This window comes from Erythranthe guttata, chromosome 12 (assembly GCF_056151865.1).
Source record: "Erythranthe guttata isolate IM_541 chromosome 12, IM_541, whole genome shotgun sequence".
NCBI classification, from domain to species: domain Eukaryota; kingdom Viridiplantae; phylum Streptophyta; class Magnoliopsida; order Lamiales; family Phrymaceae; genus Erythranthe; species Erythranthe guttata.
Window position 1 is genome coordinate 12819534 of NC_142544.1, and position 144179 is coordinate 12963712.

The 144179-nt window shown below is 33.0% G+C and overlaps 16 protein-coding genes, 5 non-coding genes and 3 pseudogenes across 22 annotated transcripts; 14 read left to right on the forward strand and 10 right to left on the reverse strand.

The window, feature by feature from the left end:
- Positions 1 to 13085: 13085 nt before the first annotated feature.
- Positions 13086 to 13678, reverse strand: LOC148766488 (auxin-induced protein 15A-like). The gene has a single exon (XM_088827110.1). The coding sequence runs from the start codon at positions 13513 to 13515 to the stop codon at positions 13252 to 13254; it is 264 nt and encodes an 87-aa protein (XP_088683236.1). The 5' UTR covers positions 13516 to 13678; the 3' UTR covers positions 13086 to 13251.
- Positions 13679 to 14337: 659 nt separating this feature from the next.
- Positions 14338 to 14985, forward strand: LOC105954264 (auxin-induced protein 15A). Its single transcript, XM_088827109.1, has one exon. The coding sequence runs from the start codon at positions 14519 to 14521 to the stop codon at positions 14783 to 14785; it is 267 nt and encodes an 88-aa protein (XP_088683235.1). The 5' UTR covers positions 14338 to 14518; the 3' UTR covers positions 14786 to 14985.
- A 311-nt stretch (positions 14986 to 15296) lies between these two features.
- On the reverse strand, positions 15297 to 15416 carry LOC148766489 (U5 spliceosomal RNA). Its single transcript, XR_016035151.1, has one exon. It is a non-coding gene; the product is annotated as a U5 spliceosomal RNA (small nuclear RNA).
- Positions 15417 to 32894: 17478 nt separating this feature from the next.
- Positions 32895 to 33487, reverse strand: LOC148766490 (auxin-responsive protein SAUR29-like). The gene has a single exon (XM_088827112.1). The coding sequence runs from the start codon at positions 33330 to 33332 to the stop codon at positions 33066 to 33068; it is 267 nt and encodes an 88-aa protein (XP_088683238.1). The 5' UTR covers positions 33333 to 33487; the 3' UTR covers positions 32895 to 33065.
- A 727-nt stretch (positions 33488 to 34214) lies between these two features.
- LOC148766491 (auxin-responsive protein SAUR21-like) lies at positions 34215 to 34746 on the forward strand. Its single transcript, XM_088827111.1, has one exon. It carries the CDS (start codon positions 34258 to 34260, stop codon positions 34522 to 34524), a length of 267 nt encoding a protein of 88 aa, XP_088683237.1. The 5' UTR covers positions 34215 to 34257; the 3' UTR covers positions 34525 to 34746.
- A 384-nt stretch (positions 34747 to 35130) lies between these two features.
- Positions 35131 to 35247, reverse strand: LOC148766492 (U5 spliceosomal RNA). Its single transcript, XR_016035150.1, has one exon. It is a non-coding gene; the product is annotated as a U5 spliceosomal RNA (small nuclear RNA).
- A 1424-nt stretch (positions 35248 to 36671) lies between these two features.
- On the forward strand, positions 36672 to 41879 carry LOC105966724 (mitogen-activated protein kinase kinase kinase 17). Its single transcript, XM_088827319.1, is given in 6 exon segments — positions 36672 to 36696; positions 40643 to 40893; positions 40972 to 41049; positions 41098 to 41365; positions 41368 to 41633; positions 41636 to 41879. Coding segments are annotated over 6 exon segments (960 nt in total). The 3' UTR covers positions 41708 to 41879.
- Positions 41880 to 45266: 3387 nt separating this feature from the next.
- LOC148766493 (auxin-responsive protein SAUR21-like) lies at positions 45267 to 45754 on the reverse strand. Its single transcript, XM_088827114.1, has one exon. The coding sequence runs from the start codon at positions 45702 to 45704 to the stop codon at positions 45441 to 45443; it is 264 nt and encodes an 87-aa protein (XP_088683240.1). The 5' UTR covers positions 45705 to 45754; the 3' UTR covers positions 45267 to 45440.
- Positions 45755 to 46690: 936 nt separating this feature from the next.
- LOC148766494 (auxin-induced protein 15A-like) lies at positions 46691 to 47096 on the forward strand. Its single transcript, XM_088827113.1, has one exon. The coding sequence runs from the start codon at positions 46691 to 46693 to the stop codon at positions 46955 to 46957; it is 267 nt and encodes an 88-aa protein (XP_088683239.1). The 3' UTR covers positions 46958 to 47096.
- Positions 47097 to 47265: 169 nt separating this feature from the next.
- On the reverse strand, positions 47266 to 47393 carry LOC148766495 (U5 spliceosomal RNA; annotated as a pseudogene).
- Positions 47394 to 60069: 12676 nt separating this feature from the next.
- Positions 60070 to 81116, forward strand: LOC105954263 (auxin-responsive protein SAUR21). Of its 2 annotated transcripts, XR_016035057.1 has the most exons (2): positions 60070 to 60533; positions 81076 to 81116. XR_016035057.1 is itself a non-coding variant. In XM_088827115.1 (1 exon), the coding sequence occupies exon 1, from the start codon at positions 60211 to 60213 to the stop codon at positions 60475 to 60477; it is 267 nt and encodes an 88-aa protein (XP_088683241.1). In that variant the 5' UTR covers positions 60071 to 60210; the 3' UTR covers positions 60478 to 60629. The 2 variants fall into 2 exon arrangements, 1 of the variants encoding a protein (XP_088683241.1); XM_088827115.1 differs by lacking the exon at positions 81076 to 81116 and having other exon boundaries at positions 60071 to 60629.
- Positions 61421 to 61938, reverse strand: LOC105954261 (auxin-responsive protein SAUR21). The gene has a single exon (XM_012977934.2). The coding sequence runs from the start codon at positions 61888 to 61890 to the stop codon at positions 61624 to 61626; it is 267 nt and encodes an 88-aa protein (XP_012833388.2). The 5' UTR covers positions 61891 to 61938; the 3' UTR covers positions 61421 to 61623.
- On the forward strand, positions 62354 to 62882 carry LOC148766496 (auxin-responsive protein SAUR21 pseudogene; annotated as a pseudogene).
- On the forward strand, positions 77278 to 77436 carry LOC148766497 (U1 spliceosomal RNA). Its single transcript, XR_016035154.1, has one exon. It is a non-coding gene; the product is annotated as a U1 spliceosomal RNA (small nuclear RNA).
- On the reverse strand, positions 79445 to 80085 carry LOC105954238 (auxin-induced protein 15A-like). Its single transcript, XM_088827116.1, has one exon. The coding sequence runs from the start codon at positions 79874 to 79876 to the stop codon at positions 79610 to 79612; it is 267 nt and encodes an 88-aa protein (XP_088683242.1). The 5' UTR covers positions 79877 to 80085; the 3' UTR covers positions 79445 to 79609.
- LOC105954260 (auxin-responsive protein SAUR21) lies at positions 80381 to 81004 on the forward strand. Its single transcript, XM_012977933.2, has one exon. The coding sequence runs from the start codon at positions 80612 to 80614 to the stop codon at positions 80876 to 80878; it is 267 nt and encodes an 88-aa protein (XP_012833387.2). The 5' UTR covers positions 80381 to 80611; the 3' UTR covers positions 80879 to 81004.
- Positions 81117 to 82807: 1691 nt separating the features above from the next.
- Positions 82808 to 82967, forward strand: LOC148766498 (U1 spliceosomal RNA). The gene has a single exon (XR_016035145.1). It is a non-coding gene; the product is annotated as a U1 spliceosomal RNA (small nuclear RNA).
- Positions 82968 to 86323: 3356 nt separating this feature from the next.
- On the reverse strand, positions 86324 to 86907 carry LOC105954265 (auxin-responsive protein SAUR29-like). The gene has a single exon (XM_088826504.1). It carries the CDS (start codon positions 86725 to 86727, stop codon positions 86461 to 86463), a length of 267 nt encoding a protein of 88 aa, XP_088682630.1. The 5' UTR covers positions 86728 to 86907; the 3' UTR covers positions 86324 to 86460.
- A 74-nt stretch (positions 86908 to 86981) lies between these two features.
- Positions 86982 to 87631, forward strand: LOC148766499 (auxin-induced protein 15A-like). The gene is made up of 2 exons (XM_088827320.1): positions 86982 to 87076; positions 87209 to 87631. The coding sequence occupies exons 1-2, from the start codon at positions 86982 to 86984 to the stop codon at positions 87471 to 87473; spliced, it is 360 nt and encodes a 119-aa protein (XP_088683446.1). The 3' UTR covers positions 87474 to 87631.
- Positions 87632 to 88489: 858 nt separating this feature from the next.
- Positions 88490 to 89062, reverse strand: LOC148766500 (auxin-responsive protein SAUR21-like). The gene has a single exon (XM_088827117.1). It carries the CDS (start codon positions 88848 to 88850, stop codon positions 88584 to 88586), a length of 267 nt encoding a protein of 88 aa, XP_088683243.1. The 5' UTR covers positions 88851 to 89062; the 3' UTR covers positions 88490 to 88583.
- A 7988-nt stretch (positions 89063 to 97050) lies between these two features.
- LOC148766501 (U5 spliceosomal RNA) lies at positions 97051 to 97172 on the forward strand. Its single transcript, XR_016035149.1, has one exon. It is a non-coding gene; the product is annotated as a U5 spliceosomal RNA (small nuclear RNA).
- An 826-nt stretch (positions 97173 to 97998) lies between these two features.
- Positions 97999 to 98146, forward strand: LOC148766502 (U1 spliceosomal RNA; annotated as a pseudogene).
- Positions 98147 to 130726: 32580 nt separating this feature from the next.
- Positions 130727 to 131751, forward strand: LOC105954256 (plasmodesmata-located protein 7). Its single transcript, XM_012977929.2, has one exon. The coding sequence runs from the start codon at positions 130843 to 130845 to the stop codon at positions 131653 to 131655; it is 813 nt and encodes a 270-aa protein (XP_012833383.2). The 5' UTR covers positions 130727 to 130842; the 3' UTR covers positions 131656 to 131751.
- Positions 131752 to 138657: 6906 nt separating this feature from the next.
- On the forward strand, positions 138658 to 139231 carry LOC105954255 (uncharacterized). The gene has a single exon (XM_012977928.2). It carries the CDS (start codon positions 138735 to 138737, stop codon positions 139131 to 139133), a length of 399 nt encoding a protein of 132 aa, XP_012833382.2. The 5' UTR covers positions 138658 to 138734; the 3' UTR covers positions 139134 to 139231.
- Positions 139232 to 144179: the final 4948 nt, after the last annotated feature.

The following is a 144179-nucleotide window of genomic DNA, read 5'->3' on the forward strand; positions in this document are numbered from 1 at the left end:
GCAGATAATGGGCTGAGGAGTGGAAGCTTGAAATGTCTATAAATACCGATTTCAATACTCAATGAAATTGATCGATTCCGAAAAAAAACACCAAGAGCTGAAAAGAATACATGAGTGTTTTAGTGTGTTTTTAGAATCGGTTGGTTGTACTCCTCATGAGTACAATCTTTACGTACTCTTCATGAGTACATTCTTTACGTACTCCTCATGAGTACATTCTTTACGTACTTCTCATAAGTACATTATTTGTAGTCTAGATTGTTTAGTATATGTTTTGGTTTCTAGACTTGATTGTAAGAATGATCAAGATAGTGATTTATTCATAAGTTCTGTACGTACTCCTTAAGAGTACATTCTTTGAAATCTAGAATTTTTAATATTTCTCTTTTTGCATCTAGATTTGATTGTAAGAATGATCATGAGAATGATTCATTCATAAGAAAGAAGTTTACGCACCTCTTCTGTTTGTATTCTTGGAATACTGTTTTTAATATATATTTTTCTGTCCTGTAAAGGGCAAGTTCACAAGTCTTTACTTGTGAACATTTTTAAATCTGAGTATTGCCTATTTATCTCTATATTTCCGCTGCATGTTTTATCAAGTGTCATAACACTTCAGATAACATCTCTGTTTTAAACGAATTCGGGACCATAAATTCTTTCAATTGGCATCAAGAGCCAACACTTGACGTATACTAATTGTTTGTTCCTATTTCTTTTTGAGAAACGAATTCGTGATGGATACTCAGATGACTGCTTCTATGTGACCTCCTGTACTTGATGGCACAAACTACACCTACTGGAAAGTCCAGATGAGGGCGTACATCAAAGCCATTGATGACAGAGCCTGGAGATCTATTCTTACTGGATGGAAGCCACCAACTTTAACAGATGCGGATGGGGATAAATTTCCAACACCAGAATTACGGTGGACAGCAGACGATCTATCAAATGCACTCTAGGCAGAACTAGAAAAGGAAGAAGTTGCTACGGAATACGATGATGATGCAGAGGAATGTCTCGACAATGTGGCATTTCAGATTCAGAAATTCAATAGGGCATACAGACGAAGTGGAATCAAGCCCAGACAGTTATTTCCAGATGGCACTCCACAAAATCGACAAACTCAGCCCCGGAACAGATCTATTCAACAGAGAACATTTCCTCAAACATCTTCTCAAAACACTTTAAAAAATTCTTCATTTATTCGTTCAAATTCTGAACCACCTAACTTAGATCATATTAAATGCAGGGCCTGTTCAGGATTTGGACATTATGCTAATGAATGTGCAAATACCTTGAGAAGAAGAGGAATGAGTTTGATTTGTGCTGTCAGTGATGAGGAGGAAGAGCAACCTGAACAGACAGAGGAACAACAATCCACTAAACAAGCTCTTTCTGCCAGATATCTCACTGGAAGTGCTTCTGAAACAGAATCACAATGAGTTCCTCTAGATGCTGCAACACTTTCTGAAACACTTTCAGTAACTGAAATTTCTGAGTTAGATAATCGTCATTATACATGTTTAAACTCTATTTCTTTGAATGCTGCAGAATACAGTAAAGAAGCAGTGGGAGATGAAGAAGAAATGCATAAGAAATTGCTCAGCGACTTGGAGAAGAAGACTCATGCTCTAGATGCAGCCAACAAGGAAAATTCTTCTCTTAAAGAAACAATCACACATTTGGAGGTTGGTATCACCAAGAAGGATCTTGAACTGGCGAAGGTGAAAGATGAACTCAAAGAAGCAACTCTAGCAATCAAGAGGATGAATACTGGCACAACTAAACTCGAAGAGATTGTGTCACTGGAAAAGTACAACAAAAATGAAGGTCTAGGGTTCAAGAAACAAGTGAAGAAACACAAGCCAGTAAAGAAGAAAGAAATTGTTTTTGTCAAAGAGAAGGGTTCAAATGGAAAAGAATCCAGGAATTCCACAGTCACCACTCCAGAGTCCAGAATAAGGGGATACATTTGTCATTACTGCTTCTCACCAGGACATATTCGTCGATTTTGTGAAAAACTCAGTAGTGACAAAATGCTGTACAGAATGAGTCACATCACTCCAGGGAACACCTCAAAGAAAAAGGTAGAATTTACCAAAAATGAGTGTAGAATATGGACTCCCAAAGGTAAACTTTTGTGCAAGGCAGTATACACCTCTTTAAATGCTAACATTTCATGTTCATGGTACTTTGATAGTGGATGCTCTAGGCACATGACTGGAACAAAAGAATTTCTATCAAACTACCATACACTTAATGGAGGACGTGTAACCTATGGAGGAGGAGCTAAAGGCAAAGTGGTTGGACGTGGAAGACTCAGTATTGATGGACTTCCAAAACTTTCAAATGTCTTACATGTTGAAGGATTGGGGTCAAATCTCATCAGTATTAGTCAATTATGTGATGATTATCTACGTGTTCAATTTGATAAATACTGTTGTTCTGTGTTTGATAACCAAAATCATTGTGTACTGACAGGTTCCAGATCAATGGGTAATTGTTATCAAACAGGTTACACCATCTCATGCAAGAGTTCAAGAGTAAGTGAAGTAGAGCTGTGGCACCAGAAACTAGGGCACACAAACTTCAAAAATCTGAAGCTGCTCAACAAGTACAATGCCATAAGAGGAGTTCTAGATCTCAAGATCAAGGATATTCCTATATGCGGAATGTGCCAGAAGGGAAAGCAAACTAGAGTGCCACACAAAGTGTTACAACACGTTGGTACCACCATTTGTTTTGAACTTGTACATATGGACCTTATGGGTCCTATAGAGGTAGAAAGTCTAGGTGGTAAAAAATATGTATTTGTGTGTGTTAAAATTCTTTATGGTAAGAAACCTAATCTAGAATACATGCATGAGTTTGGATGTGTTTACTATGTCCTAAATGATAGAGATCATCTAGCTAAATTTGATTCAAAAAGTGATTTGAGTTTGTTTATGGGATACTCTAATAACAGTCATGCTTATAGAGTATATAACTTAAGAAGTCGAACCATTATTGAATCTGTAAATGTGGTATTTGATGACTTTGCTGATCTCCGCAGTAAAACAGCTGAAGATGAAGTTGATGACCTGATTGCTGAAAGAGAAACAACCAGAGAAGACACTACTGCCACAGATGGCCCAGATATAAACAGTCCAGTTTCAAGAGAAGAAGGTGTTGAGCCAAGTGTTACCACATCTGACTCAATACATCCTACAGAGAACACAGAAGCTGAATTGCAGCCAACCTATGATGTCTGCAGAAAGGAACCATCAAGTAGAATCCAGAAAAATCACCCCTCTACTCAAGTGGTGGGAAATATCTTTGATGTGATAAGAACCAGAAGAAAAGAGAGAGTGAATTACAGAGATATGGTAAAATTTGCAAATTTATCTTCTGAATGTGCAATAACTGGAACTACTTGTTTTGTGTCTTCAGTTGAACCAAGGAATATAGCAGAAGCTCTGAAGGATGAATTCTGGATCAATGCAATGCATGAAGAACTGAATCAGTTCATCAGAAATGATGTTTGGTACTTAGTTCCCAGACCAAGCCATGTAAATGTGATAGGAACTAAGTGGATTTTCAAAAACAAAACTGATGAAAAAGGTACAGTGGTTAGAAATAAGGCTAGGTTAGTAGCACAAGGTTATACCCAAATTGAGGGTATAGACTTTGATGAAACCTTTGCTCCAGTAGCTAGAATTGAATCTATTAGGTTACTTCTTGCTATGGCCTGTTTTCTTTTAATCAAATTGTATCAGATGGACATCAAAAGTGCATTTCTGAATGGTGTTCTAAATGAAGAAGCATATGTGGAGCAGCCCAAGGGCTTTGAAGATTCTGCCAAGCCTAATCATGTTTTCAAGCTTAAGAAGGCTCTGTATGGTCTTAAACAAGCTCCTAGAGCTTGGTATCAAAGACTCACTGACTTCTTACTTGAAATACAGTTCAACAGAGGAGAGGCAGACAGAACTCTATTTGTTAGAAGAACAAATAACCATATCATTATTGTACAGATATATGTTGATGATATTGTTTTTGGTTCTACCTGTGCTAACCTTTTACAGTCTTTTGTAGATTATATGTCTCACACTTTTGAAATGAGCATGGTAGGAGAGTTGAATTACTTCATAGGACTCCAAATCAAACAGACAGGTGAAGGAATTTTTGTAAATCAAAAGAAGTATGCTCTCAATCTGGTCAAAAGGTTTGAGTTGGAGTCAGCCAAGCACATGAAAACTCCAATGGGTTCAAGTCAAAAACTGTCCAAGGATGATGTTGCTGAAGATGTTGACAGCACCCTATACAGAAGCATGATTGGAAGCCTTCTGTATCTAACAACAAGCAGGCCTGACATTATGTTTAGTGTTTGTGTGTGTGCCAGGTATCAAGCTAATCCCAAAGTCACTCATCTTAAAGCTGTGAAGAGGATTATTAGGTATGTTGTAGGTACAGTAGACTTAGGGATTCAGTTTTTCAAAGACACTAATACAAATTTGATAGGTTTTAGTGATTATGATTGGGCTGGGGATATTAGTGACAGAAAAAGCACCTCAGGTGCATGTTTCTTTTTGGGGAATAATCTGGTTTCATGGTTTAGTAGAAAGCAAAATTGTGTATCTCTTTCAACAGCTGAATCAGAATATGTAGCTGCTGGAGGATGTTGTGGTCAACTAATTTGGATGAAACAAATGTTGGGGGATTATGGGTTAACCAGTGACACCCTGACCATATATTGTGATAATTCAAGTGCTATTCATATTTCAAAAAATCCTGTTCAACACTCACGAACTAAACACATAGATATTAAACATCATTTTATTCGTGATATAGTTGAGAAAAATATAGTGTGCTTAAAGTACATTCCTATTGAAGATCAGATGGCTGACATCTTTACAAAGGCATTAGATTATGAGAGGTTTTCTCAACTTAGGAAATCTCTCGACATGTGTACTCAATAAACATGTCCTGAAATATGTTGCAGCACCTCATCCGATATCTTAAGCTGCAACATAATTTATTGAAGCTTAGCTTCTTTAAATAATGACTTCACTGTGATAGATTATTCTCTAAATAAGTAACTGGAAGTCTTTCACCTTGAAACGTGATCATGCTTCATGTAAACATTCAGAGAACAATTATAATCACATAAGTCAAACTCCTCTATTTTGATAGTCATATCTTAGTAACTGAGGAACCTTCAAACTGAACACTTGATCATGTTCCATGTGAATTGTTTGACTTGAAAATAAGAGTTTAAAAAAAATAAAAAATAAAAAAAAAAATAATAATAATAATAATAATAATAATAATAATAATAGTTTATTATTATTATATATATATAATAAAATCTATGCCTGTTAGCCAATTTTTTCTCACACTATTAATCATTAATAAATGTGTTTTTATTTTTGTGAAAATTTCGTTAGTGTTACTGCTACTATTTATATTATTATTTATTATTGAATTATCACTATTTATATGGGTCATGGGGTTCATGGGTTAGTCTTTTATCATCCACTAAGTCCACTCCTTATTGTGCCATGTGTCACGTTTTGCTTTAAACTGCCAAATAAACTTTTATTCTCCTTAATCACACTTTCTCCAAGAAAAACGCACACCACTTCTTCATCTTCTCCACTTCAATTTTTTTTTCCAGCAAAAATTAGGGCTTATAAATTTCTTGCTTCTTTTTCGAAAATTCACACTCAAAAATCAAAAGCACAAGAAGCAATTTTTTTTCTACTGTATCATGGCATCTCCTCCTAGAAATCCTCTTCCGGCCGTTGATGATGTGCACAACGATGCTGCAACACTTGAACCAGCAGACCCTAATCTAGCCATCATCGTTCATCCTGTCAACCTTGAAGCCATGCCGATCAGCTTCATTGGGCCCGGCGACAAGCTGAATCCGATTGACCTAGACGTTTTTCAGAACCCGGGTCCCTCTTCCACCCCAGGAAGGTTTCCTACTCGCCGGTCTAAGCGCATGAATTCCTTCCCAGATCTGAATGCTACTGGGTCACAACGCCGAAGGGGAGAAAATTCTCACAGCAGAGGCGACAAAGGTGGAAGAAGATGCGGCAGAGACATGAGGAAATTCGGCACAGCAGAGACCAAATCCCCCAACTTCATTTGGTTGATGAAGAAACCGATGATGAAGAAGGAGATCCAACCTTTGCAGAACCAGAAGCCCAAGCTCTCTCCTCAAGCTTTACTGAGTCATCCTCCAACGACTCAACTCCACCAGCATCAACTCAGGGGGAGACACTTCAGCCTAACATGGCAGCAGCCTCTTCTCAACATCCTGTTTCCGAAGATGTTGCTGCACATGTTCCTGAAAATGCTGCCGCACCTACTGTCTCAGACAATGCCCTTCAGAATGTTGCTGAGGATGCTGCTCCCTACCAAGATGAGGAAATGCCTGATTTTTTTTGGGATGTCTTCTGCTGAGCATGTTGACATTCCCACTGTTGATGCTCAGGATTTCACCACTACTGAAGAAACACCATCATCACCTCATGCAGACCCTCTGGAAACTCTGGCAGAAGCAGCAGTTCAAGCGGATGCATCTCCTCCTCAGGCTGAAGAACCAGAGAAAAGTGATGACAGCTGGGAGGTTCCTCTTGCCTCTTTTCGCAAGAATTTGCCATCCTTAGAGTCAGACAGTGACTCTTCTGAGGACTCATCTCAGATGGAAGAAGATGCTGCTCCACATGTTGCATCACCTGAGCCAGCATACATCCCAGATGAACTTGAAGACTCAGAAGAAGAGGAACCCTCAGAGGATGAAGAGCTAGACTTGGATGGGAAGGATTTGTCAACTCCCTTTGAGGTAAACAATGCTTTCAGTCCTAATTTTTATTTTGAATCTGATTCAATTTTGAGTCATCAAATCATGAATTGCCAATTCATTGAGGAAAAGAAAATTTCCAAGGATGAGTTTGATAGACATAGGATCACTGCTTTTCTTGATCAACGAAAAATCCTTAGTCTAGTTGATGTTGCCTGTCCTTATGATCCCTCTGTTGTGAAGGAATTTTATGCCAATTTACAAACCTCTTTTTTTTAAAGAAAAATTCTCCAAACTTTGGCAAAGTTTTTGTGCGAAATTCCATTTTCTCCTTTTCTCCCAAAATTATCAACTCTTATTTACAAACTCCTATTGTGATTGATGAGGATAATTATGGTGATTTTACTGAGGTTTGTAAAACTCTTTCTGGCAATTGTCTAAAATTTTGGCCTACTCACCCCAAAAAATTCAAAGTTTCTCAACTTACTGCATTTTACTATGTCTTATTCAGACTCACAGTGATGAATTGGATTCCATCCAAAAATGTCTCTGTGATTACTAAACCTCATGCAGTACTCATGTACAAATTGAAGATGGGGTTACCTGTTGATTTTGGCAAACTTTTCTTAAAAAATAAGGTCATCTTGCCCATAAAATTTTTTCCTCCATTCATCTTCCCTATCCTTCTCTCATCTACTCCATTCTACTTTCTCAAAATTTGGGCCAAGATGCATCAGAATATCTTCACACTCCACTTGGCATGATCACTGTTTCTCAAAATTTTCTAAAAGCTTCTCATGTCCAAGATCTTCCCTGGAATGGAGATAATTTCCTGTCAACTGAATCAGGTCAAAATAATCTTGGTACTGAAGGTGTTGCTCCTCATGTTGACAACATTCCTGACATTCTTGTTTATGTTCCTAGAGATCTTTTGTTACAACAGCTTACTCACTCTCTAGCTCAGATTACTTATCACCAGTCCATGGTGGAAATGCTCCAAAAAGCTCTTTCTGATCAAAAAGGGGGAGAAAAAGCTAGTCATAAAGTTGAAGCAGGGACTTCTCATCCCTTGGATGCAATGAGGGTGAAGCTCAAGGAGCAGAGGAAAGCAGTGGATCCAGTGCTGGTGATGGAGGAGCAGCAGCTGATACTGAGGAGACCTTGGATATTCTACTTTAATTTGTTTTATGAACAATATTTGGTTTTGTCCAGTTTTTATTTTTCCTCTGAACCTTTATGTTCATGTTGGTTGTCAAATTCAAGGGGAGTTCAAGCAATGACTCAGGGGGAGTTAAGCTAAAATTTAGTTTTGATCAGAAAGTTAAAAAGGGGGAGTTTGAAACACGTGGATTATTTCCACGTTTTATTTTTAACTCTCTTATTTTCTAACTAAATTTTAGTTATGGAATAAGTAGTGCTTAGTGGGTTAAGTATAGTGCTTAGTGGGCTAAGTATTATGACTTAGTGGGTTAAGTAGTGCTTAGTGGGTTTAATTATGGATATTATTCTAACTTCTTAACTAACCCACTAACCCATTTTCTTGAGTGCTCTTGTGGTTGGTTTTCTTGCAGATAATGGGCTGAGGAGTGGAAGCTTGAAATGTCTATAAATACCGATTTCAATACTCAATGAAATTGATCGATTCCGAAAAAAACACCAAGAGCTGAAAAGAATACATGAGTGTTTTAGTGTGTTTTTAGAATCGGTTGGTTGTACTCCTCATGAGTACAATCTTTACGTACTCTTCATGAGTACATTCTTTACGTACTCCTCATGAGTACATTCTTTACGTACTTCTCATAAGTACATTATTTGTAGTCTAGATTGTTTAGTATATGTTTTTGTTTCTAGACTTGATTGTAAGAATGATCAAGATAGTGATTTATTCATAAGTTCTGTACGTACTCCTTAAGAGTACATTCTTTGAAATCTAGAATTTTTAATATTTCTCTTTTTGTATCTAGATTTGATTGTAAGAATGATCATGAGAATGATTCATTCATAAGGAAGAAGTTTCCGCACCTCTTCTGTTTGTATTCTTGGAATACTGTTTTTAATATATATTTTTCTGTCCTGTAAAGGGCAAGTTCACAAGTCTTTACTTGTGAACATTTTTAAATCTGAGTATTGCCTATTTATCTCTATATTTCCGCTGCATGTTTTATCAAGTGTCATAACACTTCAGATAACATCTCTGTTTTAAACGAATTCGGGACCATAAATTCTTTCATGCTTTCGTGTTATTATTTGTATCCGTAGGAATTATAAGTAGCTAGAGTTTGTTCTAGGATTTTATCGAATGTGGTGTGGATGTTTTTAACCTATATTTTTTAAGGTATGCTAATTGAATTATTTGTTTACTTCGTGTGTTTGATCTGCAATTGTATGTATGAATTTGGTCAATCTATATACCATGTGAATTCTTCGTAATTAACTGACAACTAGTCATCTTTAATTGAACTGAACACATGATTTCTAGGTTTATGATCTAATGAATAGTAGGATTTATGTTTATTACATGGTCGAAAACGTGAATAGCCTATCGTATGATTGGAACATGTAATTAATGTTTTATACTTGATCTGCTGTAATTAACATGTAGTAGATTTGCATATTTGGTTGCACAACATTACAAACATTAAATGAAATAATTATTTGTTATGGGTTATAAACAAGAATCAATGAATGCATAACTAAGATAACTTAGTGATGAACGTAACTGAAACATTGATGAAGATCATTTCCTATATCGTTTTCATATAGTTGTTACTTCTGAAGTTGTTTGTTTACGTCTTAGTTGATTATAAACAATCAATATTACTTTATTTGGATAAATTCAAATTGTGATTGAGTGTGTAATTAGAGTGGGAAATCAATGTTACATGTAGGATCGGTAACCGAGGCTTAGAAATTCACTTTATCACTTGGATGCGATATGTGTACTTGCATGTTCATTATTTTGCCCTAGCTAGACGTTTCGACAATGTCATACTTTCATCCCGAGATGCAAACGAAGTGTAAACATTGTCCATTAAATTTCATTAATATTTTTTATTATTTATTTATATTTGTATTTCATTTTGTTTAAAATATTTACATGTTGCAACCGAGAGGTGCTTATGGATATTTAAAAGGGATAATTAGTGAAAATCCCCAACTCATTTACTTATATTAAAGTGGATATAACCTCCTTTTCATTATTAGTGACTAGTGAGACTCCTCACCTTATATTAAATATATATATTTTTAATTAATATTATATTTGACATAATTAATATACCTAATTTACCCTTCTATATTATATCTAAAATAACCAAACTTATTTGACGTTCTCTCCATTTCTCTTATTCCCCTCTGTCTTTTCTCTCTAAAAACCGCCGCCTCCAACCTTCTATCATCTCTGCGCCGCCGTCGTTGCGCTCTATACCACCGCCCTTGTACCACCCATTCTCTTAATCTCTATTTCGTCCCTCCACTGCCGCGAAAAGAAGGCGGTCTTCACTCCTGGAATTCTCTCGTCAACGACAACATTAGGGTTTTCGCTAGGGAGAATGACGAGACTATGCAGCGGCCGGCGCTAGGGTTGATATTGCATATGAGATTTCAATAGAGACCACCGCCAACATTGTTTCATTGTTGTTGTTGTTCTTCTTCTCTGATTTTTTTTTTGGAACCCAATGTTCAAATCTCAATTTTCTTACTTGGAGTTTTTGGTTGAATTCTTATATTGAAGGCTAATTTTGTGTTCAATCAATAGTATAATGGATGTTTGTTTTTGTTGAAATTTGTTGGTATTATTTACAGATACATAGATATTTTCGTACAACAATACAGTTGTTTTCATACAACAATATAGTTGTTTTTATTACTTTGTAGTTGATTTTAATAAATAGTTGATTTAACGAATAGTTTATTTTGATAAATGAGAGTTGTTGGAGATATATAGTTGTTTTAATCACAATTGCTTTAATAATAGTTGTTTTATAGAGTTGTTTTAACTGAAGACAAAAAATATAGTAAAAAAATATTTTTTAAAAGTTAAATTTTTTTTTTAAATAAGAAATAAATAAAAAACAAAAATTAAAATTAAAATATAAAAAGTAAAAAGTACATCAAAGTAGTGTATAATAGGTAGTGAATAGAGAAAGGGTAAATTTGAGAATAAAAAAAGAATGGGTCTCTCACTAATAAAGGAAAATGAGCTGGACCCATCCTCATTAAAATAATGCTAGAGGGGCTTCTCACTAATAGCCCCTATTTAAAAATAGGGAAGATTACAGTTTATGTCCATATACTTTACCACTAAAACGATTTATGTCCTCAAACTTTTTCATCCACGAAACATGTCCTCAAACTTGCCACTTTTCAATAACTTATGTTCTGCTGTTAACTCCGTTATAGTCAACTTGGATGAAAATAACACGTGTGGCGCACGTGATGTCGATCTGGCCGTTAAATGCCGTTATGGCTGATACACTGAGATGATGTGGCAAAAAAATGATGTGTGGTTCTTTTCCTCTATTTCAATTTTAAAATTAATTTCTCATTCCCTCTATTTCATTGAATCGAATGCATAAACCCTACCTCCTAAATTCCTCGTACGAAGCATCGAATTGAGGTGAAATTCCGCAACAACAAGATTGCCCAACCATAATTTCGCAAATTTCACTGGAGCTTAAACATCACAATAGAGCCACAATTTTGTATTCTGGTAAGTTTCTTCAAAGTTGATATCTTTGAACTTCTTTTTTGGAATTTGGGAGATGGTAGTTTCGATTTCAGTTAAATTGTATGTTGTAGTGTAGAATATTAGTAAAATTTGGGGGTTAGGGTTTGTGCATCCAGTTCAATGAAATAGGGGAATGAGAAATGGGGGATTTTACTCCCAAATTGAGAATTTTAAAATTGAAATAGAGGGAGAGAACCACATGTCACTCCCACGTCAATTTTTTCGGCCACATCATCTCGATGTGTCAGCCAGATCGGCATTTAACAGTCAAATCGACATCACGTGCACCACACGTGATATTTCCGTCCAGGTTGACTGATGGAGTTGATGGCATATATAACATAAATTGTTAACAAGTGGCAAGTTTGAGGACATATTTGGTGGATGAAAAAGTTTGAGGACATAAATCGTTTTAGTGGTAAAGTTTAAGGACATAAACTGTAATTTTCCTTTTAAAAATACATGTCGAGAGTAAGCATTTGGATGACCGAGTACAAGGAGAAAGAGAACTGGATTAGAATTTCGAATTATTAGATACCGATGCCAAAATCGACATAATGTAAGTTTATAAGAACTACGTGGCTTTGATTATTTTTATTACAAAAGGATACTTAGGCAACTTAATTTGCATGTTTGACATTGAACTATAATATTTAAGGGTAAATTACAACCACCCTTGAGATACGGTGAAATTACGAAAACCCCCTCTTGTTTGTTTAAAAAAGCAGTTTCTGATACACCACAATCTGATATAAAGCCAAAAAACACATTTTATGATCATCTTGCTTCAAAATGTGGAGCTCGAATGGGATAAAACGGGTACACAAGTCGTAATATTCCATATAATCAAGAAGATTCCACTAAATTTGAAACCACAAGGGTGGAAGTGTAAGAAGATTTATAATTGATGGGTGGTTGTAAGTACCCAAACAGAAGGAGGGTTTTGTAATTTGACGATACTTCAGGGGTGGTTGTAATTTACCCAATATTTAAAATTTAGTGCAAGCTCTTTCAGTATGATTCGTTTTCCTGTTTTTTTTTCTTTTAAATTTTTAAACCTTAATTTTGTTAAAATTTTAACTAAGTACACATTTTTGTAAGAGTTTAAAATAATTTCATAACAAAAAACAAATCAACCCGGTTATTGGTTAACCCGCTATCCGAACAATAACCGGGACCCACGGTTTTGAACCGCCACTTAACTTCCTATACACGGTCCGATTAAGGTTCTTTATTTTGGAACCGGAAACGAACCGAGCCGTGGTCATGTTTACCAAATAGCCCGTGAAATTCAAAACCCAATAAAGTAAATAAAAAATAAGATTAATCTTTAAGGTTTCTTCAAAAAACCCTTCAGTTCAGACTTGCAATAATCAGAAATTAAGACCTGATCAATCATTGTACCATTTCCAAAAAACAATCAACCCTCTAATACCATATCCAGAAGAAAATCAAAAAAACTGAGTGCAGAAAAGTAACAAAGTAGATGATAACCATATGCATTGTGATCATCATAAAGAAGAGCTTATGATCGATAAGAACTTGTAAATAGACGAGACATTCACATATCAAAATGGCTCGGAGTATACTAAAAATCTTTTATTGATAATAATGCCATTAATTTGTGCAGGAATACATTCTGTATCCGACAAAATAAAATCGTCTATGAACTAGGTAACAAAAATTCTATTGCTCTAAGACCTAGTATATGTGTGTACATATATATCAAGCACTATCTGCTCAAGTAAGAGGTGATTTCAATGAATAACTCCTCACTGCAAGGGATTGTGAGGCCACCCATCGGATGATGGAATCCGAATTCTTCTTCGGCTTGGCATAGCAATTCTTGAAATGAAGGATGGTTCAAATACGATAGTGGAATAACAAATCGCTTTTTTTCACTTGCCCCAACATAAACCGCGAAATGCCCTTTTGGAACTTCAGCTGATCTTCTTTCGTTGGATAAGGATCGTCTTAGAATTTGACGGATGGCCATTGTTCTATAAACTGAATCCTGTTTAATTATTTCAAATCAATAATCTTGTTTGAAGTATTGTGTTTGAATAAGTTTCTTTCAAGTATTGTGAAAGATGAGAAAACTATAATATTTTTCAGAAGTTGTAGCTATTTGTAAATCAAGAAATGGTGTTGTATATATAGGCTAGCAAGAACTGATATATCCTTGAGAAATTTAAATGAGAGTAGTTAACATAGAAAGTGGATATGTGGTACTCGATGAAACTTGGAAAACATAGGCAAATGTAGTCACATGGTTTTGTCTTTGAATCATTATAAAGATTTATAGGTAACAATAATTTGTGATCGAAAATATTGTATCGTACTAACTCTGGCAGCATGTCCCTTAGATGACCAAACCATATGCATTTATACGCATATATAATATAGATGAATGGCCTTCACTTATTGAATTTCTGGTTAATAGACAATTCAAATAGGGGTCCTATGATGGGCCAAACATACTCGAAAATGGAAGATCACATGTAATTGTCTGCCAATCAATTAGCTAGCTGTTATAATCACACATCAAACTTAGTTGCGTAACAAATATATAAGATAACATGACCTTAAACGATCGAGTCCATGTCATAATAAACAGACTATGAGAGACTTTGTTATATATATTGTTAGCTGTTACATACAACTTGAGCTGTTTGGTATCATATTTGTAGGGTCGTTTAAGGGCCATGTTGTTGGTGGAATACGACATTTTCGACCACACAAATTATTATTTTGAAAGACAAATCCATGTGATTTCATATGAGTATGTTTCTTCGAGTTTCATACATCACCACATTTATGCTTAGCACACTTATCTACATTATTTCTTTATAGCTTATATATACAACGCCATTTCTTGATTACGAACATCAACAAGTCCTGAAAATACTCTCTAGTTTTCTCAGCTATCACTTGTATCAAATACTTCTTAAAAGAGCTTTAAAAAGAAATCAGCTAAGCAAGATTCATTTCAAAAAAAGATGGCAATCCGCCAAATTTTGAGAAGATCGTTATCCAACGAAAGAAAGTCAGCTGAAGTTCCAAAGGGTCATTTGGCAGTGTATGTTGGGGAGAGCGAAAAGAAGCGTTTCGTAATTCCATTATCTTATTTGAACCACCCTTCGTTTCAAGATTTGCTGTGCCGAGCTGAAGAAGAATTCGGATTCCAACATCCAATGGGTGGACTAACCATTCCTTGCAGTGAAGATCTATTTGTTGATTTAACCTCTCATTTGAGCAGAACATGATATACGTGTTTAGAAGGATCACGATTTTGTAAAATTAGTTTTTCTTTCGAGAAGGATTCTTACTCTTGTTTTCAAGAAGAAAAATGTATAGAAGCACAAAATTACACTATATACAACAACCTTTAAGTCATTTTAAGATGCCAAAGCATTGTTTGGTTAAATTTGATAATACTAATTTTATATGAACTCAACGATTCAAATCAATCTTCTGTCGATAATACTATATTGTATTACAATTCACAATAATAAGTAACCTCAATCAGAAGCACAATCAAAAAAAGCTGTAGTATAAATGAATTTAGTTGTGTTATTTAATTGTGTCAAATATCTCACAAATCAAAATTTCCAGATATCTGCCATGTTTAACCAAGTTCCATATATTCTGTCAGTGCTAAAAATATGCAATAAAATAACATTCTTTTAATTTAAATGCACTTTGAACTCATATTTCTCAGTGTTTCCACTTATCAATAAACAAAATAGTAAAACTTGAACTTGAATTGTAAGTGCAATTTCCTAAGAGAAAAACAACCCTCCAAAAAGAGGCGTATGCTGCTTGTATTGTAGCGAGAACAAGGTATTTTTTACTAAAAGGCGAAAGAATAGTTAGCTATGTGCTCACCAAACAACTGCGTAATTTTTAATCAAGTCTCAGACCTTGTATTAATTTGTTCAGGAATACAATTTGTACCCGATAAAGTATCTTCTCCGTGTCCAAGAAAAAAGAAAGAAACAAATATCCATGATTCTAGAGCAACATAATGAATGATTTGTCAACTGTAGAACATGTTATCTGTTGTTATTTGGGTGTGTGTATTTTGAAATGGGAACGAACAAAATTTGGACAGAAGTTTGACAAGAAAAATGTAGTCGAGGCAAGAACTCGGTTCTTTCTCCTTAAGACAAACTTGCCCCGTGCAGTGCTCTCGGTTTACGGCAATCGTCTCCCAAGATACAACGACTATTTCAGTTCCAACAAAGTAGCACACCAATTATTGGAACACGGCGAACGAAACGACGTTTAGGACTTTATAAGACACGAAGAAAAGGACTTGGTAATGCAACAATATGCAATGAGATGCTATGATGAGAAGTGAATTCAATTAAAGTATTGAATTCCATGTGTATAATCAATGAATCAAATGGTGGGTTTTGAAATCTATTTATAGATTTTCAAAGGTTATGACCACAAGTCACAACTCTTAGGAAAATAATTTCATGAAAAGGTATCACACCTTTTCTCATTAACTACACACCTATTTAATTTAATAGGTGCTTAAACACCTCCATCTTTTTCAATGTGGTATTTCACTTTCTTTATTTTCCATTTATTATATTAAGTGATTTTATTAATTTCTCATTCATTTAATTTTGAGAAACTAAATTTAATCCACTTAAATAATCAACCAAAATTGAGTCTAACGCTCAAAATTTCCAACAATCCCCCACATGAATGAAATTAATGCATGCAGATACATTCAAAGTCCAAGCGATTTGTTATTGCATCGGGAGAGGTAGCTTATGGCTTTGAACCTTCCTTAGTAAAATGCTGTCGGATTTACTTGTTGCTTAGTGAACGCGATGTCTTGAACTAATCAATTTTTATGTAAACCAAGACAACAACACTTACACAATAACATCTCTAACGTCTTTTGTTCTCACGTTGTGTCCATTTCGGCCTTGGACCAATTCTTGGATTCATAAGTGTTTCATTGAAGCGGCCCTATACTTCACACTTACATAGGTGATCTCCCATAAAGAATACCCTGTCATATTCCACCTTAAACGGTCATAGGAATCATTAAAAATCACTTGACTTACCCTTACCACACTTGACAGGTAGCACTTGGATTAGGGAATGGTAGGAATAATTTTCCAAGTGCACAATTTGAATTTCCATAACTTAGTCTGCCCATTGAACCAAGATTTTGGGATCTCCAATCTACAAGGTTGGGTTACCATCATGGATTTTCGTTTGAGTTGTGGGTTTATAGACCCATTCCCATCACTAACTAGCACATTTGATCTCTATTGATTCCTTCGTCAAGGATCAATCAAATTATCTCTTGACTTCGTAAAGTCAACATTTATAATTCCACTAGAGATCAATTGCTGAATGGTGTTGCGTCTACGATCGAGACTTTACCATTTTACATATTATTTTGTGCTCTTTTGTATAGCCAACTGACTACTACAATTATTTTCAAGCACCAACTAAGTCCATCACATAATGTCCTCTAGAAAATTATGGAGTTATCCAACATTTTTCTTTAACTTCCAATTATGTCTCGAATTCCATAGTGAATCGAGTTATACATTTATTTTGAGGACTTCCACAATACAAAATCATTTATGGACTTAGTATCTTAGTAGCACATATCCAATTCATATGAATTTACTTTTCAAGTACAATTGGATATCTTCTATAATGTAATTACGTTTGTACTTCCAATAAAACTTATTAGTTCATCAACTTATTAAATATAGGATTACCTATTTACTTGACTTGCTTAATGAGTCAGTCAACATGTAGTTCATTAGACTACAATCTCTTCAAGAATATTTTAGTTGAACCATTGTTCACCACTATTCTTCATAGTCTTATATTGATGAATTCAATATGACTAGCATTGTCTCAACATAATGAGACTCCAATAATTCATCAAATCCTTAGTGATTTTAATCTCTATAAGATTTGCATCAATAGGACCATATTTTCCACATCGAAATATTTTATTATATTTCATTCGTTTTCATGATAATACCATGTTTACATCGCATGACTAACATGTCATTTACTCAAAAACATGTACTCTTATGTGCATATATCACACAAGCACTTTTCAAAATCGCGATGTTTATAATTATTTGATAACAAATTCTTATCAAATATGCAATTGCTTTAGAACTTATTTAAGTTCATATTATACGAGTTTTACTGATTTTCCTTTGTCTCAAAGACAACTAATTTCCAATTGGTCAACACTTCATTAGTTGCTCGAGGTTCATTTCTAACTCATAAATTAGAAAATCAAAATCAAACTGTTGATTTGCTCAGCTCTCTTTGATTGAGCGTTTGGTTATTTATCACTTTATAAATTACCACTTGATCTCAGAGAACGTTTGGTTATTTATCACTTTATAAATTACTACTTGATCTCATAGAGAGATATATCTTTAGCTAACCATTTACACTTAATAAAATGCTATAAATGTAGCTCCTTGTCAATGTGGGGTGGTGGCTTTTCACCTCCCTATACATTAATTTCTCATTCACCCCAAATCGAGTTTGAGAAATTAAACACACTAGATTTATCTAGTCAAAGTGTAGATTTTTATTACATAACTTATCAAATGGAATCCACTTAAATTGTTTGTCAAACTTGGGTCAAAATCCAAATTTTCAAACACATTTAATTTCAAAGACCGTACATTTATTTGCATCAAGAATTACTGTCTTGAGCACTTTCGTGCTTAGCATATTCAATAAATATGCATTTCAACATTTTTAAGGCTCTTTGAACTTTGTTCAACTTTGGTACATTTACCTTAGTCAAAACACCCCCACATTTCTATGGTCCAAAACCTTTATGTGGTAAAGTAATGAGAAAGTGGTGAGCCATAATCTCCCCCACTAATTCTAGCTTACTCTAGAATTATCAACATGGCTTTCTTACTCATTAAGAATTCGAGTATTTCATTTCTCAATACTTTCAACTGTGGTTGATAACGACTAGCGATTTGATAAGTACAAAACTTGTCAAAAAATAATCCATATCATCAACGTCAATCACTTTGAATAACAATTTTTATTCATATACCATAATCATTCTCATTTAAATGCTTCTAAGGCCTCGTCTTTGTTACTTAACAAAGATACATAATAAACTTTTGGTATAAATACCACAAAAGTAACAAATACTTTTCTCATAAATTGTACAATCTTTTAAATCACCAATGTGATTTAATACTATACACATTGTGTTTATTTTGTCGTAATAGAACACACTATAAGAAACTTCTCAAGATACTCAAATCAAGAAAGTTCTTATCAAATTGTGACAGCTTGTACACAATTCAAATCTAGAGTTTAGAAACTCCTACCGTTCACAATATAAAAATATTGATCCAACAGGCAACTGGCCACAATAATCTCGCGTATAGAGATTGTTTGACATTTTCCGTAAGAAAAAACATCCATTGCTTTACGAATGGATCAGATGTTCAACATCATAAAATTCGATTTCATTCATTCATAAGTTCTACTTATGTCTTATGAATACAATATCTAAAAATCACGACAATCCAATAGATCGATCATCTTCGATGTTCTTTTAGATAACAACTGCTCAAATATTCCTTTAGAAATTGAGCTTCTTGAGTTTCGATTATATATCAATTTCAAATATTACATGCCTCTACTTGCACACACATATGAAATTATCATTTTAAAGATAATTAAGTGCATCAACTTGATCTTCAATATACTAAATATTGAATTTAAGCATAATAATATCACAAATAGCATGAATTCTCTATGATATAACATAATATTTGGAAATAATCGTGGGCTTATAAACATACATATATGCACGTAATCATAATTACATAATTCCAAATATTCACATGCATCATATAATTTATGCATACAAAATACTTACATAAGCATTTCAAGATTAATATGGAATAAATAATCCATTTGCACATTTAATAACCATTATCCGATTAAACATCATTATTCTCATGCTGAAAATCATTTATATCATAGCATAAATATCCATATAATTTAATCACGTACTACAACATAATTTCCAATTCATAAAATTATGCTTCAACATACATATATTATATGCTTCTAATTCTATGTACTCATTGACATAGTTATCATATAAATAATATAACATAACAAAAAAAAATCTATTATTATACGTTATTTCAAGTGTGCGACAATACTAGCATATCATAATATTATGCACTAAATTAATTATAAATAATGCATACGAATTTCAGCAAAATCTCATGCATATATCAAGATTAATCCAAGCATATCAACATATCGAAATAGCAATCAAAGTATATATACATGCGTCTAGCATAACAACATTCAAGATTTATCATGCTCTCATAAATAATGTTATCATGCCAATTATAACATATAGTGCAAATATTATTAGGCCATAACTATATCATGCAACATAATCATGTTTCTATCTCATATAATACCATATTATTTATCATATGATATTATCACTTAATTGCATGAGATACAGTTTTATAAATGAAAAGGCGTACCCGAAATAATTATAAACGTGTCATTTCAAACTTCTGGGATGAATTTGAAATCCTCACATAAGGAATGCATCGGTAGTTTTGGCAGCACGGAAATAATTATATCTTTAGCATCCGATGTCCGATTTTGTTGATTCAATATGATCCGAATAGCCAACGAAATTTCCTACAACTTTTGTCTTTCACGATTTCTAGATTCAGATTGGATCATGATCAAATTAAGCCTTCAAGTCGAAGTATGTGTGCTGTGTAAAATTGCACCTACAATGGAACCATGAAAATATTAAATAATATTCATGAATCAATAATAATATAATACCTCATCATATTTAGGGTATGATTCCATCATTATTCTTTGATTCGGTCTTCTTTCACCAAAATTTCGTGCACCATAAAGTGTTAGAGACGTGTTGGTACGCTGGGGTTGCATTGCTTCACGAACGGTTGCATTATTCATGAAAAGGTGTGTTGGCAGTTTTGGCACCCTTTGGTATATTCATCATAAGTCCTCCGTATGATCTCCGATTTGGATGATTTAACATGTTCTGGAAAGAACACTTGATTTTCTGAAACTTTCGTGAAATGATACTTTTACAGATTCTGACCGTATCACCTCCGAAAATGGGCTGGAACATAGACGTTGTGTTCTGTCCGAAAATGGCATTCTCCTCCTATTTGATTTCGTAACTTCTTGGATTTTGAGTAGAATATCTTCTTCTCCATCTCGAAAATACAACTAAAAGTTTGTCTTAAGATTGTTATATGTTGTTATTTGGGTGTGTGTATTTTGAAATGGGAACGAACAAAATTTGGACAGAAGTTTGACAAGAAAAATGTAGTCGCGGCAAGAACTCGGTTCTTTCTCCTTAAGACAAACTTGCCCCGTGCAGTGCTCTCGGTTTACGGCAATCGTCTCCCAAGATACAACGACTATTTCAGTTCCAACAAAGTAGCACACCAATTATTGGAACCCGGCGAACGAAACGACGTTTAGGACTTTATAAGACACGAAGAAAAGGACTTGGTAATGCAACAATATGCAATGAGATGCTATGATGAGAAGTGAATTCAATTAAAGTATTGAATTCCATGTGTATAATCAATGAATCAAATGGTGGGTTTTGAAATCTATTTATAGATTTTCAAAGGTTATGACCACAAGTCACAAATCTTAGGAAAATAATTTCATGAAAAGGTATCACACATTTTCTCATTAACTACACACCTACTCAATTTAATAGGTGCTTAAACACCTCCATCTTTTTCAATGTGGCATTTCACTTTCTTTATTTTCCATTTATTATATTAAGTGATTTTATTAATTTCTCATTCATTTAATTTTGAGAAACTAAATTTAATCCACTTAAATAATCAACCAAAATTGAGTCTAACACTCAAAATTTCCAACAGAACATTTGTTGAAGGGTGCGACGTAAGACCCTACAACTTAGGATAACAAACAACATAAATTTTCCCCTTATTAGTCCCACATTATTGGTTTATGGGATGAAGAGTGAAGTGATAAGTGCGAATTGGGAATTTGAGTGAGTTAGAAATTTGGGAATTGAGATCAACTAATTGGTGTGCCAGGTCGGCATTTGACTGCCATATGTCAGTTCACATCATATTTTCGGTCAGGTCGAATTAGGGTGTAAGCCACGTTGACTTTTAACTGCCAGATGAACATCACGTGTGCCACACTTGATATTTCCGTTCAAGTTGACTGAGAAGTTGACAGCCGAACATAAATTGTAAAAATGTGGCAAGTTCGAAGACATATTTCGGGGATTAAAAAGTTTGAATATGGAAATCGTTTTAGTGGTAAAGTTTAGGGACAAAAAATGTAATTTATCACCACCAAATTTTTTGCCGAAGGAATTTATCTCCCACCCTTCTACTATTTTCCTATTTTTCTCCACCAAATCTTATTTTTATGTCCAAATATAGTGATGAAAATAGGATTTGGCATAATTAACACCATTTTATTAATTAGCATATAAAATAATAATTTTAACTAATTGCACTTTATTGTCCCCTTATTAACATATTTATTGTAAGACATTAGTTTTAATTAATAGATTATTTTTTAAAACATAAATATATTTTTTATTATTAATAAAAACATGAATTCTAATAGATATAAATATGCTTATGTTTAATTATTGTATATTTTTTGGTATCCATGTTGATTAGTATATTTTAATTCAACTAATCGCTAATTGCGCGCTATTATTAAAATATAATAAGTAATAATAAAATAATGGGTTAAATACAAAAACACCCCAGTACTATGAACTTTGTATCATATACCCCTGTACTACACATAAATACAAAAATTCCTACTGTTATATTTTTTTCCAAAATCTGACGAAAATACGCCTGCTAAGCCTATAAATATAAGGGTTTGTTTGAGCCATTCTTCACTATATTTTTTTAACATTTTCGGTCAATTATACTTGGGACATTTTGATATTTTATTTTTTTTCTCCAAAACATTTAATTACTTAGATTTTTTTTTCTGAATAAAACATTTTATTTTTGTCATTTTAAATTTCTTAATTTTTTTCTTAAATGTCTTCCGGTAGTTCAAATTCTCAACAATCATAGGATTGTAAAGATTTTTGTAATCTTAGGATGTTTGAACTACCGAAAGACATTTAAGAAAAATAAAATGAAGAAACTCAAAATGACAAAAATAAAAGGTTTTATTCAGAAAATTAAAAAAATCTAAGTAATTAGATGTTTTGGAGAAAAAACTATAAATACCAAAAATTCCCACGTAAAATTGACTGAAATGGTAAAGGGGGGTTCTTGTATTTTTGCGTAGTACAGGGGTATATGATACAAAGTTCATAGTACATGGGTGTTTTTGTATTTAATCCTAAAATAATTAAGGAAACAAACTTTAATTTTCTTTCATGTGTAAATAAATTTTTACCCCTATTGACGAAGGGGGGTTGGGTATTTGAGATCTCAAACAAGTCATGCGGTGCTTACATGGTAAACTATTCTGGAAGGTGATGCAAGGTTCCTCGTTATGGTCCAAATTTGCTCGTGCGAAGTATTGTGATAAACGAGTTCATATTACAAGGAGATCCGCCTCTCCATTATGGATGTCGATTTGTAGGCACGCGGAGAGCTTAGCGGACTGTACTCAATGGTTGGTGGGCCGTGGTGCTAATAAATTTTGGACCGATAATTGGCTAGGAGAGGTGTTAGTCGGACCTTTATCAAGCAATAATAACTTGACAATTGCGGAAGCCTGGCCCCAATTTGCGGACCTGCTGCAAATTATACCACAAGAATGGCATGAAAAGATGAAGAAGATTACTTTAGAGGTGAATAAACCGGATCACTTGATTTTTACCGTCACTCAATCTTGTGAATTTTCGAGTAAGGAATATTGGCATCATATTAATATGCCACGTTTGGGCGTCTCGTGGACAACTCGTATATGGCAGTCTTACTTACCTCATTGAACTAGTGGATTTTTATGGAAGTTAATTCATCATGCATTGCCGGTTGATCAACGAATAATTTCTCGGGGTATTCCACTGGCTTCAAAATGTGTTTGTTGCCAATCGCCTTGTCCGGAAGATATTGCTCACCTATTTTTGCACTCAGAGATTGCGATACGGGTTTGGAAGCACTTCGGCTCCCTTTTCCAAGTCCAAGATCGGTTTGAGTCGTCCAAACATGCTTTGTGCGTTTGGGTCCCGCGGCCATCCGATCTGTCTCTTTATGCGATGATTAGGAATTCGGTGGTATGTCACGTTTTTCGTGAAATTTGGAATGCTCGGTGTCGGGTGGTATATGCAGATGGGGATATGTCAAGTGCTGAAATTATTCGTAAGGTTTACTGCCATACGCAGAACTTGGTGGCTTTGCATCGTCCCAAGCAATGTTCTACCAAGATTCAAAGCCTTCTTATCCAAGCCGTTGGCCTTCCGGTGGTGCAGCCTCCTCATAAACGGGGGGCATGGCACAAATGGGAATTTCCTCCGGCAGGAAAGTATACGCTTAATACAGATGGTTCGGCAAAAGGTGGGATGAGTTCAGGAGGCGGTCTTATTAGAGATTCGAGGGGGAATATTGTTGCTGGATATTCTTCGTTTTTTGGGCATGGCACGAACAACTTTGCGAAATTTTTGGCTATAATTTATGGCTTAAGAATGTGTAGGCACATGGGGATCCTTCATGTTACGGTGGAGAGTGACTTGTTGTTGGCTATTAATGCAAATAAAACCAAGGTCGTTACATGGGAGTTAGAATACATTCTTCGGCTTTGTTTGCAGGAAGTGGATTCTTCTTTTCAATTCAAGCACGTAGTTCGTCAAAAGAATACGGTGGCGGATCGATTAGCTAATTAGGCGTATAATCACCAATCAAGTCAAGAATATTTTACCGAAATTAGTCTTCCAGTGGAGGTTCGGGCTACTTTGATCAGTGATAGGTTGGGGATTGCTAATTTCCGTCCCCTAACTCTACTGTTGATTTGGAGCCATGATTACATGTGGGTTTCTCAATTTAATAGGGGTCGAATTGCAATTTTTGTGTTAGTGAGCAGGAATATCGACTTACATATGGTTCTTGTGCGTATTTGCACTTTCATCCACACATGGGGTCCTTGAGCAATTTTCGAAGATTTTCCTTATTAGGCATAGCAATTTTTGTTTATTTCTTTTTTAACCCATTTTTTGGGATTTTTTGTAATCGATTGGTAGGCCCATAAGGTTTTTAACGAGGTCCCCTTGTACTTTCACAAGTATTTAATGGAATAAAAATATTTTGGCAAAAAAAAAAAAAAAAAAAAAAACTATAGTATAATTTTTAAATTATATAATTCAAAATATTATTACTTAAAATTGAATCTATCATTAATATTTAGAAAATAAAATATACTAAAATTATGATAAACATTAAATTTATAATTTTGGGACATATAAGATGAAATGCCATGGGAGACTAAACCAAATCACATATCCTATAAGTCGTGAAATATTATTATTTTATTATTTGGTTTAAAATTTGGTGAAATGCATGGGAGGAGACCAAAAACACTATTTTCCACCAAAAATAGTGTGCTACCGGTGGGAGATGAACCCATTTTTCCACCACAAAAAATAGAATTTGGTGAAAAAATGATAAAACCGGTGGGAGATGCTCTAAAAAACCTCAACAATATAGTGGAGGTTAAGTGCAAATGTCTTATTTTTTGTCTTGCAAATTACCCATATTTATTTGACTCTAATTCACCCCATATTTTATGATTAAATCCTAATTGATGCCAAATTTCATCAGTTAGCCAATTTTGACTTCTAACCACTTTTGACCATCAGTGCCATTGACTTTTTTTCTTTTTCTTTTTGATTTTTTTTTTCTGAATTAGTTTTTAGCCACCGCCAGTCTATGACGTTGACTTCTTTTCTTTTTCTTTTTCTTTTTCATTTTTTTTCTAAAAATAAATCCTGGATTTTTGTCCCGCTACTGTCGTTAACAGGCATTGTTCCCGGCTGTTTGACCGCCATAGAATAATATTACTGTTAACAATTTGTAATATATTTGTGTTAACACTAATATGAAATAATATTATTGTGTTGCATTTCAATATTACAATCTCAGTAATATTTGTCGTTAAAACAATTATATTACTGAGTTAATCTTAATATTAATGTCTTGGTCTGCAACATTACTGTCTTAGATAGTAATATTGTTGTTAACATTGACAAAATAATATAACTGTGTTAATATTATTATCTCTGGCTGGTGGCGCCATATTTCCGGCTATTGAAGATCGGGGAAATCCGTCGAGTTTTGGAATTAAAAGATTGGCAAAGATTTGTTTTCCATATTTATTTTGGAATTTATTAGAGTCCTATTCTTATAATACTTCTATTAGGACTTAGATTTATTTCCATGTATTTTATTCTAGTTAGGTATCTTTTGTACTTATCTAGAATAGAAGTAGAAATCAACTAAGATTCTATTACCTAGTTAAATAGATTTCTTGGGGTTCAAGTTAGGTCTTAGGGCTTATTTTCGTGGCTATATAAGCCTCCAAGACATACAAGAACCGTGGGCATTATTTGGGAGAAAAACCAGTTCATAGCATCGAAGTTTTGCCAAGGCGTTCTGCTGAGCAGGACTGTGCCATCGTTCCACTGTGCCAACATATACATATTTGCTGTATAGATCTCAAGGGAGATCAGCCGCGTTTTCTGAAGGGAGTTCAGGCTTGAAGAAAGTTCAAGGCACGCGAAGTGGAGCTGCTGTAGAGAGAGACATGGAGTTCGAGTTGTGTACAAGAACGGCGTAAAAATTAAAGAGGGAGTCTTTATTATTTTTAATAAGTCCTATTAATGTACACTGTAAATCTGAACTAGTGAAATCGTATTTGCAGGTCCACGTGGATTTAGGGCACATTTGTGTCTGAACCACATTAATTCCTTGTGTTCATTTATTTGCTTTAAATAGATTATAACTGTGTTAACACAAGAATTATAGTTGTAACTGAATACTGTTTCCACAACTTAACTGTTACAACTTAGGTCAATTGATTTCTATATGCATATAAATCTACACTAGCAATAGTATTACTGTTAGCCCGGTAATATTACTTTGTTGGTTGTTCAAAAAGAATATTTAATATTACTGTAAACACAGTAATATTACTTTGTAACATAGTAAGATTAATGCATTGTGTTCACAATAATCTTACGGTGTTGACCGGTCAAAGGCGGAAAAAGAAAAGAATAATTAAAAACAAAAGCCAGCACCGGTCAACAGCTGAAAAAGAAAAAACCTTTCTGAAAAAAAATGTCTTTAAAAATTATGAAAATGGTGGTTAATGTGATATTTTTATTAAAATCAAGGGTCAATGTGCAATATTTGTTAAATTGGGATATAATGGATGAAATTGATGTAAATTATATTATGAGCGGTATTTTGGGCAAAATACAAGGAAATGAGCCTATTTGTGGAACCGTTTTGGATCTGGACATATGTGCATTTAAGTCTGGGCTTATGGACTTATTTGCGATTTGTCCTATTTTGCATTACTGAATTCGACCAAGGAAATTCGCCTTGATGTGGACGTATGTGCATTGAAGTCTGAGCCTATGGGACTATGGGCTTATTTAAGTCTCTTTAGTTTTGTTTATATATCATCCATAGAAAAGATAGATTTGAAAGGCGAAGGGTGTGGCTAAGGATTTACGGTCCCGAACTACGAATTTCTTGGAGAAATACGGTGATGAGTTTGAACCTTTATGCAGGTCGTCGATTGTGCTTATTAGGGGTGAGCAAGTCAGACCCATTAACCCGTTGAACCTGTCAAACCCGGTAAAAACTGCCCTCTAGGACCGGACAGATAGATCCATCTATGGAGTCCATATGCGATTAACATTCCTCATAGATAATTTTTTTTAAAAAAATTAAAGAATTTCCTTAATCGACTACGCTTCATAGTTGACTAATACAACTGATACATAAAAGAAAAAGTTAAGAAAATGAAAAAAAAAAAAAAATAACGGCTGATGACGATGATGATGTGGGTGCATGACGCAATGATGATGTTGTTGGGGGAGGGGGGGGGGGGGGGGGGGGGGGGGGGGGTGGTGTGCAAAATTGAAAAAAATAATGGTTGAAAATGGGTATGGATTTTTCTCAAATGAAACAAATATTTTGGGCCTCTCACCATTTAAATAAGTAATGTGAGATTTTTTCAAAATAACCCCTTTATAAAAATGTCTTGTCCCACCACCACCATGTGGGGATAAAAAGGAGGAGGAGATATCAGTTTCAAAATAAGCACCTAAACTTCGAATTCTTGTCCTTTTTCAACGGTTTATGTATTTGAAATTCTTTTTTGGAAGATAATATAGACAAGTAATTTGACTATCTATTATAAACAACAACCCTAGTACGTATGCTAAGCAGAAATATTTTACCACCTCTATTGCCGGCATCTTTTTTTAATTAATAATGAAGATGCGCAGGTTCTTTGTTTCATATGGTGGACCTAGTTAATGGTTAGGTTCAGGTATTTGTTAGTATTCTGGTAAGTATCGCGTTAGGAGTCTAATTGTTGTTGTAATTGAACGATAGTTTTGGGAATTAATAGCAAGCACCACTGCGTTGCACGTGATTACATATGATTTTACTTAATATATAACTTATTATTAATTAATAAAAATTGCATACTATTTTAGAAAAAAATACTTTTAAATAAAATTAAATAAGTACAAAACTTCATGTTCTATTATGTATCAAAATGTATAATGAAATAAAATCATTCTAAAATTAATATCCATAAGAATACAAAATCAAAAGAAATAACTCAAAATAAATTGTTATATATCAATTCATGCATAGAAAATGGTCACATTAATTTTTTTCTTGTTTTGTTATGATAGTTGATAATTTTCATTATCTTGAATTTCTCGGCATAATTATTGTTTGCAACAATTAAAGTTTTTTTTTGTGTGTTACTTGTATGTTGTGATCACTCTGGTCAAATTTACCAACAATTTCTCTACAGAAAGTGTAAATTTACTACATCAGGCCCCTGATATTTGGTGTAATTACAGATATACTGCTTCTAATTCGAAAAATGCATATCTCCCTTGAATTTGGATAGTAGCTAAGACTTAACTCATTTCATCATTTACTTATTTTTAAATTATAATTTTACCTCTCACCAAATGTTGAGTAAACTATATTTACCTCCCTTCGGTCTAATTATACGTATACAACCTTATATTTACTTTCTTTCTTTGACCTTAAATTTTAAAATAGTTTTGATCATCCACGTCTATTACTTAACTTTTTTCTTTATTTTCATAATTTTTTTTTATAATATTGATATTAGAGTTACAATATAATATTTATAAAATTTACGTCAGTAAACAATAAGACTAATTATTAAGTACTACATATGTCCCATATTATTTGTCTTTTTGAGGTGTTTTTTTTGTCCTGTTTGTCAATTAGTTGTATTTTTTTCAATGTTGGTCCTTATCACTCTTAATTAGTTAATTGAAAATAATTAACGACAATGGTATGTTAGTATGTACTATGCTATTTTTGGTATCTATACATATTTATTGAGTTTCTTAATATACGTGCAACCACCCAAAAACAATATCTAATATAGGACATACGGAATTTATAATAAGGCTAATTATTACATCTAAAGTTAAAAATACATTAAACGTGGAGCCCTCAATTTAAAAATACAAAATCATTTTTATGTGAAAACTTATTTATATACATATGATATTATGATCATTGAAAAACTCTTGAAATGTAACTCTAAAGGAAAAATATTTTTGAAATTTAATGTATAAAAATAATTGCGATAAAAAAAATACAACTTTTAACATATTTTCTAGTATCCCAATAGGTCCTTGACATTAAAATTATATTTCTAAAAATAAGTAATATACATATCATTTGCTTATTAAATTTTTATGTTTCTTTCTTGGGCTAGGGGTCTTAAGATATAAGTCCCTGGTGACAAAGGATCTAGACGACGTGAGAGAGAGAAGTGAGAAAAAAAAAAGCGAGAAACGTGATTTATATTTATATTAGTTACTGTAAGGGTATTTTTTGGTTAAATAAAAATTAAAGGATGTGTGTCAATTTTAATTTTAAAGTAGGAATGTAGCTAAAATATTCTATTTGAGCTTGTAACTCATATCTAATTAAGTTTGGTTTAAGGGGTGTGAAACATATTACCCATTCTTTCTTTTACATCAATGACTATAGTTAAATCATGTTATCACTTACACTAATAAAATGCATAAATAACGCCAATAAATAAAATTTAAGAATATACTTAACCTAGATATTGATAATCAATCTTAGTCATTCACAACTATTTTTTCTTATTTCTAGACATATTTTTATATATGAGTATTTATTTTTAATTTTATTTTATTATTTTTAAATATTCGTTAATTAACTTGACATCTACCATGAAAAGTTTAACAATTTGAAAATCAAAAGAATATTAAATTTCTAATACCAGCTAAACCTTTTTTACACGAACGTTCGCTTACATGTTTATGTTATGTCATTGAAAAACTCTATTATATGTTTTAAATGAAATAATTTTTCTTTAAAAAAATAAGAAAATCAACTCACTTCTTAAAGAAATTATAATATATTAAAAGATTCTCATACTTTTATTATAACATAATATAATTATTATTATTACTGGTATTAATAAATAGTAATTTGTTTGAGCTTACACTATTATATTTTCATATTTGTGAAATTTACGTAATAAAATTATACAAATTAATTTAAAATTTGAAACTACTTTTGGTATCTAATGCTTAACTAAGAAAAAAAGATCTTATTTTAATTTTTTTTTTACACATATATGCTTATAATATCAAGATTTAGGGATTGTAATTTTAAAATGACAAAAACCTCTCCAAGTCGCATCTACAAAGCATGTGCGTCTAATTATGGCAATGTGGCACAACTTATTGAGTTTGGATGAGATTGGATTTTTTTTTTTCTTGTCGAGGTAGTAATCTGCAAAAACAGGCAAAATTTAGACCGTTTAATGCTATTTACCATAAAGTAAAAAAAAAATATATCATTTAAGTTTATTCTATTAGTCGTTTTTTTTTTAAATCCCTCCAGTTCAGACTTGCAACAAACATAATCATAAATTAAGACCTCGTCAATTGTTGGGACCAAGTCCAAAACAAAATCAACCCTTTAATACCACTAGTAATTGTACCCGTGCGATGCACGGGACAACAAATTGCATTCTTTTGATGTTGTAAGAATATAAACAAACGTTTGATGTATCGTATGATCAAAATTCTATTATACTGGAACATTATTAAGTATACTACACACAAAAAAAAAGGACATAACTTTACTGTTGAATAATTTTCCAAATGAATTGAATCAGCTAATACCAGTAGATTGAAAATTTGAACCAGGAAAAAAATCATCAATTATGTCTTCCATGTTTAGCTTAAAAGTAATTAGATTTAATAACTAAGTTAACATAATCAAAACTAAACTATCGACAACATACCATCGTAAAAGGCCATCTATACATCTTGCATCGGAACTAAGCCCTTCTCCACTGCCTCATTTTAAGGTTGTTTTGCCACTGGAATTAACAATTGGAAAATTAAGAAACAAAAATAAATATAAACAATAAATTAAATATCGCATACAAACAATAAGTCTTGAAGGTCGACTTCCAATAGCTTGTGGCTCCGCCCATTTTTGGTTAATTTTCTCAAATCATCCCTTTCAATAACATGTCCAATAACATATAAAATGAAATAATTGTTATACATAAAATTTGAAAACTTTGGTATAAATTAATGAAACACATAATTTAACAAAATGAAATTACCTATAAGCCATGATGGAAAAAGATGTAAACTAATTGCCACACATGCAATAGGATGAAGAAGATAAGAAACAAAATCTAAAGTCGGGTTACCAAAAGAAGAAGCCTTAGGTAGGGAAGAAATAAAATTCAAATGTTGCAGACATTCTGTAAAACGATGTCACAAAATCCGCTAGAGATGAAAATCAGATTTATTTACCCTTTTCTGTAAAAATCGAAAATCAGATTATTATAAATAATATCTAGGAGAATTTGATGAAAATCGATAATAATATTTAAAATAATATTTCGGAGATAAAAATTTAATAAAAAAATCAAAAAATAATATTTAGGAGATAAAAATCAAAAATAAAATTTAAAATAATGGTTAGGAAATAAAAATTTGATAAAAGATCGAAAATAATATTTCAAATAATGTTAATGAGATAAAAGTTGATAAAATATGAAAATAATAAATAGAATAATATTTAGGAGATAAAATATGATTAAAATCAAAATTATTATTTAAAATAATATTTAGGAGATAAAAATTTGATAAAAATCGAAAATAATATTTAGGAGACAATAATCTGATAAAAAACGAAAATAATATTTAGGAGATAAAAAACTAATAAAAACATGATACAACTCGAAAAAATATTTAAAATATTATTTAGGAGATATAAATTTGATAAAATTCGAAAATAATATTTAGGAGATAAAAATCTGCTAAAAGTTGAAAATTATATTTAAAATTATAGTTAGGACTTAGGAGATATAAATTTGATAGAATTAAAAAAATATTATTTATAATAATATTTAGGAGATAAAAATTTGATAAAAATAAAAAATAATATTTAGGAGACAAAAATCTGATAAAAATAAAAAATAATATTTAAAATAATATTTAAGGGATACAAATATGATAAAATTCAAAAATAATATTTACAATAATATTAAGGAGATAAAAATTTGATAAAAATTGAAAAAAAATTACAAATATGACATTAGGGTTTCTTAGGGTTGCCCTAGCGTTTCTTTCTTTTATATATAAGATTATTTATAATAATATTTAGGAGATAAAAATTTGATAAAAATAAAAAATAATATTTAGGAGACAAAAATCTGATAAAAATAAAAAATAATATTTAAAATAATATTTAGGGGATACAAATATGATAAAATTCAAAAATAATATTTACAATAATATTAAGGAGATAAAAATTTGATAAAAATTGAAAAAAAATTACAAATATGACATTAGGGTTTCTTAGGGTTGCCCTAGCGTTTCTTTCTTTTATATATAAGATATGCAGAAGTAAATCAACTCTTAAAAGGAAAATCAGAAAAGCTAAGTGGATAAAGGCAACAAAGTAAATGATAACCATATGCAAAAAAACATGTAAATAGACGGGGCATTCACATATCAAAATTGCTCGGAGTATATTAAAAAATATTTTGTAGATAATGATACCATTAATTTGTGCAGGAATACATTTTGTATCCGACAAAGTATCTTCACTGTGTACAAAAATGAAATTTAAATAAAATCATGTACGAACTAGCTAACTAAAATTCTATTGCTCTAAGATCTAGTATATGTGTATATATATATATCAATCTCTATCTCCTCAAGTAAGAGGTGATTTCAATGAATAACTCCTCACTGCAAGGGATTGTGAGGCCACCCATCGAATGATGGAATCCGAATTCTTCTTCGGATTGGCATAGAAGTTCTTGAAACGAAGGATGATTCAAATATGACAATGGGATTACGAAACGCTTCTTTTGATCACTCTCCCCAACATAAACGGCCAAATGCCCTTTTGGAACTTCAGTTGGTCTTCTCTCGTTGGATAAAGATCGTCTTAGCATTTGACGGATGGCCATTTCTGTATAAACTGAATCTTGTTTACCACAAATCAATAAGTTTCTTTGAAGTATTGTGAAAGATGAGAAAACTATAATATTTTTCAGAAGTTGTTGCTATTTGTAAATCAAGAAATGGTGTTGTATATATAGGCTAGCAAGAATTGATATATCCTTGAGAAATTTAAATGAGAGTAGTTAACATAGGAAGTGGATATGTGGTACTCGATGAAACTTGGAAAACATAGGCAAATGTAGTCACATGGTTTTGTCTTTGAATCATTATAAAGATTTTTATATCATACTAACTCTGGCAACATGTCCCTTAGATGACCATATGCATTTATACGCATATATAATATAGATGAATGGCCTTCACTTATTGAATTTGTGGTTAATAGACAATTCAAATAGGGGTCGTATGACGGGCCAAACATACTCGAAAATGGATGATCACATGTAATTGTCTGCCAATCAATTAGCTATGTATTACAATTACATATCAAACTTGGTTACGTAGCAAAATATATAAGATAACCGGGCCTTAAACGATAGGGTACATGTCATAATAAACAGATAATGACAGACTGTTCTATTTGCTGCATTAATTGCAAGAGGAAACTTTAGCTGTTTGTTATCATATTTGTAGGGTCGTTTAAGGGCCATGTTGGTGGAATGCAACATTTTCGATCATACAAATTCCTGTTTCCTTGAAATCATTATTATTTTGAAAGAAATATATCCATGTGATTTCATATGCGTATGTTTCTTCGAGTTTCAAAGGGCATCACCACACTTATCTACATTATTTCTTTATAGCCTATATATACAAAGCCAGTTCTTGATTACAAACAGCAAGAAGTCCTGAAAATACTCTAGCTTTCTCAGCTTTCACTTATTTCAAATACTTCCTAAAAAGAGCTTTTTTTTATTATAAAAAAAAAAGATGGCAATCCGCCAAATTTTGAGACGATCGTTATCCAGCGAAAGAAAATCAACTGAAGTTCCAAAGGGTCATTTGGCAGTGTATGTTGGGGAGAGTGAAAAGAAGCGTTTCGTAATTCCATTATCTTATTTGAACCACCCTTCGTTTCAAGATTTGTTGTGCCGAGCTGAAGAAGAATTCGGATTCCATCATCCAATGGGTGGACTAACCATTCCTTGCAGTGAAGATCTATTTGTTGATTTAACCTCTCATTTGAGCAGAACATGATATACATATCGATATATACGTGTTTAGGAGGATCACAATTTTGTAAATTAGTTTTTCATTCGAGAAGGATTCTTACTCTTGTTTTCAAGAAGAGAAATGTATAGAAGCACATAAATTACAGTACATATATACAACAGCCTTTAAGCCATTTTAAGATGCCAAAACATTGGTTGGTTTGATTTAATAATACTTATTTTATATGAACTCAACGATTGAAATCAATCTTCTGTTCTCTCTTATTACATTGATTTTCACAGTATGTGATCACCTCTATCAGAAGCATACTGTTGGACAAGATTTACTTGTGTTACTTAATCTTGTCATGTTTAACCAAGTTACACTGATTTACTTACTTCTGTTCTCTCTTATTACTGTTGGACAAGATTTACTTGTGATTACATTGATTCTTACTCTTGTCTTGATTTTCACAGTATGTGATCACCTCTTTTAATATGTTATTTTCAAAGGCTTAAAACATAAAATTGTAAATTTCTATTAAATGCGCTTTGAACTCGTATTTCTCCGTATTTATACTTATCAATAAACAAAATAGTAAAACTTGAACTTGAACTATAGTAAAACTTGAACTTGAATTGTTGGGGCGATTTCCTAAAAGAAAATTAACCCGGCAAAAAGAGGCGTATGCTGTTTGTATTTCGCCGAGCACACGTATTCTTTAGTAAAAGGCGAAATAATAGTTCATTATGTGCTCATCGCACAGCTGCATAATTTTTAATCAAGTGTCTGGGCTTGTATTTATTTATCTGGCTATAAACTCTTGTTAGGTTCTTTTCTGTATGTGGGATACTTTTCTCTTGTTTGTAATATTTAGAAACTCTTATTGTAATCCAAATATTGAGTTACATGAAATTTCACTAAATTGCCTTTGTCATACTTTTTCTAACATAGAAAGCAGAAAAGTCGTTTGACTACATACTTACCTGGCAGTAACAACACCTAAAAAATTAAATTAAAAAAACGAGAGCGAGTATTTGAGAAAAAGTTAAACAAAACACAACAAATATTACTGTCGTTAAATTAATGTAAACACAATAATATTACTGTCAACCACATCAATATTAATTCTTTTAGCTTTTTATTATGTTTGGTTGTTACACAATTATAGTGATTTTTGTTGTGTTAATATTACTGTGCTAGAGAGCAATATATCAATATTACTGTGTTAAACAATAATATAGTAATAATAACATTGTGTTAAACAGTAATATAATAGTAATAATACTGTGTTACACCGTAATATAGTAGTAATATTATTGTGTTAAACAATAATATAGTTAATATGACTGTCAACCACAACAATATTACTGTTTAAACGGGCCAAAAAATGTTGAAGGAAAGAAAATTTTCAAAAAAAAAAAAAATCAATGCTGGAGACCGGCGGTCAATGGCGGCAACGCACAAAATTGTAGTCCAAATTGGGTTAGGGCTCAAAATTGAATAATTGGTGAAATTTGGAGTCAAATTGAGATATATTAAATTGAATTAAAAGATGAAATTGGAGCATATTAAAATGTGATGGGGTAATTTAGTTTTTACACACCTCTTGAACATTATCTGAATTTTTTTGTAAAAGATTTTTTTTAACCCTTTATGAATAAGTAGACGACGATGAGCTTATTTGTAATAGACTCTAATTAAAATTTACTTAAATCTAATTTGGTTAAGAAATGATTTTCAAATTAACTTTTGGCGGGCGTAATTAATATAAATCTTGTCAAGCATAGAACAATGAATTATTTGGGCAAATAACGGCCAACCTCATGAGGTATGGTCAAATTACTAAAAAATCACTTTTGTTTGGGTAATTACAGCTACCCCTCCTTTTAAACATTTTTCAATAAAATTTATGTAATTCCGTTATTTACCGAACCAAATCGTATATTCAGTTCGGTAAACTATATGAAATGTTGGCGTACTGAAATTTCGATTCGGGTTTACCAATTTAGCATTCCTAAATTTACCTATGGAGGGGTTTTTTTGAAAGATAACACATAGTTGAGGGGGGTGGCTTCAATTACCCAAATAGGAGGGGTTTTTTGAAATGTGACCATAACTCAGGGTGGTGGCTATAATTTGCCCTGCTTATTTTTTCTCGGAAGCAAAATGCTTAACACGCAGGAACTAATATGGGTTTGGTAAATGCTACATCCGGTGAGATACAATGAGTGATTCTACACTATTGATCTACACATAATAACTCATGCACCCATATGCATGTGTGCTTAGTGAGTGATTATTTGCATAAATCTACGGTGCAAAATCACCCAATGGTTTTCAGGAAGTGTATCATCTCCTAGACCACTAATTTGAATTCCACGTAGGAGAGTAACATTGATTTATCTCTCAAACTTGTGTTATGTATTATAGTATCGTAAGAAAATTGTTTTTTTTTTTTTTTTAATTTAGAAACATAAAGAAAATTGTTTATCAGATGATAATATATATATTTTTAATTTTTTGCCCTTAAATATTACCACTAAAACAATTTATGTTTTCAAACTTTCATCTACGAAATATATCCTCGAACTTGCCACTTTTCAACAATTTATGTTCGACCGTAAACTATGTCAGTCAACTTGGATGGAAATATCACGCGTGGCGCACTTGATGTCGATCTGGCTATTAAAAGTCGATGACTTACACCCTAAGTCAATCTGGCCAAAAAACATGACATGGAGTGACATTTGGCAGTCAAATACCGACCTGGCACACAAATTAGTTGATCTAAACTCAATTCCCGAATTTCTAACTCACTCAAATCCCCAATTCCGAATTCTCATTTCTCAATTCACTTTTATCCTGTTAACCTTAGCCATCCAATTCCAAAATATCTTTCAATCGCGTAAATCCACACCCAAATTTTCAATTATGTCTCCATTCCTCTTCGGATCATAGGAAATTCGAAGTCATAAATCAATAAAAATCCAAAGTCTTACATTGCTAGAATTGTTGATCAAAGGTGCCGCGCACGGAGTCCTGTTTTGGGCACTTTGGGAGAAGAAAATGTCCAGAATTTGATCTTCTCTTCATATTCTACACTACAACATACAATTTGATATGAAATCAAAACTACCACCTACCAAATTCGCAAAACTGAAGTTCAAATATATCAACATTGAAGAAACTTATAAAAATCAAAAAGTGATGCTCGATGTGATGCTCCAGATCTACAAATTTGCAAAATTAGGGTTGGGCAATCTTGTTGTTGTTGTAGAATTTCACCTCAATTTGAGGTTTCGTACTAGGAATTTGGGGGTAGGGTTTCTGCATTCAAGTTCAATAAATTAGGGGTAGTGAAAAATTGGTGATTTTAAAATTGAAATAGAGGGAGAGAATGACGTGGTACTCCACGTCATGTTTTTCGGCTAGGTCGACTTAGGGTATAAGCCACGTCGAATTTTAACAGCCAAACCGACATCGCATGTGCCACATGTGATATTTCCATCCAAGTTGACTGACGAATTTGACGCCCGATCATAAATTGTTAAAAAGTGACAGGTTGGAAGACATATTTCGTGGATGAAAAAGTTTGAATATAAAAATCGTTTTAATGGTAAAGTTTATGGACGAAAAAATGTAATTTATCCGGCCACCAAATGCTTTGGGGAAGGAATTTTGATCTCCCACCCTTCCACCATTTTCTTTTTTCTTTTTTCCACCAAATTCTATTTTTATTTCCAAATGTAGAGGTGAAATTAAAATAGAATTTGATGTAATTAACACCTTTTAATCACTAGCATATAAAATAATAATTTTAACTAATTGCACGTGAATGTCCATTTTTTAACATATTTATTGTAAAACAATAGTTTTAATTAGTAAATTAGTTTTTAAAATATAAATATATTTTTTATTATTAATAAAAACATTAATTCTAATATATGTAGATATGCTTATGTTTAATTATTGTATATATTTTTGGTATTGATTTTTATTTTAACTAATTGCCTCATTGCTATAAATAAAGTATAATAAGAAACAATAAAGTAATTAACGAAACAAGCTTTAATTTTCTTTCATGTTTAGACAATTTTACTAAATTTTTATTATAATTCTTAATCTTATATATAAAAGAAAGAAACGCTAGGGCAACCCTAAGAAACCCTAATGTCATATTTGTAATTGTTTTTCAATTTTTATCAATTTTTTATCACCTTAATATTATTTTAAATATTATTTTCGAATTTTATCATATTTGTATCCCCTAAATATTATTTTAAATATTATTTTTTATTTTTATCAGATATTTGTCTCCTAAATATTATTTTTTATTTTTATCTCCTAAATATTATTATAAATAATATTTTTTTTTAATTTTATCAATTTTATATCTCCTAACTATAATTTTAAATATAATTTTCAACTTTTAGCATATTTTTATCTCCTAAATATTATTTTCAAATTTTATCAAAGTTATATCTCCTAAATAATATTTTAAATAATTTTTTCGAGTTTTATCATGTTTTTATTAGTTTTTTATCTCCTAAATATTAATTTTGTTTTTTATCAGATTATTATCTCCTAAATATTATTTTCGATTTGTATCAAATTTTTATCTCCTAAATATTATTTTAAATAATAATTTTGATTTTAATCATATTTTATCTCCTAAATATTATTCTCATTATTATTTTCGTTTTTTATCAACTTTTATCTCATTAACATTATTTGAAATATTATTTTCGATTTTTATCAAATTTTTATCTCCTAACTATTATTAAATTTTATTTTCGATTTTTATCAGATTTTTATCTCCTAAATATTATTTTTTGATTTTTTATCAAATTTTTATCTCCTAAATATTATTTTAAATATTATTATCGATTTTCATCAATTTTTTTATCTCCTAGATATCTTATATATAAAAGAAAGAAACGCTAGGGCAACCCTAAGAAACCCTAATGTCATATTTGTAATTTTTTTTCAATTTTTATCAATTTTTTATCACCTTAATATTATTTTAAATATTATTTTCGAATTTTATCATATTTGTATCCCCTAAATATTATTTTAAATATTATTTTTTATTTTTATCAGATATTTGTCTCCTAAATATTATTTTTTATTTTTATCTCCTAAATATTATTATAAATAATATTTTTTTTAATTTTATCAATTTTATATCTCCTAACTATAATTTTAAATATAATTTTCAACTTTTAGCATATTTTTATCTCCTAAATATTATTTTCAAATTTTATCAAAGTTATATCTCCTAAATAATATTTTAAATATTTTTTTCGAGTTTTATCATGTTTTTATTAGTTTTTTATCTCCTAAATATTAATTTTTTTTTTATCAGATTATTATCTCCTAAATATTATTTTCGATTTGTATCAAATTTTTATCTCCTAAATATTATTTTAAATAATAATTTTGATTTTAATCATATTTTATCTCCTAAATATTATTCTAATTATTATTTTCGTTTTTTATCAACTTTTATCTCATTAACATTATTTGAAATATTATTTTCGATTTTTATCAAATTTTTATCTCCTAACTATTATTAAATTTTATTTTCGATTTTTATCAGATTTTTATCTCCTAAATATTATTTTTTGATTTTTTATCAAATTTTTATCTCCTAAATATTATTTTAAATATTATTATCGATTTTCATCAATTTTTTATCTCCTAGATATCTTATATATAAAAGAAAGAAACGCTAGGGCAACCCTAAGAAACCCTAATGTCATATTTGTAATTATTTTTCAATTTTATCAAATTTTTATCTCCTTAATATTAATTTAAATATTATATTCGAATTTTATCATATTTGTATCCCCTAAATATTATTTTAAGAGTAAAAAGCAGTTTGCCCCCTAAACAAATGGTCGTTTTGCACTTTGCCCCCCAAACAACAAAAAATTGCACGTTCTTACCTAAACTTCGGTTTTTGTTGCACGGTGCCTCAAAATTGGAATTTTCCGGCCATTTTGACCGGAATCTTACGCACGTGCTTTTCACGTGAGTTTTAAAGGGGCAAAAGAGTCTTTTCACTTACATTCTTCATAAATTAAAAAAAAAAAAGACAAAAAGAAAAAAAGAAAGAAAAAGAAGAAGAAGAAGACGGAAAATCTGCAATTGGAGACAGAACATGTCAACACATTCGACGAGCTGGAGGAGGAAGTACTCTCCGCCGTCAGATCCAGATTCCACACCGTCTACACGATCGGCCCCCTCCAGCTTCTCGAGAAGGAGATTTACGGCGGCGGCGGCGACGCCATCGGATCGAATCTGTGGAAGGAAGACATGGAGTGTTTGGAGTGGCTGGATAAGAAGCAAAACGACGCCGTTCTGTACATCAATTTCGGCAGCATTACGCCGTTATCGGCGGGGCAAATGGTTGAGTTCGCTTGGGGTTTGGCGCAGAGCAACCACCAATTTCTGTGGATAATCTGACCCGATTTGGTTGACGGGAAGGGTTCGGTTCTGCCGGAGGGGTTTCTGGAGGAGACGAAGGGGCGGGGTTTGCTTGTCGGGTGGTGCCCGCAGGAGAAGGTTCTGGCACACGCGGCGGTGGGGGGGTTTCCGACACACTGCGGGTAGAATTCGACGGTGGAGACTATATCGGAGGAGTTCGCGTCAAAAGGCACAATTGCCGACCGAATTCTCCGGCACCAGCTGGACGAGCCGTCAATCGGTTACTACACGTGTGGAATCCTCAAGGGGTTAGAGTACTTGCATTCCAAGGGGATAGTGCACTGCAATATTAAAGGGAGCAACGTACTGTTGACCGAATTAAATGAAGTCAAAATTACCGACTTCGGCTGTGCTAAGTTTGCCGACGAGGCGGCAATCGGCGGCACTCCAATGTATAAGCCGCCCACGGTGAGGAGCAGGGTTTTCCCGCGGATATTTGGGCTTTGGGATGCACAGTTATCGAGATGTCCACCGGAAAATCACCGTGGCCTAACGCCGCGGCCACGCTTCGCCGGATTGCATTCTACGGCGAGGCTCCGGTGATTCCGGGTTTCATCTCCAGCGAGGCGAAGGATTTTTTGAGTAAGTGCTTGAGAGTTGATCCAAAACAGAGATGGACGGCGAAAGAGCGTTTACAGCATCCTTTTCTTGACGAAATTCGATTCGAACATTCAGAGAGAAGATCGAAGACGACACGTGTTCTCCGACGAGCATTCTTGATCACGTGGGTGTATGACAGCTTCTTTTTCGTTTATTTATTTATTCTTTTTCTTTTTCTTTTTCTTTTTTAATATTTATTTGTATTTAATATTAAAGATGCACTTGAAAGGACGAATTTACCCCTCAAATCTCACGTGCAAAGCACATGTTTTAACATTCCGGTTAAAATTGCCGGAAAATTAAGTTTAGGGGGCACCGTGCAACGAATTAACGAGTTCAGGTAAAAACGTGCAACTTTTTTTTGTTTGGGGGGTAAAGTGCAAATCGACCCTTAGTTTAGGGGGCAAACTGCTTTTTACTCTTATTTTAAATATTATTTTTTATTTTTATCAGATTTTTGTCTCCTAAATATTATTTTTTATTTTTATTAAATTTTTATCTCCTAAATATTATTATAAATATTATTTTTTTAATTTTATCAATTTTATATCTCCTAACTATAATTTTAAATATAATTTTCAAAATTTAGCAGATTTCTATCTCCTAAATATTATTTTAGAATTTTATCAAAGTTACATCTCCTAAATAATATTTTTAAATATTTTTTTCGAGTTTTATCATGTTTTTATTAGTTTTTTATCTCCTAAATATTAATTTTATTTTTTATCAGATTATTGTCTCCTAAATATTATTTTCGATTTGTATCAAATTTTTATCTCCTAAATATTATTTTAAATAATAATTTTGATTTTAATCATATTTTATCTCCTTAATATTATTCTAATTATTATTTTCGTATTTTATCAACTTTTATCTCATTAACATTATTTGAAATATTATTTTCGATTTTTATCCAATTTTTATCTTCTAACTATTATTTTAAATTTTATTTTCGATTTTTATCAGATTTTTATCTCCTAAATATTATTTTTTGATTTTTTTATCAAATTTTTATCTCCTAAATATTATTTTAAATATTATTATCGATTTTCATCAAATTCTCCTAGATATTATTTAGGGTAAATAGCATTAAACCACCTAAACTTTTTACGTTTTTGCGGATCACCACCTGAACAATTTTTTTTTGCACGAGTTCACCTGTACTCAATTAATTGTGCCACTTTGCCGTTTATTGCCCGTTTTCAGGTCATAATGACCGGTTCTGGACACACGCGCGTTGCACATGCGAAATCCAAGGGCATTGTTGGCTTTTTCATTTTTAAAATTGAATAAATGTAAAATAGAATAATTATTAAAAAAAAAAAAAACAAAAGGGTCTTCGTCTTGTTCCAATCCCAGAAGAAGATCCACCACATATACTGTACTGCTGCTGCTATATTTTTCCCTAATCATCACCATCATCAGACCAACAACAAGAAAAACGCCGCCGTTTACCCGCCGGCAATCAGCCGTAATTTCACATAGATGAACTCATCAAGGCCAACGGCGTTGGCGGCGGCAGACCATATCCAACCCCCCCATCCTACTCATCTAACTCACAATTTTCATCAACCATTTCTCTCATGTTGCAGCCACTCACCCCGAGTAACCAGCCTCTTGCACAACCACCAAGCTCACCACCACCACCACATCTTCTTCAGATCCGCCGCCATCATGACTGAAATTGGACCTAAAATTAGGTCCAAAATGTTCATTTAATTTCCCCCTTTCCCCAATTCAAGTTATATGAACACTATTTTCTCTCGATTTCTTCCTCCGAATGACTAGATCTTCTTCCAACGAATGGAGGATTATAGGATCTTCTCACAATTGAGGCCGCCCCATGCCACGGCGGCGGTGAGCGGCGCTCGACCGTGAGATCGGGTGTGCGCCGGTGGGCGGTGGGTGGTGAGATTGGTGCGACGACAGTGGTCATCCTTGGAATTGTAGAGGCGAGAAAGTAATTATGTCGGTGGTTTGTTCGGATTTTTTGGGCCATGAGTTCAAAATACAGGGCTGAGTTGCTGGGAACAAGATGACGTTTTTCTTTTTCTTTTTTTACTTATTCTATTTAAGAAAATTTCATTTCAAAAAAGAAACATAAAATAAAATAAATAAATGAAAATTAACATTTATTCAATTTTAAAAATGAAAAAGCCAACAATACCCTTGGATTTCGCATGTGCAATGCGCGTGTGTCCAGAACCGGTCATTATGACCTGAAAACGGGCAAAAAACGGCAAAGTGGCACAATTAATTGAGTACAGGTGAACTCTTGCAAAAAAAAAATGTTCAGGTGGTGATCCGCAAAAACGTAAAAAGTTTAGGTGGTTTAATGCTATTTACCCTATTATTTATAATAATCTGATTTTTGATTTTTACAGAAAAGGGTAAATAAATCTGATTTTCATCCCTAGCGAATTTTGTGACATCGTTTTACATAATGTCTGCAACATTTGAATTTTATTTCTTCCTTACCTAAGGCTTCTTCTTTTGGTAACCCGACTTTAGATTTTTTTTTTTTATCTTCTTCATCCTATTGACTGTGTGACAATTAGTTTACATCTTTTTCCATCATGGCTTATAGGTAATTTCATTTTGTTAAATTATGTGTTTCATTAATTTATACCAAAGTTTTCAAATTTTATGTATAACAATTATTTCATTTTATATGTTATTGGACATGTTATTAAAATGGATGATTTGAGAGAATTAACCAAAAATGGGCGGAGCCACAAGCTATTGGAAGTCGACCTTCAAGACTTATTGTTTGTATGCGATATTTAATTTATTGTTTATATTTATTTTTGTTTCTTAATTTTCCAATTGTTAATTCCAGCGGCAAAACAGCCTGAAAATGAGGCAGTGGAGAAGGGCTTAGTTCCGATGCAAGATGTATAGATGGCCTTTTATGTTGTCGATAGTTTAATTTTGATTATGTTAACTAAGTTATTAAATCTAATTACTTTTAAGTTCAACATGAAAGACATAGTTGATGATTTTTTTTCTGGTTCAAATTTTCAATCTACTGGTATTAGCTGATTCAATTCATTTGGAAAATTATTCAACAATAAAGTTATTTCTTTTTTTTTTGTGTGTAGTAGCTTCAACAGTAAAATTCATTTGATGATGTTCCAGTATAATAGAATTTTGATCATACGATACATCAAACGTTTGTTTATATTCTTACAACATCAAAACAATGCAATTTGTTGTCCCGTGCATCGCACGGGTACAATTACTAGTTTATATAATTCAAAATATTATTACTTACAATTGAATCTATAATTAATATTTATGAAATAAATTATACTAAAATTATGATAAACATTAAATTTATTATTTTGGGACATATATGGTGACATGTCATGGGAGACCAAACCAAATCTCATTGAGTTTGGGTGAGATTGATTTTTTCTTTTCTTGTTGAGGTGGTAATCCGCAAAAAGAGGCAAAATTTAGACGGTTTAATGTTATTTACCCTAAAGTAAAATAAAAAAAAATCATTTAAGATTATTCTTTTAGTCTTTTTTTTTTTAAAATCCCTCCCGTTCAGATTTGCAACAAACATAATCATAAATTAAGACCATTTCCAAAACAGAATCAACCATTCAAAAGAAAATCAGAAAAGCTAAGTGCATAAAAGCAACGAAGTAAATAGACGGGGCATTCACATTTCAAAATGGCTCGGAGTATACTAAAAATATTCTGTAGATAATTATGCCATTAATTTGTGCAGGAATACATTTTGTACCCAACAAAGTATCTTCACTGTGTACAAAAATGAAATTTAAATAAAATCGTCCACGAACTAGCTAACTAAAATTCTATTGCTCTAAGACCTAGTATATGTGTATGTATATCAAGCTCTATCTCCTCAAGTAAGAGGTGACATCAATGAATAATTCCTCACTACAAGGAATTGTGAGGCCACCCATCGGATGATGAAATCCGAATTCTTCTTCAGCTTGGCATAGCAATTCTTGAAATGAAGGATGGTTCAAATACGATAGTGGAATAACAAATCGCTTTTTTTCACTTGCCCCAACATAAACCGCGAAATGCCCTTTTGGAACTTCAGTTGATCTTCTTTCGTTGGATAAAGATCGTCTTAGCATTTGACGGATGGCCATTGTTTTATAAACTGAATCTTGTTTAATTATTTCAGATCAATAATCTTCCTTGAAGAATTGTGATTTGTGAAAGATGAGAAAACTATAATATTTTTCAGAAGTTGTTGCTATTTGTAAATCAAGAAACTGTGTTGTATATATAGGCTAGCAAGAATTGATATATCGTTGAGAAATTTAGATAAGCGTGGTTAACACAGAAAGTGGATATGTGGTACTCGATGAAACATGGAAAACATAGGCAAATGTAGTCACATGGTTTTGTCTTTGAATCATTATAATGATTTTTAGGCAACAATAATTTGTGATCGAAAATATTGTATCGTACTAACTCTGGCAGCATGTCCCTTAGATGACCATATGCATTTATACGCAAATATAATATAGATGAATGGCCTTCACTTATTGAATTTGTGGTTAATAGACAATTCAAATAGGGGTCGTATGACGGGCCAAACATACTCGAAAATGGAAGAACACATGTAATTGTCAGCCAATCAATTAGCTAGCTGTTATAATCACACATCAAACTTAGTTGCGTAACAAATATATAAGATAACATGACCTTAAACGATCGAGTCCATGTCATAATAAACAGACTATGAGAGACTTTGTTATATATATTGTTAGCTGTTACATACAACTTGAGCTGTTTGGTATCATATTTGTAGGGTCGTTTAAGGGCCATGTTGTTGATGGAATACGACATTTTCGATCACACAAATTCTTGTTTCCTTGAAACCATTATTATTTTGAAAGAAAAATCCATGTGATTTCATATTTGTATGTTTCTTCAAGTTTCATAGAGCACCACATTTATATTCAGCACACTTGTCTACATTATTTGTGTATAGACTATATATACAAAGCCATTTCTTGATTACGAACAACAAGTCCTGAAAATACTCTAGCTTTCTCAGCTTTCACTTGTTTCAAAAGAGCTTTTGATTAAAAAAAAGTTCAGCTAAACAAAATCACTACAAATAAATATGGCAATCCGCCAAATTTTGAGAAGATCGTTATCCAACGGAAAAAAGTCAGCTGAAGTTCCAAATGGTCATTTGGCTGTTTATGTTGGGGAGCGCGAAAAGAAGCGTTTCGTAATTCCATTATCTTATTTGAACCACCCTTCGTTTCAAGATTTGTTGTGCCGAGCTGAAGAACAATTTGGATTCCACCATCCAATGGGTGGACTAACCATTCCTTGCAGTGAAGATCTATTTGTTGATTTAACCTCTCATTTGAGCCGAGCATGATATACGTGTTTAGGAGGATCACAATTTTGTAAAATTAGTTTTTCTTTCGAGAAACATTCTTCCTCTTTGTTTTCAAGAAGCGAAATGTATAGAAGCACAAAATTACAGTATATATATGCAACACAGTTTAAGCCATTTTAAGATACCAAAGCATTGTTTGGTGAAATTTGATAATACTTATTTTATACGAACTCGACTATTCATACCAATCTTCTGTTCTCTCTTATTCTGATACTATATTACATTACAATTCACGTGTGTTTCTTCAATGAACAAAATAGTAAAACTTGAACTTGAATTGTTAGGGCAAATTTCTAAAAGAAAAATAACCCTAAAAAAATTAAAGAGGCGTATGCTGCGCTTGTATTGCGGCGAGTATGCGGTATTCTTTAGTAAAAAGCAAAAGAATAGTTCGCTATGTGCTCACTGCACAGTTGCGTATGGTTTAAACAAATCCTTGCCATTGTATTTATTTCTCTGGCTATAAATTATTTTTAAGTTCTTTTCTCTATGTGGGATACTTCTCTCTTGTTTAATTTGTTATATTTAGGAACTCTTGTAATCCAAAAGTTGAGTAACCTTTGTCATACTTTCTAACATAGAAAACAGAAAAGCCGTTTGACAACATACTTTTCTGGGAGTAACAACACCAAAACAAAAAAAATGACAAAAGTACAAAGTAACCATATGCATTTGTTGTAATCAGGATTAATAGTTTATGATGATAAGAACTTCTAGATAGGTAAGGCATTCACATATCAAAATGGCTTAGAATAAAAAAAAAATCTTTTATAGGTAATACCAGTAATTTGTTCAGGAATACAATTTGTACCCGCATGGGTGTAGCTCAACTGGTTCCGGAGGTGGTAAGTTGGTGCAAGGTCCTAGGATCGAATCCTGGCAGCCGCAGTGTGGGAATTTCAACTCCAATGAGTTGGTTTCTTGTGGGCACCAGGTCCGGGTCCGCTATCTTAACGGGCCGTTGAGTTACCATGATTTACATTCCTCCATCAATCCTTGTCGGGCCAAGGGATGGGGGCCCTGGGGGCGAGGGATTTCGCCTTTTGGTGCAAGGAATACAATTTGTACCCCGACAAAATATCTTCTCCGTGTAGAAAAAAAAAAAAAAAAGAAATGTCCACGAAGTGGCTAAGTATAAATAAAGAAAACAAAAATTGGGAAGGAAAATTCTTTTGAGTATATATTATGCTCTATTCAAGTGAGATGTGAGGTCGACGAATAACTTCTCATTGCACGGAATTGTGAGTCCACCCATTGGAAGATGGAATCCCAATTCTTCTTTATGTTTTTACTAACATACCGAACTATTCTTTCGCCTTTTTTATTAACATGTTCTTTTTGCATGTATATTCAAGGTTCACGGGTTATATCTATTTCATCAATAAGTCCATCACTTTAATATGGTATTATAAATAAAGAGAAAATTAATGCTTATGAAAAAATTATCTTCAACCCTTAAACCAAATTCCTAATTGTAACCCCAATTTAAATTTAATTTCATCAATTTTGACTTTTTTCCTTTATTTTTATTTTTTTTTATCTCGCCGGTTATCGGCATTGATTTTTTTTCCTATCCATTTCTTTTACGCCCGCCGTTGAACGTTGATCGTTATTGTACTGTCACTGACAGTAATTGTACAATTACTATAAACACAATAATATTACTATCAACCACATCAATATTATTATTTTTTTGGCCTTTTAATTTTGTTTGATTTATTGACCAGTCAACCTAATAATATTACTGTCGTTGACGGTAAAATTACTGTAAACACAATAATATTACTATCAACCACATTAATATTAATTTTTCTTGGTCTTTTTATTTTGTTTGATTTGTTGACCGATTAACGTAATAATATTACTATCTACTATAGTAATATTACTGTAAACACAATAATATTATTGTGGTTGGCGGTAATATTACGGTCGTTACAGTAATATCTGTGGTTGACAGTAATATTATTGTCAATTACATCAATATTAATTCTTTTGGTTTTTCTTATGTTTGACTTTGTTGAACGGTCAACATATTAATATTATTCTATTACACAATAATAGTGATTTTTGTTGTGTTAATAGTATCGTGCTAGGGAGTAATATAGCAATATTACTGTGTTAAACAGTAATATAATAGTAAAGGCAAAATACACTTCGCCCCTTAAAATACTCATAGTTCATAGGGGTGTGCACGGGTCGGTACGGCTCGGTTTTTACAATAAACCAAACACATACCGATAATATCGATTTCTCATATTTAAAAAACCGAATATGTCGGTTTTTTTCGGTTCGGTGTGAATCGGTTTTTCGGTTTTCGGTAAACGGTTTCGGTATCAATTCGGTTTATTTTCAGTTTTGATTTCGTCTATTTGTTCGAATTCCGGTTCGGCATAAAACCCATATATTTGGACTTTCATTATATTTATTTGAGAAAATTAACAAATAACAACCGAAAATTAATTATAAAAAACACGTCACAACCAAAATTAATTAATAGAAAAAAATGTCACATGGAGGCGCTCGAAAGATAGAGGCACGCTAGGATAAATATTTATAATATATATCAAAAATACATCATTTTGTATAAATCGGTTCGGTTCGGTAATTTTTAAATTCTCCATACACAAACCGATATTTTCGGTTTTTCAAAAAACAATTACCGTATATGCGGTTTTAAGTCGGGACGGTACATATCGGCTCGGTTTTTTCGGTTTTCAGTTCGGTTTTTCGATTTTTCGGTTTTTTCGTTCACCCCTAATAGTTCACAATTTCCCCCTAAGAAACCGGAAAAGAGACTTACCCCCTTGAAAAGTGTGTCCCAGTAGCACTTTGCCCCAAAATTAGAATTCCGGTGTACGTATGTTTTCCCGGAAATCAAAATTCTCCAGCCACTTAGGGGTATATGCGTCAAATCATCTTTTACACCATTTAATTTTTTTGAAGGGTGCAAAATGTATTTTTCCGTCATAGTTTTTATTTGTTTGTTTATTTTTTTTAATTTTCAAATTATAGTTTTTAATGCAATATATTCAAGTTTGCGTGATTCCAAAATTATTTTCATATTTGTTATTCATGCTACAAATATTTCCAGTATTGTTTAATAAAGTTTTAATAGTACTGCAATTTAAAGAAACAAAATGAAAAAAATATGAATTTAGTATAACTGGAAAAAGAAAAGAAAAAAAGAAAAAAATAATTAATAATCATCTTCTCGTGGCACTTCCCCCATCCACTTCCACAGCCAAACAATTCTGCATGATTGCATCCACCTTCTGTTCCGCCACCAGCAGCCACCCAACACCACCACACCGCAGCTGCTACACCACCACGAAGAACCCAACCCAGATTCAGATAATCCGCCGCCCATAACCAACTAACATTAAATTCAAACAATCCGTCGTCCACCATAGCACATAGGATTTTAGGTGGCATAAGAAATTGGAGGGATTTATGTGTGACTGACATCGTCGTCTTCATCGTCGTAGAAGTGGTCGATTTTGGTGACGCAAAAGGCGGGAGCGACGTCAATCGAGCTGCAAAAAATCGTACTGGGAATATGAAAATTGAGCTGCAAAAATTAGTAATGGGAATATGAAAATTAGTTGTGTTTTTTTTTTTTTTGCCCCGGAGATGATTGTGATTTTTTATGATGATGAAGAGTGGTGGTAGAGGTGGTGGTGGTGCAGTGGTGGTGGTGGTGCGGTGGTGGGAAGAAGGAAGGGGATTAGGGTTTTTAAGGCAATTCTAAAAAATTGCAATTTAGTTCTCACAACTTAGATGGAGAAATTTAAAATCAAGTGAAAATTTTAAAAGAAAAGATTTATACCCTAAAATGACGCATATACCCCTTAAGTGGACGAAGATATTTGAAATTTAGTGAAAAATACACCGGAATTCGAATTTTGGGGTAAAGTGCAACTGAGGCACAATTTGAAAGGGGGAGAGTCTCTTTTTTGGTTTTTTAGGGGGCAAAGTGCGGATTATGATTTTTTTAAGGGGGCAAAGTGCATTTTGCCCTAATAGTAATATTACTGTGTTACTATAGTGGTAATATTACTGTCAACCACAACAATTTTACTATTTAAAAGGGCCAACAAATATTGAAGAAAATAAAATTTTCAAAAAATTTCAAAAAAAGACAAGAAAAAAAAAAATCAATGCCGGAGACAGGCGGACAACGGCGACGATGGGTGAAATTGTAGTCAAAATTGAGTTAGGGGTCAAAATTGAGTTATGGGTCAAAATTGAGTTAGGGGTCAAAATTGAATGCTTGTTGAAATTTGGGGTCACATTAAAGTTAAATTGAATTAAAGGATGAAAAATAGCATATTAAAATGTGAGGGGGTCTTTTAGTCTTTTACGAAATTTTGGACATTGTCCGGATTTTTTTATAATTTTTTTATCTAAAGCTCTTTATTAATAAGTAGCCCATGATGTACTTATTTGTAATAAATCCTAATTAAAATTTACTTAAATCTAGTTTGGTTATGAAATGATTTTCAAATTAACTTTTGGCTGACGAAATTAATATAAATTCTGTCAAGCCTATAGAACAATTAATTATCTTTTCTCGGAAGCAGCCTAACACGCATAAACTAATATGGGTTTCGGTGAGATACAATGAGTGGTTCTACATCATTGATCTACATTAGCACACACACCCATATAAATGTGTACTTAATGGGTGGTTAATTGTATAAATCTACGATGCAAAATCAACCGATGTTTTTTACTAAGTGTAACATTGATATTATCTCTCAAACTTGTCTTATAGTAGCATCGTAGGATTTTTCTTTTTTTTTTAGAAACATAACAAAATTGGTTAACAGATGATAATACATACTTTTTTTTATTTGTCTTTTTTTGGTCCTTAAACATTACCGTTAAAACGATTTATATTCTCAAACTTTTTCATTCACGAAATATGTCCTCAAATTTGTCACTTTTTAACAGGGGTAATTTTCTATAGACCCTCCATTCTAAGACTATATAGGTCCTAGTCCAAGTCACAAGTCTTATTTTGCTAAAACCCCCTACTAATATTTTTGGCTGATTTGCCATTTGCAGTAAAATAGGAAAATTCCCTTCATAAATATAATTATCCACCAAATCAGGTTTTAGCTAAAATTGAGGCAAAAAAATCTCAAATCGTGAGATTGAAACTGCAAAACCTCTCATCTCGTTTCTTTCAACGCACCATATCCCCTAATTCTCAGATCGATGGAAATGCTGTAAATCTGCAAACCGACACAACAGGGAAAAATCTGCAAATCTCGTCAAATTGAAACATGCAAAAATTCTCCCCCATTTCGTTCAACCCAAACTCTGTAATTATAGCCCTTTATTGCTGAGATCGATGGAGAGTCTGTAGGTCTGGAAACCGAGAAGATGGTGCAAATTTGAAAACGTACAGATAATTTGCTATATATTGCATTTTTTTTTTGTATTTTTTTTTAAATCGCGATTCATTGAAGAAATCTAATGGGTTTTTTTTTTATGAATGTAGTGAAAGACAGAGATTTGGAGCCTACGACCCTAGGTAATAATTTTGTTTTCTGCAAAGATCTTTTTTTGTTAGTTTTTTATTTTGCTGTTTTTATGTGTATTTTGCACTTTAATGTTTATTGTGTATTTTGCACTTTACTGTAATATTTGCAGTTTGGTGTTGTAAAAAATGGTTTCATCTATCATAACAAAATACTTATTGTCATTGTAGATCGTTTGCATTTTGCAGTTTGTTGCTGACAATTGCATTTGGATATGGTTATTTGCACACTTTTATTTGTTTGTTTTTGCCACTATTTTGTTGTTGTTGTTGTTGTTATTGTTGTTGTTGTTGTTGTTGTTGTTGCAATTTATATTTTTTATGTTGTTGTCTGCAACTTGAAGTTTGTTGGTTGTCCCTTACATTTTATTTGATTGCGATTTTTATTTTCTGTTTTCTTAATTGACTTTGGCAATTCTGCATTTTTTAATCTGCAGCTCGTTATTGCAAATTAATATTAGTTTTTTTTTCTTCCTTTTGGGAATAACTATGGAAGGTTTCACATATTTTTTGGTTCTTTTCCAAAACTCATATTGACACGATCAAGTTTCTAGAAAATCCTCGAGGACGTTTGAAAGTTGTGAATTCAGTAGGACGTCGAGACTATTTCCTTTATGACATCACCCCAGCCAGAATCAGTTATTGCAACACTATACTGCAACACTGCTTGTATCTACTAATTTGTATCTTACAATATTTTGTATTTAATGTACTGATTATTCCTAGACAAAAATGGTTTGTTGGTTTGTTATGTCATCTTTTATTTCATATTTTATTATTTAAAAATATTTTATATTGTTCGAGGAAAAAAAACTTGAAGTACTGATGTTTGAGCAAATTATCATTAGTTCCATATTGTGTTGTTGTGAAAAGATATTTGTAAAATAATATTTCTGACATATGGTAGGTGGTTCCCTATTATATTGATTTTGCGATTTATTTTTACTGTTACAAATTGCAGTTTGTATGTTGTTAATTGTATTTTGCAATTTGTTATTGTAATTTGACACAACTTAGAAAAAAATTAAAAAAAAAAAGAAAAGGAGAGAGAGAAATGAGAGAAAGAAAAGAAGAGAGAGAGACGTGTCACAAGTAAAAATAAAAAATAAAAAAGAAAGGAGGAAAGAAAAGAAAAGGAGAGAGACGTGTGCGAGAGGAGAGAGAAAGTAATTAAAAGAGTGATATAGAGTGAAATGTGGAATTTTATTTATATTTTCTGTAATTTAATTTATATTACATTTATTAGTCAATGGACCTATAACTATAATCAACTAACAAAATGAACCCTCAGCCATATAAGTTCCAAATAAGAGGGGTCCAACTAATTATCCCTTTTAACAATTTATATCAGACCGTCAATTACGTTAGTCAACTTTGACGAAAATATCACGCGTGGCACACCTGGTGTTGATATGGCTGTGCAAAGTCGATATGACTTACACCCAGTGGCGGATTTACCTATGGTCTAGGGTGTGCAGTTGCACACCCTTGATTTTAAGTAATTAATACTATTATACATAAGTTGACAAAAAAGGCTATTGGTTGAGGTGGTAAAGTTACATTTACTCGCAAATAGGTCGCAGGTTCGATACCCCACCCTCTCAAAATTTGGTTTTTTTTCAAATCTTTAACATTTTTTATCTTTTTTCTCTTTAAATATTTTCACATTGGTTTTTTTTCAAATCTTTAACATTTTTCATCTTTTTTCTCTTTAAATATTTTCACAATTCACCTAAAATTTCAAATCTTTAACATTTTTCAACTTTTTTCTCTTTAAATATTTTCACAATTCACCTAAAATTTGTAAATTGTAAATTTTTGGTCCACTATTTTTATAAAGTGATATTTAAATTTTTTATTTTACAATTTCGAACCCCCTTGCCAAAAATCCTGGATCCGCCACTGCTTACACCCTAAGTCAATATGGCCGAAAAACATAACGAGTGAAATATTGCAGTCAAATACCGACCTGGCACACAAATCAGTTGATTTAAACTCAATTACCAAATTTTTAACTCACTCAAATCCCCAATTCTAATTCTCATTACTCACTTTACTCTTCATCCCATAAACCCTATCCAATTTCAAAAATATATTTCAATCGCGTAAATCCGCTCTCAAATTTCCAATCAAATTCCATTCTTCTTCAGAATCATACGAAATTCGAAGTCATAAAACAATAAAAATCCAAAGTCTCACATTGCTAGAGTTGTTCGACCGAAGGAGCCGTGCACGGAGTCGTGCTTTGGGCGCTTTCAGGAGAAGAAAATATCCAGCCCAAATTCTACTCATATACTGAGTGAGTTACAAATTTGGTAATTGAGTTTAAATCAACTAATTTGTGTGCCAGGTCGGTATTTAACTGCCATATGTCACTCGTTATGTTTTTCGGCCAGGTCGACTTAGGGTATAAGCCACGTCGGCTTTTAATGGTCAGACCGACATCACGTGTGCCACACATGATATTTCCGTCCAAGTTGACTGACGAAGTTGACGGCCAAACATAAACTGTTAAAAAGTGGCAAATTTGAAGACATATTTCATGGATGAAAAAGTGTGAATATGAAAATTGTTTTAGTGGTAAAATTTAGGTGACAAAAAAATGTAATTTATCTGACCACCAAATTTTTTGGTGAATAAATTTTCATCTCTCACCATTCGACTATTTTCTTAATTTTTCCACCAAATCCTATTTTTGTTCCCAAATATAGAGGTTGCACGTGATTGTCCCCTTATTAACATATTTATTCTAAAACAATAGTTTTAATTAATAAATTAGTTTTAAAAATATAAATTTTTATTATCATTAATAATAACATTAATTCTAATAAATATAAATATGCTTATGTTTAATTATTGTATATTGTTTGGTATACATGTTGATTAATTGATTTTTATTTTAACTAATGGGTTAATTTCTATTAATAAAATATAATAAGCATAAAACAAAATAATTAACAAAACAAGCTTTAATGTTCTTTCATGTTTAGACAATTTTCCTAAATTTATAATATAATTTTTAGATTATATAATTCAAAATATTATAATTAATATTTAGGAAATAAAATATACTAAAATGATGATAAACATTAAAGTTATAGTTTTGGATATATATGGAGATGCAATGGGAGACCAACCAAATCTTATTTCTTATAAGTGGTGAGTTGGTGAAATATTATTATTTTATACTTGGTTTAAAATTTGGTGAAATGTATGGGAGGAGACCAAAAAACACTATTTTAGAGAGGAAGAAGGTAAACGCGACTCCTCTTCTGGTTCTGAAAAAGATTTTAGAGGAAGCTTTAATTCTTCTCCCAACTCCGTCTCTAGAATGTTGGGGTCGTGTGATTCTTCGCCTGATGCTTGTGCCCCTTGTGGTCTCGATGAAGCGAGCACAAGGATGGTGAAGATGGCACAAATTCAACCCAACTCAGCAGATTCAGAACCTGCCAAAAAAGTGGTACGACAAAATGTCTGAACCAATTCCGGAAAAAAAAAAAACATGCAACACCTGTCAAAGCTGCATATAATTCTTTTTTCGCCAAGAATAGAGTGCCCAAGAATGGATTCCAGCTCCCCGACTTCCCCAACGAAGTGGAAGAAGACATGAAATTTCAGCCCGAAGGTGAAAGTGAAATCGAGGAAACATTCGGCATTTGTTTATTGGGCTATTTTGCTGGTAAATCACCACGAAAAATGGCCATGGATTCACAGACGATTCTGCTATTTTCGAATTTCACCTCAATTGAAGGATTCGAAATGGGGTTTTAGGGATTGGATTTACAGGTTCATTGGAGATATGGAGAATTAGGGATTTTAGAATAGAAATAGGGGAGGAGAATGACGTGTCGCTCCACATCACGTTTCGTCGACCAAGTAGGCACTGGGTGTTGTACAGCTCGAGATTTAACGGCCACATAGACGTCACTTGAGCCACGCGTGCTATTTCCGTCGAAGTTAGTTGCCGACGTTAACGGCAGAACATAAAGTGATCAAAAGGGGCAAGTTTGAGGACATATTTCGTGGATTGAAATGTTTGAGGACATAAATCACTTTAGTGGTAAAGTTTAGGGACATAAACTGTAATTTTCCCCACTCGAGTTCTTTGAATAAACGGTCAAAGATAAAAATGTTTGATCTTTGCATAATTGAAAGTCAATTTGATTGAGTTAGCATTCATAATTGGAAGTATGAATGAGAATAAGAAAAGGAAAGAACTAGGCGAACATCTTAGTGAACTTTCTAAATTGGGAAGTTTCCAAATTTAGCAGGTCCACTGAATTAGGATTTCCAGTTTTAGAAATTGGAAATCAAGAATTGGCATTCGTAATGACGAGGATGTTACAATGGTTCCTAAAATATAATTGTTTTAATTTTCTAATCATTGAGTTATGAGAAACGAGAGAAGAAAGACTAACGAACATAAGTTGTTGAGCCCGGTCCAAATTAAGCCCGTTAGGGCTTTTATACAAGACACTATAAACACAAGATTTATATGTCTGTATATAGACAAAAAAAACACACATAATACACACCACAAACCCTAGCCGCTCACTTCTCACGTCCGCAGCCAATCTGCGCCGCATGTCGCCGGAAATCGGCGCCCACGCGCCGTCCTGTTCTTCGATAGTTTTCCTTTTAATTATTCTTCCATTTTATTCTGACTTTTTCGTGTCTAGCACCACATATCAGTTGAATTCGGTATACGAGGTGAAATCCTTTTATTTATATGACTCTAGTTTTTTGTATATGCGTTCCAGGAATGTCCAATCCCCTTGAATCGTACTACCGCTTGTCCCACCGGTAGGCAGGTTGTGTATCGCCAGATTCCAATCCTATAGTATCTGGATTCGTAATACCGATTATGAAAGGGCTCCGCTGCAATGGATGGCAGAGGGTCCGTATTCGCAGTATGATTTTTCATGAATTTCTATATGTAATTGTTGATGTATGATTCGTGATTTACTGCGAGCATGCTACTTGATTTAATTATTGAATTAATTATATGCATGTTGTATTTTAATTTCGCCGGAAGCATTAAGGTACGCAATTGTTTATTTTAATTTGCACTGGAAGCATTAAGGTACGCAATTAATTGTTATTATCAAGTACGTGTTTATATGATTAAACTTTTTTTTATATAACTTTTTTTATTTTCCGCTGCGTACACGTGTCCGATTCACAACACGAAGAGAGCAAAATTGCAGGCCAAGATGATAAATTAATTAATAGAGTAAAATTACTATCTCATATAGTAATATTACTGTCTCCGACAGTTCAATTACTGTTTTTAAATTATTGTTGGAGACAGTAATTTAACAGTCAAGACAGTACTATTAATTAAAATAATTTTTTTTTAATAAAAAAACAAATTTAGAACAAAAAAAAAAGTCAACATCGGAGACAGTTATATTACTATCTCAGACAGTTATACTGGCTTCGATAATTAAATTATTGTTCGAGACAGTAATTTAGCAGCCAAGACAGTAATATTAATTAAAATAATTTTTTTAAGAAAAAACAAAATTTCAAGCAAAAAAAAGGTCAACTCCCGAGACCGGCGGTTGACCAACCGGAAAAAATATTTCATAAAAAAAAATTTCAAAAAAAAAAGAAAAAAAAACAAAAAGTTAATAGCGGAGACCGGCGGTTGACAGACCGTCTCCGGCGGTGGCGGATCAAAATTGGGGTCAAAATTAGAATAATAGTCAAAATTGGTTAATTGGTGAAATTGAGCTAAATTGGTGAGTAAATCATGAAATTGGAGTTGAATTAGGGTTTTAAGGAATTGAGGGTAATTTTGGTATATATTAAAAGGGGTTTCCTTATTTGCAAATAAGTTTGAATGAATTGGAATTATTTGGAATACAAAAAAGGTTGGATATCGTTTTGTGCCCTTATGACCTTATTTGCCATGTACCCTTACTAAAAATATTTTATAGAAAATCTGTTTAATTTGGGGGTTTACTATTCATAGTGCATTTTATTTTCAATTGCACTGCGATTTAATTCATTTGTTGAGAAACCGTTTAATCTTTTTTCAAATTCCTCAAGCTCCAAATTTTAAAACTTTGCAAATTATTAATTATTTATAATAATATCAATTAGAACACAACAATTATCAATATGGCCGAAACCGATTCCGATTTTGAGGTAAAAAACCATGTTTTTGTCGACTTTCATCTTTTTTTTAAATGTTGTTCCTTTTGGACTGTTTCGTGTAGATTTACACGAAACACATGCTTTGGTTTCGTGTAAATCTACACGAAACAAACCGAAAATTTGAAAATTTCTTTATTTCGTGCTATGAAGCACGGAATGAAGAAGTCCATTTCATATCTTCATAGCACGAAATAATGACGATTTTTTTTCCGATTAATCTAAACTTATTCTAATCGATGTAATTTGTAAACTAAACAACACTAAAACATTAAATTACGTCAATAAGTAATTTTTACCTCAATTGTTGTCGAAATTGCTCGTTTAATTAGCGAGAGTTCGAAGAGGGTTTGAGAGGATTTTTGTTTTTCTGAATAAAAGTCACAAATGAGATAAAGTCGCACTATAAGCCAGTAAAATATGGACTATGAATAGTTGTTCTGTTAATTTGTGCAGGAATACATTTTGTACCCGACGACAAAATAAAATCGTCTACAAACTAGGTAACAAAAATTCTATTGTTCTAAGACCTAGTATATATATATATATATATCAAGCACTATCTTGAAACGAAGGATGATTCAAATATGATAACGGGATTAAGAAACGCTTCTTTTGATCACTCTCCCCAACATAAACGGCCAAATGTCCTTTTGGAACTTCAGTTAATCTTCTTTCGTTGGATAAAGATCGTCTTGGTATTTGACGAATGGCCATTGTTGCATAAACTGAATCTTTTTCACCTCAAAGAAATAAGTTTCTTTTGAAGTAGTGTGAAAGATGAGAAAACAATAATATTTTTCAGAAGTTGTTGCTATTTGTCAGTCAAGAAACTGTGTTGTATATATAGGCTAGCACAGAACTTTAGATGAGAGTGGTTAACATGGATATGTGTACTCTATGAAACTAGGAAAACAAAGGCAAATGCACTCACATGGTTTTGTCCCTTAGATGACCATATGCATTAATAGATGAATGGCCTTCACTTGTTGAATTTGTCGTTAATAGACAATTCAAATACGGGTCGTATAACGGGCCAAGCATGCTCGAAAATGGAAGATCACATGTAATTGTCTGCCAATCAATTAGCTATAAGATAGCATGGCCTTAAGTGATAGAGTACATGTCATAATAAAGAGATAATGAGAGACTTTTCTATTTGCTGCATTAATTGCAAGAGGAAACTTTAGCTGTTTGTTATCATATGCTGTAGGGTCGTTTAAGGGCCATGTTGGTGGAATGCAACATTTTCGATCAGACAAATTCTTGTTTCCTTGAAATCATTATTATTCTGAAAGACAAATCCATGTGATTTCATATGCGTATGCTTCTCCGAGTTTCATAGAGCATCACCACATTTATGGTCACCACACTTATCTACATTATTTCTTTATAGCCTATATATACAACGCCATTTCTTGATTACAAACATCAACAAGTCCTGAAAATACTCTTGCTTTCTCAGCTTTCACTTATTTCAAATACTTCCTCAAAGAGCTTTTTTTTATTATAAAATAAAAATAAAAAGATGGCAATCCGCCAAATTTTGAGACGATCTTTATCCAGCGAAAGAAAATCAACTGAAGTTCCAAAGGGTCATTTGGCAGTGTATGTTGGGGAGAGTGAAAAGAAGCGTTTCGTAATTCCATTATCGTATTTGAACCACCCTTCGTTTCAAGATTTGCTGTGCCGAGCTGAAGAAGAATTTGGATTCCATCATCCAATGGGTGGACTAACCATTCCTTGCAATGAAGATCTATTTGTTGATTTAACCTCTCATTTGAGCAGAACATGATATACATATGGATATATATATACGTGGTTAGGAGGATCACAATTTTGTAAAATTAGGTTTTCTTTCGAGAATGATTCAATCTTCTTCTTGTTTTCAAGAAGAGAAATGTATAGAAGCACAAAATTACAGTATATACATCAATCTTTAAGCCATTTGATTTGATAATACTAATTTTATATGAACTCAGCGATTCAAATCAATGTTCTGTTCTCTCTTATACATTCTGATATTATATTACATTAATTTTCACAATAGGTGACCTCTATCAGAAGCATACTGTTGGACAAGTCAAGTTTAACCAAGGGTTCAATATGTTATTTTCAAAGGCTTAAAACATAAAATTGTAAATTTTTTTAAGTACATTTTGAACTCATATTTCTACTTATCAATAAACAAAATAGTAAAACTTGAACTTGAATTATAGTAAAACTTGAACTTGAACTGTTGGGGCAATTTCCTAAAAGAAAATTAATCCGGAAAAAAAGAGGCGTATGCTGCTTGTATTGCGTCGAGCACACGGTAGGCGAAAGAATAGTTCCCTATGTGCTTACCGTGCAGCTGCTTAAATTTTAATGAAGTCTCTGGCCTTGTATTTATTCCTCTGGCTATAAACTCTTGTTAGGTTGTTTTCTATATGTGAGATACTTTTCTCTTGTTTGTAATATTTAGGAACACTTATTGTAATCCAAAAGTTGAGTTACATAACTTACATGAAACTTCACTAAATTGCCTTTGTCATACTTCCTTACATGGAAAGTATGACAGCATACTTTTCTGGCAGTAACAACACTGGAAAAAAAAAAAAAATCAGAGCGAGTATTTGAGAAAAAGAAGTGCAAAGAAACAGCAAAGTAATCGCTAACCATTTGCATATGTTGTGATCAAGATAAAGAGCTGATGATAAGAACTTCTAGATAGGTAAGGTATTAACATATCAAAATGGTTTAGAATAAAAAGAATCTTTTATAAATAAGATCAGTAATTTGTTCAGGAATACAGTTAGTACCCGACAATGTATCTTCTCCATGTCGAAAAAAAATAAATAAACAAATGTCCATGAAGTGGCTTATTAAAGTATCTTCTGTCTATACAAAAAGGAAAAAAAATGGGAAGGAACTAGCTAATGAAAATTCAATTGCGTATATATTATGCTCTGCTCAAGTGAGATGTGAGGTCGATAAATAAATCCTCAGTGCACGGAATTGCGAGTCCACCCATCGGATGATGAAATCCAAATTCTTCTTCAGCTTGGCACAATAGTTCTTGAAACAAAGGATGATTCAAATATGACAGTGGAATTACAAAGCGTTTCTTCTCATTCTCCCCAACATAAACAGCCAAATGCCCCTTAGGAACTTCAGTTGATCTCTTTTCTGCCGATAAAGACCGTCTTAGCATTTTGTGAATGGCCATCGATTTTTCTTAAAGCAAATCTTGGTGAGGCTGAAGATGAAAATAAAGGAATGTGAGTTTTATTGGAGAAGTTTTTTTTTGGAAGTTGGTTGCGAGTTTAGAAATGTGTCGTTGCACATGCATATATATCCTTGAAAGTGCAGCTGGATTTAGTGGTTACGAAGAGGCAAATGGATATGTGGTTAACTTGGAGAAACAAAAGCACATGATTGATCACATGATTTGTCTTCAAATCTTCAAATTATTTTAGAGCAACATATTGAACTGATTCGTCAACTGTTGAACATTTGTTGAAGAGCGCGACATAAGACCCTACAGCTTACGATAACAAACAACACAAATTAATCCCGGATTATATGTTTTCTAGCTGGAGGTGGTGGGTAAATACTTTATTGTGTTGCAATTAAAGCTTGTGAAGGCTTAAAGGACAAAACCATGTGATTCTTCATGTGCTTTGTTTCTGCACATATTATCTTGCTCCTTCATCACCACTCAATCCAGCTCAATTCTTAAGGCCTTTACAAGTGTATTTATATATATGTTTATATGACACATTTCTAAACTCAAACCAGCCTTCAAACATCAATTTCTCATATAGTTCACAAAATTCTCATAAATTCTTTCGGTTACATCTTCGGCATCACCAAAATTTATTTTAAACAAACTAACCAATGGCTATTCACAAAATTCTTAGGCGGTCTTTATCGTCTGAAAAGAGATCAAATGAAGTTCCAAAGGGGCATTTTGCTGTGTATCTTGGAGAAAGTGAAAAGAAGCGCTTTGTTATTCCACTATCGTATTTGAACAATCCATCATTTCAAGAATTATTGAGCCAAGCTGAAGAAGAATTTGGGTTCCATCATCCGATGGGTGGACTCACAATTCCTTGCAGTGAGGAGTTATTCATTGATCTCACATCTCATATGAGAAGAGAATAGTATATATACGCAATAGAATTTTCGTTAGCTAGTTCCTTCTCATTTTTCATTTTTCTTATTTGAATAGACAGAAGATACTTTGTCGGATACAAAATGTAGTCCCGGAGAAATTAATGTTTATACCTATCAATTTTTTTAAATACTCTGAGCCATTTTGAACTGATTTTTCTCAACAAAAATAAGTTCTCAACTTTTATTTAATGTTACTCAAAAAGCATAGGTTAAGAAATGATGTTCTGTATCTTACGTTCTGACTGCACAAGATTGTTGTTCAAATATCATTTAATTATAAAACCTGCCACCATTTTAGAAACTGGTAAATATGTTAAGAGGAGAAAAAATTTGTTTTCATGATACCAGATATTACTGTCAAGAAAGTTTTCATGATACCAGATATTACTGTCAAGAAAAAATATAGTTATATGCTACTATTTTGGCTCCGAAATAGAATCACACGCAGGAAAGAACTCCACAAAAAGTTTATGGTGAGAAAATTTAATGCCAAGGCAGATACTTGGTGAAAATTAACTAAGTTGCGCAATGAGTACATAGCGAACTATTCTTTCGCCTTTTTTACTAGGACGAATGCCAATTAGGCACATGACTACTGACATACATGCATATAGGTCAGACAAAAAATAGTCTTGCAAATAAATCTATACCCGTGTCTTTTGTCTCAAATACTCTTCATAATATATTTTTTATCAATTCCATCCATTATACTCTAAATTCCTCAATATTATACATTGACCATGGATTTGAACATATATATCACATTAACCCCCATTCTCATAATTTTTTGAAAACATAATATTTTTTTCAAAAACTAAATTTTTTTTTTATGATTTTTTTCCAGCCAGATTCCCATTGACCGGGCGGTTCTCCGGCGTTGAATTTGTTTTTTTTTTTTTAAACATTTTTTTTCTGAATTTTTTTTTCCGGTCGGTCAACTGCCGGTCTCCGGCGTTGATTTTTTCTTTTAACTTTACTTTTTGTCTCTAAATTACTGTGTTTACAACAAAATTATTGACTGGATAGTAATATTGAATACCAAAACTGTAATATTACTGTCCCACACATTAATATTATTGTCCCGAACAATAATATTATGAATATTACTTTCCCAAACAATAATATTACTAATATTACTGTCCCAAACAGTAATATTATTGCATGAGACAGTAATATTACGGTGAGACAACAATATTGCGGTCGAAGATAGCAAAATTGCAGCGCAAGACGATAAAATTAATTAATACAATAAAATTTATGTCTTCAACTTAAATTACTGTTGGAGACAATAATTTAGTAGCCAAGACAGTAATATTAATTAAAATAATTTTTGCTTAAGAAAATATAAGTTTTCAAAAAGCAAGAAGTCAACGCAGGAGACCGACGGTTGACCTGCCGGAAAAAAAAAATTAGGAAAAAAAGAAAGAAAGTAAAAGGTCAACGCCGGAGACCGCGGGTCCGGCGGTCTCCGGGTTAAAATTGGAATAAGGGTCAAAATTGATTAATTGATGAAATTGGGCGAAATTAGGGTGTAAATCATGAAATTGGAATTGAATTATGGTTTCAAGGAATTGAGGGTAATTTTGGTATATATAATTTTTTTTTCCTTATTTGCAAATAAATTTAAATGAGCTGGATTTATTTGGAAAACAAAAAAGTTGGATGTCGTGTTTTTAATTAAGTGCCTTTGTCATGGGGCTATTTGCCATTTACCCTTTTTACTAACATGTTTTTTTTGGCTAGTCTAAGCACAAGTTCCTGACCATCTTTATATTTTAGGTTCATGGGTTATATTATTTCGCCAATACGTCCATCCTTTAAACATGTATTTTAATTCATAAATAAGGGACAAGGGGCTCTTTTAAAATAAATCCTTACATTGAAATAATATATGAGCCACATACCTAATTTTTTTTTATCCCTATCTTGCCCTTATACCCTAAATTATATAACCTACACATTCATGTTTCTTCCAATTCATATTTATGTCGTTCTTTTGGTATTCTCTCACGTTCTTTCTCTTTCTCTCCATCTCTCTCACACGTTCTCTGTATCACTTTTTCACTCTCCTTTTTTTTTTCTCTCTCTCTCACCTCTCTATCTCTATATCTCTTTATTGCTAATTTATTCAGTAGTAGACGGCAGCGGTGGGGGCTGTGGTGGTTGAGGCGGCGGCGACGGGCTGTGGTGGTTAAGAAGGCGACATGGCTGTGGTTGAGACGGCAGGGCTGTGGTTGAGACGACAGGTTGTGGTGGACGGCGATGGTGGGGGCTACGGTGGTTGAGGCGGCCGCAGGGCTGTGGTTGAGACGGCAGGGCCGCATGGGTTGTGGTGGACGGCGGCGGTGGGGGTTGTGGTGGTTGAGGCGGCGGCGACGGGCTGTGGTGGTTAACGCAGCGGCAAGGCGTTGTGGTGGTCGAAACGGCAGTGAGGGGTTGTGGTCGTCAAGGCGGCGGCGAGGGGCTGTGGTGGTCGAGGCGGTGTTGGGGGGCTGTGGTGGTCGGCGACGGGATGTGGTTGTGGTGGAGATTTGATTGAAATTATATTTCTTTACAAATTGCATTTGATTTTCTCGATCTTCAAGAGATTTTACTTGATTTGTATTCAAAATCGTAATTCTAGGTTTTTCCAAAGTTGGTAGGTAACTGAGGTTGCGACGGTTCGGATGTTGGCTCCTAAGGTTTGACGGTTGCTGTGTTTACGGCTAGGGTTGGAGAGATTGGGTGTTATTGGCTGCTAGGATTTGGTAGTACACTGTAGTAGACCATAGTGCACTGTAATATACCATAGTCTACATGGTATACTACAATATTGACAACAAATAAATAAAATAAAAAATTAAAATATATGTAATTTGAATTAGCAAAAACGAAAATTAATTTTTTTTTTGTTAATTTTCAATATTATGTAGGATTTTTTTTAATAAAAGTGTAAAAACTATATTACACCATAGTATATCATAGTGCACCATAGTATTTTTAAAATCTGCTGAATTAATTAACAAATTTTTTTCCCGTAATTTCCAATAAAATATAAAAAATAAGGAAAAAAACTGTTTATAATAATGTAGAAAATGTTAGAGTGAAAATTGAAAAAATAAAGATGAGTGGAAGGGCATTTTCGGAATGAATTTCATAAAGGATGTGAAGCAAATGTTTAGTTGAGTTTGTCATTTAGTTCTAATTAGTTTTATGACTAGGGACCTATATCTTAAGATCCCTTGATATAATCCCCAATACTTCTTTTAATAGAGGGAGGCCCAAACTATTTTGCACCGTTTGAGAAAAATCTCCTCCTAATTCGAGCCGCCATTTTTTCCAATTATGATCATGTCACCTCATCAACCGCTTTTTTTTTTTTTTCTTTCTTTTTTTTGTAATTTTTTATTTTTTTTTCTCTATCAGGTATATTAATCGACTATGAAACGTATTAATGGACTATGATGAAGCATAGTCGATTAAGGAACTGACTACTAAAAATAAAACAAAAAGAACTACCTAAAAACGAAAATCATCATTTTTTTTTTTGCAAAACAAATAATATACATATATAGTAATTGATTTATACAAATCTGAGTGAATACACAAAAATTCAAAAATAAATTAAAAAATGAAGTCAAGTAACCATAATCAACTACCAAAATAGTCGATTAACACTTTAATCGACTACCAGAGCATTAGGCATGACCACGGTTCGATTCGGTTCCGGTTCCGGTTCTAAACTGTCGGTTCCGATTTCGATTTTGGAGGAACCGGAACCGAACCGAATATTTCATGTTCCTTGCGGTTCGGTTCTTTACGGTTCCCGGTTCAGTTCCTGTTCGGTTCCTGGTTAGAACCGGTACAACCGGCCGATTCTGTATAACTCTAAAAAGTACTTAAAAATAGTTAATTTAAAAAAAAAAAACAGTGGAAAAAATAACTTAAAAGAAATTAAAGTTTTTTGTACAAAAAAAAAAATAGTTTCTTACTTTTAAAAAAATTATAGGAATTAGTTTTAGTTTTGAAAATTAAAAAAGAAAAATGAAAGAAATTGAAAAGGCTTGCACTAAATTTTTAATTTTTAAAGTTTAAAGTTAAACTTTAGATAATTAATTTTTTTTATACATATATAACTTAAAAATATACTTAACAAATAGTTAATTAAGAAAAAGGGGTCTTAAGATATAGCTCCTTAGTGACAAAACTTATTAGAACTAAATGGAAAGTCTAACTAAACTTTTGCTTCACATCCTTTATAAATTTCATTCCAGAAATGCCCTTCATTCACAAAATATGAAATATGCACCAAGTAATATTTAAAATGCATTTATCATTTTTTTTTTATTCTGCATTTAACATATTCACTTTTGCATCTAACATTTTATTATTATTATTATTTTCTTTACGTAGAAGCACAGTACGTTTTTTTTTCATTTTCGTATATTTTCACTATTATAGAAATCTATTTTTTTCTTCTCTTTCTACATAATATTGAAAATTATAAATGTAAAAAAAAAATCGGTCATAGACATCTATAGACACCCATAGGAAACCGTAGAAAACGGTAGTAATCCGTAGACATCTCTGATCCCATATTCTTGAAACCCTAGCTCCTCCTTTGAACCCTAGCCGCCAGACACTCATATTAACTCATAGACAGCTGCAGAAATCAAATCGAAAATTTTGGATCTTCCAAACCAAACCCTAGATACACCCTCCAAACCCTAGACCCGTGACACGAAGGTCACCCACTCCCATCCACGCCACCATCGCCAACCCCACACACACCGCCATCGCCTACCCCAGCATCACCGCACCACCTCGAACCTCGAGCGTCGCCGCTGGGACAACGTCATCCTCCATGACCCAACGCCGCGCCACCACAACGCCTCCTCCCATCGCTGTGGCTTTCTTACCGTCATAGTTGTCTTCCATATGCCGCCGCCTCCACCGCCGTGGTCGTCGCCATAGCCACCACCTTCCTCAATCATGGAGTGGCGGCGAGAGACAGAGTGAGATATATTGACAGAGAGAGAGAGAGAGAGAGAGAGAGAGAGAGAGATAAGGAACGTCAAATTGGATTCGAATTGCAAAATAACTACTTGATTCGGAGAAGAGTTATTTATGGGCATTGGTGGAAATATCGAAAGAAATTATGGAAAAATAAGGGTTTTCGACAAACTCAAATTGTATTTGAGTACGAGACGAACTCTATCTCAAGTGAAACGGCGCGATGAACAAAACTCATGAGCAAAGCTCAGGAATCACGTCAAATTTCAGCAATCCAACGTCGTTTAGACTGCCAAAAGTTCGTTTTTGCTATTTTAGGAAAGTTTTAGAAAATTAATATCAAATCATAGAAACATCGGATTAGGATTCCGTAAACTGGGTTATTCCCAAAATTACGACTAGAATCAGACTCTAACTCGTTTTGCCGTTTTTGGTAATTTTTAGTATTTTCTAATTTTAATTAGGGTTTTTAGTTTTTTTAGTATAAATAGCTGCCTTAGGACTTTATTTTGGAAGAATTTTCGAAATTTAATAAAATCCTTAGAGTTTTCTCTATTTTTCTGGTGGATTCCAGAGTTTTCGGTGGATTCCGAATGTTATTTTGTTCTATAGGATTAATTCGTAGAAATTAATTCTTTACCGTGCTTCCGTTCTGCGTCAGTTGGCATCAGCAGCGAGGTTTTTCCTGGTTAGATGGCGAAAGGTGTGAAACGTGGAGACAACAACTACGTTGGCGATGACCGCGGGGTTGAAAAATTGCAAAATCTGCGGTTGGTGCGCGAGGGATTTGCCCTTGACAACAACAACAGAAGGACTGAATCTAACACGATGATTGCCGACGGTGTAGCCCGAGGTGCATATGTTAGACACAATTATCATGGACCTGTTCAACTTCAATCAAGGTATGAAGACTATTCAAAGGGAAGCGGCAACTCTGAGTTTGAAGAAAATCCGCCTATAAGGAGGCAAAGGGATCGTGATAAATATCGGGCAAGAGCTGAAATTCCTTCTTTTAGTGGAAATTTTCTTGAAGTTGAGGATTTTATCGACTGGGTGTCAGAAGTCGAAAATTATTTTGAATTGATGGATATGTTGCCGAATAAGATGGTAAAATTGGTTAGGTGTGAGTGAAAGGGTTGTGTAGCCGCATGGTGGGATGAAATACAGATGAAGAGAGCTAGACAGGAAAAGTTTCCAATCCAATCATGGAGGAGGATGAGAAAAATGTTGATGGATCGTTTTTTACCCCTAGGTTATGAGCAACATCTATTTCAACTATATAGTAATTGTTCGCAAGGGAGTAGATCTGTTAACAAGTATACTGCTGAGTTTATGAGACTAGCAAACTTAAATAACCTGCAAGAATCCGAAAGTACGGAACTTTCACGGTACTTGGAAGGTTTGAATATTTCAATACGTCTTAGGATGGGGTGGCGTATATTCTACACCCTTGAAGAGGCTCAAGAGTCAGCATGGAGGGCGGAATATTATGAGCGAAATAGTGGTTCTAGAAAAACCGAAGATGTTCCACTCGTTGTTAAAGTTAAGGAGGCACAAGATACTTCGTTCGTTATTCAACCTCCAAATTTGGTGGAGGATCATGACATAGGAGTTGGCGAAGTTGAAGAGGAAATTGTCGTAAAAGTTAAAAGTAGCGTAGCTATTATTAACGATGACATTAACGAAATCAAAGTGAACATCGACGAAGTTGAAGGGACAGTCAACGAGTTTGAAGCGAGCATCAACAAAGTTGAAGAGAGCGACAATGGGGTAGAAGACAATGTTAGCAAGCTTGAAGAAGAAGTCGACGAGTTTAAAGAGGGTGTTACAAGTAAATTTGAGGAAGATTTTGAAGTTGCAGAATTTGTTCAAGAAGAGGAAGGTGCGCGAGAAGAGAAAGAACAAGTGGATTGCGTTGAATTATGTGATCTAATTGTAGATAGTGTTTGCTGTGAAGTTCTTGTATCGGAGAAATTGGTGGAGCCATTGGGATTTTCGATTAAGAAGCCAATTTTTCCAACGCCTCGTTTGGAAGAAGATTTTGTAAGCGAGATTTTTGTGCTGGGAATATTGGTGGAGCACTTGAAGTTGTTTGCAAAGCAATATTCATCACTATATTTTGATCATAGCTCGAGGTGAGCTCTTTTGAAGAAGAGGAGATTGATAAGGAACGTCAAATTGGATTCGAATTGCAAAATAACTACTTGTTTCGGAGAAGAGTTATTTATGGGCATTGGTGGAAATATCGAAAGAAATTATGAAAAAATAAGGGTTTTCGACAAACTCAAATTGTATTTGAGTACGAGACGAACTCTATCTCAAGTGAAACGGCGCAATGAACAAAACTCATGAGCAAAGCTCATGAATCACGTCAAATTTCAGCAATCCAACGTCGTTTAGACTCCCAAAAGTTCGGTTTTGCTATTTTAGGAAAGTTTTAGAAAATTAATATCAAATCATAGAAACATCGGATTAGGATTCCGTAAATTGCGTTATTCCCAAAATTACGAGATCTACTAGAATCGGACTCTAACTCATTTTTGCCGTTTTTGGTAATTTTTAGTATTTTCTTATTTTAATTTGGGTTTTTAGTTTTTTAGTATAAATATCTGCCTTAGGACTTTATTTTGGAAGAATTTTCGAAATTTAATAAAATCCTTAGAGTTTTCTCTATTTTTCTGGTGGATTCCAGAGTTTTCGGTGGATTCCGAATGTTATTTTGTTCTATAGGATTAATTTCTAATTGAAAAATGAGATTATTCAGGAATACACATTGAATGTTGAAATTACGCATTGAATTTCTGGTAGTAGATCCATAATCAAAAAAGTGTTTGTGATTGTTCCAGAAGAAATGAAACAAAAGATATGGTAGAGCTAGGACAGTTATTATATGAGGTCTACCCAATGCTAGATGCAGAGGCGCATAATAGATCGATATGAACATCATGAGCTGTCCCGTAATAAAACCAGTTGTTGCTGATACCTTCTTCTCGGTTCCTTTTTCCATAACCTGAGCTCGGAGAAGGAAGAGATAAGAGGGCCCTATGGAGAATGTGGTAAGAAATCCATAATAGAGTCCGACCACAACGACCGAATTGATTATCTTGGAAAGAATACTTCAAAGACTTCAAAACATTAAAGTTTTTTTTTTTAAATACTGAAAAAATACTTTTTTACTTTAAATTTTTTTTTAAAGGAATTAGTTTTAGTTTTAAAATTTAAAAAAAGGAAAAGGAAAGAAATTGACAGGACTTAATTTTTTTAATTTTAAAGTTTAAAGTTAAACATTAAATAATTTAAATTTAAAAAAAAAAAAACCGGTTCGAACGCTTCTAATTGTTGGTTTTCGGTTCCGAAAATGGGGAACCGGAACCAAACCGACTCGGTTCCGGTTCGGTTCTAAAACCGTTGTCCCCGTTTCGGTTCTGGTTTTAATAGAACCAGTGGTCATGTCTACCAAAGCATAGTTGGTTAACTTAATGAACTTAATCGACTATTTAAACACGTAGTCGATTAAGGGTCCAACCTGCGCGAATTTCTCTACCCGCCGTCCTCCGCCAAATCTACAAAAAATCCGTAGATCTACTCTTTATCGTCACCACGCCAACGCCACACCACACCATCACCACTTTCGTATGACAAAATCTTCACTTTTACCATCACAATGGGAAGTAAAGGAACAACAGTTTCTTCATTCAGGATCAGAGAATCTTCTTCGACATGGAATCATACAATGGGGGCAGTCTTGCTGCATAGGTGGATAGAAAAAATAAATAAACATCGATTATTGCAGAAAAGAAAGAAAAAAGAGTGCGGTCTTGGAACTTACAGATTGGTTTTATCTCGACGACCTCCACGAACAATTTACCAGAAACCTTTTCATCGTAAATTAATTTTGCCAAGCGGTCGAAATGGTGAATATTTATAATTCTCGATAAATCGTTCGATCCAAAAGGATTATTTCCATAAAATTTTTCAAGCTCGGCTGTAAGAGCATCTACTAGAAATGTCGTCTCATAATTCCACCAAAAGGAATGCCGATGAGAGAGATTGTGCCTGCAAACTGATGAATGTCGTAAAATTGGGTTGGGGGTCCCCCAACCCTTTAAACCAAATTCCTAATTGTCAGCCCAATTTAACTTCAATTTCATTAATTTTGACCACAAAATTCAATTCTTTTTTACAGCCGGTTTTCGGCATTGATTTTTTTTTTTCTATCCATTTTCTTTTTCGCCCGCAGCTGAACGTTGATCGTAATTGTACTGTCGCTGACAGTAATTTGTACTGTCATTGACAGTACAATTATTGTAAACACAATAATATTAGTGTCAACCACATCAATATTGTTATTTTTTGGATTTTTTATTTTGTTTGATTTGTTGAGCAGCCAACCTCATAATATTGTTGTCGTTGACGGTAAAATTACTGTAAACACAATAATATTATGATCAACCACATTAATATTAATTTTTTTGGGATTTTTATTTTGTTTGAGTTTTGACCCATTAATGTAATAATATTATTGTCTACTATAGTAATATTACTGTAAACACAATAATATTACTGTGGTTGACAGTACAATTACAGTCGTTACAGTAATATTGGTCGTTACAGTAATATTATTGTAGTTGTAATATTATTGTAGTTGAGAATACTGTTATTGTCAACCACATCAATATTAATTCTTTTGTCATTTTATTATTATTGCATTTGTTCAACGGTTAACGTATTAATTAGTATATTACACAACAATATTAGTGTTTAAACGGGCCAAAAATTATTAAAGAAAAGAAAATTTTCAAAAAAATTCAAAATTGTAGACAAAATTGGGTAAGGGGTCAAAATTGAATGATTAGTGAAATTTTGGGTCAAATTGAAGTTGAATCAAATTAAATGATGAAATTTGAACATATTAAAATGTGAGGGAGTATTTTAATCTTTTATACACCTTTGGACATTGTCTGAATTTTTTTGTAAAAGACTTTTTTGTCTGGACCCCTTTATGAATAAATAGCCCATGATGGGCTTATTTGTAATAGACCCTAATTAAAATTTACTTAAATCTAATTTGGTTAAGAAACGATTTTCAAATTAACTTTAGGCAGACGAATTAATAGAAATCTTGTCAAGCATAGAACAATCAATTTTTTTTTTCTCGGAAGCAGAATGATTAACATGCAGTAACTAATATAAGTTTTGTAGATGCTACATCCGGTGAGATACAATGAATGATTCTTCATCATTGATCTACACTTAATAGCACACATACCCATATGCATATGTGCTTAGTGGATGGTTATTTGTATAAATTTACGATTCAAAACCACCCAATGCTTTTCACTAAGTGTAGCATCTCATATACCTCTAATATGAATTCCACATAGGAGAGTAACATGCATATTATCTCTCAAACTTGTCTTATAGTATCGTAAGTACATTGATTTTTTTTTTAGAAACATAAGAAAATTGTTTAACAGATGATAATATATATTTTTTTTTAAATTGTTTTTTTTTTTTTCATGAAACATTACCACTAAAACGATTTATGTTATCAAACTTTTTCACCCACGTATGTCCTCGAACTTGCCACTTTGTAACAATTTATGTTCGGACGTCAACTACGTCAGCCAACTTGGATGAAAATATCACGCGTGGTGCACGTGATGTCGATATGGGCATATGGCTGTTAAAAGTCACATGGTATACACCCAAAGTCGATCTGGCCGAAAAATATGACGAGTTGTGGCAGTCAAATACCTATCTGGCACACAAATAAGTTGATCTAAACTCAATTCCCAAATTTCTAACTCACTCAAATCCCCAATTCCCAATTCTCATTACGCACTTCACTCTTCATCCCATAAATCCTCGCCATCCAATTTCAAAAATATTTCAATCGCGTCAATCAACTCCCAAATTTTCAATCAAATCTCCATTCCTCTTCGGAATCATACGAAATTCGAAGTCCTAAACCAATAAAAAACCAAAGTCTCACATTGCTAGAGTTATTCAATCGAAGGTGTCGCGCACAGAGTCGTGCTTTGGGCGCTTTCAGGAGAGGAAATGTCAAAAATTTGATCTTCTACTCATATTCTATACTACAACATAATATACAATTTGATATGAAATCAAAATTAGCACCTCTCAAATTCGCAAAACTGAAGTTCAAAGATATCAATTATGAAGAAACTTACAAAAATCAAAAAGTGATGCTCGATTGTGATGTTCCAGTTCCACAAATTTGCGAAATCGGGGTTGGACAATATTGTTGTTGCGGAATTTTACCTCAATTTTAGGCTTCGTATTGGGAATTTGGGGGTAGGGTTTATGCGTTGGGATTCAATAAATAGGGGTAATGAAAAACTAGGGATTTTAAATTGAAATAGAGGGAGAGAAAGACGTGTTACTCCATGTCATGTTTTTCGGCCAGGTCGACTTAGGGTATAACCCACGTCGACTTTTAACGACCATACCGACATCATGTGTGCCACACGTGGTATTTCCGTCCAAGTTGACTGAAAACGTTTACGGCCAAACATAAATTGTTAAAAAGTCAAGTTGGAAGACATATTAGTTGATGAAAAACTTTGAATATGAAAATCGTTTTAGTGGTAAAGTTTAGGGACAAAATAAATAATTTATCCGGCCACCAAATGTTTTGGTGAAGGAATTTTCATCTCCCACCCTTCCACCATTTTGCTATTTTTTCCACCAACTCCTATGTTTATTTTCAAATATAAAGATGAAATTAGGATTTGGTGTAATTAACACCATTTTATTAATTAGCATATAAAAATAATAATTTTTAACTAATTGCACGTGATTGTCCACTTATTAACATATTAATTGTAAAATAATAGTTTTAATTAATAAATTAGTTTGTAAAATATAAATACATTTTTTATTATTAATAAAAACATTAATTCTAATAAATATAAATATGCTTATGTTTAATTATTGTATTTGTGTTTGATATACATGTTGATTAATTGATTTTTATTTTAACTAATCGACTAATTGCTATTAGTAAAATATAATAAGCAACAATAAAATAATTAACGAAACAAGCTTCAATTTTCTTTCATGTTTGGACATTTTTTCTAAATTTATAATATAACTTTTAAATTATATAATGCAAAATATTATTAGTTACAATTGAACCTATAATTAATATTTAGGAACTAAAATATAGTAAAATTATGATAAATATTAAATTTATAGTTTTGGGACATACATGGTGACGTGCCATGGGGGACCAAACCAAATCTCATTTCCTATAAGTGATGAAATATTATTATTTTATATTTGGTTTAAAATTTGGTGAAATGTATGGGAGGAGACCAAAAACACTATTTTCCACAAAAAATGGTGGAATGGTAAAATTATGTCCTATGGTGGGAGATGAACCCATTTTTTCACCACAAAAAATGGGATTTTGTTAAAAAATGGTGAAACTGGTGGGGAGATGCTCTAAGAAAGCTCAACAATATAGTGGAAGTTAAGTGTAATCAAGTAACTAATAGTTTGAAAGCCAAATTGTAAAACACAAATACATGTCAAGAGCACTTATAGCCTGTTTGGCTAAGCTTATAAACTCCTAAAAACATCTTATAAGATGTTTAAGAGCATACAAACTGTTAAAAGATGTTTGGTAAAAAAATTACAAAAGATCTTATTTTTTCCAAAAATAAGCTTTAGGGAGCTTATAAGATGTTTTTTTAAGAGGGTGTTTGGCTAAGCTTATAAGATATTAAAATGAGCTTATAAGATGTTTTAGAGTTTATAAGCTCTTCCAAAGTGTTTGGTAAATTTAAAAAAAAAGATCTTAATTGTTTTTTAAAATAAGCTGTTGGAGAGCAAATAAGATTTTTTAACAAAGTTACATCTATCCCACATTTTTATTTAAGATTTTATATTGAGTAAAAATAGGAAAGAAGCTAACTACCCAAACCCTCTAAAAATTAATTCTAAAAAGAAAATGTAACAGCTTATCAACTCTTAAAACATCTTATCAGACGTAAAAGCTTATCAAATCTTGCAATTCACCCATCCAAGTATCCAACACTTATTTGCTATTAAGGATAACCCTCTCATCTATACCAAAATTACACATAACCATTTGAAACTCTAATTCACCCCAAATTCCATGATGAAATCCTAATTTAGCCAAAATTTTACTAATTAACCAATTTTGACCTTTAGCCGGGGTTTGACCCCAATTTCGACCATCAGTGCATTGACTATTTTATTTCTGAATTTGGTTTTAACCACCGCCGGTCTATGACTGTGATTTCTTTTCTTTTTCTTCTTCTAAAAAACAAATCCTAGATTTTTTCCTTCAACCGGCGTTGTTCCTATTACTGTTCACATTGTAATGTAAATGTGTTAATACTAATGTGAAATAATAAAACTGTGTTGCATTACAATATTACGGTCTCAGACAATAATATTGTCGTCTGAGTTAATATTAATATTAATGTCTTGGCCTGCAACATTACTGTCTTAGATAGTAATATTGTTGTTAACACAGACACAATAATATAACTGTATTAATATTTTGGGCAAAATGCAAATAAATGGACCGATTTGTGAAATTGTATTTGATCTGGATATATGTCCATATAAGTCTGGGCATATGAGCTTATTTGCAATTTACCCTATTTGGCATTGCTGAATTCGACCAAGGAGATTCGCCCTTGATTTGGACATATGTGATTTAAGTCTGAGTCTCTCCGGCTGTGGGCTTATTTAAGTCTCTTTGGTTTTGTTTATTTCATCCATAGAAAAGATAGATTTGAAAAGACGAAGGATGTAGCTAGGGATTTACGGTCCTGAACTACGAATTTCTTGGAGAAATACGGTGATGAGTTTGAACCTTTATGCAGCTTCGTCAATTGTGCTTACTATTTATGATACATGTTTTTATTAGCTCGTGGGGTAACAGTAAACCTGAACTAATTATTAAAGAACAATTGAGTAATAATAAGTTACGTATGTTATTGCTATCCCACATTGATAAGTAATCAATTAAGGGCTCGTTCGGTTACCGCTATAAGGTTCTACTGACTAAACAGTAGGTGCTATAACATGTCCGGTTGGCAAGATTCACACATTTTCAAACCCGCTAATAAAATCAAAGCCCGCTATTAAATGTAACTATTTCATTAAATTAGTAGCCCTCCCTCTGAGATTAATTTAATAGAAGGTGAATAAAAAGGAAAACTAAGTGGTTTTATAGACAATTCATATATAATAACCGATTTTAACAAATTTAATAGAAAATCTAATCTAAGAAACCGAACATGCTACTAACTAAATAATTAATTAGTCTATAGGGGGTTAATCCAATCTCATGTAATTCATTCTAATCCAATATAGGAAATCGAACGAGTCCTAAATAGTGAGACAATGAGTTGTATACAGAGAAGAAATGGGTTGAAGTAACATACTTACCACGACGGAGTTAATGGGTGATCATTAAGGTCCATGGCTTATGCTAGCGACCTCCATTGCACTTTGGAGGGGTGCCAGCGTAAGGTCGACCCAATTGGTCGAGCCTACGTCATAATTCGTTAGAGGAGGCATGTGTTCGCGCGGCCTCTGCGTAAATCAAGTTTGAAATTTTGTTTGAAACAAAAGAACAATCGTACTAAAAAAATAGAACTAAATTGAAAAAAAAAAAAAAACAAAAATCGTTAGAATTGATTTATCTTGGAGTATTTTATGAAACTAGAAAGGTGCGCGTGCGCATTAATTTTCCTATATATTTGCCCTACTTTTTTTTACGATAAATTACGAATTATCAAAAACCCCTCATGTTTGCGTAATTACAAACATCCCCTGAGGTATGTTGCAGTCAAATAACGCAGTTTCCCTACGATGTTACTTTTGACGGAATATTTTGATTCTATGGAATGTTCTTTCGAAAATGTTATTTTTGACCTTGAGGGGATAATACTAGCATATTTATTTCGTATGGGGTAAAATATAATATATTTGTAATAATGTAGTTATCTTTTATTTAAACTAGGGGTTTTTGTGCATAAGTCCCTAACAAACTATCTTTATTATTCTAGGTTTAGGAGCTATATCTCTTTCGCCAATAAACTCATCCCATTAATATTTATTATAAATAAAGGAAAATTCGTGTATATGACAAGATTACCCCCAACCCTTTACACCCGATTCTTAATTGTAACCTCAATTTAATCAATTTTGACCACAAAAATCAAATTTTGAAATTTTTTTTCAAAAACATTTTTTATTTAAATTATTTTTTTGCCGCTGGTCTCCGGTGTTGACTTTTCAATTTTTTTTTCTTTTCTGGTTTGTTTTTTCCGCCGCCGGATTCCGGCGTTGACGTTATTAATTTTTTTTTTACGCCCGCCGCTTAACCTTGACCGTAATTGTGTTGTCATTAATGGTAATTATACTGTCACTGATAGTAAATTAACGTAATTATACTGTCACAGTACATTAACGTAATTGTACTGCCATTGACAATACATTTATGTAATTGTACTGCCGTTGACAGTACAATTAGAGTCAATGACAATATTATTATTTTTTCTTTTGTTAATTTTTTTTTATTTTGTTTGATTTGTTGGCAAGTCAACGTAATTATATTACTGTCATTGACTGTAAAATAACTGTAAACACAATAATATTACTGTCAACCACATCAATACTATTATTTTTTTGGATTTTTTTTTTTTGTTTTGTTTGAGTTATTCGCGGAGTAACGTAATAATATTACTGTCTATTATTGTAATAATACTGTAAACACAATAATATTATGTAAACACAATAATATTACTGTGTTTGACGGTAATATTACTGTTGTAAACAACAGTAATAATATTGTCACTCACAGTAGTATTAATTCTTTTGGGTTTTTTTATGTTTAGATTTGTTGAACGGTCAATATATTAATATTACTCTATTACACAATAATAATGAGTTTTGTTGTGTTACTATTACTGTGCTAGAGATTAATATAGCAATATTATTGTGTTAAACTGTAGTATAGTTAATTTTATTGTTTTTAACAGTAGTAATATAGTGTTTAACAGTAATATAGTTAATATTACTGTCAATCACAACAATATTGTTGTTTAAACGGGGGAAAAAAGATGTTAAAGAAAAAAGAAAAAAATAATCGAAAAAGTCAACGCCGGAAACCGGTGGCAGAAAAATCATGAAGGAAAAAAAAAAGTTAACACCGGAGACCGGCGGTCAATGGCGGTTGACCGCCGGTCTCCGGCGGTGACGGGCGAAATTGTCCATAAAAATGTGTTTTGAGTCGAAATTGAATACTTTGTAAAATTTGGAATCAAATTGAAGTTAGATTAAATTAAATGATGACATTTGAGCATATTAAAGTATGATGGACTATTTTAGTTTTTTACAAATCTCTGAACCATGTGTGGACTTTTTTGTAAAGAATTTATTATCTGGATCTCTTTATGAATAAATATCCATTGATGAACTTATTTATAAAGTGCCATTTGTTAATGCCATTGTTGGGACCGTTTCCAAAGCAAAATCAACCCTTTAATACCATATGCAGAAGAAAATCAACCCTTCAAAAGAAAATCAGACAAGTCTGAGTGCAGAAAAGACATTCACATATCAAAAGGGCTTGGAGTATATTAAAAATAATTTGTGCAGGAATACATTTTATATCCGACAAATTAAAATAAAATCGTCCAGGAACTAGCTAACAAAAGTTCTATTGCTCTAAGACCTAGTATATGTATATATATTTATATCAAGCACTATCTGCTCAAGTAAGAAGTGATTTCAATGAATAACTCCTCACTGCAAGGGATTGTGAGGCCACCCATCGGATGATGGAATCCGAATTCTTCTTCGGATTGGCATAGCAATTCTTGAAACGAAAGATGATTCAAATATGATAATGGGATTACGAAACGCTTTTTTTGATCACTCTCCCCAACATAAACGGCCAAATGCCCTTTTGGAACTTCCGTTGATCTTCTTTCGTTGGATAAAGATCGTCTTAGCATTTGACGGATGGCCATTGTAGTATGAACTGAATCTTGTTTACCTCAAATCAATAAGTTTCTTTGAAGTATTTTGAAAGATGAGAAAACTATATATAATATTATAAGAAGTTCTTGTTATTTGTAAATCAAGAAATGGTGTTGTATATATAGGCAAACAAGAATTGATGTATTCTCCAAAAATCTAGATGAGAGTTGTGAACATATGCAAATGGAGTAACATGGTTTTGTCTTTGAATCATCATAAATATTTGTGGGCAACAATAATTTGTGTGATCGAAAAAAAATTGTATCCTACTAATTTTGAGTCCCTACTCGTCCTCGAATAATTGTAATCACATACCAAACAAGTACATGTCATAATAAAGAGATAATGAGAGACTTTTCTATTTGCTGCATTAATTGCAAGAGGAAACTTTAGCTGTTTGTTATCATATGCTGTAGGGTCGTTTAAGGGCCACGTTGTTGGTGGAACGCAACATTTTCGATCATACAAATTCTTGTTTCCTTGAAATCATTATTATTTTGAAAGACAAATCCATGTGATTTCATATGCGTATGTTTCTTCGAGTTCCATAGAGAACCATACTTATCTATATTTCTCAAGAATACACCATTTCTTTATTGCCTATATATATACAACACCATTAATACTTGAATAATAACAGCAACAAGTCTTCAAAATACTCTAGCTTTCTCAGCTTTCACTTGTTTCAAATACTTTTCAATAAGTAAGATTCAATTCAAATAAATATGGCAATCCGCCAAATTTTGAGACGATCGTTATCCAGCGAAAGAAAATCAGCTGAAGTTCCAAAGGGTCATTTGGCAGTGTATGTTGGGGAGAGTGAAAAGAAGCGTTTCGTAATTCCATTATCTTATTTGAATCACCCTATGTTTCAAGATTTGCTATGCCGAGCTGAAGAAGAATTTGGATTCCATCATCCAATGGGTGGACTAACCATTCCTTGCAGTGAAGATCTATTTATTGATTTAACCTCTCATTTGAGCAGAACATGATCTATATAGGTTTAGGAGGATCAAAATTTTGTAAAATTAGTTCTTCTTGTTTCATGAAAAGAAATGTATAGAAACGCAAAAGTACAGTATATGCAACAACCTTTGAGCCTTTTTGAGATGCCAAAATATTGTTTGATTAAATTTGATATACATATGGATATATACGTGTTTAGGGGATCACAATTTTGTAAATTTAGTTTTTCTTTCGAGAAGGAATTTAATCTTCTTGTTTTCATGAAAAGAAATGTATATTTAGGAAATCTTATTGTAATCCAAAAGTTTAGTTACAGCCTTTGTCATACTTTGTAACATTGGAAAGCAGAACAGCCGTTTAGAACATACTTTTCTGGTAGTAACAAACACCAAAAAAAAAAAATATATATATATATATATATATATATATATATATATATATATATATATTAATAAATAAATGAGAGAATTTTGGAGAAAAAGAAGTGTGAAAAAGCGGCAAAGTAAATGATAAACGTATGCATTTGTTACGATAAAGAGCTTATTATAAGAACTTCTAAATAGGTAAGTCATTCATATATCAAAATGGTTCAGAGTATACAAAAACTCTTCTACATATAGGTAATACCATTAATTTGTTCAGGAATACAATTCGTACCCGACAATGTATCGGCTAATAAAATTCTATTGCTCTAAGACCTATATATATTTATCATGTTGTGCTCAAGTGAGAGGTGAGGCCGATGAATAACTCCTCACTGCAAGGAATGGTGAGTGGAATCCGTATTCTTCTTCAGCTTGGCACAATAATTCTTGAAACGATGGATTGTTCAAATACGATAATGGAATAACAAAACGCTTCTTTTCACTTTCTCCAACATACACTGCAAAATGCCCCTTTGGAACTTCATTTGATCTCTTTTCTGCCGATAAAGACCGTCTTAGCATTTTGTGAATGGCCATCGATTTTTCTTAAAAGTAAATCTTGGCGAGGCTGAAGATGAAAAGAAAGGAATGTAGAAGAGTTTTATTGGAGAAGTTGAGTAATAGAAGTTGGTTGTGAGTTTAGAAATGTGTCGTTGCACATACATATATATCCTTGAAAGTGCAGCTGGATTTAGTGGTTACGAAGAGGCAAATGGATATGTGGTTAACTTGGAGAAACAAAAGCACATGATTGATCACATGATTTGTCTTCAAATCTTCACTTGATTTTGGAGCAACATTATTGATAACATCACCAGCTAGAAAAGAGAGAGAGAGAGAGAGAGAGAGAGAGAGAGAGAGAGAGAGAGAGAGAGAGAGAGAGAAGAGAGAAACGAGAAAAAAACAATGAAAGAACTTTTTATTGAAAATAACGTGAGCACAAGTCTTGTTATCACTGTTACAGGGAATGAGCAAAGTACATCTCTATTTAAGGGAACAAGTCCGTGACATCGTGAATAACAGAAAACCTGAACTAACTATTAAAGAACAATTGAGTAATAGTAAGTGAATTAAGTATGTTATTAGAGCAACTCCAATGCAAAACATCAAAATTGAATTATCAAATACTCATTTGATAATTAAGATAATATTTTTATATTCAGTAATAGTTTATCTACTCCAACCATGGTCATCAAAAGTAATAATCAATCGGAAGTTTTTTATTATTTTTATTTGTAATTGCCATGTGTCATTTTGTGATTGGATGTTTAGGTGGTTATTTTTTTGATAACTCAATTTCCAGGATGTATTTTTACATGCAAAGAGGTAGAATATCAAAATACTTACCCATTTTGATACTTCCATTGGAGTAGAATTTTTTTATTTTGGGATATCAAAAAGGTGGTTATTGGGTTTGATAATCCATTTGATACTCCCATTGGAGTTGCTCTTACTATCCCACATTGATAACTAATACATTAAATAGTGAGACAATGAGTTATATAAAGGTAAGAAATGTGTTGAAGAAACATACTTACCTGGACGGAGTCAATGGGTGATCATTAAAGTCCATGGCTTATGCTAGCGACCTCCATTGCACTTTGGAGGATGCCGGTGTAAGGTCAATCCAACTGGTTGATCCTACGTCATAATTTCTGTTAGAGAATGCCTGTGTTCGCGCAGCCTCTGCGTATATCAAGTTAAAAATTTGTGTTAGAGAAGGCCTGCGTTTGCGCAGCCTCTGTTTGTTTGAAACAAAACAACAATCTTACAAAAAAATAGAGCTAAATTGAAAAAAAATATCGTTAGAACTGACTTATCTTGGAGTATTTTATAAAATCAGAAAGTTGCTCGTGTATTAATTTTCCTATATATTTGCCCTCTTTTTTCACGATAAATTTCGAGAAACCTCCTGATGTAAGGTCTAATTACAAAAAATCCCCTCATGCTTGCGTAATTACAAACATCGCCGAGGTATGTTGCAGTCAAATAACACAGTTTCTTTAAGATGTTACTTTTGACGGAACACAGTTTCTTTACGATGTTACTTTTGATGGAATCTTTTGATTCTATGGAGTGTTCTTTCGAAAATGTAATTTTTAACCTTGACTAGATAATTATAAGCATATTAATTTCTTATGGGGTAAAACATAATATATTCATATAAAAATGTAGTTATCTTTTATTTAAAAACATTAATGTATTTCTTCATTTTATAATTATTAATAATATAAAACATATTTAAACATATCTTGTAACATTAAATTTTTTCGTTTGTTTTGTATTTTTTTTTGTTTATGTTTTTATATTTTTTATTTCAATAAAATCAATTTTAAATATTTTGGAAATGCTCTCGTATTTCTTATTTTTAGGTTACAAATACTTTTATTATTTTTTAATTAATTATTAATACCATTTCAATTTTAAACAGACGAAATAGAAAAAAGTATGCATTAAATATAAATAAATCATAAAAAGAGAGAAAAATTGCAATGATTAGAGAAGTCAACGCTTTTACTTATTCTTTCGTTGGATATTAGGGTAATTGTCAATGTATCATATGTTTCGTCAAAATTAACACCGTATGGGGCATGTGTTAGACGGCAACATACCTCACGGGAATTTTCATAGTCACACAAACATGGGAGGATATTTGTAATTAGAGATTACATCAGAGGTTCTCGCAATTTACCCTTTATCTCTTTTCAAATAACGGAAAGGTAAAATGCACAAAACTTATTTTATGAGAATTTTTTATTTTTTTTTGAAAAAATTTTATGAGAATTTAAATGGCAAACACTTATGTCAAAAGAAAAAAATGGCAAACACTAGGCAGAGGGGAATTCTCATAATTACGAAAACACGAAGGAGATTTTCGTAATTAGGTCTTACTCCGAATCCGTCGTTCCATTTATTATTGGATATTCGTAATGTTGAAATTTTTTCACCGTGAGTAGGAATGAGAATTTAACCCGCACCGCCCCGCCCCAGAAAATATGGGGCGGGCATGGGAATTAAAACAACAATTGACCGGGTACAGGGATGGGACGGGTTTGTAAGTACTCGCCCAGTAGACCTGGCCCGCATGATATTATTTATATATATTTATTATACTAAATATAAATAATAAAATATTTAAATATTAATGACTCTAAATAATGTATTGAGTTTTGTGATTTGAAGTTAAAGTTGCACTTTGTTGGTATGTTTATCGAACCAAGTCTTTAAATTATAAATAGATTGCATTTTTATTTAATAAGAATTTGGTGATTTTACGGGGCGGGTATCCGCGGGTACCCATGGGGATTTTACCCGGTTATGAGGATACCAACTCATAAAATCCGGGGACTTTTATGGGAATGAGAATGGGGATTTTCAACAGGGCGGAGACGGGGATTGCAAAACCTGCCTGGATACCGCTCACGGGATTAATTAGACGGTGGAACATTGGAGTCTAAATGTTGTTATTGTTGAATGATAGTCTTGAGAATTTAATTGGATTTTCTTAATGTTGAAGTGGTCAACTTTCTTCCTTGTGATTTGTAATTTTCTAATTTTGAATTTTTTTATTATGAATATTATTTTCCCCAACAATAATATTACTAATATTATTGTCTCAAATAGTAATATTATTGCATGAAACAGTAATATTACGGTCGAAGAAAGCAAAATTGCAGGCCAAGACGATAAATTAATTAATACAGTAAAATTAATGTTTCGGATAGTAATATTATTGTCTCCGACAGTTAAATTAATGTTGGAGACAATATTTTAGCAGCCAATATAGTAATATTAATTAAAATAATTTTTTTAAGAAAAAACCGAATTAAAAAAAAAAAAAAAAAAAAAAGTCAACGCCGAAGACAGAGTAATATTACTGTCTTAGACAGTTAAATTTTAATGACTCCGACAATTAAATTATTGTTGGAGGCAGTAATTTAGCAGCCAAGACAGTAATATTAATTAAAATATTTTTTTTTATGAAAAAATAAAATTTCAAGAAAAAAAAAAAGTTCAACGCCCAAGACCGGCGGTTGACAAGCCGGAAAAAATATTTCAGAAAAGAAAATCAGGAAAAATAGGATAAAAAAGCCAACACCAGAGACCGGCTGTTGACCAAACGGAAAAAAAATTCAGATAAGAATAAAAAAGTTGACGCTGGAGACCGGCGGTCAACATTGGCTGACAGACGATCTCCGGCGGTGGCGGGTAAAATTGGGGTCAAAATTGGAATAATTGTCAAAATTTGTTAATTGGTGAAATTGGGCTAAATTGGGGTGTAAATCATGAAATTGGAGTTGAATTAGTGTTTTAAGGAATTGCGGGTAATTTTGGTGCAAATAAGTTTGAATGAACTAGAATTATTTGGAAACAAAAAAGTTGGATATCGTTTTTTTAATTAAGTGCCTTTGTTATGTCCTTATTTGCCATTTAGCCTTACTAAAAATATTTTATAGGAAATCCTATTAATTTGGGGATTTAATTCATTTGTTGAGAAACCCTTTAATCTTTTTCCAAATTCTCTAAAGCTCCAAATTTTAAAACCTTGCAAATCATTTTTTTTGAATAATATGAATTAGAACACAACAATTATCAATATGGCCGAAACCGATTCCAATTTTGAGGTAAAAACCATGTTTTTGTCGACTTTCATCTTTTTTTTTAAATGGTGTTCCTTTTGGACTGTTTCGTATAGATTTGCACGAAACACATGCTTCGATTTCGTGTAAATCTACACGAAACAAAGCGAAAATTTGAAAATTCTTTTATTTCGTGCTACGAAGCACATAATGAAGAAGTCCATTTCATGCTTGTAGCACGAAACACTGACGTTTTTTCTCCGATTAATCATAAACGTATTCTAATCGATGTAATTTGTAAACTAAACAACAATAAAATATTAAATTACGTAAATAAGTTATTTTTATCTCAAATTGTTGTCCAAATTACTCGTTTAATTAGCGAGAGTTCGAAGAAGGTTTGAGAGGATTTTGGTTTTTTTGGCTAAAAGTTACAAATGAAATACAGTCGCACTGTAAGCCAGTAAAATACGGAGTATGAATAGTATTTCAGTTAATTTGTCAGGAATACATTTTGTACCCAACAAAATAAAATCGTCTACGAACTAGGTAACAAAAATTCTATTGCTCTAAGACCTAGAGTATATATATTTATATCAAGCACTATCTGCTCAAGTAAGAGGTGATTTCAATGAATAACTCCTCACTACAAGGGATTGTGAGGCCACCCATCGAATAATGGAATCCGAATTCTTCTTCGGATTGGCATAGCAATTCTTGAAATGAAGGATGATTCAAATATGATAATGGAATTACAAAACGCTTCTTTTGATCACTCTCCCCAACATAAACGGCCAAATGTCCTTTTGGAACTTCAGTTGATCTTCTTTCGTTGGATAAAGATCGTCTTAGTATTTGACGGATGGCCATTGTTGTATAAACTGAATCTTGTTTACCTCAAATAAATAAGTTTCTTTGAAGTAGTGTGAAAGATAAGAAAACTATAATATTTTTCAGAAGTTGTTGCTGTTTGTAAGTCAAGAAACTGTGTTGTATATATAGGCTAGCATAGAAATTTAGATGAGAGTGGTTAACATAGATATGTGGTACTCTATGAAACTTGGAAAACATAGGCAAATGTACTCACATGGTTTTGTCCCTTAGATGACCATATGCATTAATAGATGAATGGCCTTCACTTGTTGAATTTGTCGTTAATGGACAATTTTAATAGGGGTCGTATAACGGGCCAAACATACTCGAAAATGGAAGATCACATGTAATTGTCTGCCAATCAATTAGCTATATATTATAATCACATATCAAACCTAGTTACGTAACAAAATATATAAGATAAACAGATAAGAGAGACTTTTCTATTAGCTGCATTAATTGCATGAGGAAACTTTAGCTGTTTGTTATCATATGCTGTAGGGTCGTTGTCCAGCGAAAGAAAATCAACTGAAGTTCCAAAGGGTCATTTGGCAGTGTATGTTGGGGAGAGTGAAAAGAAGCGTTTCGTAATTCCATTATCGTATTTGAACCACCCTTCGTTTCAAGATTTGTTGTGCCGAGCTGAAGAAGAATTTGGATTCTATCATCCAATGGGTGGACTAACCATTCCTTGCAGTGAAGATCTATTTGTTGATTTAACCTCTCATTTGAGCAGAACATGATATACATATGGATATATATATATACGTGGTTAGGAGGATCACAATTTTGTAAAATTAGTTTTTCTTTCGAGAATGATTCAATCTTCTTCTTGTTTTCAAGAAGAGAAATGTATATAAGCACAAAATTACAGTATATACATCAATCTTTAAGCCATTTGATTTGATAATACTAATTTTATATGAACTCAGCGATTCAAATCAATGTTCTGTTCTCTCTTATATATTCTGATATTATATTACATTAATTTTCACAATAGGTAACCTCTATCAGAAGCATACTGTTGGACAAGTCAAGTTTAACCAAGGGTTCAATATGTTATTTTCAAAGGCTTAAAACATAAAATTGTAAATTTTTTTTAAATACATTTTGAACTCATATTTCTACTTATCAATAAACAAAATAGTAAAACTTGAACTTGAATTATAGTAAAACTTGAACTTGAATTGTTGGGGCAATTTCCTAAAAGAAAATTAATCCGGAAAAAAAGAGGCGTATGCTGCTTGTATTGCGTCGAGCACACGGTAGGCGAAAGAATAGTTCCCTATGTGCTCACCGTGCAGCTGCTTAATTTTTAATGAAGTATGTGGCCTTGTATTTATTTCTCTGGCTATAAACTCTTGTTAGGTTGTTTTCTATATGTGGAATACTTTTCTCTTGTTTGTAATATTTATAAACACTTATTGTAATCCAAAAGTTGAGTTACATAACTTACATGAAACTTCACTAAATTGCCTTTGTCATACTTTCTGGCAGTAACAACACCGGAAAAAAAAATTAATCAGAACAAGTATTTGAGAAAAAGAAGTGCAAAAAAACAGCAAAGTAATCGCTAACCATTTGCATATGTTGTGATCAAGATAAAGAGCTGATGATAAGAACTTCTAGATAGGTAAGGCATTCACATATCAAAATGGCTTAGAATAAAAAGAATCTTTTATAAATAAGAATAGTAATTTGTTCAGGAATACAGTTTGTACCCGACAATGTATCTTCTCCATGTCGAAAAAAAAAAATGTCCATGAAGTGGCTTACTAAAGTATCTTCTGTCTATACTAAAAGGAAAAAAAAATGGGAAGGAACTAGCTAATGAAAATTCTATTGCGTATATATTATGCTCTGCTCAAGTGAGATGTGAGGTCGATAAATAAATCCTCAGTGCACGGAATTGTGAGTCCACCCATCGGATGATGAAATCCAAATTCTTCTTCAGCTTGGCACAATAATTCTTGAAACAAATGATTTTTCAAGTACGACAGTGGAATTACAAAGCGCTTCTTCTCATTCTCCCCAACATAAACAGCCAAATGCCCCTTTGGAACTTCAGTTGATCTCTTTTCTGCCGATAACGACCGTCTTAGCATTTTGTGAATGGCCATCGATTTTTCTTAAAGTAAATCTTGGTGAGGATGAAGATGAAAATAAAGGAATGTAGGAGAGTTTTATTGGAGAAGTTGAGTAATAGAAGTTGGTTGTGAGTTTAGAAATGTGTCGTTGCACATACATATATATCCTTGAAAGTGCAGCTGGATTTAGTGGTTACGAAGAGGCAAATGGATATGTGGTTAACTTGGAGAAACAAAAGCACATGATTGATCACATGATTTGTCTTCAAATCTTCACTTGATTTTGGAGCAACATTATTGATAACATCACCAGCTAGAAAAGAGAGAGAGAGAGAGAGAGAGAGAGAGAGAGAGAGAGAGAGAGAGAGAGAGAGAGAGAGAAGAGAGAAACGAGAAAAAAACAATGAAAGAACTTTTTATTGAAAATAACGTGAGCACAAGTCTTGTTATCACTGTTACAGGGAATGAGCAAAGTACATCTCTATTTAAAGAGTAAGAGTTGTATGTCAAGTTAAATAGGATAACTCCAAAGTATCGTATCATGGTGTAACTCTAATACAATATTTGCATGCAATCTAAGTGTTTATATCTAATTAAACTACCACTTTGTGTTTAAAGTCATTGCCGTAGAACTTCTTATCTCTTGGGATTTGCATGGTTTGTGGGACTATCCTTATCTCTCCAATTATATTAAAAAACTTCCTTATCACTCCTTAGAGTCCCACAAATCATGGACTACGAAGGAGTTGTGCTAATACCCTCCCGCAAACTATGCCGAAGCTGGAGGCATAGTTTGGTTCGAAAATGATTCAAAGCAGCTTTTGACATTGGCTTGGTAAAAAGGTCTGCTACTTGTTCTCTTGTAGAGATATATTTAGTGATAAGAAGTCCCATGGCAACTCGTTCGCGCACAAAATGGTAATCCAACTCGATATGTTTACTTCGAGCATGAAATACCGGATTAATTTTCATATGTAGGGCACTGATGTTGTCACAGTAGAGAGTTGGAGTAGAAGTGATCGGTACGCGTAGGTCGTTGAGGATGAAAGTTAGCCATGTGAGTTCAGCCGTTGTGTTTGCCATGGCTCGATATTCCGCTTCGGTGCTAGATCGTGAGATAGTGTGCTGTTTTTTTGCACACCAAGAGACGAGATTGTTTCCAAGAAAAGTACAGTATCCGGTGGTAGATCTCCGTGTAGTGGGACACCCTGCCCAATCTGCATCAGAAAAAGCACAAAGATCAAGTGATGTATTGGAAGTAAAGTGTAATCCCATTTCAATTGTGTCTTTAACGTATCTTAAGATACGTCGAACCATTTGCAAATGAATAATAGTAGGGGCGTGCATGAATTGAGACACATAATTAACACTGTATGAGAGATCCGGTCGCGTAAGAGTTAAATATTGTAAAGCACCGACAAGTCCTCGGAAGTGACTTGGATCTGCTATCAAAGAATCATCAGAAGACGCCTTCGTCCTTGCTTCAAGGGGTGTGCTCATAGGCTTGCAATCCACCATCTGGGCACGCTCGAGAATGGTAAGAGCATAATGTGTTTGTGAAAGGTGCAAACCAGTTTGGGTTGTTGAAACTTCCATGCCAAGAAAATGATGAATTGGTCCCAAATCCTTCATTGCAAACTCGGAACTCAAAAGTGCAATGAAAGTTGAAACTAGAGCAGTAGAAGAACCTGTCAATAGCATGTCATCTACATAAAGAAGAAGAATTAGTGTCCCGAAATTAGAATGATAAAAAAATAAAGACGGATCAGCTAAACTACAAAAAAATCCATATTTTAAAAGAAAGGTACTGAATCGGTAAAACCAAGCACGAGGTGCTTGTTTGAGACCGTAAAGAGATTTTTGGAGCTTGCAAACATGTTGAGGATATTGGGGGTCTGCCATTCCTGGGGGTTGTTCCATGTAGATTTCTTCCGAGATCAAACCATGTAAAAAAACATTTTTTACATCAAGTTGACGTATGGGCCAATTCCGAACAAGAGCTATAGTAAGAACTATTCGAATAGTTCCAGGTTTAATAACCGGAGAGAATGTTTCGGTATAATCTAATCCATCAACCTGGTGATATCCTTTTGCCACAACTCGAGCTTTAAGCCTATCCAAAGAACCATCGGGTTTGAGTTTTGACTTGAACACCCATTTAGATCCAATAACATGCATATCTGCGGTACGAGGAACAAGTTTCCAAGTGTGATTTGTATGAAGTGCCTCAAGTTCTTCCACCATTGCTGCTTTCCATCCCGAGTGACCAAGTGCAGATCTTATGTTAGTAGGTTCACTTGGGATATTGATCGAGAGCAAAGAGGAAGTAAGAGCATATTTTGGATTTGGTTTAGTAATTCCTCTTTGCGATCTCGTGACGATGGTACGAATGGGTTGGGTTGGTAGTGGAGGTGGCGAGTGGTTTTCGTCATGGGTTTCGATTGGCTGTGGGGTTGGGGCTTCATCGTCTGATGAATGAGGTGTATTTTCAATTATGACAGCGTTTTGATTTGGGGTAGGTTGCTGTGATGATGCTGGTAAAGGACTAAAGCAGGGTGGTGAGTCCGTCGGTGGTCTTGTTCCTGCAATAGAAGAAGTGTTAACATCAGGTAACCACAAATAAAAAATGCTTATAACATATTTTGTCTTGGGTGCAATTTGTCTGTTTTGTGAGTCTTTATAAGGAAAAAATAATTCATCAAACACCACATGTCGTGAGATAAAATATTTTCGACTACTCGGATGAAAGCATTTGTATCCTTTATATTTCTCACTATATCCAACAAACACACAAGGGACTGTTTTTGGATCAAATTTATGTCGTCGTGTGTCCCAAGTGTAAGGAAAACATTTAGAGCTAAAAACCCGAAGTGACGTGTAGTCTGGGTGAATATTATGCAAAGTAAAATATGGTGTTTCAAAATGAAGAGCGGACGATGGTAAACGATTAATTAGATAGACTGCCGTGGTAAAAGCTTCTACCCATAAGAAAAGAGGAGTACCACTGTGAAATAACATGGTCATTCCTAGTTCTCTTATTATTCTATGTCGTCTTTCAACCATACCTGTTTGCTCTGGAGTATATGGGCATGATACCTGATTAATAATTTCAGTGGAAAGGAAATGACTGGAGAGCCGGGAATTTAAGAACTCACCTCCCCCATCTGAGTGGAAGACTTTAATCTTTTTGTTAAATTGCCGATAAACATATTGTTCAAACGTAAAAAAAGCATTAGTAAAGTCAGATTTAAATTGCAAAGGAATAATCCAAGTGTATTTGGAAAAATCATCGACTAAGCAAGCATAATATTTACATCCGCCAATTGATAAAACGGGAGCAGGTCCCCACAAATCGCAATGAATTTTATCAAAAATACTAGAGCTTGAATGTTTGGAACTAGAAAATGGTAATTTACTAAGCTTTCCTAGTTGGCAACTATCACATATATGTTTGATTTTTTCACTGCCAATGACATTAATAAAACCTTTATTTTTTAAAAACTGTAAACTAGAAGCTTGAGGATGTCCTAAACGTTGCTGCCAAATTTCTTCGGAACCAGACTTGAAACGATGGGAAAAATAAAGTTCTGGAAAACTGGAGATAACATAGAGATCACCCTTGCGCTTCCTCGTGATCATCGATTGCCCTGTTGTTCGTTCCTTTACACAAAAATCTTTGTCAGTAAACTCAAAATTAACTGGGTATTGAGATGTTACTTGACTCACAGAGAGTAAATTTTTCTTTAACTCGGGAACGAGCAATACATTATTAAGAGGTAAAATTTGATTTTTTTGCTTAATGTTGGAGTCTCCAGTACCAATTATAGGTAGAGAAGACTCATCACCGATGAGAACCGAATCAACGCCAGAGTATTTACGAATATTAGTTAACATACCTGGTTTACCTATCATGTGGTTTGAAGCGCCCGTGTCTGACGTCCATTCAGTGTCCGTGATGGTGTTATCCAAAGTGAGTGCTGCTAGAGCATGTGGTAAGTCTTCACGTTGGGTTGGTTTCTTTGGCACCCACCAACATATTTTTGCGATGTGCCCGACCATATCACAATACTGACATTTTTCTTCTCGATAACGATCTCTTTCAGCCAGCGTCATACGGCGCTCTCCCGGTGGTGGAGGGCGTCTTTGTTGAGTGTTTGAGGTGGGGCTAGAGTAGTTTCGGCTCGGATTTTTGGGTTGCTGTGCTTGGAATCCTCTTCCATTGGAATGAATTTTTTATTATTATTTTGATATCCTGAGGGAGATTGTTGGAATGGACGTTGCTGTTGGCCATAGAATGCCATTTGAGGAGTAAAGGAGGTTGTATTTGTGTGATTTGAAAACCAATAACGACGTTGGTCAAGGCTTTGGAGTTGTGAAACTAACTCAGAGTATGTTGGCCTTGGTGGTTTGAGCATGGTAGTCGTAAAGGTTTCATATTGAGGACCGAGACTAGTGAGAAGAAAAAATACCTTTTCTTTATTGGGGATTGGTTTTCCAATTGACGCTAGACTGTCGCACAAGCTTTTGAAGGTTCGAATATGCTCTCCAATTGTCTTGTCATCATCCTTTCGAAGGTATGTCACTTGTTGACGGAGTGTAAACTCACGTTCTTGTGAATCTTCTGCGTAAGCATTCTTTAATGCCTCCCAAACGTCGTTTGCTGTGTCAAGGCCTACAATGAGACCAAGTGCTTCTTCTGAGAGTGTACCGATGATCCACCCACGGAGAAGGCGATCGGCCTTTCGCCAAGTTATGTAGGCATCACTTAATTTTGGTGCAGAAGTTTCTGTGGTTGTGGTATATTTAGGTGGGGCTAAATTTTCGTTATTGAGATGACCAAGTAGTTCTTGACTTTCGGCAAGAGAAAGAGCTTGTTCACGCCATAACGGATAGTTGGTAGGACTGAGTTTAAGAGTTATAAAATTACCAACGTTGAGTGATAATGAATTCATGTTGCAGATGATAGGCTGCTGGTTTGTGTGTGTGTGTGTGTGTGTTTACGTGCTCACTCTGGCTCTGATACCAAGAGAGAAACGAGAAAAAAACAATGAAAGAACTTTTTATTGAAAATAACGTGAGCACAAGTCTTGTTATCACTGTTACAGCGAATGAGCAAAGTACATCTCTATTTAAAGAGTAAGAGTTGTATGTTAAGTTAAATAGGATAACTCCAAAGTATCGTATCATGGTGTAACTCTAATACAATATTTGCATGCAATCTAAGTGTTTATATCTAATTAAACTACCACTTTATCTTTAAAGTCATTGCCGTAGAACTTCTTATCTCTTGGGATTTGCATGGTTTGTGGGACTATCCTTACCTCTCCAATTATATTAAAAAAGTTCCTTATCACTCCTTAGAGTCCCACAAATCATGGACTACGAAGGAGTTGTGCTAATAGAGAGAGAGAGAGAGAGAGAGAGAGAGAGAGAGAGAGAGAGAGAGAGAGAGAGAGAGAGAGAGAGAGAGAGAGAGAGAGAGAGAGAGAGAGGTTGAATTGACCATGTCGTATGTAAAATCCATTTTCCCTAGAGATTGATAAGCTTGAACAAGAATTGTGAGAGAGAGAGAAAATAGAAAAACTGTAGAACGAAAGAGAGATACACTAGAGAGGAAGATAGCGTAAGAGATATCTTTTATGCTTTGTAATTGTTGGTAGTTTTGATTAATAAAAGCAGTGCTCCCTTTTCTTGATCTTGGCCGAACCATGTTAAATTCTGCGTTGTTTTTATTCTGTCAATTATTGATGTTCACCATACAAACATAATTAGGGTTTGCATGGATGTCTGAAGTAATTCTCTATCAATTACTGCAACAATTGGCTAATAATTCTCTAACACGATCGATATATATATTTATACTTGAGTAAACCTTATTCTGGGTTCAATGTTAGTAGTTTCTAGCCTCAAGCGGGTGTTAATTTCACGTTTATTTATTTTTTAATGATCATAGTGCAGTGTTTTATAACCATGCAGTAATTTCAATATATTATCCACTTCAATTATTTCTCATCGCCGCATTTCAAATGTTGCATTGTAGATTAAAAATCCCAACAGTCAATTTTCTGCCAAACATAGTATGTATGGAAAAAAAAAAAATTAATCTCTATAAAAAATGCACAGTACATACAATACTATACGTTTAATGTCAACTTCGGATTATCAAAACCAAATTCTTCTGCAAAGTCTTGAAAATATAAACTTTGACATAAATAGCTAGCAATATAAACCCTTTGGAATATATAGAAACGGTCATGGAAAAGTAAAACATAGATTAAGTTTGCCTGTGAAGACTAATGTTGATCAATATATATTTTACATTATTTAGCAAAAACACTCATGTGATAAATAAACTAGCAAAAACCCCCCCGTGAAATTTAGTCAAAGGCAAAAAAAACCCTATTGACTTTTGCGTGGCTCACTTGCTAGATGTGCGGCTGGTAGCTGATTTTTGGACGTGAATGACGAAATTGTCCGTCAAAATGTATTTATATGTATATATATTTTCTTTTTAATTTGATTTCTTAGAAATTAAAATATTATTAAAAAATTAATAAACGATTGAATTGAAAAAATATTAAAAATTTGATAGTCAAATTAATTATAATTTTTTTTAAATACAAAATAAAGAAATACATAATAATGGAATTTAAGTTTTCTTTTGACATAGGGATAATTTAAAATGTATACAAAAATCATCTGATAATAAAAATAGAAATAAAAGAATTTATTAATTGCAAAAATAAAATAATTAAAATCTGGGGGTATTTGTGTCTTTTTATATCAAGTCAACACTCAAATGAATAATGGGCCGAGTGTGCTATATAAATAATTTCATATGGGGTTTTTGCTAGTTTATTTATCACAAAGGGTATTTGCTATTTAGAGATTACACAAGGGTATTTTTTGCAAATTTACTCCCTTGTACATTTGTTGAAGAGTGCGACATAAGACCCTACCACGTACGATAACAAACTACACAAATTTTCCACTCGAAATTAATTCGACATTATAGTACAACCTCTCGTGGTATATGATCGAAGACCGTACCCTTATATCACATGCCCCGGACATCACAATATGTCTATGCGTAGGCCATGTTATCTAGTTCACTGGGTCCGACGCGAGGTACGTTTTCTAGCTGGAGGCGATTGGTGTATAAGTTTTCCAAAATGAACAATCATTCATTCTGTTGTAATTAAAGCTCGTGAAGGTTTAAAGGACAAAACCATGTGCTTTGTTTCTCCGAGTTTCACCTTCCACCACATATCTTCTTGCTTCTTCATCACCACTCAATTCTCAAGGCCTTTACAAGTTCATCTATATATATATGTTTATATGTCACATATCTTAACTCACAACCAACATTCAAACATCAACTTCTCATATATTTCACTTAAGCTTCACAAAAATCTCATATATTCCTTTGTTTGCATCTTCGGCTTCACCAAGATTTATTTTAATAAAAATCGATGGCTATACACAAAATCCTTAATTAGACGGTCTTTCTCTTCTGAAAAGAGATCAACAGAAGTTCCAAAGGGGCATTTTGTTGTGTATGTTGGAAAAAGCGAAAAGAAGCGTTTTGTTATTCCATTATCGTATTTGAACAATCCTTTGTTTCAAGAACTATTGTGCCAAGCTGAAGAAGAATTCGGATTCCATCATCCGATGGGTGGACTCACAATTCCTTGCACTGAGGAGTTATTCATTGATCTTACATCTCACCTCAGCAGAGCATAGTATATATACGCAATAGAATTTCCGTTAGCTAGTTACTTTTCATTTTTTTTCTTTTTGTATAGATAGAAGATACTTTGTCGGATACAAAATGTATTCCCGAACAATTCGATGATAATACCTACAAAAAATTGTATACTCTAAGGCCTAAGCCATTTTTTAATTTATTTTTCTCAAAAAATTATTAGCTCTCAACTTTTTATTTGATGTATTTTACGTTCTGACTGCACAAGATTTGTTGTTCCAATATCATTTATAAAACCTGCCATCATTTTATAAATCTGTTAGAAGAGAAGAATTTTTGTTTGATGATCCAAACTTTAAGGAATTCAATTATTCGGTTGAGCTAAATAAATTGCATATTATATTGTCAAGAAAAAAATTATTTATATGCTACTATATAGAATCCCACATAGGAAAAGAACTGCACATATAGTTTATGGTGAGAAAAATAAATACAAAGGCAGATAGATAGATAGATGAATATTCACGCAGTTGCACAGTGAACACATAGCGAACTATTCTTTCGCCTTTTACTAAAGAATACCGTGTGCTCGATGCAATTCAATGCAGCAGCATACGCCTCTTTTTGGAGGGCTAATTTCCTTGTGGAATTGCCCCAACAATTCAAGTTTAACTTCAGCAGGGGTAATTTCCTTGTGGAATTGCCCCAACAATTCATAATTTCCTTGTGGAATTGCCCCAATAATTCAAGTTTAACTCTAACATGTTTATTGGAATAATTCAAGTTTAACTCTAACATGTTTATTGGGCAAGTTTAATTGAAGAGCAGTAGTTATAATTATCAAATTTGGTTAATAAAAGATTTTCATATTAGTTTTGGGCAAACAAAATTAATATAATAAATCATGTCAAACATGTAACTAAATCTTGTCAAAATTAATTTATTGACAAAATTAATTAGTTTTCTCGGAAACAAAATGCTTGCCACGAAAGTAAAAAAAATGTGAATTGGACCGAGGAGAGTAACGTTAATAATATCTCTCAAACTTGTCTTGTCAGGGTCATAAGACAATTGTTTGAGAGATGATATAAGACATAATTTTTTATTTTTTTTTAATTTGATTGATTCCCAAATTTGGATGGTCTTTTTACTCCTTAGTTGATTATGAATCATGTTGACTTTCTGGCTTCTGCAACTAAGAAAGCCCAACAATATATAAGGCAAGTAAAGTACACGAAGCAAAATGCTGGTAAATTCTTGGAGAAGTGAACAAGTTTGTACCTTTATGTAGCTTCGTTGGTTCTCCTTCTAACGCAGGTTTCAATTAGCTCGGAGTAATCGAAAACCTTAACTAATTATTAAAGAAGGATTGAGTAATGCTAAGCTGAGTATGTTACGACTATCCGGCATTGATAACCTATACATTAAATAGTGGGACAATGGGTTATTTAAGGAGAAGAAATGTGTCCAAGAAACTTTCTTTCCCGGACGGGGTCAATGACTGATCAATAAGACCCATGGCTTATGCTGGCGACCTCCATTGCACTTCGGAGGGGCGCCTGTGGAAGGTCAAGCCTGCGTCATAATTTGTGTCTATAGGGGCTTGCATTCGCGCGGCCCCCACCTAAATTAAATTCAAATTTTTGTTTAAACAAAGACTAATGACAAGAACCAAGGCGGACCAGATATTCGCCGACAAAGAGCTTAACATATAGAGCCTGCTGACATATAGCTCGCAGGATAAAGTTCACCACTACTTCTCGGCTCGCATAAAAATTGTAGCACGAAATGGTAGGTGGCGAGCTGAACGAGAGCAGTTTGAAGCAAGAAGATTCGGAGATACTCTTCATCAACAAATAAGGGAAACATATTAAGATGAGTAATTGAGCTATCAATATAATCAATCCGAATAAAGAGATTTTAAGTTAGGAAATGTCTAATTAGAAACCCCCTATATAAATGTATGGAAACACCCTATTAGGGTCACAATTTAAGATCAATAAGAATACCTTTGTACTGTCTTCTAACTTTCTCTTATATTCATTATTTTTCATTTCTTATTTCACCGTTGTCGATCCAAGGTCCAATATCTGGTGCACTTTCCAACGGTCTAAAAGGAGTAGAGTTTGGAGTGAGATCTTGAGAGTGTAGATTCTACACCATCAAATGGCGCCGTATGTGGAAACCAAAGTCGAGTTGCGGCGTCGACTTCCCAGATCTATCAAGGATCAATTTTCAAAACGATCCAAAGAAGTACACTGTCAATTTAACTTTTTTTTTTTTTTTTTATTAATATTTCTATTAATTAATCGTTGTAGCATAACATAACATTAACATATGTTGATATTTGATTTGTGATTAAATATCATACACGCATATCCACATCCTTTCTTGTTTGTATTGATGTCGTGATTAAAAATCAAATTATTTTGGTTGCTTAAAAATTCTACCCTAATGATATGCCTAATTGGGCCAACCCAATGGGCCTACAATTTCTTTACCTACTGGGCTACGAGCCCAATATCGAAGACCAATATCACCGAGGCCCAAACACCTTCAAGTAAGGCTTGGGCCCAACAAAGCAAACCCAACCCAATAAACGACATATAAATAGAGGTTTTACTCATTTTATTAAGGTACGTCCTATTAACTGAGCAATACTACAATACGTATTCTCTGGACTATTTCTATGATCAGCATGTCTGACTTGAGCGTCGGAGGGGTTTCCGCCGGATCAACCCCCGGCTTAGTTCATGTGTTCTATGATCGCAGGTACCTCAGGATCATCAAGTTGTCAAGCTACTGATCTGCTTTGCTCTCCCAGTTTCTTTTCTACATTACCCCAGGTGATCTAAGTAATTAGCATCATCACCTAAGGAATTGCATGAGCGCTTGATCGTCGGTTGTGGCAGAAGGTTGTGATTGGTATAAATGATATGGAAATTAATTCGTATATGCATGTTTCATGTAAATTTAGTATGTTTGATGTACATTTTTTAGAACTAAATTGAAAATTAATTCGCATGATTTCCTGTTGGCGAAACACAATATATGGCATATAATTTAGGGGCTATATGCCAAACACCCTTCATTGGAATTTTAATTTTTGATAAATCATTTATTTATAAATGATATTTGAGATAATTCCAATGGGCCTCAAAACCATATATGCCCTCACTATTTATTAATTAGTATAATTATTTAATTTAAAAAAAATATATCCATAATCTACACCGAAATCTTCTCCAAAAATTATTCCCCTCATCAAGCCTATTCAGTTTTTTTTCCTTATCTTTTTTTATTTTGTTTAATGATTTTTTTTTTTATTTCAATTTAAAATTTTAAACTATTAGTGAAAGTTATCATATTATATTATTATGGAAAATCATTAAAAGGAAAATTAAAATATACAATCTCATATCTCACGCCATTCCATATCTCACGCCATTTTGAGTTTTGCTTTTCCATTTTGTTTTTTATTTTTGTAATGGTTTTTTTTTTTTTCAATTTAAAACAAATATTTGTTATTTTTTTAATTTTTATTTCAGTTTTTTAAATGGTTCATATTTAAAAATTTGAAATCCACTACATACTCATTGAAAATCAATAAATTTTTCGAAAACCACTATAAAATTAAAGTAAAAATTATTATAAAATAAGCATAATCCACATTAATATTAACGTAATCCACTATTAAATTAGTGTAATCACTCTGAAATAAACATGTTTTAGGGAGGAGAAAATCGAAGATATATGAAAACCACTCTATATAAACAACTATATAAACATGAAAACCACTCTTTATAAACAGCTGTATAAACATGAAAACCACCTGTATAAACAACTATATAAACATGAAAACCACTCTGTATAAACAACTATATAATAATGAAAACTATTTTGTATAAACAATTATATAAACATGAAAATCACTATGTATAACAAGCATGTAAACATGAAAACCACTATGTATAACAAACTAAACATGTAAACCACTCTGTATAATTACAAATTCATTTTTTTTTGCTCGGATAAACAACATAACGTCCAAGCAAAACAAACATGTTTATACATCTACAATTCTCTCGAGATAACTACTGATTAAGATGTTCGGATTCGATAATCCATTGAGACCGGTATTTCTCGAGGTTGATCACTCTACAAAGTGAATCAAACAATATCGAACACCTAGCATCTCCACTTCACCCACTGTGACTGCAACATATTCAAATCCCAATAATAACATCAGATTAATATATATATATATATATATATATATATATATATGTATATTAATTATGCTTACAAGGTGTATTCATAAGAGCAACTCCAACGGGGTTATTAAATGGGGTATCAAATCCCTTAACCTCCATTTGACTCCCCAAATTTAAAAACTCTATGCTCCAATGGGGTTATTAAAATAGGGTTCTATTTTGATAACTCAAATATCGGGAAGTAAAAATACATCCTAGAGAAATAGTTATCAAATATTCTCCTAAAAAATAGGAGCACATGAAAAAAGAAAAACCTCAACAAAATTGAGTTTTCTTTTCTTTACGTAAAAATCTCAACAATATTAAATTAAATTTTCTCTACGTCTTCAACAGATTTTCACTGGAAAAAAAATCTCAAAAATATCTCAACAGATTTTTTTTTCTAGGTCTTCACCGAATTTCCACGGGAAAAAAAATTCTTCGTATAAATAATAAGTTTGCTACATCAAAATTCTCCACACAACCACACAATCATCCAAGGCCGACTCGGTGTATTAATCACCATTGAAGCACTTGCAGCAATTTCTAGGTTTTCTTAAATTTTTAATACTTTTTATGATCAGAAACTCCAAGCACTTTTTGATACTTTTTTAATTATGATTGTTTGAGAATTGTACTTCTTTACATTGCTTGCACAGTAATGACAATAAAATTAGATGAAATATATAGATAATTTAATCACTGCATATACATATAGATTATACCTTATGAAACTTTAACATATTACTGTGACTAAATATTAAAAAAAAATATTTATTGATAGTCTAATTAAATAAAATAGATGCTGAATTTGTTCAAGGACGTTGGGATGTGCTTGATGTTGTGATGAGGTGAGCTAATTTTTTTGTTTTTCCTATTACACTTTTTTTGTAGATGGATTCAAATTACTATGGGGGTTTCACTGATCTCCTTAATGGCGATATGCCGGCGTACGAAGAAAGCTCTACGATCAACTCCACTATAGATATTGGGAACACAACTGAAGTCGAAGTTTCAAATAAACAAAAAAGGTCGACAAATTTCTCTCGTGAGGAGGATGTTTGTATTGTTTCGGCATGGCTAAATACAAGCAAAGATGCAATTCTTGTCTTCTTAGGCTAACACCCAATTAATTAATACAATACATCAACACGGAGAGAGAGAGAGAGAGAGAGAGAGAGAGAGAGAGTTGGATAGGAGGAGATAATTCCCTAATTAAATCAATAACTAACTTCCTAATTATTAGGATTATTTAATGGAAAAGTTATTATATATCTTTTAATATCAAACAAATATACATTATTTCTTTATTTCTTAATTAGGGGTATAATAGTGATAATTAAGTATTTTTAATTAAAAAAAATTGTTTTGGATTTATCTTAAAAATGTAAAACAAAATTGGGCTCATTGTAATGATATTTGTGTAATGAGAGAGTTTTGTCAAATTTCCACTATGATTTATCTCTTGTCAAAGGCTGTTGATTTAAATATTATTGCTAAGGGAAAAATCAATTAATTAAAGGGAGTCTTGACTTCCTTATGCATATCATGTGGTAGAATTTTAAGGCCCCGTTTGGTTGCCAAGATAATCCATGATTAACTAAATAGTTGGACTTAATTTGATGTTTGGTATTCCAATAAATTGTTGGGTTGACCCGCCAAAATTATATAATCATGTCTTATCTTGCCTTATGTTAGCTTATCTTGCCTTCGAATGAATTTTTTTTGTTGGACGTTGCAAACTCCAATAAAATAATTGAGTTTCATTAAATTATTTAATTTTATCTTGGCTAATCTTATCTTGCCAATCAAAAGGGGCCTAAATATATTATGAACTTAGATTATTATGTTGCCTTTGATATTATTTTGATATCTTCCATAAAAAAAGGAACAATTATTATTTTGTTCGTTCCTTAATCAATCTCGGCACACTCAAAACTTTTTTTTTTTGTCATGATTGTGTGTCTAGGAGCAATTATATTTTTATTTCTTTAATTTTAGTAAGGAATAAAATAAGCGAATTAATAAGGTGAAGCACTAAATATTATCGAAAATTCATATAATTTTCAAAAATATTTTCAAAATTTAAATTTTTTTCTGAAAATTTAGAATTAAAATCTATTTATTGTATTTTTTGCTGCAATTGGCTATTGTTAGGCTGATATTTTGCTGCTGTTTTCTGTTGGCTTTGCTACAATTTGCTGCTGTTTGGCTCCTAATTTGCAGCTAGCTGGTTTTGAGACAGTAATTTTACTGTTTGTGACAATCATATTAAAGTTTAGGACAGTAATATTAGTAATATTTATGTTTAGTAATATTAGTAGTATTACTGTTTTGATATCAATATTACTATTTAAGACAATAAATTTGTTGTTAACATGGTAATTTAGGGAGAGAAAAAAAAAAGTCAACGCCGGAGACCGGCGGTTGACGGGCCGAATTTTTTTTAGAAATAAAAGAAATTTCAAAAAAAAAAAAAGAAGCCAAGCCCGGAATCTGGCCAGGAAAAAAAAATTCAGAAAAAATTTTAATTTTCCCAAAAAATATGAAAATGAGGGTTAATGTGATATATTTGTTCAAATCGAGGTCAATGTGTAATATTGAGGAAGTTAGAGTATAATTGACGGAATTGGTAAAAAAATATATTATGGAGGGTATTTTAGACAAAAGATATGGGTATGAGTTTATTTGCAAGACTGTTTTTTGTGTGGACTTATGTGCATTTAAGTCTCTTGTCATGAGCCTCTTTACGATTATATAGTATTATAGAATAAGGAATCGTTTGGTTGGGGAGATTAGCCATAATTAGCTAAATAATAGGACTTTGTTTGATGTTTGGTATCCCAATAACTTGCTAGGTCGACTTGCAAATATTATGTTATCATGGCGGCTTATCTTGCCTTCTAGACATGTTTTCTTTATTGAATCATTCAATGTGCGATAATGTAGTTGAGTTTTATTTAATTATTTAATCTTATCTTAGCTAATCTTATATTGGCAACTTGTAGGACTTAAGATATATTACTTTATGTATTTTTGATGTAAAAAATTATCTAAGTTTGATTGGTTGAATTCGTTAATTTAATGAAATGCTATTTACGATCACAAAATTGCTATTTGCGGTTTATAACAAAACCCCCCAAAACTGCAAATAGCAAAAAAAAAATTCGAAAATTTGAAATCAAGCTTGAAGAAGGGTTGGGCTTCGATTTTTAGTTGTAATTTCGACACTTTTATGTGTAATATGCATTGGGTGGGTCGATTACGGAACCAATTTCATGTTAAAAAACTCTACAAATCGATTTGTAGGGCTTTTTTTTTCGCAAAAAGATGTTGGAACGCCCAAGATGGCGCCCAAGGCGTGTACGAACGCCCGGGGCGTTCGTACACGCCTTGGGTGCCATCTTGGGCGTTCAATTAAAAAAAAAAAAAAATTTGCACTGGACGCCCAACTCGGGCGCCCAAATGCAGCTTGCATGCCCAACTTGGGCGTGCACTGCATGAATGGGCGCCAACTTTTACGCGTTTGGGGGGGGGGGGGGGGGGGGGGTGGATTTGAATTTTTTTGGAAAGTTTTGGAGTTTTAGAGAGATAAAGTGTTTTTTGGGGGTTTTGTTATAAACCGCAAATAACAATTTTCAAACCGCAAATAGCAATATATGGGTTGGGGCGGCGGGTCATAGTTTCAATAGTTTTCATGGATCGGGTTCAAATCTAGGCAAATTCATAATTATGTATGTTTTAAATGATAAAAACATAATAACAGTCATAATAATCATTATGATAATAATAAATATACTAGAAAATATATAATAATTAGAAAATTCACCCAACATACGATTTCAAGGCATTTCTCTATTTCCTGTTTGTATTTGGACACAATTGTATATATGTGACTAGGTGTGTATATCAATGAGAAGGATAAAGACAAATTAATTCGTAGATACACGAAAAAATAACACCAATTTGATCAAATACATTAGAGTAAAAAGCAGTTTTCCCCCTAAACTAAGGGCCGTTTTGCACTTTGCCCCCCAAATAAAAAAAATTTGTACGTTTTTACGTAAACTTGTTTATTCGTTGCACGGTTCTCCCTGAACTAAATTTTCCGGCAATTTTGACCGGAATTCTAAAACATGTGCAATGCACGTGAGATTTGCAGGGATAAATTTGTCCATTCACAGACATCCTATATTAAATATAAATTAATCATTTAAATAAAATAAATAAATAAAAAATCAAAAAAAAAAAAAAGCAAAAAGGAAAAAGAAAAAGAAGAGCTGTAACTCACCAGCCTCCCAAACCCAAGCCATCCCCAAGCCCCACCAAAAGACATCTCAACTCAAAGCTCAAAACCTCATTTTCTTCCCTAATCTTTCTTGATTTTTTTCTTATTATTTTTCTCCTTTTTCATTCTTGTATATGTTTTAGATCACCAATTATTGAATCTCAACAAAATAGATATCGGATCCCACGAGACAAAAAGAATCGATACACTAAAGTCAACAACCAGAAACATATTGATCATGAGTTCAATGGAGAACCTCAACCTAGTACTATCAATTTTAAATAAGGGATTATTTGCCAAAAGTCCCCCATTACACAAGTCTAATTACAGTAGGTCCAATTTTTTTAGAACTTTTGTACATAAATCCATTTAAGTATTAAATAATTAAAAATAATAAATTATCACTATTATACCCCTAACTTAAAAGTAACGTATGTTTTATGATTGGAAATAAAATAAAATTAAAAAAGATTTGTAATATCTTTTCCTATTTTATCGTAACAACACATCCTCATATTGTCCCACGATTGCGCCCCTTAATTACGGAGAAACCGTTTCATAGATATCTGTATTTTTTCCACACTTCCTCTACCGATCCAATTGTAGGAGCAGAACGTTTCATATTAACAACATACATAGTTGTTCTCGTGCTATTACGCAAACTCTGTAAGTTCGTAATAGTCATGTTTTTTTTTTCTTTTTTTTTTTCTGTGTTCGAAATTTTGTGTACATGAAAGCAACTGTTTTTTTTCCCGTCCATTGTTACGCGGTTGTTAGCATATACGAACCTTTCAAAATACAGAATGGTGTTCACGAATAATAGCCGACACCCATAATATTCATGATTTTTTATGTTGTGCAAAATTATGTGACTATGAATACAGAGTGGTTTTTCCCCGACATTGTTATGTCATTTTTAACATACAGAGTGGTTTTCCCCCGACATTGTTATGTGATTTTCTTGAATACATAGTGGTTTTTCCCCGACATTGTTAATATGTTAATATGAATACAGAGTTTTTTGAATATACAGAGTGGTTTTAACACATAATATTCGATACCCTTAATAATCATGGTTTTTTATGGGTTCGAAATTATGTTAATATGAATGCAGCTACACTTCAAAATAAAAGTGGTTTTCAGTAAATAACAGACTGATGTTCAGAATTTCACCATTTTACGGGTACAGGGGTACATTAACGTATCATAAATCAGTGGTTTTCAACCAAATACAGAGTGGTTTCGTTACAAGAAAATATAGAATCTAATTATGCAATACAATCGTTCAAAATAAATACAGAGTGTATTATGCAATACAATCGTTCTCAATTGTGGTAATAGGGTATTCTTTTCCCATATCTAATAGCATGTTTTTTTTTCGTCATAATTTACCATGTAATTATTTTGTGTAGTTTCATGGATTCCAACGTGACATTTGTGTTGAGGTTTCGAGGGATTGTTGCAATAAAACGATGGTCTGATAGTATGAATTTTGATTCATTGATAAAATATGTTTGGTCGAAGTTTGATGCGATCAATGGACGTAACTTCACTTTGACTTATAAGTTTGACGTGTACGACGACTACATCCTTGCGAGCAATGACGATTTGACATCAATGTTGTTCATCATGCGCGAGATTGGGGCTGGTCGTGTTGAGATAACCGTATCATAAACGGAAAAACTATCAAATCAACACTTTGATCAGTGTGTAGTGTATATTACAAACTGTAATTTATTTTACGCGATACATTATTATTAAGTCACGAAAAGGTTGTAAACCATTATTGATAAAAATTCAACATAAACCACTAATTGCTCTACAATCTTGAAACACGATATGTAATAACTTAAGTATTAGGTTGCAACTCATGTTGTTCTTTCTTTTTTATTATGCATCAATTTGTCATAACAAACGTGTGCCTATGTTTTTGTTGACGACGATTTGTGATGAGTTTACTCCAACAGTAGCTTTCTTGGGTATAAAATAGTACGCAAGCACAAAAAATATGGCGAATACATAATCCATTGTTTCGCTATAAAAAGAACTGGTTTTATTACACAAGATATCTACCAAAAATCAAAATTCAGCAAATTCAACTGTAAAATTTGTTTTATAGTAGTACAGTCGTAATGAAATCATGAACACATAAAATCAACGTTCATACTTACCTATGATGGAGAATTTAAAAAAAACGGCATTAATTAATATGTACAATAAAACCAATAGATCGAACAGAGAGTTTTAAACAAATCCATCAAAAAACGGGAAAATCATATATATAGCGTATGCTGAACATCAACAATCCAAAAAAAAAAAATCCCAAAAGCAATATGCATAAAAAAAAAACAAACAAAAAAAACCAAAATAATACCCCTTTCACCCCCTACGTCGACTGTATTCTTTATTTTTTCCCCATTCCAGTACTGTCTCGACAATCTCTTTTCTCATGTTTGGAATATCCTTCACGCCTTGTGCTCTTGTGATAATTTTATTTTCAAAATATTGCCTCACAATGTAGCACACAACTACCCCGCAGTCGACACTGTCGCTCTTCTGTTGCGGAGCATCATTCATTAAAACCACTTCCTCGTCATATGGGAGATCAAGTTTGTGATATCTCCCTGTCTTATCCACCGCGTCTTTCTGGTTACACAAAACAATTTTCTGATTAACTAATTCATGGATAACGAATGCAATTATATTAATAAACATCGCGTAAGCTAACAAATCTTCATTGCTTACCAGAAGTTTTGCGTCTTGAATATACGAATCATTACCGTTTGTTCTCGCTATCAAGGGATTGTAGAATTTATAAAAAATAAATAAACCACACAACATTTGTACCAACTGCACTTAATTCATAACCACATGACATTTTTCAAAACAACATAATTGAAAACCACATAATTATTGTCCTGGGTTCTGTTGTAGCATAAAAAACTGAATATGTATATTAATATATATTCATACACTCCAACACTAATTAACATTCATACAAACACCAAAATAACGCACTGATGAAAACTGTTTAAAAACCAATACAACACGTACCATTAAGTGGTTTTAGATAACACCATTACAGAAAAAAAAACATTCTAGCACAAAAACAACACATACATATTTTTTAACATTCTGAAGAAAAAAATAAATAAACCACACAACATTTGTACCAACTGCACTTAATTCATAACCACATGACATTTTTCAAAACAACATAATTGAAAACCACATAATTATTGTCCTGGGTTCTGTTGTAACAACCCAAATATATACGTTATTTTGTTTAAGTGGTTTTATGAGTTGATCTCAAAACCACTTAATTTGTGATAAATAAACCCAAATAAATAAACCACGCAACATTTGTACCAACTGCACTTAATTCATAACCACATGACATTTTTCAAAACAACATAATTGAAAACCACATAATTATTTAATACACCAATCACACCACAATACTGGAAGACCCAGAATGATAGATACAACACAGACCATTAACTGGTTTCAAATAACAACACAAACAAATTAACTTTGTTATAATATGTGCATACTAGAGAGATATGTAATCCAGAAGTACCTACAACTTTTTATTTCTGTTTCACAAGCCAACACCCACATAAACTACTTAGCACAGTAACAATAATGAAAATTTCTTAAGATAATAACACTGAACATAGTCAAGACACGTACATAATTAAAACCTTGTAAACAAAACCATATACCTTTTGTTTGGTTTAAAAAACAAACCATAAAACGAGCGAAAACATTAGCATGTAAAGATCAAGAATGAAAACCACTTAATCAACTACCACTTAAACACTTAATACACGTAATATCTAGGAAAATACGACTTAACACAGAACCACCGAATATATTCCAAACTCAAAACCACTTAATTGTAAACACATAACTCAAAACTCAAAACCACTTAATTGTAACCACATAACTTTGTGTGGTTTAAAAACCAACCCGTAAAACCTGAGGAAAAAAAATATCATGTAAATATCGTTGATTTTCCACTAAATTGACTTAAGTGAGTTGGAGTCATATGAAGTGGTTTTGAGATCAACTCAAAAAACCACTTAAACAAAATAACGTTTATATTTGGGTTGTTAAAACAGAACCCAGGACAAAACCACACTAACACTTAAATGGTTAAACATACACATATCAGAATACACATCGAGGTAACAGACTTCCACTTCAAACATTTTTTTCGAACCAAAAAGGTTGTTTCCAAATTAAGAATGCACTCCGAAACTATATATGGGCAAACACTCATCGCAACAAACAACACAAAACTGTAACATTTGTTCACCATTTACAGATTTAAAAACTCACCAACATCCAAGTGCATAATGTCAGGACCGGTTTTGGATTTCCTCTTCCCTGTAAAAAATTACAGATTACGGTAAGCACATGCACAAACCCGAAAAGAACACCCATTTCGATTTATTGTGGTTTTCTACTAATTCAACCTATGGTAACCCAGATTACTTACTTTTCGCTGCTGATTTCTGTACCATCTTGCCGTTGTACAAAAATACGACGAATTTTTGCTTCCTCTAGCAGTTTTCGTCTCTGATTTCAGAGTAAAACAAGAACGGCTTTTACCGTGTTGTGGGGCATCGCATAAAACGGGGGATAATGGGTTTGGCCGGAGTGGTTTTTTCTACCGTGATTTGGGGAGAGAGGGGCGAATTATATGGCAATGGGATTTTGGGATTGATTTGGTTTTTGGTTTATTTTTGGGAGGGATTTGAGATTAATGTACCGTAATATTCAGCTTAATTTTTAGTAGGGGCATATATGGGTTTTCAAGTCCAATGGATTTATCTCAAATACCATTAATTAATTATGGATTTATTAAGAATAAAAAACCCAATGGAGGGTGTTTGACATATTCCCCCTTTAAATAAACCAACACTAATATAATATTTCCAGAACAAATTTTTGAAAGCCCTACCCCTACAACTCAGACTGTAGGTTTAAACAAATGAATAATGTATGAAAGCAGCAGTAATTGAAAAAATGGTAGAATGAATTGAGAAGAGAGAGAACGGCCACGGCGGCGACGGTGTTGTCGCCCTGGCTGATGAGGCAGAGGAGGCGGAGAATGGTCATGAGACATATTGCCTTGTTGAGATTTAGGGCAGGGAACAATTTCTCCGGTGAAAGAATTTCTTGTTTTTTCCCTAATTCTCGGGGTGGTTTATTTGTTGTGGCGATTGGTAGCATTTTTTGTGGATGATAAAGTTGCAGGGTTTGGCTGCGGAGGTGGCATCGGCGTTAGCGTCGAGTTTGCCGGCGGAGAACGGGAGCAGTGTTGACGGTCAAAGGAAATCCCAAATTGTCATTCCAAAAATTCCCCAAATTTAGTTCAAATAAAATATATTTATATAGCTTCCATCTTTGAGTTGGTGGTGAAAAGGCACTAGGAGCAGGTTTTCTACGGCGGCGTAGACAATTTTGGTTCTCTCATGTGTGCAGGTTTTTCTCGAAGAAGGAAGAGGAGGGGGTTGCAGATTTTTGCTCCTTTTCTTTTCTTTTATTATTATTATTATTTTTTTCTTTCTTTTTTATTTAGTTTGATGAATGTAGGGGAATAGACACTTTTGACCCTGCCAAACTCACGTGAATGGCATGTGGTGTAAGATTCCGGTCAAAATTGTATTTTTAGGGCACCGTGCAACAAAAAATTAAGTTTAGGTAAAAACGTGGAAAAAAAATTTGTTTGGGGATAAAGTGCAAAATGGGTCATAGTTTAGGGGTAAACTGCTTTTTACTCAATACATTAATATAAATTGTTGGAATATTAAATGTGTAAACCTCAAAAAAGAAATGAATAATGATAATAATAAGAGACAGACAACAGACTTGCTTCCTCTAAACTTATGTACCTATTAAAATTCTTACGACATTATATTCTTCAAAGAGTATTGTTTTCATTTATATATGTTCAAAATACAACTAGCCCGAATTCTATCATATCTTTTGTTTTATTTTCCCCATAACTTTGAGGTTATCAAAATGATCGAATTGGAACACCAAAAACTTCGATAACTACTCGTGATATATTACGTTAGATACTTGATATGGTATTTTAATTTTGTATGTTGTTGATTTATTAGAACACACATGCACAGTTCATGCACGTACATTTAATAGAAAACGTGGTTTATGTAAATAACACTTTAACTTTGTTAAATAAGTTAGTTAGTTAGCGCAACTGTATGGATCTCAATATGCTATCAGTTTTCTGATACCCGATTTGGTTTTCGCTTCCGGTCTTCTTCGATCTATTTCTTGATTTCATCGTGGCCGGTGTTTCGATTCCCGAAAGATTTTCTTCTGCGTTTCTAATTCTTCGATTTGATTCTCTGTATTTGAAGTTTTTTTTCCTCTTCAATGGCGACTCATCGTTCCTTAGTCGACGATCCAAATAGCCAGTATTTTCTCCTTCCTATACTGAGGGGCCAAGTCTCATTTTGGTCTCGCAGCTGGTCACCGGCGATAATTACTCCTCCTGGAGCAGAGCGGTTGTCATTTCACTCACCGTAGAAAATAAGCTAGGGTTTCTTGATGGATGAATTCCCATGCCTACTGATGATGATGATGATGTGATCTTGATCATTTCTTGGGTCCTTAACAATACTTTCATTTTTTTCATGGATTCTCAACTCATTATCCAAGGATATCCAAGCTTCGGTGATATATTCAAATTCAACGAAAGACTTATGGGATGATCCTAATGCACGATTCCAACAAAGTACAATTGAGAGGTGATGTTGCCAGTCTTTCTCAAGATTATTCATCATTCAATCAAGGTCTATTTTGCACGTTTGAAGTCTATTTGGGATGAGCTCACTAGTTTCAAGCCTACTTGTTCTTGTCATGGTTGCACATGTGGTGGCATTTAAAAAATCAAGGAGGATTTTCATCAAAATGAATATGTAATGATCTTTCTTTCTTATAAAAAAGTCTTCCCCAACTTCTTGGTGGTAAAAGAAAGGATCGACCATTTTGCACTCATTCCCATTACCGTAGAAAATTTGAGATTTCTGATCCTTCTAGTTCATCAATGGATAATCTACTCCAGTCTATCACTAGAACTCAGTGTCAGCAGCAACTTGTTTTCTTCTAATCTGACCAACGCAGGGAATGCCGGCCCCGGATTGCACATTATGGTCACCACATGGACTCATCTTCTACGGAATTCAACAATGTAACTTGTTACGTCGCTGGTAAAACAAGTTTGTGTCTCTCTACTTCATGTTCATGTCCTCTTGATTCTTTACATGTTGGTTCTTGATCCACAGATTTTGATGCATCAAGACATATTTCTAATGACAAAATTTTGTTTTCTACACTAAGACATGTACATAATGCTTCAGTAATTCTACCAGACAATACATCATTTCCAGTTTCTTATATTAGTGATGTGCCTCTCGTGATCATCTCAATATTTTTTTATATCGCAACATTCAAGTTTAATCTATTATCTGTAAGTTCTTTGATCATTGCTCAAGCTTCTACTGTTACTTTTTCAATTCTTCAGTTTGTCATTCAGGATCGTTTGAAAAGAATGACTGACAGGTGTAGAAGAGTATAATGGCTTTATGTTTTGGAGACCTCTCAGCCTTCAGTTATATATGTAGCTCATTGCAATCAAGTCTCGATATTTACTTGGCATAACATGCTTGGCCATTCTTGTTCTAGGAGTTTAAGTACTTTGAAACAATGTATTGGTTTAAACTCCTTTTCTTGTAAAGATACTACTTATTGTAGTTGTCCTCTTGCAAAATAAATAAAACTACCTCATGCTTTCATCTTAAAAATTGTGAGATTTGGGGGCCATAAAAAGTTAGTTCAATGTGTAGTTATAGATATTTTGCAATAATTATTGATGATTTTTCAAGATTTACTTGGACTTGTTTGTTAAAACAAAAATAAGATATTTCATGAGTCATTCCTAAGTTTTTCAGCATGACTAAATCATAATTCAAGTTGTAGATCAAAGTCTTTAGATCAAATAGAGAAACTAGAAAGCCTCGTTAGCTTACAGAGTATCATTGTAATAGTAAATTGAGTGAGCTTCCTCCTAAATACCCTTTTTCTAATACTAGGAAGATGCACATGCGTTGCACGTGTCGTGACAATATTGTTGGTGGAAAGTAAATAATTTATTACATTTGATGGAATATGTATGTGTTGTAAGACTTTTTGAAAGAGAATGATTTCAAATGCTACCAAATAATGATAAAATTGTATTTCTTCCTTTGGACTTACTTTTTGGCAAAAGTAATCCCATGAATTGATGAAGTTAAAGAACTCGGTTCTTCCTCAATGAAATGCACAAATGAGATAAATATGGTGGGGCAATTAGATCGATTGTTATTAGCAGCAACAATATTTCAGTACTGTGAATTTGAAATTACAACCTTATCGACAAACGTCAATGGCTTTTCGGGATTCCCTTAAGCTCGTTCCACGTTTCTCTTGTCCATATCAGATTACTGACAAAGTGGGTTAGAAAGTTTATCGGTTAAGATCTTTCCACGGAACAAGCGACTAAACATCACCAAAGAAGACGTTGCTATGTGCAAATAAGACATGTAATATTATTATTTAACCAAATCAATAAATTGACCAATACCAAAATATAACAACAGGTTTTTATCATGACAAATAATACATTCGTTAAACGGAAATGTGAACTATGTACTGAAAAGATATGTTATAATCCATAAAAAGTAGTTGGTGATTACTCATTTTTCTCTTGATTTTGAGATAATACATGCTACAAATTTTGTCAAAAAATTTACGGGAGGATCTACAAATGCCAAAATAATACATCATTAAAAATCATTAAAGCACCAAACAACAAATTATAGAAGAGTAAAAACTTTGTTCACCCTTGGTTTTGAATTTTTAAAGCATCTATTCAATTCTAAGATGTTGAACTCATCATAGTTAGTATGTTGGATAACGATGTGTTCTAGAATAATTATGGAATAATCTTTATCATTAATTTTGATATTATGTCTTTGAACTCAACGAACTTGAGGCTGATGTTTTCTTCATTAATTCGGCTCGGTCTTTCTTTAATAGTGGTGGTTTTCTTTCAGCACCAATTCAAAATCTGGATGTGGAGTAAAATACATGGGGTTGCTCTTTTGAACAATTCCAACGATGCACATCTTATGTAATGAGAAGTAACCATGCATTGAAACATTGGACATCTTCTTTGAATATTACTACCCGAAATATTCCCCCTACAATTAGTCTGCTTGGTCTTTATTTAGGTTGATGTTGGAGAGAAGTTCAATTTTTCGAGGATGCTATACTTACTTCTTCATCGACCATAACCATCTTCTTAACATTTGAAACAAAGTTTGCACAACAAATTATCTTACACCCGAGTCGGACAACTTGTAGTTGGACATTCCAGTTTTGCTGATTAATTACCATTCTTTGAGGGAAACTATTGAATCAGTCTGCATGTTTCTTTTGTTTCGTTCTAATAAGACGAAAAAAAAACATTAGAAGAATGCCAATGTTGTAAAATGGCCTATTTATCTAGCTCTTTGGTTTGTGTTTGTGGAAATACATAAGAATGTAAATAACAAGACAAGGAGAGAAAGAGAGAATGCAAAGAACAACAATCCGTAGAGAGAAAATTATGGGATTCGTGGGGAGGGAGTGTTTCTCATTTATATAGGTGGTAACCACCGGGAAGTTACAAAGGAGTTACAGGTGGAAGTTACGTAGAAGTTACATCACCACTAACACCATCTAACACCATATAATAGATATGGGTAGTTAATAAACTGTGGGAAGTTGAAAACCATCAAGAGGTTATGTGAGGAAACCACACATTCCATACTATTTACAACAGGCAAGTTGTAATAGTATATAATAGAATTTTCAAATATAAAGATTTCTTGTACACAAATACACCAAAAAAATAAATATATATCATCGCAATACTTACCTGGTAAATGTATATTCGGTAGTTAAAACAATTTGCAATAATTCGTATTTGGTTGAATCTTTGGAGAGGAGAACATTATTTAAATGTGTCTATATATAGTAGGTGGACTGGACACTTAGTGAGACTGAATGCATGTGTCTACCAATGATGCGTTCCATTTTCCGATTAATCCAATGATGTGTTTTATGTAAATGCGTGAGTTACACTATTTTAGGATCGAATGGAGAGACTTTTTTATTTTTCCCGTTGGCACATGATGAAGTGTGAACTGATGAGACCAAGTTGTTGTTGAGTCATAAATTATGCTTTCTCAATTTTATTATTTGATATAGATGAAATGGAAATATCTATGTGTAATTAATGTCTTTATTAACAATGAACTGTTAATTGTAATCGCGTGACGAGTTTTTTTTGTAAGACTGTTTTTTTCAAGAAAATTGTGTTGAGGCCCTAATCTTCTGTACTTTGTTATATTTTTTGTTTTCATGTCTTCCCAAGATTAGTTACAAATAGTAATAGTGTAAAAATGTATTATATATATATATATATATATATAAATATTTAACCACATCAGAGTTAGAAACAAATCTCGATAAAATGAAACGCGTAGTAGTCAAAAAGAATATTATTTTAGATCCAATTATTTTAAGTTTATTGTTAACGAACGACTAAAATATTTAGATGTAAACATTATTTTAAGTTTATATACATACATGTATACTTAATTTAATCCTTATTCATGAAAAAAAATATATTTAAAAGTTCAATACTACTTTTTAATTTATGATCACTATGTACTAATCTTAATTCCTAGTATTTTTCGTAACAAAATTGTAGTTAGATACAAGTAGATAGTATATAATTCAACATCTCTACAATTATTCTATATGTACCTATTATCTCATTTATTTCGATAACTGGTTCTATTTATAATGACCATAGAGAATTATAAAACAATAAAATTACAAGAGTACAAATTATCATAAGATTTTTAAAACAATGAGATAATTGGTTCGCCTATGTTTCAGAATTTGACCTAGCTATATGAAGTTCTTGTTCGTATTTGTTTCATAATTGACCTAGCTATATGAAGGCAAATATAATTAATTAATTATACAATGACTCCCCAAAACACTAAAAATAGGTACTACAAGAAAATTTTGTGCTAGAAACTATTTCATGTCCCACACACCACGAATCATGTTCCATGTATACCATCAGACAAAAACTGGAGGTGCACATATTGCAATACAAAATTAATTATACTGACATTTAATTACCTTTAATCTTTAATAAAATGCTACGTTGCTTAAGTAGCTAGTGGTAGACAACAGTAATTCTAAGTCAATCTAAAAATCAGTTACCACCGGATGACATTTTCACACAAGCGAAATTGTGGCAAGTTTTTTCACAACTTCGAAGTTGAGCAGAAAACTTAGAACTTACTTCATTGTGGGGCACACACCAAATTCATCATGTGTGCAATCCAATTCGAGTGCAGTAATCTTTGTGCTCAACATTGCTTCATTCAAGTAATGTTCATTTCATGAATGATGTTATCTTTAATGAACTTCCAATTAGATATTAGGTTTCAATGCTATTAACCTTGCTTTTCGTAATTGCTAATGTCATTTCTCCAATAGTCGGTGACATAACTTAATACATCTTCCAGTTTATAATTTACATGTTTTTTTTTAAAAAAAATCGCAAACATTAATGGTCATTACAATCTTGTTTGATTTATTTTTGAAATGTCAATCAAGGTATTAAATGGAAGATACCAAATTTATTACGAATAAAAGCTACCATGGAAATTGAGGAAATAAGAGCTATAGGAGTCGGAATCTGGAGTTAAGAAAAATAAGAGTGTTGCAAGTATCGTGGGGAAGAATATTGCAGAATGGCTAACTAAATAAAAACTTTCATGAAGTATATTATTTTTTTCGTTTTTGGTAATACAATTATTGTAATTAGTAAATTACGAACCAATGATGCAATTGATACAAAGACGCCACACCAAGAATTAAAGATGAATTCAAGAATCTTGGTGATATGTCTTATTGTTTGAACGCCACAAGATAACTAGATAAGTTCAAAAGCTCTTTCAAGATAGAAAGAAAAATACTAATATCTCACAAAATTGGTTTCTGAATTGATTGTTGAATGCTTATAACTTAACCCCTTTATATCGGGTTCAACACTTTTTAATATATGGAAATAAACTAAGAACAATGAATTATTATCTATCTAATCAAATCAGCCAATCTAATTAACACTTATTGAATCTAAATTAAGGAAACATCTAAATAATTATATTGATATTCTAAAGCTGAAATTGCACAAGTCAATGACTCTCCAAAGGGTGAAAAACGTGTGTATCCTTGATTGCACAAACCATGAACCTTCCAAAGCCTTGAAAAATATGATTGCTTAAATTAGAACCTTCCATAACTGATATATTCACGATTGGGTTCCCTCCAGTCTGATTCGGATTCATTTAAATTGTAAATGGACTTGTACATGGATATGAATTCATGTTGGGCCTCCAATTGTTTGCCATCTCAACTTCTTCTTGAATCAGCCCATATAATGCTTCCTTGAAATGCTTGGTTCTAAGCCTTGTGATTGGTCCGCTTGGCAATCTTAGTGAATCTTGGTGGATTTTTTCTCTTATGGTGCCATTTGCATCATTCTGTCGATCCTACTTGAGAAGGATTTGTCCTCAAATCTGCATCACCTACATCAAATGAAGATAAGTCAGAAACATTAAAGCTGCTACTAATACCATACTCACCTGGTAGTTTGTAGACATTGCCATTGATACGTTCCATCACCCCTTGGAAGAAATTTAGATCTTCACCGTTGAGGAAATCGATCATTGCTCATATGTAGCCACACCCAATCTCCTGGTTCGAAGATAACTTTCTTGTGCCCCTTATTAGCTTGCTTGCCATATTGCTCAATCCGACGCTCTATATGTTGCCTTGTCTTCTCATGAAATTGTTTTATGAAATCTGATTTTTTTTCTCGCCATCTAAGCTAACACGCTCATTCAAAGGTAAAGATGTTAAATCCAAAGGAGTCTTGTACCGAAATGCAACTATTCATGCTCCAACATTTGAGAATCAAGGTGGACAAGGTAAATGTGAACGTAATCATGCATATCATGTTTTACTCAATCCTAAAATAGACATGGAAGACCCACAACTTGTTGTTGACCTATGTTTTTCATCCACTGATATCTTAAGAGTAGTTGTAACGAGGCATTCTATGAAATATGGAAGAGACATAACATTTATGAAAAAATAATCTTGATAGAATCTAGGTAAAGTGTAAGGATGAAGAATGTGGTTGGATGATGTATGCTTCGTACAAGCATGGTGAAAAAGCAATGCAAATCAAGACAATTGGGGAAGATCTCAGTTGCAGCAGACAAACATAGCAAGGTTAGAGATGTAATTCAAGGTTTGTGGCAAAGAAGTACCATGATCAAATAAAAACCAATCCAAATTGTCCTTTCAAATCCATGTTGACTATTGCACATCTGGACTATCAACTTGAATTCTCAAGATTTCAGATGTATCAAGCTATAAAAACAGGACTAGAACAAGCACGTGGTAGTGAGCTGCGACAATTTGCAAAAATATGGGAATATGAAGAGGAGATGAAACCTACAAATCCTGACACTACATTATATATAAAAAATCATACACGAGAAAACAACATGTTGAGATTTCATAAGATGTATATTTTGGGGGTATTGAAAAAGGGATTCTTGGATGATTGTAGGCCTCATATAGGATTGGATGGTTGCCATTTCAAGGGTGCAAGTGGAGGAATTCTCTTAACTGCGGTTGAGAGTAATGGAAATAATGGAATGTATCATGTTGCTTATGTTGTTGTAGAGAAGGAGAAAACTGCACCATGATTGTGGTTTTTGGAGCTGATAATTGTAGGTTTAAAGATTGGTAATAACTATAAATGGATTGTTAAGTCAGCTGAACAACTATTACCAGATGTTGTTGTGTTATGCATCTATAAAGTAACTTCAAGTTGAGTAACAAAGGTTTGCAGCTGAAAGAGTTATTGTGGAGAGCAGCATCAACAACTAGGGTTATTGATTTTAATGCAACAATAAATGAGCCGGGAACAGTTGATAGTAGTGTTAGTAGCTAGGGCACCTCAGGATTGATCAAGACCATATTTCAGCTCTTATTTTAAATGTGATATGTTGCTTAATAATTTGTGTGAGAGTTTTAATGGTATGATACTTGCAAGTAGAGACATGCCAATAATTTCTATGCTTGAGACGGTCAGGTTTCTATTGATGAAGAGGATTTATCAACAGATGGACTTAATCAACAGATTGACTTAATCAACAAAAGCAGTGGAATATTATGTCCAAAAAAAAATCTAGATGAGCTGAAGAAAAAATCTATGACATACAATGTTGAATGGAATGAGCCGGCCTGACCAGTTTGAAGTTATTGGTGCATTTCAAGAAAAGTTCACAGCATATTTGGGTGAAATAACTTGAAGCTGTAGGAAGTGGGATATTTCTGGAATACATTGTAAACATGCTATTGCAGGTACGTTTTTTATGCATTATGCACCTGAAAACTATGTGGTTGACACCTATAAAAAGGAGACATTCTTGAAGGCTTATACTAGATTGTTGAACTCTATGCATTGCTTAGAAGAGTGGCCGAAATCTTCTGGAAACCATTACATTTCATCTGTTGGAAAGACATCCTAGTAGGCCAAATAAGGTTAGAAAGAAACAACCCATGAAGAAGTTGTTAAGAAACGGGACACAAAATAAATGTGGTATTTGTAAAGAGTTTGGCACTATAAGAGTGCATGTTCCAGAACAAATGAAGCTATGGCAGGAGTATCTACCACTTTGAAATTGCACGTACATTATATTTGTTATTGATTAGTTGTATGTTATTATTTTTATTTTATTAATTCATATTTTTAATGATGGTGAGGAAAAAGAAGACATGTTCAAGAGGAAACAATCCACAATAAATAGAATTTTCTGAGTCAGCTCCAAGATGGACCCGGCTCAAAATACGGGCTCTTAGGAGTGGAAGCAATTTCAGTACATTTTACTCTTATGCATGAAAAAAAATCACTAGATATTGACTATTTTTTTGCGGATCTTTCGATGCCCAAAACTGGCTCTTTTTGCGATATTTTGATGGTAAACTTTGTTATGCAAAACTTTGATGAAAATATTTATCAAAATCCGTTATAATACATATTGTAAATTTGTTCAAATGATAATACATTACATTACCTTAAAATCAAATACATTACAAACAATATAGATAATTGTCCTTGTCATATAGTCAATAATTGCTACATTGACAATCCTTACATTATGATAAAAACATAAACCACGATCTTACGAAAACAACCAAATCATCCTAAACACACAAACCATCAAATAATCTTCTGTCCAACTGTCCATTAAGCAAGTTTCAAACTATTGTTCTTCTTCGTTCTATTGAAGCTTCCATACAACCAATAGATGAACAGCCAAAAAAATGCGAGTAAATCCATAATTTATTCTCTCTTGATCTTTTTTGTGTTATTTCAGCCCCATATCCATTAACTCGACGAAGTAAACCCAGGAATTATTTGAGTAGATCTATACCCCATAGGTGGGTCAATCCAACAAAATAAATGCACACCCACCTACTTCTTACATTAATGAAAGAAAATGCAAATTAGATTTGACAAAAATTACAACAACCGTGTATATAGATACAAGAAATTAAAAGAGCAATTCATATATACCTTATACTTATGCAAGTATTGTATCTTCTTTCAGGTTTTTGCTCAGTCCAAGACGTTTTTTATAGAACGTCTTACCTCAGAAGCAATGATTTTACATAACTACTCTTATAAAATGCAAAGAATTCAGAAATTCAAAAAACCCATACATGTTAGCTCAAACTATTGAACATAAATCATGCAATGTACAAATATCTTACCTCTGTTAAAGCTCTTTCACCATTTTGCGTTTGGAGTAAATAATCGATCTTTTGGATAGAAGAACCCTATTTCTTTCAATTGGTTTGAACTCAAATGTGTAATTCGGGGTTATATGAATGATAATTTGGGTTGGGTATGACAAATTATATATACACCTTGAAATTATATATACCCTTTAAGCAGGTGGACTTTTCTCAACTCACGTAAAAAATACGCCGAAAATTTAACTTTGGGGCGAAGTGCAACAAAAACAAAATTTTGAAATGGGGACGCCTCTTTTTTTAATTTGTAGGGGGATAAAGTGCGATTTTTTTAAATTTGTAGTGGACGAAGTGCATTTTGTCTTAAATTCAACTTACTAACTTGAGAAGAACTACCTACTAGGAGAACCTTATAAATAAAATGGCTTATTTTATATACACCGCTAGGTGCCTAATAAACAACGGATAAACCCGAACCAAAATCATCCATTGGCACACCCCCTGAGAGGCGAAAGTACTATAATGCCCTTATATGCAATTTTTCGTCAAACTGCATTCAACATTTTGGCCTGCATATAGCATTTTCATTGATTTATTTATTTTTTATTTTTTTAATACATGTTTGTTTAATTTATTTTTTTATTTATATATTTTTTATTAATTTTTTTTTTAAATCGATATGTTTAATTTACTAAAAATAACTACATGTAATTGTAGTAAACTATAGTCATTCGCAGTTATGTTCTTTCTTTCTACCCGAAATTTTTAGTCGATCAATTGTGTACACACACGAATATTGCTTATACAAAAGAAATTCATAAACCCCAACAACCAAAATTTACAATTTCAATATTTATATTATAAATCACCTCATAACTGTACAGTAATGTATACAGTATGCAGAACACTGTAGCTTGAAGCATATGTAACTTCAACAAAAACTTTTGACACCTTCAAGGAGAGGATCAATGGTTTCCATTACGCTGCAAAATCAAAGCAAAAAATTTTTTTAGTGCAAATCAACAAAAATTGAAGAAACATCAAAACACTCAAAAATCAACAACCACTAAGAGATCGAGAGATAGGAAGAGAGAGATCTCATAGCTGCAAAATGCTACGAATTTTAAGCCAAACCGCCAATGACTCTTCACCCCAAGAGCCTCCTACAAAATTCCAAGCTCCGCCAACCACCCAAGGTTCAGCGCTCGCAAATTAAAAAAAATTATAGAAACAAAATTTACAATAAAAAAAATGAACGAAATTGTCATAAATATACAGATCTCGGCGAGAGGAATCCAACGGTGGGTAGCCCGTCAAATTCCAACTGCCGGAACACAAATTACTCATCTGAAAAGATCCACCGTCGTCAAAATACGCGCCGACTAAAATACAATTGCAGAAACAGATCTAGCGCTCCAAAATGAATGAAATAACCAACAAAAGAAATAGTTCGACGAGAGGAATCTAACGGTAGTTAAACCATCGAATTCCGATCACCGGAGAGAGAATTATGACTCCAGGAAACATCATCGCCGGTTGAAGACCTTGGGGGGCGGGATTTTTATATGAGAGTTAAGAGACGAAGAGAGAGATCGATATGAGTAGGCTATGGTTTAAAACTGATTTAAAATGACATTTTATATATTTCAAATTAGCTCGAGAGTATGTCAAATTATTATAAAAAAAATGAGAGTGCGTTTGGATGGAAGGATTTGGGGAGGGATTTGATTTGGGGAAGGGATTTGAAATGACTCCAATTTTGGAGTCATTTGAAATCCACCTCAATTGCTCAAAACATAACTAAAAATGAGGGGTGTTGAAATCCATCCCCAAATCCCTCAATCCAAACAAATCCAACGGATTTGTTATTATGGATTGAAATCCCTTCCCCAAATCCTTCCATCCAAATGCACCCTGAGGGAATTTGCGCGAGGGCGTAATCCGTTAGTTTGTTAGTGAATTACTGAATTACATCTCTAATACCGTTAAACACTCGAAAGAAAACAATTAGGCTGCGGCTATATGCAAGACTAATTCCACTTGTGCAAGACCAAATTAAAATTTTCAATGTATAAATACTATAATACCCTTACTTGTTAAAAAAATAGAAAATTCCAAATGTGCAATACCAAAAATTCAAAAACAAAAAAAAAAAAACCTATCACAAAACTACAAGACCAACTCTCATCTTCTCCATCAAAACCTTTCTTCTTCCTCATCTATAAACCCACAAAACCTAAACATTCAAAATCATCAAAACTCAACAAAACGTACAAAGATGGCAATTATGGAGTCATAAGACATCAAAATAGAAGAATCTACGGTGAAATAATCCAATAAATTATGCATTTATGTGTTTTTTTAGCTAGAATATCGTTTTTCCAAAAACAATTCGCGCAGACGCAGTCGACATGTACATGTCGAATTTTATAGGCAAAAATTTTATAGGCAAAAATCGATTTTTTAGTACAAAATCGACTCCTTAGTGTCTAAATTTAATTGTTAGTAAATTAGTCCAAATATACTAAATTTCGACATTAAGGTGTCGGATTTATGGACATATATTCGACACCTTAATGTCGAAATTTAGTTGTTTCATATTTCGACATGTACATGTCGAATTTTGTAGGTAAAAATCGACATTGAGATGTCGATTTTGGAGTACAAAATCGACACCTTAGTGTCGAAATTTAACTGTTAGCAAATTAGTCCAAAATTTACTAAATTTCGACATTAAGGTGTCGAATTTATGGACATATATTCGACACCTTAATGTCGAAATTTAGTTGTTTCATATTTTTTTATTATTTGTTATTTGGTCTTGCATGAGCTAACAAAAGCCAATTTAATTTATGTGTATATTTGTCATTTCATCTTAATAAAATGGAATCTTTTGGAATCTTTCTTTAATTTGGTCTTGCACAAGTGGAATTAGTATTGCGTATAGCTGCAACCAAACAATTAACACCCTCTTAAATGATGACATCACTGTAACACTTATTATACACAAAGATTAGTAAAGTCATATTTTATTCAAAACCATATATTACAATTAGCACCCACATGAAATAATAATATCAGAGTACCTTTTGAGAGTAGAATTAGTATTTATTGAGAAATATTTACATGGAATCAAATATATGTTGCTAAAGTTCACACTTTAAGGAAGACAAATAAGACGACAACAAACTACATGATTCATGAACTCTGTTTTTTTCTTATGTATGTCAACTTTAATTCAGTGAGGTTCTCCTAATTAAACCAGTGAAGCAATATTTTTAACTTCCCTTTTTTTTTAGTTAAAAAACAATAAAGATATCAATAAAACATTCTCATCAAAAAAAATATCTATATAAAACACACATACACACTATGCAGCCCTACTCTCTCACATCCAACGCTCCATCCACACACACACACACACACACACACACATAGAAAGAACCTGAGAAAATGAACACGCAAGGCAAAGATGGTTTTCCCATGTCTTTTCATAATGAACCTAGCTAATTTATGTTGCTATATGTTATTGTTAGAATTGATTGACAGATCGTTTTAATAATTAGAACAGGGATAGAAGAGCCTTCGAGTAATTTTCACCGGATGAGTGTGTTAATTGCATGAACCGCCTATAGAAACCTGCATGTCCCAAAAAACTTTGAATTCCCTTTACTGAAATTGGTGGCGGTAATTTCTCGATTGTTTCGATTTTTGCTCGATCGACTTCTAAGCCTTTCTTTGATACCTTGTGTCCTAGCACAATCCCTTCTTGCACCATGAAGTGGCATTTTTCCCAGTTGAGCACTAAATTTGTCTCTTCACACCTTCGAAGAACCTTAGCCAGTATTAGATCGTTTTAATTGCCTGTTTCGAGGTGTATTCGCGGAGATTTGAAGATTAGGCTTTTTGAATCGCTTATTCACCTATAAGGACTTATTATTCTACTCGATTCTCAAGAGTTCAAAAGTTTTCACTTTTGCTCTTGGGGTATGGTTCGAGTATCTATTGAATAATTGTGCATGTCCTCCTTTTCCCTCCTCTTCTTCTTTCTTTTTCACTCTCTTTCTTTCTTTCTTTTTTTTCTTTTTTTTTTCTTTTTTTTTTTCTTTTTGTTTTCTCTTATTTTTTATTTTTTATTTTTTTTATTTGAGAAGAAGAAGAAAAACGTAACAAATTTGCATCCAAACTCCAAGGGATAATTTATCAAGAAATCTCCATCTACTATACCCACTTTATTTTGGCTAAAAGAAAGAACACCGTTTCTCCAAGGCACAATCAAAGTTCTAGGAAAAATTTCAATAAAATGTCGGCTTGAAAGGCTCAAACAGTACAAAGAAGGCCCAAATCACATCCCAAATCACTCAACGACTCAACACTTCACTTTGCAAATTCCTAAGGTGAGTTCTAAAACCGAACATCATATGATATAGTATAAATTAACTCCATGTTTAAAAAAAAAAAAAATTCAACAAAAGCAACACACAATTCATGATTGTCAACAATGACTCACTCCTAAATTACTTTGAATCAAAAGCTCAACAAAATTCAAGTATAGCTACAACAAAATAAGTAATATCATCATCAAACATTGGCCATCTTTCATCATCAAAATTCATTAATGCATTCAACTTAAATATTTTTTTTAAAGAAAACAATAAATAAACGAAAACGACTAAAAAGAAAAAAAAAATCCTAAAGCATGCAATCTAAAACATATAAAGCACATAAATAGTGTTTTTTCACACCCAAACTTAAAATTTACATTGTCCTCAATGTAATTAAAACAAAGTTTAAGGGTAGAATACACCTTGATTAGTCGAAACGTCCTCCACGTGTTGCATTCCTCCATCTCATCCTCTTTCAAGCAAACTTTTATTTTTTTTTTTCTTTTTTTTTCAATTTTTCTAAAATTTTTTTTTTTCTTTTTATTCAGGGGTGTTCCGGACGGCCGCTTCAACTTTTGCACTGTGTTTGAGACGGCTGTCTCAATTCCAGAAGGTTCACAACTCGTCGTAACTTCTTCGGATGGCCATCTGGAGTTTTGGCTTGATTTTCGGACGACCGTCTAGGCATTTTGTGTCCGTTTTTCTACCTAAAAATTCAAACATGATTAAATTATTAGATTGAAAGCTTATATAGATTCTAAGAAAATTAAAAAAAAAACTAAAAATACGAAAAATATGAGTAAAAAAACAACGATAAATGCTCGGGTTGCCTCCTTAGAAGCGCTAAATTTTAAGTCTTCAGCCAGACTTTACTTCTTGAAATTTCATGTCCAATCCAAATCCTTGTAGATTGTGCATCCATCCATGAGCTCTTTCACTTCAACTGTAACCGATACAAGGATAGGATTGCAATATGTCAGGGTCCACTTTAGCTTGTAGTCTTTCTTGGTTGTAATCAATAGGTGCGAAGCCAAGATGGGATCTTCTGTTGGGAATCAGACACGTGTACACAGCGGAAAACAAAAATTTTATGCGATTTAAACAACATTAAAACACATAAACACATGCCCAATAATTGAAAACAATTAATTGCGTACATTTGCGCTTCCAGCGAAATTAAAATAACATACATGCTTAATTATTTAACTGAATTTAAATCAATTAGCATGCTCGTGTTTAAATTAAATAATCATGCTCGCAACAAATAAACATTTCATGTAATCACATAAAATCATACAAGAACGAATATATGTATTCAATTTAAACATAACCGAATCTAACTACAAAAGATTCGAAAATTTACCTCTCGAAGCGTGAGGTAGGCGCACTAAGCAAAGCTAGATTGCCACGGAAACCAATCCGTGCAATCCGGGGCAGCAGCGGTGGAACAGCAGCAGCGGCAAGACGAGCAGCGGCGGCACGTGTGGCTCACGCGCTGTCTTCGGGCGGTGCGTGGGAAGGTGTGCGGCGTCGGCTCGTGTGCTGCTCCTCGATTCTTCGATCTTCGATCTTCCTCCTCTCGGATTTCACCTCGTATACTTCGATCTACTAAACACGTGGCACTAGACATGTAATAGTTAGAAAAACGGAAGAATAGAAAGAAGGAAAGAACTACCAATGTGAATCGGCCAAGAGATGGCCGATTCCGGCAAGATTCCGGCGACGGCGCCGGTGGTGGCCGCGGGAGAGTGGCCGAGAGAGAGAGAGGGGAGCGGCTAGGGTTAGGGTTGTGTGTGTTGTCTTGTGCAAGACCTATAAATCAAGTATTTATAGTGTCTTGCATAAAACCCTAACGGGCTTAAGTTGGACCGGGCCCAACAGCTTAAGTTCGTTAGTTCTTTTACTTGCCCGTCTCTCTCAATTCAATGATCGTAAAATTGCAACGATTACATTTTCGGAATCATTATAATGTCCTCGTCATTACGAGTGCCAACTCTCGATTTCCAACTTTCCAAAAGTGGAAACCCTAATTCAGTGCACTTTCTAAATTTGGAATCTTCCCGATTTAGAAAGTCCACTGATACGTTTGCCTATTCTTTTCCTTTTCTTATTCTCATTCATAATTCCAAATTACGAATGTTGGACCCAATCATATTGACTTCTAATCATGCAAAGATAAACGATTTTATCTCTGACCGTTTATTCAAAGATCTCATGTGCACGAGCAGTGTGACCCTCGATGGTTCAGGTGTAACCTAGCCGTGGGCCCACTACCCTTTGTGGTCAAAGCTCGTCCCTTAGAGTTACGATGAAGATGAGGCTCGTTTCACCTTAATCACCCAACGAATCAAGATTGGCGTCTAGCAACTACGCGTCATGATTCCCTAGATACAAATGAAGTGCCTGCAAGAACCTTTAGATCTAGTTAACGTACAGTACGATTCCTTCGATTCGTATGTCCCGATTGAACTAGAGGCATTGGTTCGTCGAGACCTCTTTATTTGTTCAATGACGGTGCGATCGTTCTAAGTGTTGTAATCGTTACGTGCATGACTTAGAGAATCGAATTCTCTAATCATCACTTAGTCAGCTCTGGCCAGAGACTTGGAATGATTACAAACTATCAGAATACACAGGACATCCAAGACTATTCTAGCGATCGAATCCCTGACTACAATGCACAGACCTCCCACTAGATTTCGGACTGCACGAACACTGGCCCTTGGGATGGTCCTCGGTGGAACTCAGGGACAGGTCACGATACAGCTGGTCCTCTAGTGAAGTCACGGTGATGTTTAGGTCATAAGGACTAATTTTGTACAACTATATCATAGATATCTCTACTCGATTATTGGGAACCACTTAGAGATTTCTAGGGTGAGGGAGTTCAGTGAACTCGTCAACTTACGAGCACCCACTTATGCATGCCGATATCACAATACCGTTTACTCATGAGATGCAGTACACATACACTAAGTGCTAGTCTCTTAATGGGAAAGGCCGATATCCTCATTGGTGGCGTAACCCTTCGACTCACGTTTAACATTTATAATACTTAAGTAAATATCTCACGATTCTAACGATCAATTACTAGTACTTGTAATAACTGTAAGGACTATATCTATGCTTGTGACAAATGGACAAAGATATAGAATGCCAAGTTGTTTTATCATTAATACGAATAAAGGTTCGTTTATTACCATGATAAATACGAAAGACCACAGCCACATGTTGGCTTGTTGGTCACCTACTCTAACATCTTCATCACCCGCTCCCTCAAATTGGTACACAAAAATCTCAAGTCTGCGTATAACCTCCACTTCAAACACATTCGCCTTCTTATCAACCTCTATTGATGCCTTCAAAGCCACGTCATGAACAACAATAAGATCCTCAATTTGAATATTTTCACTAACCACATCCATCTCCTTCTTCTTTTGTTCCGAGACATCTTTGGAGTTTAGCTCGATTGCAGTCTCAGATTCATCATCCTTAAGCGTCTTCGTAATTTCTTTTTCCCTCTCATCGACACTATTTTCTAGGTCTAAAGGATTTTTGTCACTACAAGTTTCAGACATATTTTTTTTGTTGCAACCACTCTCGATATCATCTGGAATATTTTCAAGAGACCTCTGGAACTTGATCTCTTCCAACTATATCTCCAGTCTTCGGATATATGCTTGAGTGGATTTCATAAAATCTTCAAGGATGGATTTCAAAAAACACTCCTGAATAGTGGGTTCTCGTGGTATTGCATAATTGGTTTGAAAATCATCAAATTGTGGCTCTCGGTGTTGAAAATCGTTGAAAGTTTGGCTCGGAATGCTCTGTTCGTATGTGTTTGTGTATGTGTTCCAATAACCTCTGTTGGTATTATTGATGAAATTATTCGCCTTTGGTGCATACCAACATTGGTTAGTGTAATGATCTCCACCACATATTGAACAAAATAACAGCATATCATAGGTGTTTTGGAGGTATTCGCCAGACGGAAGCCATTCATTTCCCGTTTGAAGTGCACGTAAATTATAACCTGACATCTAACCAAATAGAAAAATTAAAATAAAATAAAACTAAGAAAAAAAAAATTAATGTGGGTGAATCGAGAGAATTGTTCAAATCTAGAGTCAGAAAAAATAGACAATTTATTATATTCCCCGGCAACGGCGCCAAAAACTTGTTGGTTGTAATACCTACACGCAAGTGCACGTATCGTACAAGTAATAAAGTGGATTTTTAAGTCCAAGTATCGATCCCACAGAGAATATTCAACTATCTAATTCTAAGCGCTAGATTATCCCAACTATGTTCAAGTCCACCCTACACAGTCTAATTAATGATGATTAACTAAATAAAACTAAAATATTAAACGCAAATAAAATAGCAAGAAAAATAAATAAACATGAAGATTATCAAAGTAAACGAGTCTAGGATTTTATCTTCCCCTTTGTGATTATTATTGATCCCCCAATTCCCTCAATTACTGACCTGAGATTACTAACCTGAGATGCTAAATTAATCATTCAGATTACTAACCTGAGATGCTAAATTAATCACAACCCGCTTTCGCGTGTATTATGATTCTATTACTCAAGACTAAATTACGGTATTCCTACGCAATTCAATCAAGAACAAAGCATTAAGCACAAATCTCAATAATGGCTGCCTATATCTTAGGTAGCCGTTTACGAGACTTGTTATTTAACGTTTTATTCATAATTGGTTTGCATAGACATATAATGAATCGGTTATAAATAATATACTCATAATATAATACACGCGACAGCGGGTTATGAGTAATTGAGTGTCTCGGGTTAATAATCGGGAATCGTAACTTGCATGATAGAGGTTTAGTTGGGTGAAGAATTATCGCATAGGGGGAAGATAAAATCCTAGATCCGTTTTTATATTGATATTTTCTCGTGATTACTTGCTTTCATAATTAGTATAATTATTTGATTAAATTTGACAACTTTGCGTAGGCTGAATAAAAATCATAATTGTGGGAATTTGATACTTATGATTAGGTAATTTAAGTATTCCCCGTGGAATCGACATCCAACTCTCACGAGTCCTATATTACTACTTGTTTGCGATACGTGCACTTACGTGTTAAGTATTTAGCCCAACAACAAACTACAACGAACTACGTAGTATTATCGATTCATGATTTTTTCTTTTTTTCCTTTTTCTATTTTTTTTTATTTATGTGAACTTTAATTGAGTGGGGTTCTCCTAATTTATCCAATGAAGCAATATTATTTTATTTTAGTTAAAAAACAATAGAGATATCAATAAAACATTCTCATCAAAAAAAGATATCAATAAAACACACATACACGCTATGCAGCCCTACTCTCTTACATCCAACGCTCCATCCACACACACATAGTGATAGAAAGAAGTTGAGAAAATGAACACGCACGGCAAAGAAGGTTTTCCCATATCTTCTGCTCTCCGTATTTTCCTAATAATCGTTATCTCACTCTTGGCAACCCCTTCATCATCATCATCTTCTTCACTAGAGTCATTTGTATACGTAGGCTGCACCCAGCTCAAATACAACCCCGGTACCCCCTACGAGTCCAATATCAACTCGGCACTCGCTTCCCTGGTCAACTCAGCCTCCATCTCCACCTACAACAACTTCAAGATCTCACTCCCCGGCTCCGCCCCGAACGACGTCGTCTACGGCCTCTTCCAGTGCCGCGGCGACCTCTCCCCCTCCGATTGCCGCAGCTGCACGGCCGACGCGGTCTCCCGAATCGGGACCTACTGCGTCGGCACTTCCGGGGGCGCCCTCCAGCTGGACGGCTGTTTTATAAAGTACGACAACGTGTCGTTCTTGGGGGCTCAGGACAAGGCCGTGGTGTCGAATAAGTGTGGGGCGTCGATCGGGTACGACTCCGACATGCTGACTAGGAGGGATGCTGTGCTGGCGTATCTGACGGGCGGCGGGCACTACTTTAGGGTCGGTGGGTCCGGGAGAGTACAGGGTATGGTGCAGTGCACCCAGGATTTGAGTATGGGTGAGTGCCAGGATTGTTTATCGGAGGCGATCCAACGGTTGAAAACCGAGTGCGGGACGTCTACTTCGGGGGACGTGTTCTTGGGCAAGTGCTACGCGCGGTACTCGGAGAGTGGCTATTCGTCCGAAAGTGGTAAGCTCCGCCGCTCCGGGTGGTGGTTCTTCTTGGCTTCTGCCTTCACATTTTTTCTAAATTAGATAGGTAATTTGCTTATATTTCCATAATTAATGTTTATATCATGTTGTAAACTCCAATGTTCAAACTCAAATGAACCTTGAATATCTGCTTTAAAATTGATTGTTTTTTTCTTTTTTCTTTCTTTTTTTTTTTTTTTTTTTTTTATATCCACCAAGAACGTTTTAGAAATGTATGACCACATCCACTATTGTCAAGAGTACTATCAACTATGCATAAACAAAATCCTTTTTTATACTTTCTTTGTATATTATATTTTGAAATTTTAAGATAGAACATCAAATTAAAATAGTCAATTCTAACGAATTAATTCCAGAACACAAGTGGTATTGAAATTACATATAAAATATGCAAGTGTATACAATAGAGATTAGTGGAGCCAGGATTCTATGTTCAGAGCCGAATGCATTAAAAAAATTATGAGAGAGATCCCTAATGCTACTTACTGTACACAAAAAAAAAACTTATATATAAATTTATAGCTAGTGATTTGAGAAATGTTGGGGGACATGACCCCCGGCCCTATGCTGGTTCCACCACTGACGATAGAGTAATAGTCGGTGATCACATCATGAAGTGGTTCGTGGTCGTGAAATTCATAATAGAGTACTAGTCAAATACTTCATAACAAAGGAAGAGTTGCAGCAAAATTGGTTCTAGCTACAAAAGTATATATATTTACACCTTTTCAATTGCAAATTAAAAGTAGCACTAATTCAAATTTAAAGTTTTACTTTTCTTAACATTTGCATAAGGTAAATAAACAAGTTGAATATAAAGTGGTATCCTCCTGCAAATTGCTTTTCGTTGCTTTGAATGCTCGTTTTTTGACCTTTAGCTTTAGTGCAGTCGTCTCCTTCAACCCCCAAAGAAAACTTAGAATTAAAGTTGATCTAAATATAATGAAATTAAAGCATTAATGATCTTTCCACTTTCTACTTTTCTTTTGAGTGGTCGTCTTTGTGGTTGTGCTGTTTGCGTGGAGATCAGTGTCACTTTAAACTACGTTCGTTAATTTTAATGATTTGATTGGCTCCCATGCATGTAATAGAGCAAATTAAATCAATGTTTGTACCTTAAAGCTAAACATGAAAATTATTGATCGTTCTTCAATTTCATTTTATTGCAAAATCTAATACTTAAGCAGTACATTACCAACATTTAATTTATCGATATCCTCATATTATAATCCATTCTAATTAAGGCAAATGGCAAAAAGACACATCACATGGGACTTAAATGCACATTGGTCCACAAAAAAAGTCTCTCAATTAAACTCATCCCCATGTCTTTAGTCTAAAATACCTTCCATAGTATAATTCTTATCAGTTCCATCCATTATGTTCTAACTTCCTTAATATTGCACATTGACCCCAGATTTAAACAAATATATCACATTAACCCCTAAAATATTTTTTTTTCAGAAAATAATTTTTTTTCTAAAATTGTTTTTCCGGCCAGATTCCGGCATTGAATTTTTTTTTTTTGAAAACTTTTTTTTCCTGAAATTTTTTTCCGGCCCGTCAACCACCGTTGACCGCCGGTCTCCAGCGTTGACTTTTTTTTTTTTTTTTGAATTCTTTTTTCTTAGAAAAAAATATTTTAATTAATATTACTGCCTTGGCTACTAAGTTACTGTCTCAGACAGTAATATTACTGTTTGGGACAGTTTATTATGAATATTATTTTCCCGAACAGTAATATTATTAATATTATTGTCTAAAACAGTTAAATTACTGTTGGAGACAGTAGATTAGCAGACAAAGCAGTAATAGTAATTAAAATAATTTTTATTAAGAAAAAAAATTTCAAAACAAAAAAAAAGTCAATTATCAGTTAAATTACTGTCTCCGACAGTTAAATAGCTGATGGAGACAGTAATATTACTTAAAAATATTTTTTTTAAAGAAAAAAAAGTTCAAAAAAAAAAAAGTCAATTAACAGTTAAATTACTGTCTCCGACAGTTAAATAACTGCTGGAGACTGTAATTTAGCAACGAATACAGTAATATTAATTAAAAATATTTTTTTAAGAATAAAAAAGTCAATTAACAGTTAAATTACTGTCTCCTACAGTTAAATAACTGCTGGAGACAGTAATTTAGCAACGAATACAGTAATATTAATTAAAATATTTATAAAAAAAGAAATCAATTAACAGTTAAATAACTGCTGGAGACAGTAATTTAGGAGCAAAGACAGTAATATTAATTAAAATATTTTTGAAGAAAAAAAAAAGTCAATTAACAGAAAAATTACTGTCTCCGATAGTTAAATAACTGCCGGAGACAGTAATTTAGTAGCCAAGAAAGTAATATTAATTAAAATATTTTATTTATGAAAAAACAAAATTATTAAAAAAAAAAAAAAAAAAAAAAAAAAAAAAAAAAAAAAAGTCAACGCCGGAGACCCGGCGGTCAACGGCAGTTGACCGGCCGGAAAAAAGTTTCAGGGAAAAAAAGTTTTTCAAAAAAAAAAAATCAACGCCGGAGACCGGCGGTCTCAGGTGGTGGCGGGTTAAATTTGGGGTCAAAATTGAAATTATGTTAAAATTGTTTAATTGATGAAATTGGGCTAAATTGGAGTATAAATCATGAAATTGGAGTTGAATTAAGTTTCAATGAATAATGGGTAATGTTGGTATATATAAAAAGATTTTCCTTATTTGCAAATAAGTTTGAATGAGCTGGATTTATTTGAAAGACAAAAAAGTTGGATGTCCCTCTTTTAATTAAGTGTCCTTGTTATGGGTCTTTTCGTGGTTAACCCTTGTAATTATTACGATGTCAATGGGGCCGTTACGCCGCTGATGTTGCAAAACCCGCACCGCCCTGCTAGACATTTAATTTTGTAATAAACTCGGGTAAATTGCATAAAACCCTTATGTGTTATGGAAAACCTACACCAAACTCTACTGTGTTAATTTTATTGCATAAAATCCACTTGTGTTTTATTTTAGCTTCCATGAAATCCCCATTCCGTTAATAATTAACACCGTTAACTATTTAGGGATTCCATACAAGTTTTCCGTAACACAAGGGGGTTTGGTGCATATTATTTGCAATACAAGTGGAATTTATGTAAAATTTATTTATTTATTTAAATGTTGAATTATATTTTTAAAATTAAGTCAAATACATTTATTCATTTTGTGAATGTCGAATTTCAAAATTATTAATATAATTATTATATGAAAACTATATTCGAATTTTCATATTATTTATATTTTTTAACATATAATACATCCAAGATAATTATACAAATATATAACAATATTGATTTTATAAGTATATAATTTTAATTTTTCTAAAATACATTGATAAAATACTTTTTTTTAATTAAAAAATGGAAATTTCCAAATTCTTTTATTTAGTTTCAATTTTGATGCAATTGTTTTTTTAAAAGAAATGGAATCAAATTTTGGAAATTCAAATGAGAAAAAAAAATGTTCTAAAATTTAAAAAATTGAATTGGAAACGCCAAAAGTAAAAAAAACAAAAAAAAAAAGAATTGTTAGAAATTTCATCCTTACCATGAGTCTTTAATTTTTTATTATGCAACTGAATATATGTGTTTGACTTAATTTATAAAAATAATTCGATTTTTAAATATATAAACATAACCTCTTGTATTATGAAAAAGAACTTGCATGTAACATATATTGAAGAAAATATTGAAGAAAATATGCACCAAAACCTCTTGTATTATGAAAAACTTGCATGTAACACCCCCCTCCCCCAACCCTAAATAGTTAACGATGTTAATTGTTAATGAAGTGGGGAATTTCATGCAAGGTAAAATAAAATACATGGGAATTCTACGCAGTAAAGTTAACATAAGGGTTGATGCATGTTTTCCATAACACAGGGGGATTTTATCCAGTTTACCCTTATAACTAGACTGAAGTTGGAGTTGTATTTTTTTCTTCCTTTTGGATGATGTTGTACAGTCATTCAGTGACGTTTTCCTTTTAATTTTTTCTTGGTTGTTGGAAGAAAAAAAAAGAAGAAAAACAATTCATAATTAAGGAATTATTCAAATAAAGTTATTGAAAATATTAAACAACAAACAACTTATGTAAGCGTATACAAAATTTGTAAAATGCACGAATTAGCCAAACAAAATCGGTACATGAAAATACCAAACATCATATGCAAAAGCAAATAAAGATAGTAAGACTAAAATTTCAAAGTGCAATTGCGAACACAAAATTCAAAGTGCAAACAAAAAATTCCAAAGTGCAAGTAAGAACATAATTGTTCAATTGCAAGCAAGTAGCGAATTTCAAACAAATAGCATAATGCACACACTACATGTAGAATGCAAAAACATCAAGAAACTATAAACAAGATTTGAAACAAATATTGCAAGAAATAAACTTCAGACCGAAACAAAAACCGAGCAAGAAACGAGAAACTTAAAGTGAAATTAAGAAACTGCAAACAATAGAAATAAAATGCAACCAAGGAATAGTACGTAATAGTAGTACTGATAACAGACTGCAAACAAGAAATTCTTGCAAATAACACAACAACTAGCCGAATATGCAGACTTCAATAACAACAATATAATTCATAACCCTTTGCAAACAAGATACGCACAATTCAGGGGCCATTTTTTTTTTCACAATATTTCGAGAATTTTTTTTGAAAATTGGGGTGATTTTATTATTGATTTCATAAATACAATAAAGCGTCATTTAAAATGACTCTCTTTAAGAACCGTTGGATTGTGTCTGGATTAATGGCCATCTCTTCAATTCTGTCTCCTTAATCTGACGGTCCGAGATTGATCCCGACGATCGGACGGCCCTTAAAAGGCGTCATTCAAAATGACGCCCTTTGACATGCCACACTGGATTACTGCATCATTCACATGTACCCCTTTTAACAGCCGTTGGATTGTGTTTATATCAACGGCTGGATTTGAGCTGAGGTTTTTTAAATTTTACTTAATTCATTTTATTGTTAAATTCTAATACTTAGTTGAATTTTAATTTTAAATTAATTATATGTTGTATTTTAAAAAAAAAATTCTTCATTTATTTATGCAATTTATTTTATAATTCACTATAAAATAATACAAAGTTAATTAATTATAACCTAACAAAAATTAAGAAATAAAGAACTCTTTTATCAATTATATTACATTTTTGTGAAATAAAAAGCTTTTTTGCATAAATTATAAATAAAGAACTATTTTGTCAATTATATTATTTTATTATTATTATTATTATTATTATTATTATTATTATTATTATTATTATTATTATTATTATTATTATTATTATTATTATTATTATTATTATTATTATTATTATTATTATTATTATTATTATTATTATTATTATTATTATTATTATTATTATTATTATTATTATTATTATTGTTAAACCACTTTCACGAAAGCACGAAATTAATATCTTGAATCAGTTTAAATTGAATATAATTATTTTAAGATAAGGAAAATAACAACAAACATAAAAAATTAAAATAATAACCAAAACAAATCTTGAATTTAGATTGAATGTGTAATCATTTTTCAACATCAATAACATTCAATAATTAATTAAAAAATAAAAAGAAAAACAACAACAAATAAATAAATAAAATTAATAGAATAACGAAAAAAAAATTAAAACTAAAATTATTTTAAATTGAATATATAATTATTTCAACATCAATAACTATTCAATAATTTATTAGCGGATACAAAATAAGAACAAAAATTCTGAGGGCTCCAGGTCCAATGGGTTCGGGTAAATGAACACGAAGCATACCTTTGTTTTAGGTAATTTAGCCTCCTGGATTCATTTACTAGAACATGTCGAAGGCGTAAATGAAACTGAAATGCCATAAAATGTATAGTATATTTCTTTTCAAATATATAATTATGTAACGTAACTATAAAATTGCATTTTACTTCTTATATATGTTGGTAAAGAGCAGTTTTGACCTGAGTATGTTTTTTGTTTAAAGTGTTCTTAAAACGGTTTTGTAGAACTTACACTTGATGAAATATTTATGTAATTTTACACAATTGATCTACGCATAATATCACACTCATATATATATATGTGCGCTTAGCAAGTATCTATGTAGTTTATGGAAATGGCCCCAAAACGTATCCGACAGGTGTCATGAAGTTTCGCTTTCCGAAACGTTTCCGAAACATGGAAACACGTGTGGATTGAAGTTTCCGTGCATCATAGGTGGGTATAGTTATTTATATAAATCTATGATTGAAAACCACATATATATTTCATCAAGTATAGTATCTCACGGGTCGTTCTAAGAATTATTAAAACATTTGTATCAACATCGAACCCCCTTCCAGCAAAATGCAAAATATCGCCCGACATTAATATGACTGAACAAATTAAAACTCAATAAATAAAACGGTAAATTTCACTTTTCCCCTTTACTTTGGCTTGATATTACTTTACCTTTTTTCTACTCTCGATTGCATTGATTTGCCCCTTGTACTTGAAAAATTGTCTCAATGTGGCTGGCATCGTCGACTACGTTTTCTCGTTGTCTTGAACTTTTATTATTTATTATTTTTTTTTTTAATAATTATTTAAACTATGAGAGATCGCGCTTTGCTAATTTCAGAGCTTATATCAAACAGTGTTAAGGTCAAATGTCTGACTACTAACAACAAGGGCTACATTGAGACAATTTTTCAAGTGCAGGGAAGCTAATCGATGCAATCGAGAGTAGGAGGATTAAAGTGATACCGAGACAAAGTAAATGGAAAAAGTGGAATTTACCGTAAATAAAAAGATAAAAACAAAAACAAAAAATAGTGCCCAGCACTGCAGTTCATCCAAGTATTATGGCCAACAACACATGCTCTCATAATACTTGGGCTTCAGCAGGAGCTGCCACCTATCACCCATAAACTAGCACAAGCCACGTGTCCTTACACCCGGCACCCGATCCGGATCCTAATACATTCATTAATACAGCGCAATCCACTTCCTCTGTATTATTAAATATTAATAACACCAATTTATCGTATCTTCAGAAAAAAGAAGAAAGAAAAGCACGCAGAGAATAAAAAAATCGGAAAGTAATAAATGGCATTGGAATGGGTAGTTCTAAGCTACGTCGCGGCAGCTGAGGCTACGATGGTCCTGCTACTGACTCTGCCGCCGACTCTAAATCCACTGCGGAAGGGTGTAATCTCCGTCACACGGAATTTACTGAAGCCGTTCCTCTCGGTGGTGCCCTTCTGCCTCTTCTTGCTGCTCGACATTTACTGGAAGTACGAAACTCGGCCGAGTTGCAAATCGTCCGTGTCGTGCACGCCGTCTGAGCTGATGCGCCACCAGAAATCCGCTATCAAGTCGCAGCGGAACGGCCTCCTCATCGCGGCGGCGCTCATGCTCTACTGGATGCTTTTCGCCGTCACGCGTTTGGCTGTGCAGGAGGAGCAGTTGAGTGAGCGAGTCGTGCGGCTCCAGAACCAGGACTGACTCGGTTTACAAAGTATTAAGTTTTATTTTTTTCATGGGGACTTTTTGTTTTTACGTTGTGTACTTGGCTTGGTTATGGATTATTATAATTCTGATTTGGAGTTCTTTGTGTTCTAACATACATATTTCACGATATTATATATAATATTGGATTCAAGATAACTAATTGGGATGTAAGTACATAATGAGTTTATATTCAGCATTTACATGCTTAAAGATTGACTGATCATAAACTAGTCGGGTAAACATCATTAATCCAGTGTTATAACAAACCTGCACCGAATTTCTCTATATTCTTTTTATCGTAAAATTGCACTATTATTTTTATTGCATGCGTACCTTTAATAGTTAACACCATTGACTATGGAGAGTATTTATGTAAGTTTTTTGTAACGTAGGAGGATTTGGGGGTTTTGGTGCCTAGTTTTGCAACATAAGGGATTCTACTCAAAATCAATATTTTCTTACATCAAGTCAAATACATCTCGACATCAGGGACTTACAAAGGTATTTTAAGATATCTTAGGGTGTGGGTGTAATTTACCTATTATTTTTAAAATATAAAATTAAAAAATAATATTGGAGATGGAAAAATTAGGATATGTCAAAAAATCAATCCGCTAGTTACCTATAAGAGCATCTCCGACCGGTTTCACCATTTTTTCACCAAATCCCATTTATAATGGTGAAAAAATGGGTTCATCTCTCACCGGTAACCGGTAGCACACCATTTTACTCTTCCACCATTTTTAGTGGAAAAATTGTAGTTTTGGTCTCCAATGGATATCACCAAAATTTAGACCAAATATTAAAATAATAATATTTCACAGGTGAAATGGAATTTGGTTTGGTCTCCAATGGCATTTCACCATATATACCCCAAAACTATAAATCTAATGCTAATCGTAATTTTATAAATCTAATGTTATCCGTTCTATTTAAAATCTGGTACTGAAACTATTGGGTTTAGTAATAGTTTTGGTAAAGAAATGCAAATCGTCATGATTTTGGTATGGTTTTATGGTTCTTATTTTGGTTATGGGTGTCCGATTATTTTATATGTCTATATATATATTACAAATAAATCCATCAATGGGTACTTATTCATAAAGAAATCTACACAAAAAATTCATTTACCAATAAGTCCACACATGGTTCAGATTTTTGTAAAATACTAAAATATCCCCTCATATTTTAATATGTTTCAATTTCATCTTTAACTTAATTTAACCTAATTTGATTCCAAATTTCACAAATTATTCAATTTTGACCCAAAAATTTTTTTTTACAAAACATTTTTTCTTTTTGCGGCCGGATTGCGGCGTTGACCTTTTTTTTTCGGATTTTTTCACCGGTTTCCGGCGGTCACCGCCGGAAACCGGCGTTGACTTTTTCGATTTTTTTTTCTTCTTTTTTTTCTTCTTTCTGTAACATTTTTTTTCTCGTTTAAACAACATATTGCTGCGATTGACAGTAATATAGTTAATATTACTGTTAAACACAGTAAAATTAACTAAACTACAGTTTAATTAACACAGTAATATTACTATATTAATCTCTAGCACGGTAATATTAACACAACAAAACTCATTATTATTGTGTAATAGAGTAATATTACTATGTTGACCGTTCAACAAATGTAAACATAATAAAAAGCCAAAAGAATTAATATTACTGTGAGTGAACGTAATATTACTATAACAACAGTAATATTACCGTCAACCACAGTAATATTACAATAATAGACTGTAATATTATTACGTTACTCCGTGAATAACTCAAACAAACAAAAAAATCCAAACAAAATAATAATATTGATGTGGTTGACATCAATATTACTATAACAACAGTAATATTACCGTCAACCACAGTAATATTATTATGTTTACAGTAATATTACAATAATAGATAGTAATATTATTACGTTACTCCGTGAATAACTCAAACAAAATAAAAACCCCAAAATTAATAATATTGATGTTGTTGACAGTAATATTATTGTATTTATAGTAATTTTACTGTCAACGATAGTAATATAATTACGTTGACTTGTCAACAAATCAAACAAAATAAAAAAAATAACAAAAAATAAAAAATAATAATATTACGCTAATTTACTGTCAACGGCAGGACAATTACATAAATGTATTGTCACAATTACGTTAATTAACTGTCATTGACAGTATAATTACGTTAATTTACTGTCAGTGACAGCACAATTACGGTCAACGTTTAGCGGCGGACGTAAAAAAAACAAAAACAAACAAAAAGGAAAACTTAAAAATACACTAAAAAAAGTCAACGCCGGAAACAGGCGAAAAAATCCGGATGAAAAAAAAAAATCGGAAAGTCAACGCCGGAATCCGGCGGCAAAAATTCTTTTTTTGAAAAAAAAGTTTTGTTTGAAAAAAAAAAGTTTTTGAGAAAAAAGAAGTCAAAATTGGATTTTTGTGGTCAAAATTGGAGTTTTGTGGACAAAATTGATTAAATTGGGGTTACAATTAAGAATTATGTATAAAGGGTTGGAGGTAATATTTTCAATCTTTCCTTTATTTATAATAAATATTAAAGGGATGGGTTTATTGATGAAAGAGATATAGCCCCTAAACCTAGAATAATAAAGATGCTTGGTTGGGACTTATGAAAAAAAAAAAAAAAACCATATATATATATATATATATATATATATATATATATATATATATATATATATATATATATATATATATATATATATATATATATATATATATATATATATATATATACCCTTAATTCACAACTATTATAAATACCACCCACTATTGATCTTCACTTCATATCGAACACTTCAAGTTTCAATTTAATATTTAACTAGTACTACACCCGTGCGATGCACGGGGTATTCATCATAAATAAAATATTGAGTAATAAAAAGGTTCTTAAAATAGTAAGATCAATTGTTGATATGTAATACAAAGAAGTAGAAAATATTAAAAAAAAAAACTAATCTGTATGGTATAAGAGATGAAATAAGCCGGAATAAATGAAAAATCTAAATTTTGAAAGTTTTAATTTCCTCGCAATAAGAACGAATATATCGTTGGTCCCAAACTTGTACAACCATAATGATATATGAACGTTGAAATTTTGAATTTGATCCAAACAATCAATGTTATTTTGTTTCATACCAACCGCCCTAAACGCATGCAACAAATTCAATACAATGCAACTGATCTGCATATGTTGTACATGATCATACGAAAATAGGTAAATTGTTATCAAAGGAATACCAGTATAACTGTTTAATGGCATAAAATCACTGTAAAAAAATTACCTTCATAAAATATAGTGAGCGGAGTCCATAGCAAGTTCGTAGTATAATTAAAATAAACCTACAAATGAGTAATATTAATAACTTGAAGCCTTGTTCCATTGCACAATCCTCTGACCTGATCAATATTTCTGATGAGCATAACGGGAACACTTTTTTTCAATGTCAACTTATGTGGTGGAATTCCGGTGCATGATATGGTGTTGAGAAACTCCGGAGAATATATTTTTGCGTTAACATCCGATAATAACTCCTCCTTGCACATACTATCGGAGCTGAAATAGACCTTCTCCTCTCCAGGTATGATCGACAAAAAAAGATTATTCACAAAACCGACACTTTCATTAATGGGAGCAAAAAAGATATATCAGTTGACCCAATTGTTACAATTATCTCATCTGATGCACTCGGATCCTTAACATGAAACTTAGTTATCAGAAAGTGTTTTATAACAGATGCATTGACATCACCTATAACTCATCTAATACATTGCGAGTAACCTGCTCATTTTTGTTATTCATATGCAATCTGTAATACGCATTACTGAAACATAAATGATAACATAAAAGTGTAAGAAAAAAAATACAATTTATATTATATTATCTTGATAAAAAGGAACTTCATTGGAGTTGGCAATAAAATTGATATAAAGTGCAAAAATATCTAAGACTGTAAAATTAATTATTCATATAAATAATAAAAAGAAAATGTGTAGTTGAATCACAATGTACATTTTTTATGATCTAAATTCATATTCGCTGAAAAGCTTCCTTGTAGACAAGATTGCAATTAACATCAGAGTCTAGATTCCGACTTGATGAGTATCTTTATGCCACATCTACTCTTAACTCTCGACATTGCGACATATCCATGCCACCTCTATTGCTAGTACTAATGTTAATATTTGGATATGTAGATAATTGATGCTCGTATCAAGGAGCCTTGACTTGACTTGGATATGTAGATAGTTTATGCTCGTATCAAGGAGCATTGATTTGATTTGGATATATAGATAGTTTATGCTCGTATCAAGGAGCCTTGATTTGATTTGGATATGTATATAGTTTATGCACGTATCAAGGAGTCTTGACTATATTTGGATATGTAGATAGTTTATGCTCGTATCAGGGAGCCTTGACTTGACTTGGATATATAGATAGTTTATGCTCTTATCAAGGAGCCTTGATTTGACTTGGATATGTAGATAGTTTATTCTCGTATCAAGGAGCCTTGATTTGATTTGGAGATATAGATAGTTTATGCTCGTATCAAGGAGCCTTGATTTGATTTAGATAGTTTATGTTCGTATCAAGGAGCTTTGATTGGATTTGAACTTGTAGACATTTTAAACTCGTGTCAATGAGTACTTCATTTGATTTGGACATGTAGACCTTTTAAACTCGTGTCAAGGAGTGCTTCATTTGATATGGACATGTAGACCTTTTAAACTCGTGTCAATGAGTACTTCATTGAATATGCAGACATTTTAAACTCGTGTCAATGAGTACTTCATTTGACTTGGACATGTGGACCTTTTAAACTCGTGTCAAAGAGTATTTGATTTGGACATGTAGACATTTTAAACTCGTGTCAAGGAGTACTTGATTTGGACATGTAGACATTTTAAACTCGTGTCAAGGAGTACTTGATTTGGACATGTAGACCTTTTAAACTCGTGTCAAGGAGTGTTTGATTTGGACATGTAGACCTTTTAAACTCGTGTCAAGGAGCAT

What these genes read in the sequence shown, in the direction of transcription:
- LOC148766488 (XM_088827110.1), bottom strand. Translation starts at nt 13,515, where the DNA reads ATGGCCATCCGTCAAATTCTAAGACGATCCTTATCCAACGAAAGAAGA.
- LOC105954264 (XM_088827109.1), top strand. Translation starts at nt 14,519, where the DNA reads ATGGCAATCCGCCAAATTTTGAGAAGATCGTTATCCAACGAAAGAAAG.
- LOC148766490 (XM_088827112.1), bottom strand. Translation starts at nt 33,332, where the DNA reads ATGGCCATCCGTCAAATGCTAAGACGATCTTTATCCAACGAGAGAAGA.
- LOC148766491 (XM_088827111.1), top strand. Translation starts at nt 34,258, where the DNA reads ATGGCAATCCGCCAAATTTTGAGACGATCGTTATCCAGCGAAAGAAAA.
- LOC148766493 (XM_088827114.1), bottom strand. Translation starts at nt 45,704, where the DNA reads ATGGCCATCCGTCAAATGCTAAGACGATCTTTATCCAACGAAAGAAGA.
- LOC148766494 (XM_088827113.1), top strand. Translation starts at nt 46,691, where the DNA reads ATGGCAATCCGCCAAATTTTGAGAAGATCGTTATCCAACGGAAAAAAG.
- LOC105954263 (XM_088827115.1), top strand. Translation starts at nt 60,211, where the DNA reads ATGGCAATCCGCCAAATTTTGAGACGATCTTTATCCAGCGAAAGAAAA.
- LOC105954261 (XM_012977934.2), bottom strand. Translation starts at nt 61,890, where the DNA reads ATGGCCATTCACAAAATGCTAAGACGGTCTTTATCGGCAGAAAAGAGA.
- LOC105954238 (XM_088827116.1), bottom strand. Translation starts at nt 79,876, where the DNA reads ATGGCCATCCGTCAAATGCTAAGACGATCTTTATCCAACGAAAGAAGA.
- LOC105954260 (XM_012977933.2), top strand. Translation starts at nt 80,612, where the DNA reads ATGGCAATCCGCCAAATTTTGAGACGATCGTTATCCAGCGAAAGAAAA.
- LOC105954265 (XM_088826504.1), bottom strand. Translation starts at nt 86,727, where the DNA reads ATGGCCATCCGTCAAATACTAAGACGATCTTTATCCAACGAAAGAAGA.
- LOC148766499 (XM_088827320.1), top strand. Translation starts at nt 86,982, where the DNA reads ATGAATGGCCTTCACTTGTTGAATTTGTCGTTAATGGACAATTTTAAT. An exon ending in TCGAAAATGGAAGATCACAT is followed by an intron (nt 87,077 to 87,208) that starts GTAATTGTCTGC and finishes AGGAAACTTTAG; the next exon opens with CTGTTTGTTATCATATGCTG.
- LOC148766500 (XM_088827117.1), bottom strand. Translation starts at nt 88,850, where the DNA reads ATGGCCATTCACAAAATGCTAAGACGGTCGTTATCGGCAGAAAAGAGA.
- LOC105954256 (XM_012977929.2), top strand. Translation starts at nt 130,843, where the DNA reads ATGAACACGCACGGCAAAGAAGGTTTTCCCATATCTTCTGCTCTCCGT.
- LOC105954255 (XM_012977928.2), top strand. Translation starts at nt 138,735, where the DNA reads ATGGCATTGGAATGGGTAGTTCTAAGCTACGTCGCGGCAGCTGAGGCT.